At 48.2% G+C, this 120,753-nt stretch overlaps 1 protein-coding gene across 1 annotated transcript; it reads left to right on the top strand.

Moving 5' to 3' along the window:
* The first annotated feature begins 4,740 nt into the window (after positions 1 to 4,740).
* Positions 4,741 to 117,522, top strand: EPRS1 (glutamyl-prolyl-tRNA synthetase 1). The gene is given in 33 exon segments (XM_044292339.1): positions 4,741 to 4,863; positions 17,187 to 17,271; positions 17,986 to 18,085; positions 29,198 to 29,354; positions 31,212 to 31,327; positions 33,670 to 33,764; positions 41,137 to 41,263; positions 42,105 to 42,297; positions 43,643 to 43,814; positions 43,969 to 44,202; positions 45,814 to 45,898; positions 47,608 to 47,667; positions 54,402 to 54,410; positions 54,412 to 54,513; positions 62,329 to 62,465; positions 63,044 to 63,251; positions 70,096 to 70,208; positions 70,344 to 70,461; positions 72,915 to 73,277; positions 79,010 to 79,237; positions 79,638 to 79,909; positions 80,634 to 80,685; positions 81,887 to 82,096; positions 82,621 to 82,693; positions 84,057 to 84,136; positions 84,301 to 84,402; positions 87,145 to 87,300; positions 87,683 to 87,880; positions 107,646 to 107,819; positions 111,584 to 111,744; positions 111,850 to 111,928; positions 116,713 to 116,777; positions 117,199 to 117,522. Coding segments are annotated over 33 exon segments (4,521 nt in total). The 5' UTR covers positions 4,741 to 4,817; the 3' UTR covers positions 117,350 to 117,522.
* The last annotated feature ends 3,231 nt before the right edge of the window (positions 117,523 to 120,753 follow it).

Genomic DNA, 120,753 nt, shown 5'->3' with positions numbered 1-120,753 from the left:
GAGGAGGCTGCAGCATTCACCGGAGTCCAACAGCCTCTTTAGCTGATCAATGGGGGTGCCGGGAGTCGGACCCCTACTGATCAGATATTGAACTCCCGGAAAACCCCTTTAATTAAAAAAATAAAATGGTTGATAACAGAGAGAAACAGTACAGAGGCAGGAGAGGCCAGTGTGGCACTCCAGCTGTTGCAGAATTGTAGTTCCCAGCATGTGGCTCTCAGAACAGGCTAGGAGTTGTAGTTTTACAACAGATAGAATCCTGCCTGTTGCCAAAAGATTCAAATTCCCATTTGCATCACCTAAAGAAAGACTACTGATGACGTCATAGTAAATACCTCCTATAGGATGGAGATGCGATTTTCTTACAGTTCCTCCTGGTGCAGCCGTTCTTGGTTTTCACTTCAGATATAGCCACAAAGAGCCCACTGGTCCCTCTGCCTTATAAGAAGACATAATTATAAATGGCACATGTTATAGGGGGGGAACTTTCTACAGATCGGGCTTCATTCTCGGGGTGGTGGGGATGGCAGCAGTTGGACCCCCTCTGATGATAAAGTGGATAAAGTCATATGGATACTAAACTTAAAGGGGTTCTCTGGGACTATCCTCAGGATAGGTCATCAGGATCAGATCAGTGGGGGTCCGACACGTGGCACCCTACCGATCAGCTGCTGTGCTGGAAACTATAAAGCGTATGGCGTGGAAGCAGAAGACTCAGTTTGCTTTGTGGCTTTCAGCGTACTGCCCCCCGGCTGAGCTGCAGTGCCCCCTACAGGCACTACACTATGAAAGGAACCTTCTGTATAGTGTATAGTTTCCAGCACAGCGACTGCTCTAAACAGCTGATCAGTAGTGATACCGCGTGTTTTACCCCCTACCGATCTGATATGGATGACCTATCCTGTGGATAGGTCATCAATATCTGTAGTCCGGAGAACCCCTTTAACCCCCAGAGTCTAATATTTGACACAATTTGCTAAACTATTAAAGGGGTTATCTGATATTTAAAATACCTGCCCAATACCCGTGCCCCTTGTATGGGTTATACTTACCTGCTCTCCGGCACCCACATCGCTCCGGATCCCTGCACGGCTGCCGCTGCATCTCCCGGTCTCTCGGATGAAAATCCGGTGAAGAGGGGGAGCAGCCGATAGCAGTCAGTGACGGGGGGTCGGAGGTATATACAATACTGAGACAATGTCACATACACGGGTTGCCCAAAAAGTGCACAGTTCCTTTTAAAGGGGTTGTCTGATGTCAGCAAATGGCTTTTATCATGTATAGGAAGTGAATACAAGGCACTTACTAATGTATTGTGATTTTCCATATTGCTTCCTTTGCTGGATGGATTCATTTTTTCCATCAAATTATACACTGCTCATTTCCATGGTTACGACCACCCTACAATCCATCAGTGGTGGACGTGTTTGCACACTATAGGAAAAAGCCTCGGCCTCTCTGATGCCTGGGACTGCCAGAGTGTACATAGTAGTCCAGCACATTTTTCTGTAGTGTGCAAGCACGTCCACCGCTGCTGGATTGCAGGGTGGTCATAACCAAGAAATGCTATTTGCTGAAGTGAGACGCTGCTTTATTGTGCAAATTTTGGAGATTTTGGTGTTTTCAGGAGAATTGCCAGTTTTTTGGTGAGCTCTGGGGGTCTCGCCTTTTTTTCAGGAGCCTCCCACAGACGTACCGGGAGATTCGGCAAGTATGCAGATCTACCGTATACACAGAGTGACGCCATATTCTCTGCCTCTGTTTCCAAAAGTTTCACCAAAACCAGAGAAGAAAGAACTGCCAGTAGGTGGCATACAGTGAGCACTGACATACCTATTCCATAGACGTCTCTCTAGGGGGCGCACCATTACCATTTGAACTTGGCCTCTAGCCGTTCAAAAGGATGATTGAAGAAAAAACGGACAGCATGACGTGGATCGCCCCCCCCCCCCATACTGACTGCAAGAGCCCTGTCCAGATATTTGGTTTCTGCTGGACCGACTCCCCGTCATGGAAATATTGGAATATAATGACATCTTGACGTTACCGTTCTCCGTGCCCATAGGGAAGTGTCAGACTCTGGAGGGACAGGCCCTATTGACAAGGGGATTAGTGATGCTTTATTATCAATTTATTTACACGTTTCCTGGAGGAATAACAGAGGAATAGCAAAATGAAAAGTTTTTAAAAAAGATGCTCCTAAATACACGTATTTACTAAAGCAGACATGTCAGGAGAGGTGATGGGTCCTACCTGAAGAAGGTCTCCAAAATGTGTACATTAAAGCTTTGTGCCCCTCCTGGGTAGACTTCCAGGGCTCACCGAAAAGCTGGCAAATCTCCCGAGAACACCATGCACGTTAAATACATATGGCTCCGGGATGCTGCAACGTTACACGCAACCTGGAGACGGGACGCCGTAAGAAAAGGGACGGGGCTTCTAAAAAGGAGCAGAACAATGCACAAAAAATGCAACCCCCTCCCAACATCTAGAACCTGTAAAAATAGCTCAACACAGAATATGTGTCTGATCGATGGGGTCCCACTGCTGGTACCCCCGCCAATTATAACTGTTGGGGGTCCTGTGTCCGAGCACGGGCACTTCTCCCTATGTGATTGCTGAAGATCGCCCACCATTGTGTTCAGCTATCTTCAGCAGCCTCATGGAGACTGAACACAGCGGCAGGGCGCGTGGTGATAGGTGCCAATCTTGGTACAATCCTGGAATGTTCTTTAGGCTCTCGGATTAAAGGGGTTCTTCGGGCTTTTTCATATTGATGACCTATACTCAGGAAAGGTCATTAATATCAGATCGCCGGGGGTCTGACACCTGGCACTACCGCCGATCAGCTGTATGAGGAGACGCCGCACACACTGTATCCCTTCTCTATTACTGTCTGCTGCTGCTGTCCCAAAGACATACAGCAGCGGGCAGGAAGAGACAGGAGATGACATGCGCGCCGTCTCCCCGTACAGCTGATCCGCGGGGTGCCGCGTGTCCGAACCCCGCCAATCTGATATTGATGACCTATCCTGAGAATAGGTTATCAATATGAAAAAGCCCGGAGAACCCCTTTAGGCCTCTTGCACACGACTGTATGCCCTCCGAGACATACGGTCTATGAGCGGGCCATATGTCCCGGACCGGCATTGATCGTGCGCACGGGAGCGCACAGCATCATAGATTACAATGATCCGGATTGCTCTCCATTCAGAATGCATTAGGATAAAACTGATCAGTTCTTTTCCGGTATTGAGCCCCTAGGATGGAACTCTATGCCGGAAAAGAATAACGCTAGTGTGAAAGTACCCTAACCCAAATATAGAGATGAAAAAGACACATACATGTAAAAGGTGTATTTATTAACCCTCGAATATCATATGTACTGGAAATATTGTTGCCTTTAGACTGTTATACAACAATTTGGAATCATAGATAATTGAAGGAAAAAGGCAACTCTTACCTGCGCAAGGTATTGAAAGGGTTAAAGCACCTGTGAGGGGTGGAGGTCACAGAAGGAAGCTACTGAATAGAGAAGCCTTTTGGATGTTTCAGTTGTCAACTTGTTTTCCTGCCGGGCTAAGCAGAAGGCGTGATTTCATATTGCAATACAATTGATGTTTTTGCTCTGATTTCTGCCATTAGTTTTAATAATTCTTTTTTTTTTTTCTTTGTGATTTCTTTGGTAACGTGTTCCAAATTTTAATCTGTCATTTTGCACCATAGTCTTGTGACTCCATCGCCCCCTGTAATACTACAAGAGATGCTACTGATGTTGGTCATTTATATCATGAGTAAGGACCAGCATGTAAAGGTCTGAAACGCGTAGATTTGACGGCCCTGCGTATGTGGAAGTTATTATACCGCTGTGACTAAAGGATTCCCTGCTACCAAGAGCTGGGTTTTCTCTCTTTTCTTCAATTTGGAATCATTGTACTATTGATCTGAAAGGACTCCAACCAGGCCTAAACAACATATCCCCATTTCTTCAACTGGAGTTTTAGATTTTTTTTTATTTGGACTTATTGCTAGCTTTATATTTTTATTTTTTCATTTTAAGCGCTTTTTTTTTTTTTTTTTGGGGGGGGGGGGGGGATATTTGATATACAGATATATGAATGACTATATTTCAAATATTACATATTAGATAGGCATTACTAGTGTGAGGTCGGACGGACATTTTTTCCTTGTATTTATTGCACCTTTAAATAATACTCTATATCTTTTTCGTATAACAATTGAGACGTGTCCACATATGACCAGATGATAGAGTGCCCCCCATCCTTTATATATATTTGTATTTATCCATATATTATACTTATATATTTCACTACGCTCTTTACGACTCTGGGTAGGTCGTGGGGTGCGCACCAATTTATTCTGAGGTATACTGGTGAAGCCACTAATTTCCATATTTTTAAAATTTAGCTTTTTTTTAAATATCCAAATCTCAGAGGACCCTTTGCCATGCCACTGAGCTGGAAGCTGATTGGTGGTTCAGGGCGCGATCAGCAGGGGCCGCTTCAGTCTTAGGAAGAAGCGCCCTCTAACTGTTTCCTAGCAACGAGCCCCCAGAGCTTTGATGTGACTTTTACCAGGCTTGCACACACAAGCATTTCAATGTGCGACACGTTGTCATTCCGAATCAAACATGGCGGCCTTTTACGCCTTGCCCACACTCAAAATGGCGGGGGCCGGAAGTGTGGCGGTGTTGTGGGCAGTGCTGGAGCACGTGAGCGGCGGAAGCGCCTTCTCTCTTTCTCATTCAGTCGGCGGCTTCGTGGCAGCGCCTGGGCTCGAGATCAGGAGAGAAAAGGATGGCGCTGAGTCTGACCGTGTCCAGCAGCCCGAGTCCTCCACTGGGTGAGGGGAGCTACGTCATTGGCCGTCCCGACTGCTTTCTGATAGAGCGCGTGCTGCGGGGAACTACAAGTCCCAGCGTGCCGTGGCATCCCCCAGTAGGCGTGGCGTGCTGGGACTTGTAGTTCCCGTCCTGCGGGAGGGGCGTGGTCTGCAGATTAGGGGCTGGCCGCAGCTGTCATGGCTTGCATGCTCTGTCATCATCTCTGTGTCATGGATTGCTGGCTGTGCTGGTACTTGTAGTCCCCATAGAGGCATATTTTTGATGTATCGGACGAACTAGAAGCCCCATCGTGCTCTGTTCGGTGCCTTGCAGAATGATGGTGCTTGTAGTTAAAGCATGCTCTGTCGGCTTCTCTATGACATTACCGATTTGACGCGTCCCTTTACGGTCTATCCCTGGGGTAGGCAAGCTTCTGTGACACTACCACTCCCAGCATGTTCTGTCGGCTTCTCTATGACATTACCGATTTGACGCGTCCCTTTACGGTCTATCCCTGGGGTAGGCAAGCTTCTGTGACACTACCACTCCCAGCATGTTCTGTCGGCTTCTCTATGACATTACCGATTTGACGCGTCCCTTTACGGTCTATCCCTGGGGTTGGCAAGCTTCTGTGACACTACCACTCCCAGCATGCTCTGTCGGCTTCTCTATGACATTACTGATTTGACACGTCCCTTTACGGTCGATCCCTGGGGTAGGCAGGCTTATGTGACACTACCACTCCCAGCATGCTCTGTCGGCTTCTCTATGACATTACCGATTTGACGCGTCCCTTTACGGTCTATCCCTGGGGTAGGCAAGCTTCTGTGACACTACCACTCCCAGCATGTTCTGTCGGCTTCTCTATGACATTACCGATTTGACGCGTCCCTTTACGGTCTATCCCTGGGGTTGGCAAGCTTCTGTGACACTACCACTCCCAGCATGCTCTGTCGGCTTCTCTATGACATTACTGATTTGACGCGTCCCTTTACAGTCGATCCCTGGGGTAGGCAGGCTTATGTGACACTACCACTCCCAGCATGCTCTGTCGGCTTCTCTATGACATTACCGATTTGACGCGTCCCTTTACGGTCTCTCGGAGGTTGGCAAGCTTCTGTGACACTACCACTCCCAGCATGCTCTGTCGGCTTCTCTATGACATTACCGATTTGATGCGTCCCTTTACGGTCTATCCCCGGGGTAGGCAAGCTTCTGTGACACTACCACTCCCAGCATGCTCTGTCGGCTTCTCTATGACATTACCGATTTGACGCATCCCTTTACGGTCTATCCCTGGGGTAGGCAAGCTTCTGTGACACTACCACTCCCAGCATGCTCTGTCGGCTTCTCTGTGACATTACCGATTTGACGCATCCCTTTTCTGTCTATCCCTGGGGTAGGCAAGCTTCTGTGACACTACCACTCCCAGCATGCTCTGTCGGCTTCTCTATGACATTACTGATTTGACGCGTCCCTTTACAGTCTATCCCTGGGGTAGGCAGGCTTATGTGACACTACCACTCCCAGCATGCTCTGTCGGCTTCTCTATGACATTACCGATTTGATGCGTCCCTTTACGGTCGATCCCTGGGGTTGGCAAGCTTCTGTGACACTACCACTCCCAGCATGCTCTGTCGGCTTCTCTATGACATTACCGATTTGACGCATCCCTTTACGGTCTATCCCTGGGGTAGGCAAGCTTCTGACACTACCACTCCCAGCATGCTCTGTCGGCTTCTCTATGACATTACTGATTTTGACGCGTCCCTTTACGGTTGATCCCTGGGCTAGGCAGGCTTATGTGACACTACCACTCCCAGCATGCTCTGTCGGCTTCTCTATGACATTACCGATTTGACGCATCCCTTTACGGTCTATCCCTGGGGTAGGCAAGCTTCTGACACTACCACTCCCAGCATGCTCTGTCGGCTTCTCTATGACATTACTGATTTTGACGCGTCCCTTTTCGGTCGATCCCTGGGGTTGGCAAGCTTATGTGACACTACCACTCCCAGCATGCTCTGTCGGCTTCTCTATGACATTACCGATTTGATGCGTCCCTTTACGGTCGATCCCTGGGGTTGGCAAGCTTCTGTGACACTACCACTCCCAGCATGCTCTGTCGGCTTCTCTATGACATTACCGATTTGATGCGTCCCTTTACGGTCGATCCCTGGGGTTGGCAAGCTTCTGTGACACTACCACTCCCAGCATGCTCTGTCGGCTTCTCTATGACATTACCGATTTGACGCGTCCCTTTACGGTCGATCCCTGGGGTTGGCAAGCTTCTGTGACACTACCACTCCCAGCATGCTCTGTCGGCTTCTCTATGACATTACCGATTTGACGCGTCCCTTTATGGTCTATCCCTGGGGTTGGCAAGCTTCTGTGACACTACCACTCCCAGCATGCTCTGTCGGCTTCTCTATGACATTACCGATTTGACGCGTCCCTTTACGGTCTATCCCTGGGGTTGGCAAGCTTCTGTGACACTACCACTCCCAGCATGCTCTGTCGGCTTCTCTATGACATTACTGATTTGACACGTCCCTTTACGGTCTCTCGGAGGTTGGCAAGCTTCTGTGACACTACCACTCCCAGCATGCTCTGTCGGCTTCTCTGTGACATTACCGATTTGACGCGTCCCTTTACGGTCTCTCGGAGGTTGGCAAGCTTCTGTGACACTACCACTCCCAGCATGCTCTGTCGGCTTCTCTATGACATTACCGATTTGATGCGTCCCTTTACGGTCGATCCCTGGGGTTGGCAAGCTTCTGTGACACTACCACTCCCAGCATGCTCTGTCGGCTTCTCTATGACATTACCGATTTGATGCGTCCCTTTACGGTCGATCCCTGGGGTTGGCAAGCTTCTGTGACACTACCACTCCCAGCATGCTCTGTCGGCTTCTCTATGACATTACCGATTTGACGCGTCCCTTTATGGTCGATCCCTGGGGTTGGCAAGCTTCTGTGACACTACCACTCCCAGCATGCTCTGTCGGCTTCTCTATGACATTACCGATTTGACGCGTCCCTTTATGGTCTATCCCTGGGGTTGGCAAGCTTCTGTGACACTACCACTCCCAGCATGCTCTGTCGGCTTCTCTATGACATTACCGATTTGACGCGTCCCTTTACGGTCTATCCCTGGGGTTGGCAAGCTTCTGTGACACTACCACTCCCAGCATGCTCTGTCGGCTTCTCTGTGACATTACCGATTTGACGCGTCCCTTTACGGTCTCTCGGAGGTTGGCAAGCTTCTGTGACACTACCACTCCCAGCATGCTCTGTCGGCTTCTCTATGACATTACCGATTTGATGCGTCCCTTTACGGTCTATCCCCGGGGTAGGCAAGCTTCTGTGACACTACCACTCCCAGCATGCTCTGTCGGCTTCTCTATGACATTACCGATTTGACGCATCCCTTTACGGTCTATCCCTGAGGTAGGCAAGCTTCTGTGACACTACCACTCCCAGCATGCTCTGTCGGCTTCTCTGTGACATTACCGATTTGACGCATCCCTTTACGGTCTATCCCTGGGGTAGGCAAGCTTCTGTGACACTACCACTCCCAGCATGCTCTGTCGGCTTCTCTATGACATTACTGATTTGACGCGTCCCTTTACAGTCGATCCCTGGGGTAGGCAGGCTTATGTGACACTACCACTCCCAGCATGCTCTGTCGGCTTCTCTATGACATTACCGATTTGACGCGTCCCTTTACGGTCTCTCGGAGGTTGGCAAGCTTCTGTGACACTACCACTCCCAGCATGCTCTGTCGGCTTCTCTATGACATTACCGATTTGATGCGTCCCTTTACGGTCTATCCCCGGGGTAGGCAAGCTTCTGTGACACTACCACTCCCAGCATGCTCTGTCGGCTTCTCTATGACATTACCGATTTGACGCATCCCTTTTCTGTCTATCCCTGGGGTAGGCAAGCTTCTGTGACACTACCACTCCCAGCATGCTCTGTCGGCTTCTCTATGACATTACTGATTTGACGCGTCCCTTTACAGTCTATCCCTGGGGTAGGCAGGCTTATGTGACACTACCACTCCCAGCATGCTCTGTCGGCTTCTCTATGACATTACCGATTTGATGCGTCCCTTTACGGTCGATCCCTGGGGTTGGCAAGCTTCTGTGACACTACCACTCCCAGCATGCTCTGTCGGCTTCTCTATGACATTACCGATTTGACGCATCCCTTTACGGTCTATCCCTGGGGTAGGCAAGCTTCTGACACTACCACTCCCAGCATGCTCTGTCGGCTTCTCTATGACATTACTGATTTTGACGCGTCCCTTTACGGTCGATCCCTGGGGTAGGCAGGCTTATGTGACACTACCACTCCCAGCATGCTCTGTCGGCTTCTCTATGACATTACCGATTTGACGCATCCCTTTACGGTCTATCCCTGGGGTAGGCACGCTTCTGACACTACCACTCCCAGCATGCTCTGTCGGCTTCTCTATGACATTACTGATTTTGACGCGTCCCTTTGCGGTCGATCCCTGGGGTTGGCAAGCTTCTGTGACACTACCACTCCCAGCATGCTCTGTCGGCTTCTCTATGACATTACCGATTTGATGCGTCCCTTTACGGTCGATCCCTGGGGTTGGCAAGCTTCTGTGACACTACCACTCCCAGCATGCTCTGTCGGCTTCTCTATGACATTACCGATTTGATGCGTCCCTTTACGGTCGATCCCTGGGGTTGGCAAGCTTCTGTGACACTACCACTCCCAGCATGCTCTGTCGGCTTCTCTATGACATTACCGATTTGACGCGTCCCTTTACGGTCGATCCCTGGGGTTGGCAAGCTTCTGTGACACTACCACTCCCAGCATGCTCTGTCGGCTTCTCTATGACATTACCGATTTGACGCGTCCCTTTATGGTCTATCCCTGGGGTAGGCAGGCTTATGTGACACTACCACTCCCAGCATGCTCTGTCGGCTTCTCTGTGACATTACCGATTTGACGCATCCCTTTACGGTCGATCCCTGGGGTAGGCAAGCTTCTGTGACACTACCACTCCCAGCATGCTCTGTCGGCTTCTCTATGACATTACCGATTTGACGCGTCCCTTTATGGTCTATCCCTGGGGTTGGCAAGCTTCTGTGACACTACCACTCCCAGCATGCTCTGTCGGCTTCTCTATGACATTACCGATTTGATGCGTCCCTTTACGGTCGATCCCTGGGGTTGGCAAGCTTCTGTGACACTACCACTCCCAGCATGCTCTGTCGGCTTCTCTATGACATTACCGATTTGACGCGTCCCTTTATGGTCTATCCCTGGGGTTGGCAAGCTTCTGTGACACTACCACTCCCAGCATGCTCTGTCGGCTTCTCTATGACATTACCGATTTGATGCGTCCCTTTACGGTCGATACCTGGGGTTAGCAAGCTTCTGTGACACTACCACTCCCAGCATGCTCTGTCGGCTTCTCTATGACATTACCGATTTGACGCGTCCCTTTATGGTCTATCCCTGGGGTTGGCAAGCTTCTGTGACACTACCACTCCCAGCATGCTATGTCGGCTTCTCTATGACATTACCGATTTGACGCGTCCCTTTATGGTCTATCCCTGGGGTTGGCAAGCTTCTGTGACACTACCACTCCCAGCATGCTCTGTCGGCTTCTCTATGACATTACCGATTTGACGCGTCCCTTTATGGTCTATCCCTGGGGTTGGCAAGCTTCTGTGACACTACCACTCCCAGCATGCTCTGTCGGCTTCTGTATGACATTACCGATTTGATGCGTCCCTTTACGGTCTCTCGGAGGTTGGCAAGCTTCTGTGACACTACCACTCCCAGCATGCTCTGTCGGCTTCTCTATGACATTACTGATTTGACGCGTCCCCTTACGGTCTATCCCTGAGGTTGGCAAGCTTCTGTGACACTACCACTCCCAGCATGCTCTGTCGGCTTCTCTATGACATTACCGATTTGACGCGTCCCTTTATGGTCTATGCCTGGGGTTGGCAAGCTTCTGTGACACTACCACTCCCAGCATGCTCTGTCGGCTTCTCTATGACATTACCGATTTGATGCGTCCCTTTACGGTCGATCCCTGGGGTTGGCAAGCTTCTGTGACACTACCACTCCCAGCATGCTCTGTCGGCTTCTCTGTGACATTACCGATTTGACGCGTCCCTTTACGGTCTATCCCTGGGGTAGGCAAGCTTCTGTGACACTACCACTCCCAGCATGCTCTGTCGGCTTCTCTATGACATTACCGATTTGACGCGTCCCTTTATGGTCTATCCCTGGGGTTGGCAAGCTTCTGTGACACTACCACTCCCAGCATGCGCACCTGCCTGGCTGTTCTCCCGCAGAAGTGTATGGAGCATGCTGGGAGTTGTAGTCTCACAACCACTAGAGGTTGCTGGTCCCTGTTCTAGCCATCAGGTGGTGGGAACCCTGCGCAAAATGACACTTGGAAGCAAGGCGTGTAATATTACATGGCAGGGGCGATATTACTGGGGGTATGTGTGTGTACCCCAATAATCTTCATGTGATCGAATAGGGAGCGTGCCCTGGGGTTATCCAGTTGTCACATGTATGACGCGGAGGCTTCCTCTGCTCCTGACATCTCCTCCTCGTGTTATGTACCTCCGCGGCGTTACACGCCAGACGTGTGACTGAATGGGGCCCCGTACCCTGATAGGACCCGGGACTTTTTTTTAACGATGGCATAAAATGACTAAATGAGCGCCAATCCACCGCCGTTTCTCGAGGTCACCCATGTGTCCAGATGTCCGTGTGGAGACCAGGGAAGCGTTGGAATGAACACATACCAGACTGGCTCTTCAGAAACTACAACTCCCAGAATGCCTCCTTCCCTACTTCTATGGGAGTTAGAAGAGCAGACGAGCATGTTTGCATGCTGGGAGTTGTAGTTTTACAGTCCAGAAGGTTGCTGGTAATTTCAGGACGTGTAGGCACTGCCCACTCAGAGGCGGATTTACAGAAGCCACTCCCATTTTCAGACCGGTGTTCTGAGATATTTTCCTACCCGGCGAACTGAGCATGCTCAGTACAAGTGAAGTCCCCACCCACATACCGGCACAGCTTGAAGTTGCCAAGACACTGTTTTTTGGGACAGTCCCTGCAAATTTGGGACTGTTGGGAACTATGGGCACAGGAGATGCAGGGGGTCGGTAAGGTGATTTTTTTTAATTTATTTTTTTATACCATTTTGTATGTTTTTTTTTTTAGCTGGCTGAACCACCCCTTTTAAAGGTCAGCTCCTGAGGGGTATATGGACGTCATAGAGGGCAGTATCCCTTTATAGCGCCGCCCTAGGGGAGGTGGGGGTGTCCATACCCATGATGATCCCCTTACTGCCAGGCCGGCCCCTACTACAGAAATGGGTGGTCACGTGGAGACGACCCTTTAAGTGGACCGCACAGATCTCGCGTAGGACCCAAACATCCAGTCATCAGCCATTTTAATCGCTCTCTGGAGGAGACTGGTTGGGAAGGGTCACTAGATTGGCTGCAACGGGTTCGGAGTGGGCAAAAAAAAAGTCACTATGGCAACCAATCATCGTGCAGCTTCCATTTTTGCAAATCAGAAAGGCAAGCTGAGCATTGTCAGACAGGTTAAAACCAGACAGTGACGCACCTTCAATTTAAAAATTTTTATTTTCTGATTGCAGTTTTTTTATTTTTTATTCTACTTCCAGTATCTGGTTATGGAGGGCGGCCATCTTGCCTAAGCTGCTAACAGCATTTAGGACAAACTTATTTTTTTTTCCGTGTCCGTTCAGTTTTTTTTTTTTTTTTCCCCCAGACCATATGCAGAATTATAAATTTCAAACGGTCCGCAAAAAAAAACAAAAAACGAAGTTACTCCGTGTGCATTCCGTTTCCGTATGTCCGCTCTGCAAAAAATAAATAAAAAATAGAACATTTCCTATTATTGTCTGCATTACGGACAAGGATAGGACTGTTCTATTAGGGGGCGGCTGTTCCCGTTCCACAAAATATGAAATGCGTCATCCATATTTTTTGCGGACCGCAAAACACATACGGTCGTGTGCATGAGCCCTTAGAGAGATGATTTGCGGCAGCCACATGGGCCACAGACACAGTAGTTTTTGACTTTTCTAGGCATGTTCTGTGACCTGTGCAGGTGAGGAGGGAGCAGATAAGCTGTGACATCGCCTATTGTGTATGGAGGATCATGTCTTATCTATACACAGAGGTGTTACCTGGCATTGCAATTCTGCCTAGGATGATAAGCAGATAACTTCAGTAAAGATATCTGTACAGAGGAAGAAGTGGAGACTATTATTAAGCTTAGTGGCCAGTGCGAAACCTGCAGGATTTTATAGCTTTTGTTTTAAAATATAGATATGAGCATGGGAAATGAAAAATATCATCCAAAATTCTTAATAAATAAATATATATATATATATATATATATATGAAAACATGATATAGACAATAGGTTGTTTCCTGATGACACTTTCCCAATCGCTTGAGACCCCCTATCAGGGTGATTGGGGTTGGCGATATTATTCCTCTTGTCTCATCACCCCTCGCCCGTGCTGCGGGTACGTCTCCAGCCATGAACACTACGTTATGTGCCTGTTCTGCGGTCGCAGGTTGTGATGCCTTTCATCCTAGATATGACCATCCCATCAGAACGATCTGCATCTCAAGCGCCGGATGGGTTTGCTACGGCCAGGCTACTTGGTGATGTCATGCTGATAGTTTCGTGGCCCCAAAGTAGGTGACAGGGTCCCTTTAAAGCGGAAACGTCTGTGATTTGATGGATTAGTGATTTTCGTGGCGACTTCTCTTTTAAAGGGGTTGTCTGGGAAAGATTATCAGATCTGCGTTGGTGCGATGCCTGGAACTCCCTCGGATCAGCTGTTAGACGAGGCCGGGCGCCCAGTGAGCACTGTGGCCGCCTCCTAGCTCAGTGACATCACCGTACATCGGTCACATGACCTGGTTACAGCTCAGCCCCATTCAAGTGAGTGGGGATTACCGCAATACCAAGCACTGCCATTACACTATGTCCGGTGCTGTGCTCGGTGACCTGCCCGGCGGCCGCAACGCTCGCCAGAGCTCCGGTGAGCATCACGGCCCCCTGAAACAGCTGATCAGCGGGGGTGCTGGGTCTTGGACCTCTGCCGATCCTGAGGATAGGTCATCATTATCAATTCCTGGATAACCCCTTAAAGGGAACCTGTCACCTGGATTTTGGGTATAGAGCTGAGGACATGGGTTGCTAGATGGCCGCTAGCACATCCGCAATATCCAGTCCCCATAGCTCTGTGTGCTTTTATTGTGTAAAAAAAACGATTCGATACATATGCAAATTACCCTGAGATGAGTCCTGTACGTGAGATGAGTCAGGGACATGACTCATCTCAGGTTAATTTGCATATGTATCAAATCAGTTTTTTTACACAATAAAAGCACACAGAGCTATGGGGACTGGGTATTGCGGATGTGCTAGTGGCCATCTAGCAACCCATGTCCTCAGCTCTATACACAAAATCCCGGTGACAGGTTCCCTTTAAAGCCTATAGAAGTAATACGTATCGTAAGACCCCCAAGGCGGGGGGGGGGGGCAGCAGCCACCATACAGAGGGATAGCCCTCTCTCTCACCTCTGGAATATGACATGCTGCCCTTACTCAGTAATGCTGTATGACAAGGAGCCCTTTTTCTGATCCGAGCTGATTAATGGCCGGAAGATGATGCATAATGGATGATAAATTAAGGGCAACTTCACCCGGGAGCGAAGCTAATGGATTACTGAAAATGGCCTGGCTTTATCGTAGGATAGTGATTCAGAGCGCGTCTACGAGGCGGATCCACGGCAGCGCTACTATGCATTTCTCTTTTTAATTTATATTTTTTTTTTTCATATAGTTTACTGGAAATCTTCAGCTTTTTCCACCCCTGGCATATTGAGTTAACACTTTTTGCGATCGTCGTTTTATGTTTGCAGCTCCTCTACAGAACTATATGTTTCCACGGTACCAGACTACAAACTGCGCAGTCAGATCTTGCGGTTATGTTGCCTCTCCGTGATTACCCCACTGACCTGACAAATGTTAGTATGGGCTGGGGGGGGGGGGTGAGATTGAAGAGAGTGTGACTGCAGCATCTGACTACACAGGGTTGGTTTGTAGTCTGTTACCATGGAGACGTAGCTTTGAACGTTATTTAAATATTTAGTGAAGACTAGTTGCTTCATTTTTCATTTTAGGTTAGGGTCCTGCTCTGTTGGCCATCTTTCTTGGAGACATTATGGGTGCTTAAAACTCACCTGTCGCTAGTGGTCCTTTTGTTTTGTTTTTTGGTTGTTTAAGTGTTTTTTTTTCTAGTATTAATTGCCTTTCCTCAGGATAAGTCATCAATGTCTGAACAGTGGGGGTCCAGCTCCTGGTGCCCCCGCCGATCAACACTGTGACCTCTCCTAGGCCAGTACTGAGGATAGATCATCAATATAAGAGTCCTGGAAAACCCCTTTAACTCCTGCAGCCTACCCGGCCGTATAAAACGAGTTCTCAGTCGGTCTTGGAGAAGCCTTTAATAACAGGTTGAACTTTTTATTATCGTAAATCCGAGTTGAATGCCTCGTATTTGGAAAGTCAGGGTGTGTGAAGTTGAGGGATTTTCTAGCAGGCCTTTCCCAGGAGCCAGGACTCCAGTGCTTCCAGTAAATTACCGCCGTCGTCTAACTTTTTGGGTTCTTTGGATGATTGACAGTTCTTATTGTCAGACAAATAAAAATGAAACCCTTCTGGATCAATATCTTGGAGGCCTCTGGGCTTGTACCAGAAAAACCTGTTCTGCAGATGATTGTAATGTTCCTGACACTGTATTGCAGCCCAGTCATGCGCTTTGTAGCTCGTCAACATGTCGGAGAAGTAAATTATGTTTATGTTTAGACCGGAGGTCCCTTTAAGGCCTCATTCACACATACGTGGATTTTCACGGACCACGGTCCATGAAAACCCGTCCTGCACGAGCGCACCGCGTAATTGGTTGCTATGATGCCGTGCGCTTCGTGCTGCCGCTGTACAGTAATACTCTATATGGGGCCGTAAAAAATGCGGACAGCACACAGTGTTCCGCGGCTTCGCAAAAAAACGCAATAGCGGACAAGAATAGGCATTTTCTATTATAGTGCCGGCCATGTGCACATGGCCGGTGTCAGTGTTTTGCGGATCCGCAAAACACTTACTGATGTGTGAATGGACCCTGAAAGGAATGGGGACGTGTGTTGTTCGTGGAACACTAACGTGTCAATGATGTCCTCATGAGACCTTCCTTGTAAAGCTCTGCTCACGTTACATCAAGGGACCTATGTTCGGCATATATATTGGGAAAGCCCGTGGCCTCCATGGGTATCAGTTTACCGAACAGAGGCCACGAGTTTTTGTTCTTTGATTTTATTTTTTATTTTTTTTTCCCCCGTCTCCATTCGGCAGGTGTACATTGGTATACCTTTTTTTTTTTCCTGTGGTATGTGTAGTAGACTGTGCTATTCTTGGGCATAGGCTTTCTCTGGAGATCCTGGATGGTAGAAGAGCCTTACATGGTGGAGAAGATGTAAGATCAGATCACTAAATGGATCAAGACGAGACATCAAGAGCTCGGAGCTTCTTCAGCGTATCGATGATGCTGAAATCCAAAAACTCGTCTGACACCGTAGTCTTTGGACTGGAGGGCAGATTCCCGGACAGAGGCTGGTTACACCGGCACATATATACATAGCATTGTAGTTGAGCCTCGGCGATCCCTGCCCCCGGGGGAACTTCACTTTCATTGCTGTTTTTTCTCTTTTGTTGCTCGCTTTCTTTTTATGACCTGATTTCATTGTCCCATGAGCCACAATGGCCATAAATGTCTCATCTGTGCCGATGCTGTCCCTTTTGTGAGATGTTATAATTTGCTTTTCTTCTCCATGTAAGGCCAGAGCAGTGAAAAACTTGCAAGATTGCAGGATCAGACTACGCTGGGTTGGTTTGTAGTCTGTTACCATAGAGACAGGTCTGCATCGAAGCCGTATACAGAACATAGTAGGATATGTCAAATCCGTCATGCCTGATCCTGCTTCACGGGCTCCCTGTAGATATTAAATGGTCATTATATCTAGTGGATGTAGCGGACTGTGCATGGGCAGCTTTAGACCCCACACAAGATTATTTTTGTAATATCTCTTACACGCGTGTTACATAGCTTACTGCACATGAGTTGGGTAATGACACAGAATTTTCTACCTTGTTCCACCGAATTACTTTTTCCACTAATTCAGTCCTTTTGTGTTTTTTTATTTATTTATTTTTATTTTTTTCAGCCGTATTGTGGACTGTGCAACATCTAAAAGGGAAAGTAGAGGTTAATGTGGAGGACGGAAAAGAGACTGCCCTGCGAGTGTCAGAGTGAGTGCGTAATCTCTTCCTAACGCTCTTAATTTGTGCTATAGTTTGCTATGGTCATTGATAACACGCAATTGATCACACGGCCAAAATACACTTTGGAATAATTTGTCCGAAGGCTGAGGTGCGGGAAATTCACAACGGTGTCCAGTTTGAGTCTGCATTCACCCTATTCAGTGGGATAATCCATATGCGGCTACCCCCCCCCTGCCGCCCACTCAGAGACAGAACCTGTGAGTCCTGCTTCAACCCTGCTTTACATTTCCACCAACTAATACAGGCAAAAGTGTCAGCCACTGTGAGTTGGCGGGGGAAGGGGGGGCTAACAGGACTCGCATGTTGTTTCATAAGAGTCCTGGTGGCATTTTAACAGATTTTTACATGAGAATACTAAATTAAATAATAGAATCCTATAGATATATTTCCAAGCTCAGTATCTCCCCCTCTGCACTAGGCTGCGTTCGGGGAGGAGACCGTGGCATGAGTCTAGCAGAATCTTTAATGATCTTTATATTAGCCCTGACTCATGCCTGTTCTGGAATGTTTATTATAAGTGTATAGTGTGGTGATCAGATGGGTGTCAGATGTGCTGGAGTAGTCGTGGGGTCGGAGGGGTCCTGGGGAAGCAATGAGGGAGCAGGGTACATGGTGATTTTTCTGCCGCCTTCTGAAAATAATAATACGTATTTAAAACTTTTTTTCTCTTTTCTGTCACAGACACGTCTCTTTTACTGATGTGAACTCCATCATCAGGTACCTGGCCCGACTTGCTCCCCAGGCTGGATTACTAGGTTCAAATCTAATGGAGCAGACAGAGGTATGGATGAATAGTTGCTTTATAGGTTTGTCCAGGATTCGGAAAGTCTATCTCTTCCTGAAAAAGCGCCACCCCGTCCCCTTTCCTGACATGTCTGGTTTAGTAACTACTTGCATCACCCATGTAATAACAATTGTGGAGCATCCACTTATATGCATCTTGTCAGTCCTCTATTATTCCTACTCAATTGGTGAATGAACTGCCAGCAGTCTGCAATGGAGGTCTAGCTGAGTGTTATCAGTTTTTTTGCGGGTGTGGGGGGGGGGGGTGTGGGGTGTGTATACCTGCAGAGCCCGAAACCTCCTTGAAACGTTAGTGTTTCATCAGAGATTTCCATCAGTGATTGTGAGCCAAAAGAGAGAAGGTATAATTACGGGATTTTACTAAGTATGACGTAAAGTCATGATTTTATTAAAGACACAGAGGCGAGTATTGCTTTAACCTTTCTTTACTTCTACCATAGCAGCAAAGAGAAAAAAGAAGGTATACAGAATGGAAACCATAGTAACAGGCCCCTCCCCCTTATCCCAGTATATCCCTCCTTGTCTGCCTGGGCTCTTCCTCTTTCTTTGCGTCTCAACTATCGCTGTTCAACCAGAGTAACAGATGCCGAAACAACTGGGTAACGAAAAAACCTTTTGAACTCGTCGGCGTGGACCGCAACAACCGGACATCCGACTGGACCGGAACTGAGTAACTCCAAAACATGAAGCCGTTAGCCTCTCAACCTAGGAAAAAAGGATATAAAGAGAGAAAACCTTCTAAGAGCGTATTCCAGTGAATTAGAAAAAACACATAGGATCCATTTGTTGGAAACACTAACAGCTCTAAAATCCTGATCATAGGGTAAATTAACATTATACTTCAAGCCCAAAGGGTGGGTCCAGGGAGGGCAATACTCGCCTCCGTGTCTTTAATAAAATCATGACTTTACGTCATACTTAGTAAAATCCCGTAATTTTATAACAAGACACGGAGGCTCCTATTGCTTGTTTAAAGCTGAGCCACTAAAGAATCAAAAGCATGCGAAGCCGGTCTAAAGTAAAACTCGCGGAAAGTGGAGGATCTGGACCAATCCGCCAATCTCATAACATCTTCCAAGCGAGCCCCAGAGATTGTCATGGAAGTAGCTGCCGCACTGCGAACCGAATGTGCCGTGAAGATAGACGTATCAATCCCGGAAAGGGAGAGAATCCACTTAACCCAGCGAGATAAAGTAACACTGGTAACCGGGGCAAACTGGGCTGCGAAACGAGATGAACAAGTGGGGAAGAGAACGAGACCGCAACGGACGGGTTCTGTCCTCATATTCACGCAAGCACGCCACAGGACACAGTTGCGGTGACGCCGGAAAACGGGGATAAGAGACCGACCGGATACTGGTTTTCGTGCGACGGGAAATGTTAAAGTGGACCCCCTCCGGGGTAAAGGATCTAGCGTCCCAATCCTAAAGCACGCACATCCGAAACTCTCTTACAGGAGATTAGACAGAATAAAGTGACCAATTTGGCCGATAACTGACGTAATGACAAAAGATCATTCGAGGGACAACTGACCAAAAACGTTAAGACATCAGACACATCCCAGGTTGACGAAAACCGTGGCCGAGGTGGTCGGGCCAAACGTGAGCCCTTGAGCAAACGACAGACCAGGGGATGTTGACCCGCTGGACGTCCCTCGAACCCGTTATGCCTGGAGGAAATTGCTGACCTAAAGACATTGATGGTGCGGTAAGCCTTTCCTGCCTCAAAGAGTGAGGACAAGAAGGCCAAGATGGAATTTACAGGAGCCGCAACGGGATCCAAAGTCCGGTCGACGCACCAGCGAGACCAAGAACCCCAGGCGGCTCGATTAAGCCCGTCTCGTCCCGGGCGCCCAAGCGCAGTCCAATAGGAACCTAGTTGTTCCTGAAAGTCCAGCGCCTCCTCCTGGACTCCCGAGATCTTGCAAGCCAGGAGGCGTAGCGATCCGTTCTGCAGAAGTGGGTGAAACTCTCCTGCAGGCCCTCTGAGCAGAGACAACTGAGCGGGAAGGAGAAGCGGAAGATCCACCAGAAGTTCCAGGATTTGAGGGAACCAGGACTGGGCTCTCCAGAATGGAACGATCAGAACCAGGCTCGCCAACTGCTGACGAACCTGAATGAGCACCCGTGGGATGAGCGCAAAGGGAGGGAATGCGTACATCAAGCGCGCCTCCCCAATGCTGAAGCAGAGCGTCCACTGCCTCCGCCAAGGGATCCGGCCTCCAGCTGAAGAACCTGGGCAGTTGTGTATTCAAACGGGAAGCGAACAGGTCGACTGCAAAGGGACCCCATAGAGAAGAAATAGCGGAAAAAAACCGTCTCGTCTAACTTCCAATCGCTGGAGTCCGATGTGTAGCGTGAACTCCAGTCCGCTAGAGTATTGTGAAGGCCTGGAAGGTATTCGGCCACCACCGAAATGTTCCTGTCGAGACAAAACTCCCAAAAATCCTTCGCTAAATGGGTCAGAACCACAGACCGTGTGCCACCCATACAATTGACATACCTGACCGCTGAGATGTTGTCCATGCGGAGTCTGATGGCTGAACTGACCACACCATTGGCAAAACTGCGAATGGCAAACGACCCTGCTAGAAGTTCCAGGGCGTTGATGTGAAGCCGGGATTCTTCCTGAGACCATGGACCGCCTGTGGAAACTCCACTGCAATGTGCTCCCCATCCGTGCAGGCTCGCATCGGATTCTATGACCAGATCCGGTTGGGGACCCACGATCGCTCTGCCATTCCACACTGACAGGTTGTGGATCCACCATCTCATTTCGTCCTTTGTCTCTGCATCCAATGTGACCAAATCCGCGTAGGAGGCCCCCGACCGAAGGTGAGCAATTTTGAGGCGCTGCAACGCCCGATAATGGAGGGGAGCTGGAAAGATGGCCTGAATCGAGGAGGCCAGAAGTCCGATTATCCTTGCTAAGTGTCGCAACGACATCTGAGGAAGACGTAGGGCGTGCTTCAGTTCCTTGCGGATGGACTTGATCTTTGACAGTGGGAGACTGAGGGATAACTCTTCCGAGTCCACCTGGAACCCCAGGAATTCCATGGATCTGGACGGAATTAAACAGGATTTCTCCTGGTTGATAATGAACCCCAGGTTGGAAACGAGCGACACCGTCAAGTGGAGGTGCCTCAACAGTAGAGTCTGCGAGTGGGCCATGATCAAGATATCGTCCAGGTAGACGATTAGACGGACACCTCTGCTGCGAAGCCACGCCACCACAGGGCGCATGATCTTGGTAAAGCACCAGGGGGCGGAGGACAGGCCAAACGGCAGGCAGGTGAAGCGCCAAGTCCGACCGTTCCACAGGAACCGCAGCAGATCTCTGGAAGAAGGCGACACTGGGACTGTGAGGTAGGCGTCTTTGAGATCTATCTTGGCCAACCAATCGCCTGGAAGGAGTAGATCCCTCAAAAGATGGATGCCCTCCATCTTGAAATGTCGGTATTGTCACAAAAGCATTCAGTGCTTTCAGATTGATCACCGGGCGCATCTGACCCCCTTTCTTTTGCACCAGAAATATACTGCTGATTACTCCTCCTTGAGTCTCTGGTGCGCGTTCGATCGCGCCTTTTTGCAGAAGGTCCGACAGTTCCTTCTGAAATAGGGATCGTGCTGAACTGGACGGTGGTATCACCGGGGGGGCAGGGATGGAACTTGGATCGGCAATCAGATCTATCACGAACCCCTGTACAGCAGAAAGGACCCATTGGTCTGAGGTTATGCCTGACCACACATGAGAAAAGAATCGGAGTCTGCCCCCGACTAAATGGTCTAAAAAAGGGGGAGGACGAAGCATACAACTTACCAAATGGTCGACGGGAGCCTGGATTTCCCCTGAAACCTCGTGACCTGAAGGGAGCGCCTCGGGACGGAAAAAAGGACGGCTGGTGTCTCTGATCCTGGAGGGATGCTCTATAATTGAAGGAGCCTCTGCCGGAACCTCTGGCATGAAAATTGGAACGGCCGGACAGTCGGCCCCTAGAACTGCCGGCCCTGTTGGAAAAACGCCCCTGAAAGACTCGACGCATCGATGTCTGGGCCTTGTCAAGAGCCGTAAAGGCTCCAACATATTTTCCTAATTCTTTAATAAAGGAGTCGCCAAATAGCAACCCCTGGGCGTCTTTGCCCGCTTCAGTCAAAGCCAAGTTAGAGAGCTTTGGCTCGATTTTAATCAGGATCGCTTTTCGCCTTTCAATGGCGAGCGAGGTATTGGTGTTACCAGCCACGCATATGGCCCGCTGGGCCCAACCTCTTAACTCTACAGGGTCTACCTGGCTACCTGTCGCAATAGCGGACTCTGCCAAATCGAAATATTTTGCTAAAGGACCTGTAATGTCCAGTAGCTTGTCTTGGACTGTCTTCAAGGCTGCGTCTAGGCCTTTACGGGGGTTAAAACCCATCTTCGCCAAAAACTGGACCATCTTCGGATCCACTGATGGCGTCTCACACACTTTGTGTGGGACCAAAGGACGAGGGCACTCCGCTCGCAACTTATTCCGCGATTCTTTACTAAGCGAATTGCGCATGCGAGCCTCCATATATTGTGCCACATGAGTGGCGGGCATCCATTCCGCAGAGCGGGGATGGTGCAGCTCCTCGGGGTTAAACAACGGCTCCCCAGATGGATCCAATAAGAGATCCTCTGCTGACCCCTGTTGTAACAACGGGACTTCCGGGCCCACATTAAGAGCCGGATCTACGGAGATATCCGCCAAATCATCCTCCACCTCATCAGTCAAATCATAGACATTCTCATGAGTCTCCTCCTCCGACTCCCTATCAGAGTCTGACCTTGGCTCAGGTAGAGACCTGGCAGTCTTCCATGCCCGCGTTTTGTCTGCCTGGCGGGTACAAGCTCTTTTACGCGAACCGAGCGCGTTATCTTGCGATGGGGATGGCCCATCAATCTGAGGTGCTCTGGAGGTAATAGGAGATGGTCCAGGAGGTGGAACCAAACCCTGGGCGGTAGTAGTAGGACGCGCCATAAGGGCCTGCGATATAGACTGGGTCAATGCGGATGACATTGAGCCCATGGCGGTCATAATGGCATTTAGATATAGACCGTTGTAATGCCACCTCATGGTCGTCCGGGTGCATTACCTCGGACCTCCTATCCTGAGCAGGGGAAGCCCTGATCTACCTGGGGGGACTCGCTAGGGGCCACAGAGGCAACGGAACTCTTTCTCAGGGACATAGTATAGGATAAAGATGGCAGGAGTTAGTCACCCCAGCCGGAGCAGCAGAAATAGCCCTAGGGAAAAGAGAGAGAAAAGGGAATCATGTAATAACCATAGATTAACGTGGATAGAAGAAGAGGGAATAAAACACCCGCTTACAAGGGTCAGAGGAGCAGAGGCAAGCCGAAAGGGACGAGCTGTGCCGAGCGGTGCTGTCCGGTGTGCGCTGAGCGGAGGAACTCACAGAGACAGCGAGATCTCGCCGTCAGCAGCAGCCGGGCAAGAGGAGAGCGCCCGAAATCTCGATCTCGCGAGACTTCGGGCGGGAAGGAGAGGAGGAAGAAGGCAAAAGCGCGCGCAATGGCGGCGCAGACCGAGGTGACCAGGGAACAAGGTAAACAAATCGGAACGTCGGGAGGGGGCGGAAGAGCCGCAAGGACCGCAACAGAGGGCAATATAGCCGAAACGGAACGGCCACACCAATACCTGAGGGAAAAAAGGGGTCATAGACATATACTAAATAAAATACATATATCAATATATGACAGAAAGAAACTCTGATAAGAAACTAAGCCCCAAACTGAAAAGGGCGAATCAATAACCTGAACCAAGGACATATAATATAATATACCAGACCCTGGGCAACGCCACAGAGCTGGAGAGTACTTATCTGCCTGGTAGCAGCAAAGAAAGAGGAAGAGCCCAGGCAGACAAGGAGGGATATACTGGGATAAGGGGGAGGGGCCTGTTACTATGGTTTCCATTCTGTATACCTTTTTTCTCTTTGCTGCTATGGTAGAAGTAAAGAAAGGTTAAAGCAATAGGAGCCTCCGTGTCTTGTTATAAAATTGAAAGATTTTTGACCCCCATACAGCTCCTGGAGTTTATAACATGTCTGAGTTGCAGAGCTGATCTGGGCCTTCTAAGACCCAGCAGCTCCTGCAGTTAGCAGGCAATCAAGTGAGGCGTCTGGAGCAGGCTTGATCTGTATGCATTGCGCTCAATGAATAGAGATTGAAAGGCAGGGGCTGTTGTCTCTGCCTTCTCAATGGGCAGCCCAGTTGCCACTAACAATGGGCTCTCCGCTTCTGCAGCTGCATGACTGGTGTGCAGCTGCTTCCCTCCAAGGATGTTCAGGAGCGTCCTTGCAGTGATAAATGCGGACCTCCCAAACACTTAAAGGGGTTGTCTGACTTCAGCAAGTGGCCTTTATTATGTAGATAAAGTTAATACAAGGCACTTGCTAATGTATTTTTATCCATATTGCCTCCTTTGCTGGCTGGATTCATTTTTCCATCACATTATACACTGCTCATATCCAGGGTTTACGACCACTGCTGCAATCCAGCAGCCGTGGTCGTGCTGGCACACTATAGGAAAAAGTGGCTTTCTACTGGCCAGGGCCACGGGAGCGCACATAGACTGGTGCTTTTTCCTAGAGCATGCAAACACAGCCACTGCTGCTGGATTGCAGGGTGGTCGTAACCATGGAAACGAGCAGTGTATAATGCAATGGAAAAATGAATCCACGTTCATCAGTCACATGGCCTAGGAGCAGCTCAGTCCCATAGAAGAGAAGGGGGCTGAGCGTGATACCAAGCACAGCCACTGTACAGTGTACGACACTGTGCATGGTAAGCTGAGAGAAGGTTGCGGCACTCACAGGAGCCCCACCGATCAGATATTTGTGGCCGGTGGCTGCAGGACACGGTTTGGAAGACCCTCATTGTGGATATAAGTGGGGTCTGCACCTGTCAGACTTACATGTCACATCTAATAGCTCTGCCATAAATGGGTATGATGGGACAAACACTGCGTCCGGACTGCGCACGTCCACAGCAGTGTTAGTCCGTGGAGGACACTAATGGGCTGGACTGGTCACATGACTGTCCATCAGCAGCCATTTTGGAAAAGGTTCACCAGGCTTCAGGTAATTAATCGATACCATACACCCTGATGAGGCATGTTAAACCATCAGACCCTGGCACCAGTGGTTTAACTTGCAGCTTGGGCTACTTTCACATTAGCATTTTCAATTCCGCTATTGAGATCCGTCATAGGATCTCAATAGCAGAAGAAAACGCTCCAGTTTTATGCCCATTCATTGTCAAAGGGGCCAAACTGGAGGAAACAGAATGCACCAAAATGCATTCCGTTCCATTTGGTTGCGCTCCCATCGCGGACAGAATAACGCTGCAAGCGATGTGGTGCGGAGCAAGACAGATCCATTCTGACTCGCAATGTAAGTAAATGGGGACGGATCAGTTTTATCTGACACAATAGAAAACGGATCCGTCCCCCATTGATTTTCAATGTTCGTGATGGATCAGTCATGGCTATAGAAGACACAATACAGCCGGATCCGTTCATGACGGATGGATGCGGTTGTATTTTGGTAACGAAGCGTTTTTGCAGATCCATGACTGATACGCAAAAAATGCTAATGTGAAAGTAGCTTTAGTGTACCGTCCCCAACACATCCGCAGCAGTGCACATACAGAGGCTCGCCCCTTTAAATCGAACATGTTAGGAGAAAGGACAGGCCCTCGAGATGCTTTGCATAGAGAGAAATGGTAAAATGTTCCATGCGGCAGTATTAAAGGGATTGTACAGGTTTAGAAGAATCCTGTTTTCTATCAGAAATAGCGTCACACCTGTTCAGTGGGTTGTATGTGTCTTATTGCAGTTCATCTCTATTTAAAGGTAAGGGTTGTCTTGTTTCAGTGTTTCAGGAGGAGTTGAACAACCCCTGGGCTGTGCCTGAAAAGAGGAACAGATAAGTACTTACCTGAAGGATCCAATTCTTGTTCTCCCGACAACATGTGACTGCTGCAGCCAATCACTGGCCTCAGCGGTGCACCTGACGAGGCCAGTGATTAGCCGCAGCAATCATATTTTGTTGACATGTCACTGCTGCAGTCAGGTAAATCGAGCCCAGCCAGGAGCACTGGTGCAGCATCATTCAGGTGAGCACTTACCTGGTCTTCATATCAGGCGGATACTGGGGTTTGTCTAGGTTCCTCCTGAAAATGGATAACCCCTTTAAGGGGATGGAGCTGAGCTGCAATACTACACACAGTCTCTGGACAGTTGTGGCACTGTTGTTTGTAAGAAAGCAGCCATGTTTTTCTAATCTTGGGCAATCCCTTTATTCCCCTTCTAGAAATTTTAAATAGTCATTAGAAAGCTATTGGTGCTTCATGGTCTGAGATTTGTGTATAGAAGTAATTATATATGTTCATCAGGAGTAATTTCAGTCCCTGGGCCTGGTTTATCTGCCTAGCAGCAAAACGGGCCTTGTTGCCCATGGCAACCAATCAGAGATCAGCTTTCATTTCTCAAACTGCTCTGGCAACTTGTAAGCTGCGTTGTGATTGGTCGCTAGGGGCAACGAGGCCTGTTTTGCTGCTAGGTAGTGTGGAGAAAGAAAGCCCAATGTTGTGAATGCCTTGACTCCATTTTGTTTTACCTGATGACTATAGATCTTGTATTTTTATTTTTTTCTGTTTTGTACACCATTTCTTTTATTATATTCATATGGTGTCAGACCTGAATCTTGTTTTGTGGTGGGAGGTCTGGCTTAGGGCTCATTCAGATGACAAAATTCTCCCCCCCCCCCCCCCATATTTCTGCAGAGTGTTCTGTGGCATAGTGAGCGCAGACAGGGATTATAGCGAAGAGACTCCATATTGGCAGAGCGCACACATGTATCCGGGTCTTTCTGGGTTATCCTTCTAAGTGTGGAGGATATTTTTACTCCAGCAGCTGTTTCTGCCACATCGTCCGGAGTACGTCTCTGGTGAATCCTCTGTAACCTGGCTGTGTGCACAGAGTGCCGCCATGTTATATATAGTCCGGCCTGGACCTCCAGCTGCTCTCCTGCCCCCGGGTCACGCACACTACTACGCCCTCCATAGTTATAGTACGTCACCAGGAATCCGCACACTGCAGATTTATCATGCAGTTACCTAGTAAAGGGAAAAATGGTGCCAATTTTCACCACAGATATTGCCCCTTCAGGGTATAGGGGTTTAGCCGGGGTACTGGCTCTCCTTAAAGGGCTTATCCCACTAAAAATATTCTACAGTTTTCAAACCCAGCACCTGGATCTGAATTATTTTGTAATTGCATGTCATTAAAAATTTTGCATAGCAAGTGAGCAATAAAATGTACCTGTACAGCGCCACCTGCTGTTTTTTTCTCTTTCTTTGTCCTGGTCACTGAGATGGCCGCACATGCTCAGTTTTATCCTTCAACTGCCTCCTGAGCTGTGATGGGGAGAGAGCTGCAGCAGAAAGTACACACCCCCTGAGCTGCTGCAGAAAGGACGCTCCCCTTCCTATAAGTCAAAGTCTGACTTTTTAACAAGCCTTGGGACCTGACTAGGGAATATAACCAAGCCAGATAATCATCCATACAGAGTTTTTTTTGGGGTGCGTGCCCCACACCAGCATGGAGTAGGTTTTGGTTGGTTTAGTGCGATGCCTTGGTAGCAGTTTAGGCAGGGTGCTGGCTTTCCTTAAAGGGGTATTCCCATCTGAGGCAATGGGGGCATATAGCTAGGATATGCCCTCCATTGTCTGATAGGTGCAGATCCCACCGCTCGGACCCGCATCTATATCGAGAATGGAGTGGGGAAAGTGTTGGCTAATCTGGCCACCACCAAGCTCTCTCCCCAATGAATGGGAGCACACCGCCCTTAACGCGGCCACTACTCCTATTCATTTCTATTGGGGCAACGAAAATAGCCGAACCAGTGCTCAGCTATTTTTGGCAAGCCCCATAGAAATGAATGTAGGGCGGCTGCATTTACAAAATAGGAGCGGATCAAAAAGGTGGGACCTGCACCTATCAGCCAATGGGGGCATATGCTAGGGATATGCCACCATTGTCTGAGTTGGGAATACCCCTTTAAAGAGACCAGCCCTGTATGGAGACTAATTGGCCAATGCTGCATGGAAAAACAAAGAGGCGTTTCTCAAGGAAAGAGAACCCAGCCAGAATCCCACTCTGCACTGATGAGGGTCAGCTGTCTAAGGATGGATATTTGGCTTGGCTATTTTCCCTTGTCATGTCTCAAGGCTTGTTAAAAAGCTGTATTTTGACTCGCAGGGAGCCACTTCCATAAGGTGGCGCTGGCGAGCTTGTTACTTTTCCCTGGGAGCTACCTTTTTGCATAGGATATAGGGGTGAAATCCATGGTGACGCCACATCAGTCGGTAGCAAAATCCACGTGTAGCACAAGTGGAATGTGGGGGACCGTGGTGGTGTGGACGCACTTTTAGGGTAAGTCCAGACACAGCGGATATTTTCATGGCAAATTCTCAGGTTCAGAGCATTTTACCGCAATACATAGAAAGGGGCAAATCTGCCAAATTTCCTCTGGAATTTTCCCACTATATTCCAAGTTCACTCTGCATTCCTTTCTGGGGCTAATTTTCCCTTGGTATAGCTTTATATGCTGGAATGAAGATTCTGTCCCTCATGCACTAACTGCCACTTATAGAGAGCAGCAAGTCTGAGCCAGCAGAGATGCAGTGTAAAGTATGGTGGAGGTACAGTACAGCAGCCTGAGGTGGTGATTTTCAGACTACATTAATCATGGCTGAGCTGTCATGGAGCAACACTAATAAGCAGCCAATGCTGAAGCCAAAGGAATTTGTGTAACAGGTTAAAATGTCCCCAAATAAATGAATGTGTCTTAAAGAAGTATTCTAGGGCTTGATGGTGGGGTCTGACTTCTGAAGGTGACCTTAGCAATTCCTTACGCAGCACAAGAGGAGGAGCGGTGTCATGCAATGTAGACACCAAGGGGGGCTCCAGTAGTGGTACTTTAACATTATGGTTAATTTTCACCATTTGTGTTCGGTAATAAACCAGTGTGTTTTCTTCTTGCAGATCAATCACTGGGTAGAGTTCAGTCAGACTCGGCTGCTCGAAAAGTCCACCTTCTCTGCCGCCCTCCAGGAGCTGAACCATTCCCTGTCTCTGCGGACGTACCTGGTGGGAGATGCTTTGACCCTCGCAGACATCAGCGTCTTCTCCACTTTGGCAGGTACTATACAGTCGTGCTACTGGGGGAAATAAGCCCCTCACCCTACTTTACATCCTAAGAGGGCTTTTCCTCTTTGGATCATCACTTCTTGTTAAGGCCTCCTGCACACGGCCAGAAGATCCCGTCTGAGTGCATGCCAACGTTTTTTTTAACTTCTATAAAAATGTCCTATCCTTGTCCACAAACTGGACAAGTATAGGACATGTTTTTTTTTTTTTTTTTTAACTCTGAGCTGCAGAACATATGTGCTGTCCGCATTTTCTGCGGCCCCATTGAGATGAATGGGCGCGCAAAAAATGTGGATCGGATGACAGACTACAGCCGCGTGCATGAGCCCTAAAAGGGAGGGTTCCTTGACAATAAGCTGATCACCAAGCGTTCCGCTGCTGGGACCGCAACCTGGCAGTAAGGCCCTATTCACATGTCAGTGGTTGATGGACATCACACGTACCCATTCATTTTATTGTGTGTATTCCGTGTTTTAGCATGGTCTGCGATTTTAGCACAGAAACATATTTTTGCCCATATTTGTGGATCCAGCATGCCCATTATAGTCTAAGGGTCCGTGAAAGACTTGGGTCCATGTTTCACAGACCATTTATAGGATGCTCTGAAAATTAATTTTTAGCTGTGCGTTGTCTGTGCAACACGGATGACACACAGAGCCCAAAAACATACATACGGACCAAACACGGATTCTTCAAATAAATCTTCACAGATGAATCGCTGACCATCTTATCACGAAATCCAACACGGACATGTAAGGCCTAAGAGTCCATTTCTCATGAGTTTTCCACTCCAAAAACACATCTAAAAAGTCTATTTGTTTCAGAGGGAGGTAGAACTTTTTCCATGTCGAAATAAAAGCGGCGGCGTAGAATCCGCTCTGATTCTGCCATTGAGATTAAAAAAAAACAAAAAAAACGCTCCAAAACTGCAAAAAAAAAAATCTGCGTGGATTCTGCTTTGATTTTTTTTTCCAGCGTGTTTTCTAAGGCTACTTTCACACTTGCAGCAGGACGGATCCGACAGGCTGTTCACCATGTCGGATCCGTCCTGCGGCTATTTCGCCCTGCCGCCGGACCGCCGCTCCGTCCCCAATGACTATAATGGGGACGGGGACTGAGCTCCGGCGCAGCACGGCGGTGCATGGCGAAAGCCGCCGGACTAAAAAGCCTGACATGCAGTAATTTTAGTCCGGCGGCCTTTCGCCGTTCTGCGCCGGAGCTCCACCCCCGTCCCCGTGAATATACCCTTAGTGTTCAATTTCCCTACAGCGCCACCATAGGGGAAATGAAGCATTACACGGTGACCAGTTCAATTAATGGGCTGTCTGTGTAATGCAGGACTGGACAAGTCCTCCAGGGCGACAAACTTCCTCTACCCTCTTTGAAATCGCACACCATTGCGGAGGATCTTGTACAGCGGACCCTCCTCCATTAACTCTGCCTTTTCTAATATGGGGCTCAGAAATTGGTTTTGTAAACTTGACAACCACTTTTAGGCCAGTGCCATTAGTTGCCATCCTATCTGGGCCCAAAATCATGTTCTCTGTACATGACAAGCATTACTAGACTATCAGATGTCACTGCCTGTGAATATAATCCTATCCATGATTATATGGAATATAGAGTACACCCCCACCCCACCTAAAGAGTACAATCTGATATGACTGCCAGTAGAACTCACTCAAAGGTCCAGAATGGCAAATTGCATCCTAGTGTAAATGCAGTAGAATGTGCATGTTCCTCCTGTCTTTTACTTCATCTTGCCGTACATCTGTCTTCCTCTCCTCCTTGCTCTCTGTATTGGAGTGAGAGGCTCGGATGTGACGTGACGCTTTGTTTCTTCGTACAGTTAGCGCTTCATGGCAGGAGCAGATGAAGCAGAACAAAGCTGCGGTCAATGTCAGACGCTGGTACACCTTCCTGGAGCCTGCAGTCCCGTTCCAGGGAAAGCTAAATGCAACACTGGTGAGTGAATCAGTAGACCCGCCAGAATGTGGGCACCTAGCTGTCAAAGTTTAAAAGGCTTTTCCAGTATTCTGATATTGTTGGCCTACCCTCAGGGGTGTTGGACCCTTGCTCATTTGATAGTGCTGGCCTATCCTCAGGGGTGTTGAACCCTTGCTGATCTGATATTGCTGTCCTATCCTCAGGGGTGTTGGACCCTTGCCAATCTTATAGTGTTGGCCTACCCTCCAAGGGTGTTGGACCCTTGCTGATCTGATATTGTTGGCCTATCCTCAGGGGTGTTGGACCCTTGCCGATCTGATAGTACTGGCCTATCCTCAGGGGTGTTGGACCCTTGCCGATCTGATAGTGCTGACCTATCCTCAGGGGTGTTGGACCCTTGCCGATCTGATAGTACTGGCCTATCCTCAGGGATGTTGGACCCTTGCTCATCTGATGGTGCTGGCCTATCCTCAGGGGTGTTGGACCCTTGCTGATCTGATAGTGCTGGCCTATCCTCAGGGGTGTTGGACCCTTGCTGATCTGATAGTGCTGGCCTATCCTCAGGGGTGTTGGACCCTTGCTGATCTGATAGTGCTGGCCTACCCTCAGGGGTGTTGGACCCTTGCCGATCTGATAGTAATGGCCTATCCTCAGGGGTGTTGGACCCTTGCCAATCTGATATTGCTGGCCTATCCTCAGGGGTGTTGGACCCTTGCCGATCTGATAGTGCTGGCCTATCCTCAGGGGTGTTGGACCCTTGCCGATCTGATATTGCTGGCCTATCCTCAGGGGTGTTGGACCCTTGCCGATCTGATAGTGCTGGCCTATCCTCAGGGGTGTTGGACCCTTGCCGATCTGATATTGCTGGCCTCAGTATCACAGTACCAGAAAATACCTCTGAGTCTTCAATAACTATACTTTTTACGGCGGCGATTTCATCCAAAGTGTTTTTTCTTCCTGATATCAACCATTTGTGGCTGTAGAGAATCTGACTAGTTCTGTTCACTGAAATAAAGTCCAGTACTATCCCTGTCCTCCATGGTCACTACATTGCCACTGATCTCTAGTGCTGAGATGGTTTTGGACCCCACCGATTATTAGAATAGGGTTCCTAGCTCCCCCCTCCATTGCTTCTCATTGGACGACTGAAGCAAGGAGAAGTTTGAATGGAGCGGTGGTTGAGCAGGCGCGCTGGGGCTTCATTCAATGTCTGGGGGAGATAGCTGAGTACATTGCCTGGCTCCTTCCATCTTCCCCATAGACATTGAGTGGAGTTTTACAGAGATCCAATCACAACCTGTGGAGTTTTTCTGCAGTTCAATATTGATGGGCTGTCCACAGTATAGATCAGGGATCAGCAACCTTCGGCACTCCAGCTGTTGTGAAACTACAATTCCCAGCATGCTCCATTCATTTCTATGTGAGTTCTAAGAAGAGCAGAGTAAGTATGCATGCTGGGAGTTGTAGTTTCATAACAGCTGGAGTGTCGGAGGTTGCCTACCCCTGGTATAGATCATCAATATGTGATTGGTGGGAGTCTGATTCCTGCACCCCCAATGAATAGCTGTCTGAAGAAGACATGGCTCTCTGGTGATCACTGCAGCCTCCTCACAGGATACCAGGCACAGCGCCATTCATTGTACAGTGGCTGTGCTTAGTATTGCAGCCTAGGCCCCGTCATATAAATGGGACTGAGCTGCACATAGGCCATGTGACCGATAAACGTGACATCATTGGTCTAGGAAGAGTCCGTGACTCTCATCAGAGCAGCCTTTTCAAACAGCCGATATCTGGGGATACAGGGATTTCGACTGCCATTGATTTGATAATAATGACCTACCCTTAGGATGGGTCATCTGTATTTAAAGGGGTTTTCTGAGATTTTTATATTGATAACCTATCCGTCTGCCGATCAGCTGTTTGAGAAGGCACCAGCGCTTGCAGTAGTGCCGCGGCATTCACTCAGCTTTGCCTAGGCCATGTGATGTCATGTTCATCGGTCACATGGCCTAGGAGCAGCTCAGGACCCCCCTCGGCATTGACCCAAGGTGCCTGGTTGTGAGTAACAGCCGGGGTCTCAGTCAGCACTGTCACCATGTCTGCAGACATGGTGACTGTTTAATGCCATGATGTGTATACTCGTCATGGAGCGCTAAGTAGCAGTGCTCCATGACGAGTATACGAGTCATAGGTCGGGAAGGGGTTAATGCAATAAAGTACAGTACAGAGAACTCCAATTACACGTCATGGATGTTATGCTGCTTGTTTTTTTTTGTTTTGTTTTTCTTGTTCCCTTTATTTTTAACTGATAAAAATTTACAATACAAAGATTACATTTAATTTAATTTAATTTTTTTTAGCCTCCTGAGAAGAAACAGGATATAGGAAAGTTTGTGGAGCTCCCAGGGGCAGAGGTGGGAAAAGTGGTTGTAAGGTTCCCTCCAGAGGCCAGCGGGTAAGTTTTTAGTGTCTGGAACCTATCTGCATGACAGTGGTGAAGCACTTTGTGTAGTGTAATCATGAAGACAACCTTCACATGGCGTTAGGGCTCATGTAATGTCACATCTGTGCGTTGGATGGATCTCCATTATGATTGCATTTTTACTAATTTTGGGCAAAAAAAATGTTTTAATTGGTCTTTATAAAAAAAATAATAATGTTCAGCCATTTCTGAGATCCAGGGGTTAAAAATCCAGTCCATTTGCAAGATGTCACTTTCTGTCTTCTTTGAATCCCATCATCTGAGGGCTCATGTAGCTCTTATCTCTGATCTCCCGACCTCATAAACACTTATTTCAGCTATTATCAGTTTGGTAAGGATTGAGCTATGAGTGTTTATAAGGACAGGAGATAAGAGCTCTACATGAGCAGTCAGCTGACAAGATTCAAAGAAAACATTGACAGCTTGCAAATAGACAGATTTTTATTTTTAAACCCCTTTATCTCAGAAACAGCTGAACATTTTTAGTAAAGACCAATTGAAAAAAAGATTTTTAGGCCAAAATGAGTAAAATACAATTATAAAGATAAAAATGGCCCTGAAGGTGTTGTTAAAGATGTGTGAATTTTATTCTATGTTCTTGTATATCTAGGACTGTAATGAGTTAAACTTTTTCTTCTCCAAGTGCCTCCCTCCCACCTCTTTGTCTCAAGCAGGAGAGGAAAGGGGGGGGGCAAAGTGCTGCGGGCAGTGTCTGATTTCTCACCTTTCAGCAGGTGTCCCATGGAGTGTGGTGGAATGTGTAAACCAATCATATGACTTGATGATATATGTTGTTCACTGCCTATAGAGAAGCACCTCTTTGAAGTGTCACATATGACGTATGCAGTAGTAGTGTTAGACTGTCCACCATTACAAAATGGAGAACCTTAGATGTTTACAATTAGCTTAACATTCCAAGGTGGTACACACTGCGCAGATGTTGAGTGTTATCTCTGTTTCTCTTATCTTTTCTCGCCCAGTTTCCTTGGGGGACACAGAAGACCTTGGGTATAGCTCATCTCCATAGGAGGCGTGACACTAAGTGAAAACTGTTAAGCCCCTCCTCCACAGCTATACCCTCAGCCTGGAGAGAGAGGCTGCCAGTTTTTGCTTAGTGTCCAAGGAGGCAAGACACTCCCTGCTACTGCAGGGCTGTTTTCTCCTTGTTTTTAATTTTGATTTTTACTTTTTCTTTTCTTTTTGTTCCAGACATTACGGGACAACAGAGTCGCACTAGACCTCTCTGTTTCTCCCGGGGTTGAGCTGCGCCAGTGCCGGTCATCCGCACTGCTGCCTCCCCCACAGAAGGCAAGGTGGACCAGGGCAGCCCAGCTCCCCTGCATCCCGCCAGCGCAAGGGTCGCCCGCACGCCAAGCCCCTCTTCCAGCGTCCTGCCACTACGGTGCCAGTAGCTGAAGGGGCGACCCTGCTGGAACGGACCGAGGGTGAAGACGGCTGTGGTGAGAGAGTGGCTTCTCCAGCCCTACGACCCCCTCCCCCCACCCAGGTCTCCTGCGTGACTGACCCCCATATTGGTCCCTGCTGGTCCTAGGCTGGCCCCATCCTAGCTTGTTTTATTAGCTCCCTCTCCTCCCCTCCACAATAGGTGCCCACTGAGGGGTTATGCTGGCGTCCCTATCATGCCGCCCAGGGAGCTGCCTCTATACGGGCACCCGGTCACAGGGTTCCCCCCCCCCCCCCCCCTATCGCCTTACCGGTGCGCTGCTCAGGGCCAGAGGCCCTCTCCTGACGGCTGCAGCGTAGGGCCCTTGTTTCCGGTCCGCGGGGTGGGCACCCGCGGCCGGCATGACTGGTGCGGTGTCCCAGCAGACCCTGGCGACCACTGCTGCTCTCAGAGGCTGTCTTTCCGGTCGGCCGGGCGCCGCAGAAAGATTCTTTCCAGCTCCTTCCCGGGCCCCCTGACTGTTCCGGCCCGCGGGGTGGGCTCCCGCGGCCGGTATTATGCACGCGCCGCTCCGCTCCCTCCAGGTCCTTGCCGGTACCTCCGGGCACCGCGAAAATTTAGGCCCCGGCTTCGCGGCCGCGAAAATTTAGGCCCCGGCTTCGCGGCCTAGTAGGCCGCAAATTTCCGGCCTCGATTGGAGGGGGCGGGCACTCTCCAGGCGCGAATTCTTCCCGCCGGAGGTCCCCCCGCCCCCAGGGCATCGCTGCACCGCTCTCAGGTCGGATCCCTGTTAACCTCTTGGATGCCGACGGCTCCCATCTGGAGGAGACCCTAGGATGGCTAGCCTCTCAAAGAGGCTGTGCCCTTATATGGTGGCCCCTTCCTGCCTCAAAGAGGCTGTGTTTTAGAATAATAAATAAATAAAAAAAAAAAAAAAAAAAAAAAGAATTAACAGTATGTGTGTATATATATATATATGAGGTATCTGTATTTTTTTGTTGGCTGCGCAGGATGCTGCAGCCTGACCTTAGAGCGCTGGCCGTATGCCTGCCTCTATTCCATAGGCGGCATGTTGCGCTCCGTGGCACTGGCCAGGTATACATGTTCCCCTTCTAGGCGGACCCTTGCCCTCTCCTGGGATACGGCGCTGGCCAGGTGCAGGCCGCCCTTTTCTATAGGCAGAATTAGTCGCCTTCTCCAGTCACGGTACTGGCCATGTGCATGACCCCCCATTATAGGCGGCATACTGCACTCTCTCTGGCTGCGGGCTGGCCTTGTGCATGACCCCCTTCTGTAGGCGGAATACTGCCCTTTTACCGCATACGATGCTGACCATGTGCACGACCCCCTTCCATAGGCGGAACGCTGCACTCTCGCTGGGTTTGCTACGGCCATATGCGTGACCCCCTTCCATAGACGGGACGCTGCACTCTCGCTGGATTCGCTACGGCCATATGCATGACCTCCTTCCATAGGCGGAACGCTGCACTCTCGCTGGGTTCGCTACGGCCATATGCATGACCTCCTTCCATAGGCGGAATGCTGTACTCTCGCTGGGTTCGCTACGGCCTTATGCATGACCTCCTTCCATAGGTGGAATGTTGCACTCTCTCTGGCTTCGCTGCTGGTCATACGCATGACCTCCGTCCAAAGGAGGGCTGCTGCGCTCCCTCTCTCTGGATTCGCTGCCGGCCATATGCATGACCTCCGTCCATGGGCAGAACGCTGCACTCTCGCTGGATTCGCTGCCGGCCATATGCATGAGCCGGCCATGTGCATTGCCTCCTTCCATAGGCGGAATGCTGCACTTTCTGGATTCGCTGCCGGCCATACGCATGACCTCCGTCCATAGGCGGAATGCTGCACTCTCTCTGGATCTGCTGCCGGCCATGTGCATGAACTCCTTCCATAGGTGGTTTGCTGCACTATCACTGGATTCGCTGCCGGCCATGTGCACGACACCTTCCTTGGGTGGTGTGCTGCACTCACTGGAATCGCTGCCAGCAATGAGCATGTATCCTTTCCTCAGGCGGCATATGCACAACGCCACTGACTGTGGTTGTTTTCTCGCCAGTGCGTTGCTGGCCATGTGCATGTCCCGCATCCTTGGCGGGGTGCTTGCATTTTTGCTGGATGCGATGACGGCCGTGTGCATTACCCGCCCCTTTCTGGGTGGAATACTGCTCTTTCGCCGGATATGTTGCGGGCCATACACGGCCCACCTCATCCATGGGCAAGAATTTGCACCCTCACGTGACCCATGGCTGTCCTTGAAATGCTGTGCGGGATTCTTGCTTGTTCTCCTTCGTTGTGGAGTAGTTGCACTCTCACAGTATTCGGTGTTAGGTGGGTTATTGCGCACTCGCTTTATGGTAAGATAACCCCGTGCATGTCCCCCTTTCTCTGGGCGGACCTCCTGCGTTCCCGCTGGGTACTGTGCGGCCATGTGATTAGTCACCTTCTGGGCGAACTATGGTATGTTCTACTTCTCTGAAGTTGTTACTGGCCTTGGGCAACCCCCCTTTGGGACGGGCCTTTGCATTCTTACCAGCTGCAGTGTTGCCAGGTGCATTTCCCCCTTTTCTGGGGGGCCTGCCTGCGTTCCCATCGCATGCCATACTGATGTCTTGTGCATCACTCCCTTTCAGGTTGCACTTTGCACTTCCGTTGATACTGTTGGGCTCTGTGGCTGATCCCCTTCACTGGGTGACTATTTTTTTGCAGTGAGCGGAATTTTCTGGTGCGCTCTGTCCGTTGTTTGGGCCGTGTATGCCTTCTCCTCCCATAGGTGGGTTGGCCTTCTCACTGCTTGCGGGGCTGTTCGTACGTATGCCTCACTTCCTCCTGCGACATACCCTTTTTTCTCTTGGGATGTGGTGCTGTCACGGGCCTTGCACTCTTCTCTAAAGAGATCATTCTGTCCACCTGTATAACCCTTGGGTGCTGTCATACAAGCATTACAAGTATGCCGCTGTATTCAAAGGTGTATTCTTTAGATATGAGTAGATGGGCTCTACTTGCTCTCTACTTCGCCGAGCTGGGTGGTGCTCGTTTTTCTGGTTTGGCCTGTATATTGTGGTCCCGTTGTTTCGGCATCCACCATGTCCGTTGGCCTTTCCACCTGGGGAGTGTTCGTGGTTCTTTGATACGTACCCTTTCGTTCTCCCGTGCACTCGCTTCCCGGCGCAAGTGGTCACTGGGTCGAGAGTGCCGTTTGCAGTGCCACTCGATTTCTGCGTTAGCTCTGGCGGGACTGCTGTTCCCTCGCCTGCTACTGTTTTTTCCTCCTCTTCGGGTGTCGTGCAGTATGAGTTTTTTCTTTTGGCGCCCCCTCTGCGCTTTAGGCTGGTCCGCTACCGGGTTCGGGCCGCTTTTCTCGGGATGGTCACCCAGCTGCTCTTGGGTGCTCACTTACCCAGGTCCGTAGGACCTCCACCTTGGGTTCTTCAGGGTACTCGCCTTCTGCGTGGCAGTGAACCGGGCGTCTCGGTGAGCGGGGTTCTGCCTTTGAGCTGTCCTATGGCTTCCCTGTTGCCCACTCCTCCTTTCAGTTGTAGGGTGTTATGCCGGCCTCTGTCTCGACTGCCTTTTTTCGCCGGCTCTGCTTGGCTCCCACTCGGTTTGGCTCGGCTCCCTCCGATGTGGCTTTTGCCCCGGCCGCGCTTCAGTGGCTGTTCCTTCGCTGCCCTCCCCTCTGGGGAGAGCTTGGTTGTTCATGTGGATGGTTCTGATGTTCCTCTTGGCCTCGTGCTGTCTCCCTTGTTCACTCTGGCTGTAACTTGGGAGGACCCCCATTCGGTCGAGATTGTCATTAGATCTCCCACACCGGGACTGTAGGACGTCTTCCTGTGGTGGCTACATCAGCATGGACTTTAGCCTGTCTTGTCCTGGCGGTTGCTGGGCGGACCCTTCGGTTCCTTCCGTCTGTCCTTCTGCTCCCCCACTCCGGGTGGTTACAGGACTACGTTGCTCGGGGGCCGACGGGACCAGTTTTGCCGACCGTTCTGCCGGTGTTACTGGTCTGCGCCTGTTCACATTGGGTTTCACCCGCTTGCCCAGGCGACTCTAGCGGGCTCGCTAGTGTTCGCTCCTGGCCGTGTTTTGTCCAGGATCTGTTGTAGGACTTAGGGGTTTTACCGGGGGTTCTGTGGGAAGCTGGGCGTTCCCCCACTCTGCCTTTCTCTCTCCATGGTTCTGTCTTTCTCCAGTCCGACCTGGATCTGGGACTGGGACTCTGTTGCTTGAAGTGTCAAGTGTCAGCGCTGTCCTTCCCCTTTCGGCGTTCCCCGGCCCTCTGGGCCTGTCAGGGCCCTTTTCCGTGGAGCGGCTTTGGGGTTCCCTCGTACTGCCCCTGGGTACCGCCCTGGGCATTGCATACTGGGCTCTTGGCGCTCCAATCTTTCCCTTGGAGCCGTTACAGGAGTTCTCTCTACTCCTTCTGTCCTGTACGGTTATGTTTCCGTAGCCGTCGTGTCTCTGGCGGGTGCCTGGGTGGCGGCCCTTCTTGTTCCGAGCCTTCTCTTTCCTCGGGACAGGGCTGTTCTCCATCCCGTCTCTTCCTTCCTTCTGAAGGTGGTGTTTGTCTTTCATTTTAACGGGGCTTTCGTCCTCCCCTTCCCACCCCCGGGAACGGACACTTCACCGATTTGGGAGTTGTTTGGGCCTTGCGGTTTTTACTTGGAGATCTCCGACTCTTGTCGACGTTCGGTCTCTTGGTTTTCCAGGAGGTCCGCGCAACGGGTTGGTGGCCTCCGGGGTGGCTTTCCTCCGCTTTCTCACAGTGGTTGTTGCTGTGGTTACCGCACCAAGGGCAGGGTTCTGCTTTTGGTGTCACCGTTCGTTTCACCGGAGCGGTCGGTGCCTCCTGGGCCGGTGGCATTTGGTTTCGGCCATGCGTCTGTGCGCGGCGGTCACTGGTCTGCCTTACAGCGTTCTACAGGGTGCATACTCTGGCTTCGGCAGATGCTGCCTTGGGCCGCCTGGTCTGCGGGCGGCGGTTTCTTGATGCCTTCGGGTGATTCGCCTTGGTGCTGTGGTCCCTCCCCCTTTTGGACTGCTTTTGAACGTCCCAAGGTCTTCTGTGTCCCCCAAGGAAACTGGGCGAGAAAACGAGATTTTTGTATAACTTACCAGTAAAATCTCTTTCTCGCTCTTTCCTTGGGGGACACAGCACCCACCCATTCTTTGTTTTTTCTCTACACGGTTTCCGAGTTGTTTTACCCGTTGGGTAGTTGGCTTGTTGGTTCCACTTTTGGACTTTGCCTTTTTTTTCACTACTTGGACACGCAACTGGCAGCCTCTCTCTCCAGGCTGAGGGTATAGCTGTGGAGGAGGGGCTTAACAGTTTTCACTTAGTGTCACGCCTCCTATGGAGATGAGCTATACCCAAGGTCTTCTGTGTCCCCCAAGGAAAGAGCGAGAAAGAGATTTTACTGGTAAGTTATACAAAAATCTCGTTTTTTCCCTTTGACCAATGAAACAATGGTTTGTGTCTCAGTGAGGACTGCCCTCTTCTGAAGATAGATAGAGATATATATATATATATATATATATATCTATATCTATCTACCTCATGTAATAAAAGAGAGAGTAAGATTGCTTTGACCAACTTCTGTGTCAGTGTTCAGTCTTTCTACCACGCATGGATTTTAACCCCCTGAGGGTACATTGATTCGGAACACCAGAGTGTATCTTAAATGCCCTAATTAAGTGTGGCTTTAACAGTGTACATAATCTTTAGTGCTACATTTCTTCTGCGGTGGTGATTTATAAATTTATAGCTAGGCACGGCTTTCCGGGGCGATAACCGCATTAGAGAAGCCGAGTCTGTGGTCCCTCCACCTTGCCACCGTTTATTGGTGTCTTTATGAGATGGTCCCTGTAGTCCTCTGGTAAAATGCAGTCCTGCGGTGTGACAGTAAAGTGTGATTATGTCCTCAGATACCTACACATCGGACATGCCAAGGCCGCTCTTCTCAATCAGCATTACCAGGTGACCTTCAAAGGGAAGCTCATCATGAGGTTCGATGACACCAACCCAGAGAAAGAAAAGGAAGATTTTGAAAAGGTAAATGGACGTTCTGTATGCTGTCCCTGTTCAGTATTACCTGATGGGTCTACCGCAGCTATACTGTATTAACCTCTGGACACTCCGTTCTGTCCCTTAATATTATGATGCTGTGAACGCACAGACACTGCAGCCGTAAAACCTCTGATCTCTTGATTAACCCCTTGTAAGCTGATGGTGGCGTACAATGAGACAGTAAAGAAGGTGTATCACAGGGAATAACCATGATGTGATCTGTACCCATCTTTCAGGGAAAAAAAAAGCTAAATATTGCTTTAATAACATTTGCACCTATGACGCTTTCTGGCCTGTTACATGTGCACTTGAGAGCTGAAGACATCTGTGTTGGTCCCATGTTCATATGTGCCTGCATTGCTGAGAAAAATTAAGTGTATGCAAATGAGCTTCTAGGAGCAACGGGGGCGTTGCCATTACACCTAGAGGCTCTGCTCTCTCTGCAGCTGCCGCACCCACTGCGCTTTAATTTACAGGGACAGGCAGTGAAAATATCATCATTTCTGGCCCTGTCAAAGTGGAGAGGGCACAGCAGTTGGAGAGAGCAGAGTCTCTAGGTGTAACAGCGACGCCCCCGTAGCTCCTAGATGCTTATTTGCATATATTAAAATATCACTCACTCACACACACACACACACACACACACACACACACACACAGCCGCTCTTTAAGATGCAAACCTTGTGCAGTATTAAATGCTTTGTCTGTACATTTTGTACTTGCACCCACATAACTTTATAACCTGTACCGTCGGTGGTGGTCACTGGTCCTAAAGAAAGACCTCTAAGCTCTAACATGTCTATTCCCTTGCTGGTCTTGTTCTCAGGTTATTCTGGAAGACGTCTCATTGCTTCAGATCAAGCCCGACCAGTTCACGTACACATCTGATCACTTTAATAAGATTATCGAATATGCTGAGAAACTCATTCGAGAGGGAAAGGCTTATGTGGACGATACCCCCGCCGAGCAGATGAAGGCAGAGCGCGAGCAGAGGACCGTGTCAAAGCACAGGAACAACAGTAAGAACCATCCAGGAGAACAGAGCTGCACATTACATGGCTAGGGACTGGGCAAACAAACATTGCTAATCTCCAGATATCTTTAGCGCCATCTAATACAAATCTACAAAACAAAGGTCGTCCGTCATTTAAGGACATTCCTTTTTCTCTCTTGGCAAGGTTGTTTTAGTTCTGGAACATTAGTATTCTGCATAGTGCCGTTCCTCTATCACTCCTCCTGGGAATATGTGATCAAGTTGAAGACTGAGCATTGCCATCCCCTTATCACTTATGTGCTTAAAGGGGTTGTCCGGGTTCAGAGCTGAACCCGGACATTCCTCCATTTTCACCCCGACAGCCCCCCTGACTTGAGCATCAGAGCAGTTCATGCTCTGATGCTCCTCTTTGCCCTGCGCTAAATCGCGCAGGACAAAGGCATTTTTGGAGATCCAGTGACGTACCGGGGCTCTCCATGGGGCTGCCAGGAAGCTCAGTGATGTCACCAGCACTGAAGGGTGGGATTTAGCGCTGCCCTAGCCCACCCATCAGAGCCGGTGACGTCATCGAACACGCTGCCGGGCGGAAGCAAAAGAGCCCGTGCCCTGCGCGATATAGCGCAGGGCAAGGCAGCGCATAAGATGCTCCGATGCTAGCCTCATGGGGGCTGCCTGGGTAAAAATAACGGGTTCAGCTCTGAACCCGGACAACACCTTTAAAGGGGTTTTCCCAGAGTAATAGCATACCACCTATCCACAAGTGTCTGATCATGAGGATCTGGGCACTGGGACCCCACCGATCATGAGAATAAAGTTTCATATCCCCCATTTTAATAGGGTAGACAGTCAAGCGTGCACATTACCGCTCCTATCAAAGCCCTTGAGAGTCCCGGAGACAGAAGAGCGCTGTATTCTCCTGTCATGCTTGACACGGGGCCCTGATCTTATTGGTAGCTCAGACCCCCCTCAATCAGACAGTTATCCCGTTGTCATTTTGGGATGACCACTTTACATCCGTCCCTGCATTGATGTATGGTATGGAGAAGGGCCCAAATGACAGCATGGTTTATCTCGACAGACAATACAGTGCATTATGTGGGAATACTGGTTCTTGTTTGCAGAAAACATGGTTTGCAAACCTTGCTCAGCTTGTATATCATCATACATATGCGCCCCACTTAAACACCTCTCACCCAGATGAACCTCCCAACCTGGATCTTCTCCAGTCAAAATACCTTTTTTTTTTTTTTTTTTAAATATAATTTAGTTTTCCAATTAGATTATATTAATGTGAACTGCGCCCTGGCCGCAATACATATTCTGGTTAATAAATCCTGCACTGTGAGTATGAGACATGTTTCTCCTCGTAGCGGTGGAGAAGAACCAGCAAATGTGGGAGGAAATGAAGAAGGGCTCAGCGTTGGGTCAGACCTGCTGCCTTCGAGCTAAAATTGACATGAACTCCAACAACGGATGCATGCGAGACCCCACGTTATTCCGCTGCAAGACTCAGCCACATCCCCGGACTGGGGCCAAGTACAAGTGAGTAAATCCAGGTTCTGACAGAGGGTCCGGCCGGCAGTGCTCATTCAGCTCTCATTAGTCAGACATTTTTACTAATATCAAAAATTGCATTGTTGTATCCGGATAGTTCCTTAATTATTTATTTTTGTCTGTCCTGTGCTTTCCTCTGCAGCATCTACCCCACCTATGACTTTGCCTGCCCAATAGTGGACAGTTTAGAAGGAGTCACGCATGCGCTGAGAACGACCGAGTATCACGACCGGGACGAGCAGTTCTATTGGATCATCGATGCCTTGGGAATTAGGAAACCTTACATTTGGGAGTACAGCCGCCTGAACCTCAACAACACTGTCCTGTCCAAGAGAAAACTCACCTGGTTTGTTAACGAAGGCCTTGTGGATGGTTGGTAAGTGCAAAGCTACCAATATACACACTGGATATGGAGAACCAACCGAGAAACCTGTGCTTGTTATGTAGAGTTGAGCACTGGTCAGGCTCATTGATGAGTTCAGTTCATCTCACAACTGTGGGTTTTCAGGTTGCTTTCTGAAGATTTGTAGGGTTGGGCAGTGAGCTGCAGATTATGGGGCTGCAAGAGAGGAATCTTAATTTTGCAAGGGGCAGATAAAAGGCGGGCAAAGAGGGAGGGCCGGGGAAGATCAGAGATTGTGTGGAGGTATCGAGGGATTGGGTCAGAGGTGTATGGAGGCGACTGGTTGTGGACGGGCTTGTATGTCGCTGAACTAAATTTGTTGTGCAATGGGGAACCAGTGAGGTGGAGCTGTTTAACCGGGCAGCAGAGTTAATGGGGTTGTCCACCTTTTATTAAAGGGGTATTCCCATCTTAGACAATGGGGGCATATCACTAGGATATGCCCCCATTGTCTGATAGGTGCGGGTCCCACCGCTCAGACCCGCACCTATATTGAGAACGGAGCTGAGAACGCTGTGGCTGGAGGTTCCCAGATTTCCCGGGGTCCGATCACCACCAAGCGCAAATCCCAGCCTCTCCCATAGAAGTAAATGGGAGCGTGCCGCGCATGCGTGGCCCATGCTCCCATTAATTTCTAGCTTCGGTGCTGAAAGCAGACAGCTCCTTCAACCTTTAGGCTCCATTCACACGTCCGCAATGTGTTTTGCGGATACACGGAGACACGGATCCGCAAAACACGGAAAGCGGCAATGTGCGTTCCGCATTTTGCGGACCGCACATTGCGGACCGCACATTGCCGACATAATAGAATATGCCTGTTCTTGTCCGCAATTGCGGACAAGAATAGGACATGTTCTATTTTTTTGCGGAAACGGAAGCACGGATGCGGAAGTGCGGATCCGCAAATGTGGATGCGGACAGCACATTCCGTCCCCATAGAGAATGAATGGGTCCGCACCCTTTCCGCAAAATTGCGGAAAGGATGCGGACCCATTTTGCGGACGTGTGAATGGAGCCTTATAGACTGAGCTTTATTACTGCAGTGCTGTTTCTATTGATCCCACCGATGGCTTATCCCCAGCATAGGCCATCACTTAAAGAGGCTCTGTCACCAGGATCAACCCTATTAAACAGACATACTGGCTGGTAGGGCTCATCATGCTGAATAAAATGGTTCCTCTCTTTTGTCTGTGTGTTAAACGACTGCAGAGAATCTTAGGTTATCCCGAGACAGTGGACTTATGAGACTGGTGAACGTGCAGCTGTGATTAGTTGGTCTCCCGCCAGTCTCTTCCTCCTGGTTGTTCTTGACACAGGAAATATGGCTGCTCACATTCTGGTGTCGAGAGGAACCAGGCAGTAGAGACCACTTGGGGGACCAGGTAAGTGTTGGGGGTATGACTCCATAATGATTGCTGAGCCACAATATTTCAGCCTGTTCAGTACAACAGGACCTTTAACCTTAAGTTGTTGGACTGAATAGCATGGTAAGCACAGCTAGATTCTTTGTCTACCATATCCACCATGCTTTACACAGAAAATAATGCATTATTTTTCCTTTTCCTCTGCCTCTTTCTATTGTAGGGATGACCCCAGGTTCCCAACTGTGCGAGGAGTTCTTAGAAGAGGAATGACTGTGGAGGGGCTGAAACAGTTCATAGCTGCACAGGTCAGTGCAGGAAGAAATTATCGTCCCTGCCTGAAGGAGTATTCTCATCTCAGACGCCTGTGATGGCTAACCTCCTGCACTCAAGCTGTGGTAAAACTACAACTCCCAAGATGTACACTTGGCTGTTCTCAGAACGCCTTAGAAAGGAATGGAGCATGCTGGGAGTTGTAGTTTCACCACAGCTGGAGTGCCGGAGGTTAGCCATCACTGGTATACACTAGAACTGTCTGATAGATGTAGTTCACACATCTCTAGAACAGCGGTCCCTGCTTGAATAAATGTGAATGCATGCATGGGGGACCCCTGTTCTGGAAATTAGTGCGGGTCCGCATCTATCAGACGTTTCCTTGTCTAAGGGGACGATGCCCCCTTTTTATTCCGCAACAGAATGTAAGTTGGGATATTATCTCCCTTAAAGAATATACGAAAATACATCCATAAGAAGTACATACATGCTTAAAGTTACAGGCAAAAGCCAGAGGCTGGGCTACTTACCTTGTCCCTTGGTGATGCTGATGCTAATTCCTGATGGAATCTGCCATTATTCCACAGCTAATAAAATGTATAAAGACCGGTGTTCCTACACCCCAGCCTCCATCCCCTGTGCGCAGAGGTGGACTGGGAACTTAAAGTGGCCTAGGAAAATAAAAAGCAAAGTGGCCCCATGTTTTAGGTGGGTCCAAATTGACAGAAGGCGCAGTCAACAATACCGTAGCGCAAAATACCGTCCCCCAGAACCATATACCATATTGTAGTCCAATATATTGCCCCAAAACCTCTCCCTCTATGGTAGCCATCAATAGATGCCATTTTCTGTCATCCTCCAGTTGTCTCTGACTAGGATATAGAACAGGGGGCTTAGTAGGTGAGATGCGGGCTACAACAGTTGAATTCAGGAGGGCATGTGTGGTCGCTGGCCAGAGTACCTGATTCTAAACAGCTTTAATTACCCCTGAGAGAGCATTATGTACTTGGCCAGCGGCAGAGAGAAGGGTTTGGGTGCTCCACTGGGTATTGGCCCACCAGGAAATTTCCCTGTAAGGTCTATGACCAATCCGCCCCTGCCTGTGCGCTGCAGTAAGATGCACCAAGGCAGATGCTTTATAAATAAGGTGCATTCGTCTGGGCCCCGCCGCTGTTCAAAAAGTCTGAAATTATAGCCTTCGCCAGTGGCGTAAAAGCTTTAATTAATGCCCCCCATTGAGTATCACAACCTCCTGGTATCCTGCAGGTGATGTGAGCATGCTGATGGAAAAGCGTAGGATTCCCTATAGTTGGTTTACGATCTTTGGTGAATTGTCGCCCCCTAATGGTATCCTTTTTCATTTTTAGTAAAAAATAAATATGCAAACCTTAACAGATCAAAAATTTGGAATCCATCCCAAGTAGCCGAAGGACGTTTGTGAAAATCCATTGCTGTAGAGATGACCCCATTCAGATGCTCAAAATGTATTTGTTCAGTGAATTAGCCGACACGTAATAGCGATACATAAGAACAGCGGGTCAGAGGAAGTTAGTTGGGTCCTGTTCACACATGATAGAAATATAGGCATTTGCAGTGATTGATGGCCTTGTGTTCCTGGAGCTGCCTTAATAGAAGACATTGTGATATCATAATTTTAGTGCTGTATTTGTTCCTTAGTGATGTCAATGGGGTAAAAAAAAAAGTTCTTAAAAAAACCTTTACGTTTCTGTGGTTCTGTTTGCAGGGCTCCTCCCGATCTGTTGTGAACATGGAATGGGACAAAATCTGGGCATTTAACAAGAAGGTAAACGGCGACTCCCTGCAGTGTGGTTTGGAAAGCTGCTCTGTCCATTAGAGCGCCCCCTACTGACCTCTCGACTACTGCCCTAGTGGTCTGCAGTACATGGGTAACACCATGTCCTGCAGGCTCCTTAGACCTAAGGCGTTACTGTAACACCCATACCTTATTCCTATCCTATCTGTGAATGTCTTCATGACTCCATTGACTCGCCCCCAACCAAACGTTGACTTGTGGGAACGGATCTTGGCGTGAATTTTCTCAGTAAACTCTGCATTTCATTTTTCTGCTTTCAAGCTGCGAGCTATCTGTAAGAAGGTATTACTGGACACTTATTTTTCTTTTCTTTTTTTTGTTCTTTTCTTTTTATTTGGCCTTTGGCATATAGCTTCCAGTTGTGTAAGCGTACATTGCCAACTCCATCATTTTATAGCTTAACGAAAAAAAGAAATAATGAACACAATCACGTGACTGTCGCGCTGAAGAGTCTCGCAGCTGTAGCTTAAAATAAGTGTCGTGTACAAAGGTGCATTCACTGCCACAGAGAGAAGATTGCAGCAAGCGTACCATCACCTGGCAGTGGGAGCTCTATTAGGATGACTCTTCGTGGGGATATTTCATATGTTAGTTCACATTGAAGTATATTAGGATGTAGGTTGCGCAGGTTTGCTGTCCTGCCTGATCTGACGTCAGGCATGGAGAGAGACTTCTGCAGTCTGGGCTGTTGTGTTCTGGAACCCTCTGACACCTAGTGAGGAGCATGCACAGGTCCCATTAATTGCTATAGGACCCGTATATGATGCTTGCTGTGTCAGACTTTTGCCTTGTCAACTCCATGGCCGACATCAGATCAGGCAGTGTAGAATATGTATGGGTGCCCCTTTTAAACACAACTTTTACCATCTTCCCTTTGCTTCTTCTTAAGGAGACTGTCTCATCTGAGACATTGGTGACATATCGCTAGGATGTGCCAACAATGTCAGGCCATCTCTGGGACCTGCACCTATATCCAGAATGGGACCCCTGAATCGAGCAGAAAGCAGCTGCGTCTGTGCGGCCGTCCTCCATTTCTATGGGGCTGCCGAGAATACCTGAGCGCTGGCTCGGTTAACTCTGGCAGTACCATAGAAGTAAATGGAGCAGTGGCTGCGCTTGCATGCTGCGCTCTACATTCACATCTACGGGACTCTCAAATAGCCAAGCAGGATATTTTCAGAATTCCATTTTGGAGATAGTTTTGGGGCCCACCTCTGAGACCAGAAACTATCTGTCTGGTGGCATATCCTAGCAATATGCTATCAAAGTCCCAGATGAAACAACCCCTTTAAGTAGAAAAGAAACAAATAACCTGATGCTTCCCTGTTTTTTGTGTAATATAGATTTTGCCTTTTTTTTTTTTTTTTTTTATTACTGAAAGAACAAATCCTGTATGGCTACTTTAAAAAGAAAAATCAGCAGACTGCTGTTTGCAGATCTATGTCTCTATATCACTTTGAATGCGTACCAGTGTCAAGCTTGTTAGAGTTAAGGTACACACAACATACACCTTAGACAGCTGTATATTCAGCCAAAAGCTGTTCCTCCTGATGCTTCCATGCATACTTTGCTTTGTTGAGCATGCATGTGTTCTCAAATAGAAGTCCTGTGAGAACAAAGGACTTGGTGTGTTTGAAATCCAACTACCCAGTCCTTCTTTTTCCTGTGTCAGGGTGGAGTCTGGACACCGCCAAACACATAAGACAGTTGGCCACTTCGGCCGACCTTTCTTTTATATGTATGTGCGCCCGGAACATTTGTTACACAGAATCTTTCATACATCTGAATGGTTTTTATTTTCTGCAGCAAGCACGTGGATTGCTTACAGGCACATTCAGTTGAGCGAAACAGTCACACACTTTTGCAACTAATTTTCCCAGTGTGAATATCCCTGTAATATTCCTGGCAGTCTGATTAGATTAGAAAAAGGGTCTCCCCCCCCCCCCAATTTTTTGGGGGCAATTCTAACATTGCAATTGTTGCCCAGAAACCATCCATGGGCAAGAATGGCTGTTTCTGGGTGAACAAAAATAATGAAGACCCTTTTTCTAACGGGAACCAGTCATCAACGTTATGCTACCCATACTAACGGTAGAATAAAGTAGAGGCAGGTGAGTGGATTTCAGCGGTCTGTCATTTATAAGTTAAAAGTAAGTGGTTGCCGAGAACCAACATCACAATCATTGCAGACTGGGCCTAGAAAAGAGTCCCGGCCATCTGAGAAGAGTCCTGGTTATTCATGAATTCCCTGCTCTCCTGCCCACCTGCTGATGACTGACAGGCTTCTATCCTAGTTTTCTCCCTTTCTCTCTAGGAGAGAACTGCCAATCATCAGCAGATGAGCTACAGGAGCAGGAGATTAGGAGTAACCATGACTCTTCTCAGGTAGATTTGACTCTTTTCAAGGCCTGTGCTGTAATCATTATGATCCTGGTTCTCAGCAACCACTTACTTTTAGCTCATGAGTGACACACCGCTGACATCAGCATTTCTGTCACTACTTTATGCTGCCCTCAGTGAGGTCTGCATAAAGTTGATGACAGGTTCCCTTTAAAAAAATAAGCCAGGCTGTCAGGGATATTAAAGGGGTTATCATCAGTGTAGAGAGAGTTAATACAAGGCACTTACTAATGTATTGGGACTGTCCATATTGCTTCCTTTGCTGGCTGGGTTCCATCACATTACACGGCTCGTTTCTGGGGGTTACGACCACCCTGCAGAGTAGATACGAGGTAGGCTGGAATAGGAGCTGCTGCACATTCATGCTTATTGCACGGTCCCGGTCACCAGAGGGGCTGGCACTTTTTCATGTAGTGTGCAAACACGACCACCGCTGCTGGATTGCAGGGTGGTCGTAACCCCTGGATAACAGCAGTGTATAATTTGCTGAAAAAATTGATCCAGCCAGCAAAGGAAGCAATATGGACAATCACAATACAATAGTAAGTGGCTTGCATTAACTTTCTGTACATGATAAATGTCATTTGCTGATGTGAGACGGACGGTTTTAAGTGTATATTCACACAGTCCAGATATGTTGCAGAAATTTGTGTGACTGTTTCATTCTTCTGAATGGGTCTTGCAGAAATCCCCCGTCCCAGACAGGCCCACCATGATTTGTCGCATAAGCCTGTGATTGCTAACCCCCGGCACTCCAGCTGTGGTAAAACTATGACCCCCAAGGTGTACACTTGCTTGGCTGTTCTCAGAACTCCATAGAAATGAATGGAGCATGCTGGGAGTCGTAGTTTCACCACAGCTGGAATGCCGGAGGTTAGCCATCACTGGCATAAGATCCATCATCAGCAGCTTGTTGGTCATTTTCCAAATATAAAGCCTGTGATGTGCAGAGAGCTGCTCTGAATGTTCACCAGTTATCACCCGGACACCACCTAATCCAATTCTAAAGGGCTTTTTAAAGGGGACCACAGGAGGCCAGCTTTCTTGCGCCTTTTACGCAGTGAATGCACCTTGTCTACAGTGAATTCTGCTGCCCTTCTACGCCTCTCCCACAATATCCAAGCTACTAGAATTTGGTTGGTCCCTGTGCAGAGTAATGACCCCTCATCTTCCAGCAGTGACCTGTATAAGCCCTCCGAGATTGTGAATGTTGCTTAGTCCAGAGGTTTGTGATTGTGTTTTGTTCAGGGGCTGGCTGGATCATTTTCACCATAGATCAGGCTACGTTCACACTTTGCCTCTACCATGGCCTGAGTTGTCACCCTGCATCTCATCAGTGGGTCAGTATCATGGTTTCTGCAGTAGTTAAGTCTTCATGAATTCATCCATCCTTACAGACCGTGTCCAGCCAGGCCCTGCACTGCTTCGGCCTAGTCATCATCTGTTTTTTCTGCCTGACTTCATACGGAAATGATCTGCTTGCCTCTGCTTGTTCAGCATGTGCCCTTCTACCTTGTGGTTGTCCTCAGCCATAATGTTGATGAGTGACGTAAATTGGTCTTGAGTCTAGGCAGGAGGGTTAGCAGCAGGTATGGGACGATAATTCAAATGATTAGAAACGAGAATTGTGCTGCGTAAAGGTTACTAGAAAATCCTGTGCTGATTAGTCTAACGTTTTAGAGGTTGGAGTTCTGTTTTACTGATACAGAGCTCCAAATCCCCTGCATAGACAGATTTTAAAAATAAACTTTTAACTACCTGCAGCCCCCACTAGAGGGAGCTTACGACTTGATGGGATACTAGTAACAGTACACAGTAAGCTCATAAGCTCCCCCTAGGGGTGTCTGTAGGCAGCCAGTATTTTATCTTTGAAATAGGTTTTGTGCTGATTTAATATGTTATTAGTGGGAAATGTTTCTGATACAGAGCTCCAAATCCTAGAAAACACATTTTAAAAATATACAGGGCGACTTCTCGCTGGTCTTTGTTTCCAGCACTGCACCGTCCATGACTACTCCATATGTCGCTACAATCACTGGCCTCAGCATTCACATGCTTTTCATAATTTTTGTGGGCTTGGAAATCCACTTTGAATCGGATATTTATGGAGTGGACCTGAAACTGTGTAAAAAAAACGGATCAGATCGCTATACAGATGTATTAATCCACGCAGAACCTATTTAGATAAAACTAATCGGGTGTTCGGGGCGGACCTGCAGCGTTGCTGTCCAGTATAGATGACTTTATCCAAGACTTGCATATTGATGACCTGTTGTCAAGATAGATCGTCAATATATTGATTAGTGAGGGTTTGATGCTCAGCACCCCCCGCTGGATCAGCTGTCGGAGGGGGCCCCCGTTATTGGTACAAGCATAGTGAGGCCCACTTGAATGGGATTGAGCTGCAGAAAGGCTATGCGACTGATGAATGTGACGTCATTGGCCTAGGTAGCAGCTGCAACTCTCATACAATCACCGCAGCCCCTTCAAGCAACTGATTGGTGGGGGTTCCTAGAGTCAGACCCCCACTGATCAAATATTGGTGATCTGTCATGAGGGTAAGTCATCGATTTATTTAAATCCCAGAAAACACCTTTTAAAGGCTATGTACTAAATACATAAAGGGAATCAACAAGGTAAAAGAGGAGAGAATATTTAAAAGAAGAAAAACTGCTACAAGAGGACATAATTTTAAATTATTGGGGAAAAGGTTTAAAAGTAATATCAGGAAGTATTACTTTACTGAGAGAGTAGTGGATGCATGGAATAGCCTTCCTGCAGAAGTGGCAGCTGCAAATACAGTGGAGGAGTTTAAGCATGCATGGGATAGGCATAAGGCCATCCTTCATATAAGATGGGGCCAGGGGCTATTCATAGTATTCAGTATATTGGGCAGACTAGATGGGCCAAATGGTTCTTATCTGCAGACACATTCTATGTTTCTATGTACACCTTCGGGGACAATTTTTTTATGTATTTAGGATAGCATTTTACTCATTTTGAGCTAAAAATATTTTTTTCAATTGGTCTTTATTAAAAAATATTGAGCCTTTCTGTCACAAAGGGTTAACTGTTTTTCTAGCTGTATGAATGATACTTTCACTTTGTGAGGGTCATCTAATAACCCTTATCTCTAAATTACTAAACAGTCATAAACACTTATTTAAGCCTCATTCTGTAAGATAAGAACTGAGCTAAGGTCAAAGATGAGGAGCCCTCCGTGCATTAGGGAGCAGAGAGAAAATTCAGATAAACTGAAAGCTGTGCAGGGAAAACGGCTCATCATTTTTAATAAAGACCAATTGAAAAAGTGAGTACAATGGAATAATAAAAATAAAAAAACATTTGCACCAAAGGTGTACATAGCCTTTAAGCTGGGCATTGTAGTTCATCTGACTGGATTCTCTGTAGCCTGACCCTTTAAAGTGAATCTGTCACCATCATTCTCCCTATCAAACTGTTTGCATAGACACATAGCTCTGGTTCACTTGATTGAAACAGTTTTTCTTCTTTTGATCCCAGGCTCCATTTCTGAGTTAGAATTATTTTTCTTAATATGCTAATTGGACTTTTGGTGACATAAGGGTGTCGCCATTGCTCTCGGGCTCCGCTCCTTTCTGTTGTCAGCCTTTCCCTCGCTGCTTTGATTGACAGGGCCAAGCAGTGGCAAAACAGAGAAGGAGTCTGCCCACGGAAAGGAGGTGCAACAAGAGCAATGGTCATGCCTTCATTGCACCAAAGGCCTAATTTGCATATTAAGAAAAAGTATCGTAACTCAGGAACGAAGCCAACAACAGAAAACCAGCGTTCTAATCTGGTGAACCACAGCTGTCTGTCTATGCAAACAGCTGGATAGGGAGGTCGCTGTTAGGACTCCCTTTCAATGCTTTATCTCCCGTAAGGCTATGTTCTTACTATCTGGCACTGTTGTTGTACAGCTCTGCTTGTCCCTGTGATCAGAGTCACTACTTAATGATATTTATTACTACTAGATAGGTGAGAAATGTTAGATCAGTGAGTTTCTTAACCCTTGCTATGTCTCCCCATAGAGTTGTATGGAGTGGCAGCGAGCATTCTCGACCACTGGTCCATACAGACTCCTCCTTACTGTGGTCGAGCTTGGATGGTGATATTACGTCCCCATGTTCTAGCCAATGATTGCGATAATTCTCAGTGTTATAATTTGCAGTCATCCGCTAACACTTCTGTTCTGGATGCTCAAGACCAGTATATGTCCAGCTTCATACATGACCAGGAATGTACATGTCATCATCTTCACCCGCTCCTGTGTTTGCTTCTTCCAGGTTATCGATCCCTGTTGCCCCACGGTACAATGCTTTGCTGAAGAGCCAAGTCGTTCCAGTGAACGTCCCAGGCGCTCAAGAAGGAATGACTGAAGTCGCCAAGCACCCAAAGGTCTCCATGATCTATCATTCTTAGGTGTCCCACTATTAAATCTCAGTCATTGTACAGGTCATACAAAATGCACATGATCCAGGGAAGGGTTATGACATTTTCCTTAGGTAGTATGGCACCACCTGGTGTTCAAAGTGTATAGCAGTGTGCGCGTCCACCTCATGATCTGGGTGCTGGTGGACACACATGCTCAGCCACTCTTCTCACTGCCAGGTCTCTACATATTAACCCCCTGTTCACTGCAGGGTGGGCGATAGAAATGGCTTTCTGCCTGCTGTCTTGTGGATAGAAAAATATTAACCCAACATAAACCTATATATTTTATTCCATCAGTATTCATTTACACTTTGACATACAGGATGAAATTTGGTTGAATAAAGTTTCGGGTCCTTTTTAATATACTTTGGAGGCGCCGGTCTTAACCCCGTGTGCTGGCGGTGGATCCGCCAAAGTTATGAAGAGGCGTCGGCCTCTACATAACTTCAGCACATCCAGCGCCAGTCTAAATGTAAGACCGCTTCCGAGCTGTCTTACATTTAGACCATTTTCTACGTCTAAAACGGTAGTAGAAAACAATGAATGAGGCGCGGCCTGTCTGCCTGTCCCCGCCCACGCCGTGCCCATTTTTTAGACCTGTCATAAGCGGGGGAAAAGTTGCAGAATGCGGCGCAGCTAACCGTTTCGCCACAATCTGCGCCTGAAATATGCTAAATATAGGCGTATTTCAGGATAGTAACTGACCCCCTTTGAGTTTCAGCTTCTAACCATTTTAAAGATCTCTGCTTGCTGTTAGTGTATGGAAAAAATCATTTCTCGCTGGTATCATTGGGGGACACAGGACCGTGGGGTATAGCTTGCTGCTGCCACTAGGAGGCGACACTAGGCTGAAAAGTGATAACTCCTCCCCTGCAGGCTATACCCCCTCCAGCCTGGAGAGAGCATATCAGTTTTTAGCTTAGTGTCGTAGGAGGCAGACCTCCCTGCTTAGCAGGGTGGCTCTTTTACAATTTTGTTTTTATTTTATTTTATTTTATTAGGTTAAGGGGCACAGATTCGCATGCGTCTCTGTCTCCCTGGGAGGCTGGCCGGTGTTGCCTGCTCCACCGCCCTGCCTCCCCCCAAGAAGACAAAGCGGACCAGGGCAGCCTCGCTCCCCTGCTTCCCGCCAGCAAGAGGGCCACCTACTCTCCAGCCCTTCTCTACCTGGACCCCTGATGCCTGGTGCCAGCGGTCGTGGGGTGGCCCTGCTGGTACAAGATTAAGGGTGAAGACCACAGATGAAGACAGGTGAGTTTTACTGTCCCTCCCTGTCCCCCTCACATGGCCACCTTCTGGAGGGGGTAACGAATCCTCCACCCGTCGCCCAGCTCTCCTCAGTAGAAAGGGTTAATCCCATTCCGCGGCGACGGCATCTTATTTTCACCCCTTCCCGATCTAAAACAGGCGCCTTCTGCGCCCTATTCCGGTCACCCCGCTCTCCGACCGACTGGGTGGCTTCCCGGCCGGCCAAGCGACGCATCTTCTCGGCGGCTCCTTTTCAGGAGCCCGCTAAGCCGTCCCAGGAGAGCAGGCAGAACGGTTCCCCTACTCGGCCGGACGCCGCAAAATCTAGGCCCCGGCTTTATTCGGGCCTACCTTTTCTATTTCTTTCTTTTCCCTCCGGCCACGCTATTTACTCCTCCGATGGGCTTCCGCGGTCAGTGGACACAGGCGACCGCATTCCGGACATCGCTCCAGGTACGCTCTGTGCTGACTAGCGGTGAGTTCGGTCGGCCGGCGTGATAATTTAGTCCCCGGCTTTGCGGCCTTCTAGGCCGGACCTTCCTCCCTCATTTCAGGCCCCTGTTTACTCTAGTTTTCTGTCTGCAGGCACAATGTGCCTTAATATTGCAGTATACAGCCCTCCCTGACCTCCTCTCCATATCAGGCTAGGTCCTCACCAAAAAAAATAAAAAAAAAATAAAAATAAATAAAAAAAAATAATAATAAAAAAAAAAAAAAAAAAAAAATTATTATGCGCATACAGATCCTGCCTTCCTCAGCACACAAAATCCAATGGAGTGCATCTGAGGGATCCCAATCCGCCCTCCGAGGCCGTTTGGTTGATTATGCTCCAACTGCGCAAAATCCAGTGGAGTGCATCTGAGGGATCCCAATCCGCCCTCCGAGGCCGTTTGGTTGATTATGCTCCAACTGCGCAAAATCCAGTGGAGTACATCCGAAGGGTCCCCAATCCGTCCTCCGGGCCGTTTGGTTGATAATGCTCCAACTGCATAAATCCAGTGGAGTACATCTGGAGGATCCCAATCCGCCCTCTGAGGCAGTTTGGTTGATTACGCTCCAACTGCGCAAATCCAGTGGAGTACATCTGAAGGGATTCCCATTCCGCCCTCCGGGCCGTTTGGTTGATAATGCTCCAACTGCATACATCCAGTGGGGTACATCTGGAGGATCCCAATCCGCCCTCTGAGGTCGTTTGGTTGATTATGCTCCAACTGCGCAAATCCAGTGGAGTACATCTGAGGGATTCCCATTCCGCCCTCTGGGCCGTTTGGTTGATAATGCTCCAACTACGTAAATCCAGTGGAGTACATCCGAAGGGTCCCCAATCCGCCCTCCGGGCCGTTTGGTTGATCATGCTCCAACTGCATAAATCCAGTGGGGTACATCTGGAGGATCCCAATCCGCCCTCTGAGGCCGGTGGGTTAATGGTGCTACAACTGCGCAAAAATCCAGTTGAGGACAACTGAAACTTCCCATCCACCCTCCGGGGGCGTCTGTTTGAGTTTCTCCTCCTGCGCAACTCAGCGGAGGACCTCTGGAAGTTCCCAATCCACCCTCCTGGGTCGTTTGGTTAATAGAGCACCGTCTGCGCAATCGGTGAGCAGACCTTTAGTTCCATTCCACCTCCGGGGTAGTTTGGTTCTTATATCAACACCGCCACAGCCTGCAACAGCCATGGGCTAGAGGCTGAGAGGTGGAACTGCGCACGTGTGGGCCGAAGCAGGACAGTTATTCGGACTCCGACATGAATCCGGATTATTTTTCCTAGATTACGTCCGTGCTAACCGGTTCTGGTGTAGCGTTAACCCCTTCCTTAGGCACCATTTACTCTTCTACTAGATACAGTGCTTAATTTGGGTATTACCTCCTTCCTGAGGTGGACTGACCTCACTAGCATTAGCCTCAATGCCAGCCATAGGTGCCCCTCGTTCTGTGAGTGGCGGAATTGAAGTTCCACTGAGCTCAGTATAGTCAGCATACATTAACCTTTTGTATAGGTGGCATTATGGCATTCTCACTGCTGTCGCAGTGTTTACGTACGCATTACCCCCTTACTGGGGTAGGATGATGGCACTTCCCACAGAGTACAGAACTCGTCATTTGCAAGTTCCTGCTAGGTGCGTTACCCCCTTCGATGGGTGTTGTATTTGCACTACCTCGGGTTACTGTACTTACTGGATATGTTACTCCCGATCATAGGTAAAGCGTTGGCACTGCCACTGGGCGCAGTGTTTGACGTAGATTTTTCCCCCTCCATTGAGTGGGTAATTACACTTCCGTAGATCGCGGTTCTGACTATCTCGCTACCCCCTTCCCTAACCGGGGGTTTGCGCTTCCGTTGGTCTCCCATTTGCCATCACATACTTCCTAGGGCATTACGCTCTACAAACGATCCAGTTACGGGGGAATCACTATGCCTCTTTGCATGCTGTATTTCAGCTACGCCACGACTCTAGATGCCTTGGTTTCTTTCACAGGTGGTCTGTGGCAACAGTCGGTACCGCTGGTGCCTGATATTCTCCATCTAGTGGCATATGGATTCTGCCACTGGATACTATGGATACTCTCATATTGTATCCCTTTTTCTTCATGCACTTATTGGACACAAGATTGTGGCCTTTGTGTTCTAAGGGGGTCACCAGCCTTGTGTGTCCTAGAGACTCCCTATCCCTATGAGCCTCCACCGTTTCATGTCAATCACACTGCACAGAGTACTGTGGTCAAGATCCAGCAAGCCGAATATTCCACCGACTCCGGGTGCTTCGTCCACCACTCATCCTTGTCTGGGTGAGGGCGTTATGCTGGCAATCTGCAGTGGCTACTACAACGGCTTCTCCTTCGCAGGGTAGTCTTCATGCTAGGGCTAGATGCTCCTAATCGCTGTAGCGAGACGGCCCCCCTCAGGTAGGGGTTCTGCCCTGGTACTAATTCGGCAGTTGCTCCTATTCAGCGCCCTTGTCAGGTGGAGGGTTTAAGGTTAGCTCTACTGGCTGGGCCAGCTTGATACCAGCACTTCTACTGAATGTCCTCAGGCCTTCCCCTCATGTCCACTCTGGCGGAGCATGCGGTAGCCCCTTCCGCACAAGGGGTGTTTGAGTCACCACTACATGCTGAGGTTCCTTCTGCACAGTTCTTTCGTCAGGCAACGGATTCCTCTAACAAGAGTTTCAGTGACCTCTACGGTGTGGCCTACTCCTCGGCTGGAGTATGGCGTGAGCATTACTCTTGGGGCTTCCCTTGTAGGGCCTCCCTTCAGGCGGAGGATCGCATCACCACTGGACGCTGTGGAGCTCCAGTCTCACATGGGAATGGGCTTTAGTTCTGGCCTCTTTCTGGTTTACTACCAATGGGGGTCCGTGGCTCTGACAACTGTTGTCCTTCTGCCACATCCAATCCATATCCATATGTTTGAGAGAGGCTCTTGATGTGAGCCGAAACGCGTCAGTGTTGTATGTGACCAATAGAGACATCATCTTTTGTTGAAGACTACAATGAGTGCCGGTCCTCTTCATTATTATTGTTGACTATTGTCCTTCTGTCGTCGGCTCGGAGATGGCGATGGTGTAGTTACCATGGCTGATCAGCACCTACCTTTTGAGTGCGTTCTACTGAGTAGATCAGTCCCTACGGCACTCGTCAACACTAGATTGCCGTTCTAAGCGGGACCTGGATTCTAGTAGTCATACCGTAACGCCATTGGTGCTACCTCTCTTCAGATGTCAGTGATATCGCCTCAAGCCAATGGTGGTTGTTCATTCACTGCTCATTCCGGGTGTTGACTGAGAGCCTTCCCAAGACGGGTAGAGCGGGTGTCTGTTACGACGTTCCCCGCTAGTAGGGGTTTCGTCCCCGGTACGGATCACACGTTTCCTTTCTGGTCTCCCCTCGTGGTGGATGACTGATCTCCTTATCCTCCTGTCTAGCTGACCAGTAGTCGTGGGTTGTACGGCTCTGGAAGCCCATCTCTATTTTTTCACGGACCCAGGGTTCCTCGGGTATGGTGGAGGCGTTGGACGTCGTAGTCGAACTTCACCCGACAAGAGTATTTCTCTCATCTTTGTTCCACTCATCTGCCCTTCCAGGCAGCGTTGCCGCTTTGTTGAAATATGGTCACTGACGGGGCTTCCCATCACTGGCGGTGCTCTCGTTGGCTTTACTTTGCCTTTCCCGTGGGGCATTGATACTTTGGCCTGCAGTGGGGCACGCCTGGCTCAGGCGTTTGTTTCTTAGTGATTCTCAGGCAGTTTCTCTCACTAGAAATCTCACCACCAGCCTCTATGGCTATAAGGGCGTTGGTCTACCAATATTCCGCTCCCTAGGGGGTGTTCTCTGGGCCAGAGGTGAATCCTACGGACTTGGCCTTTTTAGTTCTGCTTCCACAGCTGCGGCCAGGAGCCAGCTGTTTGGTGGCGTTATTTTTTATTTTTATTTCTTTCTCTGAATTGATTTGCCTTCTTGTACGTACTTTTTTCTTTGAGTATGGCATAGGGCAGTGTTCCGTCCAGGATCCTCTTTTTTCGCAGAAGGTGGTCGCCTTTCCACGCCTTGCAGACATGGGTTTCTCTTCTTTCTCCCTCGTAGTACATGGACCGGGCTCTCCATCAGCCATGTGATTTGGCCTCTGAACTTGCTTGTCCTTGTCTAGCGCTTACAGCCCTACGGACTTCTACCAATTCTTATCTTGGGGTCCTTGTCAAGGCTGACGGCCTCCAAGGGATGTTTTCCAGATAGATCCGTTCAACAGTTGCTCGGGCATGCGCCCTCGGGTAGGCAACGCCCGGCTGAGTCTTGGCCCACCCGACCAGCGGTCGGCGTTTCTCGGGTCCATCTCCTCCATGCAGTAGCTTCCAGTGTGGAAGGCGGTATCTTGGTCTTCCGGGCACACGTTCATCAAGTCTTACCGGGTGCCTTCCTAGGCGCCGGCGGGTACTGTTCCAAGCAGCAAATTCTTGTAGGCGGCAGTGAGTTACGCATCCTCGAGGGCGTTTCTTTCTCCATGGGCATGTGATTTGTTCCCTCCCCGTGGACTGCTTTAGGACGTCCCACGGTCCTGTGTCCCCCAATGATACCAGCGAGAAAACGAGATTTTTGTGAAACTCACCTGTAAAATCTCTTTCTCGCGTGGTTCATTGGGGGACACAGCTCCCACCCAGTAATTTCTGTTTGCTGTGATTGTTGGCGGTTGTGGAGCCAGTATGGCCCCAGTTCTGGTTTGCTCCGGCTGGCGTTGGTCATTTGTTGGTTGTTTACCGTATGGTTATTTTTTTCCTACTCCTATTGCTTGGGCACAAACTGATATGCTCTCTCCAGGCTGGAGGGGGTATAGCCTGCAGGGGAGGAGTTATCACTTTTCAGCCTAGTGTCGCCTCCTAGTGGCAGCAGCAAGCTATACCCCACGGTCCTGTGTCCCCCAATGAACCACGCGAGAAAGAGATTTTACAGGTGAGTTTCACAAAAATCTCGTTTTTAACTACTGGGGCTGAAAATCCATGTGGATGAACCTGCCCTGATGTGCTACGTGTCAGCGCAGGGAAAATGTTTCAGTCTGGATTTCAGGCCTGTTGATACAGTTGTGACATACTGTCAGTTCATAATTTTGTTTTGGGGCACCAACCTCCAGGAACCCCCATCATGAAAATGCAGGGGGGTCCCAGGGGTCAGTTATCTACCGGCCGTAGGGATGGCATATCCTAGAGTTATGCCATCACGTTTTGAAGTATGAAATCCCCTTTAAATCGGTTTTCCAGTAATAATGATTTTTTAGCAAGTACCTGCAGCCTGCCCCCTGAAATAGAAGATTCATACTTAACTGCTCCTCACCACTCCGGTCCTCCGCACTGCCTACACTGCATCCATCTTCTGGCCCCCACGCTGTTTACATTGGGCGGAGTGTGGGCACACGCACCGCTACAGTGAATGACTGGCTTCAGTGGTGGCGTGCTCAGGAGCAGACTGGGAACTTTAAAGTGGCCCTGGAAAAAATACTAAAAGTGGCCCTGTTTTGTAGTTGGATCCAAATTGATGGAAGACAGGGCCAGAAATGCCATATTGTGGCACATTATACCAAACCAACAGAGCCAAATACCACAGTCCATCAAAAGAATACATCCCCTAAAACTTCCACTGGCCGGCCGTGAGGAGCACCCAGGCAGCCCCCTGGGCATCGGCCCACCGGGAAAGTTCCCTGTAAGGTCTATGGCCAATCCGCCCCTGGACGTGCTGTTCATAGCCACATTGCTACTAAAGCCGGTCATTGGATGGAGGGGTGCATGTGATGTAAACCGGAAGATGGAGACACTGGAGGAGGTACTGCGGAGGACTGGAGTGGCGAGGAGCAGATAAGTATGAATCTTCTGTTTCAGGGGTCTGTGGGCAGTTGCTAAAACCCCTATAAAAGTATGTGATTGTAGTTAAGGACATAGAGCTGGGGTTTATCCACTGTTATCTTCCTATGTACTAAATCCATCTTTGCTGGGTGGTGGAGTCTTGAGGCAGACAAAATTTGTTAATTGTGCCTTTACTGTTCTGCAGAATGCCGAGGTTGGCATGAAACCTGTATGGTACGGGCCTCGCGTTCTTATAGAGGGAGCAGATGCTGAGACTTTGTCCGAGGGAGAGATTGTCACCTTTATCAACTGGGGTAATCTCAACATCACCAAAATTCACCGGTAAGAAACGTTAAAGGGAAGGTCCAACTTTACAGCCAGTGCATTTTCATAGTTTCGATGCATGTAAATGTCACCATGGTAACAGACTACATTCAGTATAAGCCCTTGGTAGTCTGACTCTGCAGTCATATGGACGTCCTCCTGCAGCCCTTGCTAAATCAGTAAATGAATGTTAAAGGCGTTCTCCGGGAATTAAGAAAAAGAAAAAACTAAAATTTTACTTTATTATAAATATGTTCCCAAATACCTTTTTTATTAGTTACAATGGCTTGTTTTGTCTGGGGAGCAATCATTAGGAAAAATAAAACGGTCGCCATCCTATTAGTGCAAACAAAACCTGTCCTAATCATACAGCAGGACAAGTTGCTTCACAACACTGAGCTAAAGAGCTGCCTCATCCTCCTCTCCTACTCTTAGGGATCTTTAGGGATCCTACAGGTTGGACTCTCAGATCATAAAGTGATGGCATATCCTATAGCGATGACATGACTTTTTATAAGATTGGAATGCCCTTTGAATGTAATTTTGGGTTTGGTTACTGTAATCTAGACACTGACCTCATGTGTTTTCATCTGCAGAGACTCCAGCGGGAAGATAACTTCTCTCGATGCCAAGCTGAACTTGGAGAACAAGGACTTCAAGAAAACCACCAAAATAACGTGGCTGGCAGATACCCCTAAAGCGTCATTAACCCCAACATTGTGTGTCAACTATGACCATCTGATCACAAAGCCAGTCCTTGGGAAAGAAGAAGATTTCAAACAGTACATTAACAGGAGTAGCAAGGTGACCGCAACATCCCTGTCTTTTAGTACTGACCAACCAGTCACTGAGCTGCTGATGTAAATGGTAATGTGGGTTCTCCATTCTGGAGATGTGTGAGAAGTTATGTTCCTGGAGACAGAAGTTTTTCTTGACTTTGTCAGTGATCTGTTGAGGAACACTACATGGAGTGGCAAAACCTGAAATGGCTGATAACCGGGAACGGTAGATTGTCCATTATGTAACCTCCTAACTAAGGTCCGCCATGTTTTCGTAGCACTGTGAAGTCCTGCATGGGTGTCCTGTGCTTCCGTGGAGCCAGGTGCTGCTGATCGCGGTTCTATCAAAGAGGACCCCCCCTTCAATTGCTCACTGGAGTACCCCTGTTCAGTCAACTCTGGGGACTTAGAAGGGCATATTTTTCACAAGTGGTGCAGAGAAAAACTGGCTTTAGTTGCCCAAAGCAGTTAATCAGATTCCACCTTTTATTTTTCAGAGTTTCTTTGGCAAACGGAAAGTGGAATCTGGTTGCTATGGGCAGCTAAAGCCAGTTTCTTGTTAACGGCATTGGGGGACACAGCACCATGGGTATATGCCTAGCTACCACTAGGAGGCGACACTAGAAATGAAAAAATGTTGGCTCTGCCCAGGTGGGCTATACGCTGTCCACCACTTAATAAGATAAATATTCCCCAAAGCCTTTAAAAACTGGAGAAATAGAAAATCTGATGACTCCCTTCCAACACACAAAATTATACAATGTAGAAAAATTAAAAGGCACCCTAAATATTTAAATATCTATATCCCCTCAAATCCCTTTTAAGAATCAATTTAGTATGATGATTCAGTGTAAATTGGCAATGGTATTAAAAAAACACAAAAAAAATACCAAAAATAAATATTTCTCGCCCAGTTTCCTTGGGGGACACAGAAGACCTTGGGTATAGCTCATCTCCATAGGAGGCGTGACACTAAGTGAAAACTGTTAAGCCCCTCCTCCACAGCTATACCCTCAGCCTGGAGAGAGAGACTGCCAGTTTTTAGCTTAGTGTCCAAGGAGGCAAGACACTCCCTGCTCTGCAGGGCTGTTTTCTCCTTGTTTTAATTTTTGATTTTTACTTTTTTCTTTTCTTTTTGTTCCAGAACATCAGGGACAACAGAGACGCACTAGACCTCTCTGTTTCTCCCGGGGTCGAGCTGCGCCAGTGCCGGTCTTCCGCACTGCTGCCTCCCCCACAGAAGGCAAGGTGGATCAGGGCAGCCCAGCTCCCCTACATCCCGCCAGCACAAGGGTCGCCCGCACGCCAAGTCCCTCTTCCAGCGTCCTGCCACTACCCTGCTGGAACGGACCGAGGGTGAAGACGGCTATGGTGAGAGATTGGCTTCTCCAGCCCTACGTCCGGCCCCCCCCCCCCCCCCCCCCCCGGTCTCCTGCGTGCCTGACCCCCATACTGACAGGGCCTCTGGACCCTTTTGTCCCTGCTAGCCCTAGGCTGGCCCCTGGGCTTCCCACCCTCACAGACTCCAGGGTCCCCCTCCCTCTTACCGGCCACTGCTTTCAGGGCCAGAGGGCCCGCGCCTTGCTGCCCCTGACCCATCACGGGCACCGGTCCGGTCAGCACTAATATTCCGGTGCGGCCGGGCGCCGCAAAAGATTTTAGGCTCCGCGGCTCCCGCGGCGGGCCGCCATTCCAGGCCCCCTTACTCTTCCGGCCGGCGGGGTGGGCTCCCGCGGCCAGCGAGCCGCCATTCCGGCCCTCCTGTCTCTTCTGGCGGCGGGGTGGGCTCCCGCGGCCGGCAAAACCGCATTCCGACCCCTGTCTCTTCCGGCCGGCCGGGTGGGCTCCCGCGGCCGGCATTGGGCTTGACTATGCCCCAGCAGGTGCCAGTCGGCGGGGCTCCGCTAATTTGGTCCCAGGCTTCGCGGCCTGCTGGGCCGCAATCCCGACCGGCCCGCGGGGTGGGCTCCCGCGGCCGGTTTGAAGCGCCGTTCCGCCTCAGGTCCCGGCGGTATGACGGGCCGGGCGCCGCAATTTAGCCACCGGCTTCGCGGCCTACTAGGCCGCAATATTCCGGTCTCTGGTGGAGGGGGCGGGAACTTCTCCAGGCGCGAATTTTTCCCGCCTGGAGGTTCCTCCGCCCCCAGGGGATCGCACGCCGCCCTCCAGGCCGGATCCCTGTTAACCCTTTGGGTGCAGGCCGGCTCCCAAAAATGGGTCTGTATAGTTGGCCCCCTTTTTTCTCCTGTCTCTCAGGGCCCCTATATGGTGGCTCCCCTTTAGCCTCAGAGGCTGAGTTTAAATAATAAAATAAATAATAATAGATCATGATTTCTATTGGGCTGCGCAGGACGCTGCAGCCTCATCAGTAATGCTGCATGTCTGCATGACCTCTTTCCACAGGCGGCATGGTGTTGCGCTCCCAGCCTGCGTCGCTGCTAGGGCATTTCCCCTTTTAGGCGGTTTTCTTGCCTCTTCCAGGATACGGCGCTGGCCAAGTGCATTCGGCCCTTCTGTAGGCAGCATTCATCATCTCTCCAGTTATGGTGCCTGCCATGTGCATCCCCCCCCCCCCCCCTCCTAGGCGGGCTACTGCACTCTCCCTGGCTGGCCATGTGCATGACCCCCTTCTTAGGCGGAATACTGCACCTTCACCGGATACGGTGCTGGCCTTGTGCACGACCCCCTTCCATAAGCGGAACGCTGCACTCTCTGGATTTGCTGCCGGCCATGTGCGTGACCCCCTTCCGTGGGCGGAACGCAGCACTCACTGGATTCGCTGCCGGCCATGTGCGTAACCCCCTTCCTGGGCGGAACGCAGCACTCTCACTGGATCTGTTGCCGATCATGTGCATGACCCCCTTTTTTAGGCGGAATACTGCACTCTCACCGGATACGGTACTGGCTATGTGCACGACCCCCTTCCATAGGCGGAATGCTGCACTCTCGCTGATGTGCTATGATGTACTTATGTACTATGTTATTATGCTGCACTCTCACTGGTTTCGCTGCCGGCCATTTCTTAGGCGGTATGCTGCACTCTCATTGGATTCCCTGCCGGCCTTGGGTATGCCTCCTTCCCTCAGGCAGCATACATACATCCCTCTGTCTTTGGTTGTTTCCTCGCAGGTACGTTGCTGGCCACGTGCATGTACCCCATACATGGCAGGGTGCTTGCACTCTCGCTGGATCCGCTGTCGGCCATATGCATGACCCCTCTTCCGTAGGCGGTGTACGCACTCTTGCTGGATTCGCTGCCAGCCAGGGGCATGCCTTCCTTCCTCAGGCGACATGCACGCATTCTTAGTGACTGTGTTTGTCTCTCGCCAGTACGTTGCTGGCCATGTGTATGTGCTCGCACTCTCCCTGGATGAGATGCTGGCCATGTACTTTACCCCCTTTTTTTCTGGGCGGTGTGCTACACTCTCACCGGATACATTGCTGGCCATGAGAATGGCCCTCTAACATGGGTGGAACGCTTGCACTTCCATTGGATACGGTGCTGGCCTTGTGCGTGACCACCTCTCACTTCAAGGGCAGAATTTGGCACGCTCATGGGATTCACGGCTGTCCTTATATGGCTGTGCTGGACTTGTACATGTCCCCCTTCATTGGCAGAGTAGTTGCACTCTCGCTGAGTTCAGTGTTGGGTGTATTATTGCACACTCATTTAATGCTAGGATACCCCTGTGCATGTTCCCCTTTCACTAGGTGGACCTCCTGCGTTCCTGCTGGTTTATAGGGTATGTCCTGCTTCTCTGAAGTAGGTACGGCCTTAGGCATCACTCCCTTTTGGGACGAGTCTTTGCACTCTTGCCGACTGCAGTTGGCCAGGTACAATTTCCCCCCTTTCGGGGTGGACTGATTGCGTTCCATCGCATGCTATACTAGGTTTGTGCATAACTCCCTTTCAGGTTGCACTTTGCAATTCCGTACATGCTGTGGCGCTCTGGGACGAGCCCCCCCCTTTTTTCTAGGTGGGTTGGCCTTCTCGCTGCTTACGGGGCTGCTCGTACGTATGCCTCACCTGCTTCCTGCGGCATACCTTTGTTTCTTGGGAGACGATGCTTGCCGCCAGCCTTGCACTCGTCCCTAGGGAGTTTTCATTCTGTCCTCCTGACCGGACAGGCTCTATTTCTCTCTGCTGCACCGAGCTGGGTGGTGCTCATTCATTTAGTTGGCCTTTCATTCCAGGGAGTGTTCGTGGGTCCTAGATGCATGCCCTCTGCGTCCTTCTGCGGCATTGCTTCCCTGCGCTAGTGGTCACATGGTCGGGAGTGCTGTTGTCTGCAGCGCCTCTCGAATTCTTCATTGGCTCTGGCAGGACTGCGGTTCCCTTGCCTGCTGCAATTTCCTCCTCTTCGGATGCAGTGTGGTATGAGTCCTTCCTCTTGGCGCCTCTACGCTTCTGTCTGATCTGCTACCGGGTTCGGGCTGCTCTTCTCGGGACGGTCACCCAACTTCTCTTGGGTTCTGGATTACCCAGGTCCGGAGGACTTCCGCCTTGGGTTCTTCAAGGTATTCACCTTCTGCGAGGCGGTGGACCGGGCGTCTCACAGTGTAGCGGGTTCTGCTTTTGAGCTGTCCTATGGCTTCCCTGTTGCCCACTCCTCCTCCTTTCGGTTGGAGGGTGTTATGTCGGCCTCTGTCTCGACTGCCTTATCTCGCCGGCTTTGTTTGGCTCCCGCTCTATACAGTTCACTCCGATGTGGCTTCCCACCAGACTTCGGAGGCTGTATTTTCACTGTCCTCCCCCATGGGGTGAGCATGGTTGTTCATGTGGATGGTTCCGGTGTTCCTTTTGGCCTCGTACTGTCTCCCTTGTTCACGCTGGCTGTATTAGCTGTGTGCCTATTTACCGGGTCTACCGCGTTCTGTCCTCCCGCTGAGTGCAGATTGCGTGGCCCATTCTGAGACGATGGTCCTGATGTAGACTTACCTTCTCGATAACTTGGGGGGGACTACCTTTTCGGTCCAGATTGTCCTTTGATCTCCCACACCGGGGCTGTACAACGTGGTTACATCAGCATGGACTTTAGCCTGCCTTCTCCTGGCGTCTGGCGGATCCTTTGGGTTCTTTCCATCTGTCCTTCTGCTCCCCCACTCGGGTGGATACGGGACAACGTTGTTCGAGGGCCGACGGGGCTAGTTTTGTCGACCCTTCTGCCCGTGTTACTGGTCTGCGCCTGTTCACATTGGGTTTTCGCCTGCTTGCCAGGCGACTCCAGCGGGTTCGCTACTGTCCACTCCTGGCTGTGTCTCGTCCAGGATCTGTCGTAAGACTTAGGGTTTTTTTGTCTGGGGTTCTGTGGGAAGCTGTGCATTCCCCACTCTGAAGTTCTTTCCCCATGGTTCTGTCTTTTACTTGAGGTGTCAAGTGTCGGCGCTGTTCTTCCTCTTCCAGCGTTCCCGGCCCTCTGGGCCTGCCAAGGCCTTCTTCCTCGGAGTGGCTCCTTGGTTCCTCTGTACTGTCCTTCGGTACCGCCCTGGGGACTATATACTGAGCTCTCGGCGCTCCAATCTTGTCCTTGGAGCCGTTACAGGAGTTCTCTCTACCCCTTCTGTCCTGTACGGTTGTGTTCTGTATCAGTCGTGTCTCTGACGGGTGCCGGAATGGCCCCTTTTTTTGTTACGAGCTTTCTGTCTTTTCCAGGACAGGGCTGTTCTGCATCCTGTTTCTTCCTTCCTTCCTTCTGAAGGTTACCTATTTGGACGTTGTTTGGGCCTTGCCGTTTTTTACTTGGAGATCTCCGACTCTTGCAGACGTTCGGCCTCTTGGGTTTCCGGGAGGTCTGTGCATAGGGTTGATAGACTCCAGGGTGGTTTTCCTCCGCTTGATCAGATTGGCTATTGCTGAGGTTACCGCACCAAGGGCGGGATTCTTTCTTTGGTGTCACCGTTCCTTTCACCAGAGCGGTCGGTGCCTCCTGGGCCGGAGGCATTGGGCTTCGGCCGTGCATTTGGGCACGGCGGCCACAGGTCTGCCTTGCACGCCTTGCTGAGTTCTACAGGGTGCATACTCTGACTTTGGCAGCTGCTGCCTTGCCCCGCCTGGGTTTGCAGGCGGCGGTTCATTGATGCCTTTCGGGTGCTTCACCTTGGTGCTGTGGTCCCTCCCCCCTTTGGACTGCTTTTGAACGTCCCAAGGTCTTCTGTGTCCCCCAAGGAAACTGGGCGAGAAAACGAGATTTTTGTATAACTTACCAGTAAAATCTCTTTCTCGCTCTTTCCTTGGGGGACACAGCACCCTCCCATTCATTGTTTTTTCTCTGTACGTTTTCCGAGTTTTTGTTACCCGTTGGGTCGTTGGCTTGTTGGTTCCTTGTTGGACTTTGCCTTTTCTCACTGCTTGGACACGCAACTGGCAGTCTCTCTCTCCAGGCTGAGGGTATAGCTGTGGAGGAGGGGCTTAACAGTTTTCACTTAGTGTCACGCCTCCTATGGAGATGAGCTATACCCAAGGTCTTCTGTGTCCCCCAAGGAAAGAGCGAGAAAGAGATTTTACTGGTAAGTTATTCAAAAATCTCGTTTTTTTTAATAATCTTCCCAAATAGCTCTGAAAAAAAAAAAAAACACCTCCATGAAAATATTTTTTAAAATGGAAAAAAAAAAAAAGCTTGTCAGGGGTTAAGTTACCTCCATGCTGTTGTGTGTGTACATGTCGCTGCTCATAGCCACACACATTGCTTATGGCCGTGTGTGTTCAGAGGACTGCGGCATAATAGAACTTGAAGGGCACAGCTGTCAGTTACATTGCCTTCCCGCCTACAGCGAGCTGCTTAGCAGTGTAAATCATAGGGACAGCACGGTTATAATAAATCAATTTTAAAACTGCAAATTTTGCATACTACATTTTTCTTTCACTTCAGCAAGAAGAGGTCATGCTAGGAGACCCCTGTCTGAAGACCCTGAAAAAGGGGGACATCATCCAGCTGCAGCGAAGGGGCTTTTATATTTGTGATGAGCCGTATGAGCCAATCAGGTAAGAGATCATAGGTTTACACAAACTTGTCTTTATATATCTATATTATTCGGATGTTTCATTTTCCACTTTTATATAAGTGGATCTAGGAATTTTCTTGCTTAGTCTCTTTGACACGTCTTTTGCGTTTCTCAGCCCACACAGCTGTAAGGAGGCTCCTTGTGTCTTAATATACATCCCAGATGGTCACACCAAGGAGATGCCAACTTCGGGCTCTAAAGAGAAAACCAAAACTGCCGGCGTCAAAACGGAGGTAGGTTCAAGAATAGGATGAACAGACTTGGAAAATTTAGGGAAGTCTGAGATGATGGAGGACGTTGAGCGTCTCCTGGTCTAAGGCATTCACACCACCGTATTTTCTGATGTGCATTTTTGGCGGATTGCCCATGGACCCATTTTTTTTCTATAAGTCTGCAAAAAATGCAGCCAGCACGTGGATGGTATCCATGTGCTGTCCGCAGCCATGCTGCAAATTTATAGAACATGTCCTATTGTCCGTTTTGTGGATAAGAGTAGGCATTTTTATAGTGGGGCCCGCAAAAAGTGCAGGAAGCACCTGGACCACATGCATATTTTGCGGATCTGCAATTTGCAGACTGAAAAACAGATATGGTTCTGTGAACATAGCCTAAAGTTGAGAGCAGCTACCGAGAACCAATAGAAACAGAGGAGCTCAAGGCGTATCATCCTCAGAGACATATTGTGAGTGGTGAAAGGTAACCCCTGAGACGTTGTTCAACTAGGAATGCGAGGTCGTAATACCAGACCCCAAATAATGACAGGAGGGGACAAAGAAGCTGAAACAAGGCTGTTCAGATAAATTGAATGGGTTTTCAGGCGGGCCCCCCCCCCCCCCCCCAGTATTAAAATCGTTGGTGGGCAGTGCATCCACCCCCCCCCCCTAATTAAAATCATAGCTGGGCAGTGCGCCCCTTCTCCCCGGTATTCAAATCATAGGTGGGCAGTGCATCCTCCAACCCCCGCCCCCCCTCCTCCTCCCCGGTATTAAAATCATTGGTCGGCAGTGTGCTCTTCTCTCCTCCCCCCCAGTATTAAAATCATAGGTGGGCAGCGCGCCCCCCCTCCTCCTCCCCGGTATTAACATTGGTGGGCAGTGCACCTTCCCCTGTATTAAATTCATTGATGGGCAGTGTGCCCTCTTCCCCCCCAGTATTAAAATCATTGGTGGGCAGTGCGCCCTTCCCCTCCCCTCCCATCATTGGTGGCAGCGGCAGTTCCGATCGGAGTCCTAGCAGTGTAATGCTGGGGCTCCGATCGGTTACCATGGCAGCCAGGACGCTACTGAAGTCCTGGCTGCCATGTCCAGTTACTCTGCAGCAATATACTTACATGCGCTCTGGCCGTCCGACGCTCCTTCTTCTTGTAACTCACAGGTCTGTGTGGCGCATTGCTTGTGCTTATAGCAATGCGCCGCACAAACTTGTGACGAGTTACAAGAAGTAGCCCCGGGCGACCACAGCGCATGTAAGTATATTGCTGCAGAGTAACTGGCCATGGCAGGCAGGACTTCAGTAGCGTCCTGGCTGCCATGGTAACCGATCGGAGCCCCATCATAACACTGCTGGGACTCCGATCGGAACTGCCGCTGCCACCAATGATGGGGGGGGTGGGGGGTGGGTGGGAAAGCACTGCCCACCAATGATGGGGGAGACCCCCCCCCCCCCCCCTATCATACCGCCACTCGCCACAGTTCTGAGAAGGAGACGCGCCGCAGCGATGAGGAGCCTGAGCCAGTAGCGGTCCTCTTCACTGTAGTGAGGGGCGGGCCGAGTAGACGCGGACTCCTGCATGACGCCGCGTCTACTCTAAACTTAAAGTGCTACTGCGCCCGGCTGCTGGTGTGCTGGGCCTATTTTCAAGCAGGGGCAAATACCCAGGCTCCAGGCGCCTGGGATTTGTTGAGCCCTGCCCTAAGGGTTCATTCACGTGCCAGAGATCTCTGTATGATCCTCTATAGTATGTACATACTGAGATTATCCTCTGAAAGTAATCCGTGTCACATCAGAGATGTAGGCTGGATTCACACTGTTTCCTAGTGTCCATTTGCCATATGTGCCAGGGATGCTCTTGGTGCACCCAGGAGGTTCAAAGAATGTCCACTGTCAGGCGGGCATAGAGGCTTTCCCTCTTGGGATAGCGTTATCTGCTGCCCCAATTCCATACAGAGACAATCCAGTGACAAATGAAAACGTAAATTACTGTAGCATTCATCAGCGGTGTACATTGGGAAATACTTCCAATATATACCCTCTGGTGGATGCTGCAGAATGCCCTATTGTATGTACAAGGAGAGCTGTGAAATGGCCATGAGCCCTGACAAAATTTTATTGCACATATGAAGAGTCAATAATAGATTAGGGAAGGAAAGTCCCCAGTGAGGACAGTGTGCCTCCATGTCACAGGCGGCACAGGGACAGCTAAAGCTCCTCAGCAAGGGGTCAGCAACCTTCAGCACTCCAGCTGTTATGAAGCTACAGTTCCCAGCGTAATGATAGTTCTGAGTAGAGCAGAGCAATTATGCATATTGGGAGTTGTAGTTTCACAACAGCTGGAGTGCCGGAGGTTGCTGACCTCTGCTCTACAGTGCGAGGACTTCACCCAACGCGTCTCAGCTTTCTGGACCCATGTTTGACACGAGCAGCGGGGCACAGGTTACATCACTAAATTGTCGTTTATTTGCCACAGGCAAAGGCGAAACCCACAGAAGCCCCGGTGAAAAACGCCCCTGCCCCATCCCCCGTGTCAGCAGCAGATCCCTCCGTTCTATACAACAAAGTCACAGCTCAGGGAGACCTCGTCCGGGACCTCAAGACCAAGAAAGCCGAAAAAGCTGAAATCGACACGGCTGTTAAAGTTCTTCTGTCGCTGAAAGCAGAATATAAACAGGCAACCGGTCAGGACTACAAACCCGGAAATGCTCCAGCACCGAGCGCCCCGGTCTGCCCTGTGGTGGTGGCCAGTAGCGGTGGTGACGCCAAAGCTGCCTATGACAGGGTGACCGAGCAAGGTGAAGTGGTGCGAAAACTAAAGGCGGAGAAAGCCCCAAAGGTAAGGCCAATGATGTTATGTATGCCACAATGCAGAGGCAGAGTAGCTAGTCCTTAAAGGGTCACGTAATACCAAGGTATGGGACTATATAATTTCCTGTGGACTTATAGCATTGTAGAGAGTCTCACTTAAAGGGTATGAGCACCTTTGTGAGCAATCTTTTTTATGATTGCATTTTATCCCTTTTGAGTTAAAAATATTTGTTTCAATTAGGCTACTTTCACACTCGCGTTTTGGTTTCAGTTTGTGAGATACGTTCAGGGCTCTCAGAAGCGGTCCAAAACGGATCAGTTCTGCCCTAATGCATTCTGAATGGAAAAGGATCCGCTCAGAATGCATCAGTTCAGTGTCCATTCTGCTTTGGAGGCGGACAGAAAAACGCTGCCTGCAGCATTTTGGTGTCAGTCTGATGAAACTGAGCCAAACGAATCCGTCCTGGCACACAATGCAAGTCTTCACTGACACAATCTGTCTTGGCTATGTTAAAGATAATACAAACGGATCCGTTCTGAACGGATGCAGACGGTTGTATTATCTGAACGGATCCGTCCATGACGGGTCCGCACAAAACGCGAGTGTGAAAGTAGCCTTAGTCTTTATTAAAAAAATTCAGCAAGTTTTGTACATGTGGGGTTAAGTTTTAGCCTAGCTGTGAGCATCTTGCTTTCACTTTCAGTTTGAGATGCCATCTGAGGGCTATCCCTTATCTTTGAACTGCTGAACTAGCTCAAAATAAGTACAACTCAATGAGTAAAAGAATTGGTCCTAAAGGTGTCTATAGCCTTTAAAGGACTATGGGCACCTTTTGGGGAGCATTTTTTTATCATGACATGTACTCATTTTGGGCTAAAAATCTTTATTATTTTTTTCCCTACAGCCTTTACTTTCCATGTATCTCCAATTTGTTTATTTCTGCTTTTCTGTCAGAGAGCTGCTCTAATGGCTCCATCTGTAGCTTGTATCTCTTAACTCCTGACAGCTCATAAACTCACCTTTTTAAATTTTTAAACTGGTAAAAATTTAGCTATATTGAGTTGTATGAGCCGTCAGGAATTTAGAGATAAGTGCCACAGATCGAGCAGTCAGAGCAGCCCTCTGATGGGTCCACTATAAAGCAGAAACAAATGGTCTGGAGATGCACGGAAAGTGTATCACGAGAACAATAGAGCTGTCCTACACTTCTACACCTACTATTATGAGGATTACCTTGCAGATAACATCTTTCCTGTGCTACCGAAGGACAAGATTTTATATATACATACACTCACCTAAAGAATTATTAGGAACACCTGTTCTATTTCTCATTAATGCGATTATCTAGACAACCAATCACATGGCAGGTGCTTCAATGCATGTAGGGTTGTGGTCCTGGTCAAGACAATCTCCTGAACTCCAAACTGAATGTCAGAATGGGAAAGAAAGGTGATTTAAGCAATTTTGAGCGCGGCATGGTTGTTGGTGCCAGACGGGCCGGTCTGAGTATTTCACAATCTGCTCAGTTACTGGGATTTTCACGCACAACCATTTCTAGGGTTTACAAAGAATGGTGTGAAAAGGGAAAAACCTCCAGTATGCGGCAGTCCTGTGGGCGAAAATGCCTTGTTGATGCTAGAGGTCAGAGGAGAATGGGCCGACTGATTCAAGCTGATAGAAGAGCAACGTTGACTGAAATAACCACTCGTTACAACCGAGGTATGCAGCAAAGCATTTGTGAAGCCACAACATGCACAACCTTAAGGCGGATGGGCTACAACAGCAGAAGACCCCACCGGGTACCACTCATCTCCACTACAAATAGGAAAAAGAGGCTACAATTTGCACGAGCTCACCAAAATTGGACTGTTGAAGACTGGAAAAATGGTTTCTTGAACATGACAATGAGTTCACTTTACTAAAATGGCCCCCACAGTCACCAGATCTCAACCCAATAGAGCATCTTTGGGATGTGGTGGAACGGGAGCTTCGTGCCCTGGATGTGCATCCCTCAAATCTCCATCACCTGCAAGATGCTATCCTATCAATATGGGCCAACATTTCTAAAGAATGCTATCAGCACCTTGTTGAATCAATGCCACGTAGAATTAAGGCAGTTCTGAAGGCAAAAGGGGGTCCAACACCGTATTAGTATGGTGTTCCTAATAATTCTTTAGGTGAGTGTGTGTGTATGTGTATGTATGTATATGTGTGTGTATATATATATATATATATATATGTGTATATATATATATATATATATATATATACACACACACCATTTTCGTGGCATAGTATTTCCAAAATTAAAAATATATTTTTCAAAATGTCTTCTTTGAGTATCCCTTTCTGATGGAATTATGGCCTGTGACTTACCTGCTATACCCGCTTATTGCAGTGCTTTTTTTTTTTTTTTTTCTTGTTTTCTTTTAAACTTTCTAAACTTCCTCTTTCCTCTGTATCTGTGCTGCTTCTTCTGGTCTCTGCACAAAGCCTCAGGTAGAAGCGGCCGTGAAAACTCTCTTAGAGCTGAAAACGCAATATAAACAAGTAACGGGACAAGAGTACAAGGCGGGCAGCCCTCCTGTAGCTCAGGCCGGCGGCCCCGCGACCGCTCCTTCCAGTGCTCCGTCCTCAGATAGCTCCGTAGTATACAACAGGATAGCGGAGCAAGGAGAGGTGGTCCGACAACTGAAAAGCAAGAAGGCCTCCAAGGTAGGAAGCTGCTGCTGCACGCCACGCTCGGTTGTATGTGCTGCTTGTGGGTTTTTCATTGTATTGTTGAACGGTACTTTTCCTTGGTGTTGGGGGATTAGGCATCTGGATGTCTAAGGCCCACTAGGAATATTGAAATCAGTAATTTTATAAATGACTGACCAGTCCTGCAGGATGGACACCGTCTGATGGTCTGTGCTGGGGAAGTGGCTGCCTTTCTACAGCCAACTCTAGTAATAGTAATAAGCTATTATTACACGCATGACCACTAGGTGGCAGACAAATGTGGTGCATTGACACTTTAGCTCTTCAGTCCATGTATCCATATATACAGTAGTACATGTGTTGGGTGTGCATGCATAGATATTCAAAGGGTTTGTCCCATCATTAAATATCATGTTCATTGTATAGATTTAAATTTAGTGAAAGATTGATGACATTTCCTTACATACTATGGTGCCACCTGCTGATCACAATGTATAGGACTGTGCACATCCATCTACTGAGCTGAGTGCTGGTGGACACACATGCTCAGTCACTCTCCTCACAATAAGGTATCTGCATAGTGATCCTACAGAGGAGCCAGGAGAGATGGCTTTATGACATGCTTGTCAGTAGAAGAGCAGAGCCCTTGCTGTAAAATTGAATTATAGGTGAGGAGACTGCTTATGAGGATTGACTGGTGAGCAAGCCTGTACTATTTCTTTGAAGATTCCAGAATCCATAGTACAAAGATTTACTATCTGCAGTAGAGCTTATTGGAGACTGTGTATTTATGGCTGCCAGAGGGGTAAGTCTACTTTCACACTTGCGTTCTGAGACTTGCGTCTGAGACGGATCCGCTCATATAATGCAGATGGTGGATCCGTTCAGAACGGATCCGTCTGCATTATATTGTAAAAAAAAATTCTAAGTGTCAAAGTAGCCTCAGACGGATCCGTCCAGACTTTACATTGAAAGTCAATGGGGGACGGATCCGTTTGAAAATTGAGCCATAGTGTGTCATATTCAAACGGATCCGTCCCCATTGACTTACATTGTAAGTCTGGACGGATCCGTTTGCCTCCGCACGGCCAGGCGGACACCCGAACGCTGCAAGCAGCGTTCAGGTGTCCGCCTGCTGAGCGGAGGCTGAACGCTGCCAGACTGATGCATTCTAAGCGGATCCGCATCCACTCAGAATGCATTAGGGCCGTACGGATCCGTTCGGGGCCGCTTGTGAGAGCCTTTGAACGGAACTCACAAGCGGAGCCCCGAACGGTAGTGTGAAAGTAGCCTTAGAAGACTGACCGTGTAACTTACCGGGAACTATATTTACAGCTGCCAGATGGGGAAAGAGACTGATTTGGCAGCAGTAAATATAGTGCGCAGTAAATTCCCCAGTCAATCTCTTTACCCCTCTGGCAGCTGTAAATATAGTCCCCGGTAGAGGAAGAGGACTGGATGGGGAACTTACTAGGGACTCCCGTTTACAGTTGCCAGAGGGGGAAGGAGACTTAATTGGGGACAGTACTTAGATGACAGAGTAGAAAACTGAGAACTATATTTACATCAGCGAGTGGGGAAAGAAGACCAAGTTGGAACTTATTGTGGACCATATTTACAGTGGTTAGAGGAGTCGTCGGAAAGATTGGTGGTGAAGTGGAGCAGACGAATAAGGACATATAAATGGAAATTTATCAAACCCTGCTCTCCAGAATTCTGTCTTCAAAAAGTCGCAAAATAGGGATTTTTCTTTTTTTTTTTAGGTCGCTTTCGCAACAGTTGCAGTTTTTTTTAAAAGTAGATGCGAGAGTTTCACTTCAGATTTATCACTGGGGCGTTTTTTAAAAAAGATTTCAGAAATATCCCAAAGCCAGTCCAGTAAAGGTGGTAGTGCAGAAGACTGGGGTAGCATTTCTGGACAAAAGTGTTAGGTTCAAAGATGAGCCTAATTCAACAAGCAACATGCGGCATTTGATAAATTTGGTGCAAAGTATGCCAACACAGACTCGAGGGAAACGGATTTTAAATATTGCCGTCGTGGTAGATTCCCCCCTATACAGCGCTGGGGAAGGGTTTTAAGAGTTGTAGGCAGACTGCAAACGAGGTGTCATGTCACACTGCGCAGCAGCCTGCTTGCAATAGTGCAGATTAGTACTGGTGCTGGAGGGGGAATACAGGGAAGGAGAAAAAAGTTGAAAAATAAATATTTTTGGGGAGCAAAGCAGTTAAAATGGCATTTAATAGCCTTTTTTCGAAAATGTTATTTATTTATTTTTTAAACCTGTCTTCACTCTTACTGTAAAGATGTTTGAAGTGTCCGCATTGAAGTGTCTTGCTTTCTTCGGCTGATCTTTGCCTGAGCTTTGCTTCTTCTGTCCTTCTCTTTCCTCTGCATTTAGGAGGCGATAGATGCCGCAGTGAAAACCCTCTTAAACCTTAAAGCAGAATACAAGCAGCTCACAGGGCAGGAGTACAAGCCTGGGGGTCCTCCTGCTCCTCAGTCTCCTCCTAGTACATCAGTCCCTCCAATAACCTCTAGTCAAACAGGCCCCACACCCAGCGACAGTACCAGTCTGTACAACAAGGTGGCGCAGCAAGGGGAGCTTATCCGCAAGCTCAAATCTGAAAAGGCTCAAAAGGTAACGGTTTTTAGGCCCGTGTTGGACGTCTTTTACTTTTTGTTGTCCTCAGTTAATTTCAGTCGCAGTTACACTAAAATATGTTCAGTCTTTTTGTATGATGCGGGTTTTACCATATTCCACACATGTTCTCATTATATGGTATAGAAGAAGATGCCATAACCATCAGCTGATCACCGCCAGTTTGGCATCTCACACCCCTGGCATGTACCTGACTTGCACATCGGGCATGCTAGTTAGCAGTTTTCCTAAGGCCCTGCTCCATGATAACCTTATCACCTAGTGCGTTATATGGACACTGGTTGTCTCTGTGAAACAACCCTTTAAGATATTCTGGTAAATACGGTGACAGATGCATTCTAGGACCGTGTCACTGAATTGTGGTCCGATAGATGACACGTGGTCTTTTCATTGTTGTAGGACAAGGTAGACGAGGCGGTAAAAGCCCTGCTGTCTCTGAAGGCAGAATACAAAGAAAAGACCGGGCAGGAGTACAAGCCTGGGCAACCACCTGCGAGCACAGCGCCGGAGCCACTTGTAAAAGCTCAAGATAACAGGTCCACGTCTTCTGAGGCTGAAGATCTGCTCGACAGGCTCACCAAGCAGGGAGATGAGATCCGAAAACTGAAGAGTGAGAACGCTTCCAAGGTGAGCAAGACTTGTGGCATGATGCCTGAATCACTGTATCCATTGATTCCTTTATTTATTGGGATATATCTGTGACATATACTGTCCTGTGGTCTGTAGTGTATACTCTGTTACAATGCACTGACAGACCCAGCACCAGCTTCTACATTGGCTGGGCCTGCAGTTCTGGACACCAGTAGAGGGAGCTTTGGAGCTTCCCGCATACATTTATGCATTAAACTAAGCAGAGAGCTCCCCCTAGTGGCAGCTTCAGGCAATCAGATTTTTTATTTTATTTTTTTCAGTTCAATGGTTGTGCAGGGGATAGAGACCTTTGTTTCTGGATAAAACCAATGCTTTTTACAGTTCCTTTAATGGCACTTGTTGTTCTTGGGGGTTTACAATGACTGTTTATCCCTAGGATAAAGTTGATGCTGCAGTGAAGGATCTTCTTGACTCAGTACTTGCACTGAATCAGTACAAGGCTCAAGCCGGAACGGAGAGTAAACCAGTGACCATAACGGGATCTCAGGATAAAAACCCTAAAGAAGACAAACAGCATAAGGAGAAAGAAAATAAGTCTGAAAAACAGAACAAGCAGCCAAAACAGGGAGACGGTCAGAAGAAGAAGGATGGTGGCAAGGAGGCTGGCGGGGCTGCTGGTGAGGGGCAAGGCCCTAAGAAACAGACCAGGTACGGCTACAGTCCTCTACATGAGACAGACATATTTCTTCCTTACACGTTCATATTCTGTAATTGCTATTTCCATCTTGGCTTATTGCTAGGACAGGGCATCACTTTATGACTCGTGGAAGTCTGACTTCTGAGAATGGCAGGGCTGCAGTACTACCTCAGTAGGGATTGATTGTATCATCTCAGACAATGGGGGGGTATATCCTAGCAATATGCCCCCATTGTCTGAGATGATACAACCCCTTTAGGTTTTCCCTTACACAGCTGTGCATTCATGGCGCTGCGCAGTAGTTTCCTGCAAAGCGTGGGGCTGTGCAGGATAAAACCAGTGCAGCGTCCCCTTCATTCTCAGGATCAGCGGGAGTCTTACAAGTCTGCTGACCCATTAGTTTCAAGAGAATGAATAAGATGTTGGCCACGTATGACGCATGACCTCTGTTCTCCACAAAGATGTCAGTCCCAGGGGTGAGCCCAGAATCTGTCAGACATTTATGGCATACACAGTGGATATGCTATGTATCCAAGTTGGGAGTACTCCTTTAAGTAAATTAGGGATCATGGGGGATAGATCTCCTCGGACCTTTCCATAGTCCATAGTGGCTGCTAGTAGTAGACCTCAGAGGATAACTCGACTACAAAGCGATATAACACGTTGGTGTACGGTATGATGACCAATTGTGATCTTTCTTTGTTCTAATCATTTTTGGTATATTTTTTTGTTTAGGCTGGGGCTGGAGGCAAAGAAGGAGGAAAACCTTTCTGACTGGTTCTCTCAGGTAATATTGATTTTGTGGTGTACATGTTCTGTGTAACTGGATGTGTATCAGCCTCTGTTCACAATGCCACTGATTGTGTGTGTCACGTGCATGCAACTGGACGCCTATACATGTCTGCCATAAAAGGGAATCTGCCATCACATAACAATTTAGCAATCTGACATACTTTTTAGATGAGCGCTTGGCAGCTGATTTCAATTTTTAGTTTTTTCTCCGTCTCGATCCATGGCCCCATTGGGGAGATATTAACGTTTTTTTTTTTTATGCAAATTAGCTTTTTGGGTGCAACAAAGGTGTCACATTTCCACTTAAAGCTTCACTCATTTTCCATGATGGCTGCGCCCTCCCCATCGAGTGACAGGGCCAGGCAGTGCCAACATAACTATGCCTGGCCCTGAAGTCTTGTACCTGCGCATTTGCCTCTGTGATAGGTGCATGCGCGGTACAGGCCAGATGCTTCCTGGGCTGAAGGAAACTGGTGAAGATGCAAGCATCGGCACAGTACAGGTTCCTTCAACCTGAAAAGCACCTGGCCTATCAAAGAGGCGAACGCTCAGGCATGAGACTTCAGGGTCAGGCGTGGCTACATGCTGCAGTATTATCTCCGGATCAGTGGCCGGAATGCCGGATCCAGCATTCATTTACATTGAAATGTATTAGTGCCGGATCCGTCCTTCCTGTCTGCACATGCGCAGACCGGTAAAAATGTGAAAAAAATATATAACGGATTTGTTTCTCCGGATGACATCCAGAGAGAGAGATTCGTTCTTGCAATGCATTTGTAAGACGGATCCATCTACAAATGCTGTCCGTTTGCATGCAGATTGCCAGATCCGGCAGGCAAGTGTGAAAGTAGCCTAAAAGGTCAACCTATTGACTTATAGGATAGCTGCCCTTACATCTGGTGGCATTAGAGGTGGCGCTTGTTTGCATGCCCTTTTTCCAGAATTCCAGATTCACATATTGCTAGAATCACGTAATGTATTTTGGTAGCTCAAAAATCTGCTGAGGATATTTACACCATCTATCCCCCCGGGACGAGGTTATTGGTCACACATGCACGGTGTCAATGCACCAAATACATCACAAAATCTGCACCAGCAAAACCACACCCGAAAACGCAAGCTGAATTTAAATAAGAATCCCGCATACTACTGCTATGTGGATTTACGCTATATACATATTCTTCCGTGCCTCACAGGTGATCACAAAGTCAGAGATGATTGAGTATTACGACGTCAGCGGGTGTTACGTGCTGCGACCATGGGCCTTCGCCATTTGGGAATCCATTCAAGAGTTCTTTGATCGCCAGATAAAGACGCTGGGTGTGGAAAACTGTTACTTCCCTATGTTCGTGTCTCAGGCAGCACTTGAGAAAGAGAAGACCCACATTGCTGACTTTGCCCCAGAGGTATGGTAAAAATAAAGGAGCAGGCCAAAAGTAAGGCTTGGGCTACATGGAGGGTTAGGCTGCACAGCTAAAGATTGCAAAGTGAATCGGGGTTTTGTTGTAACCCACAAATGACTTGTACCTGCGAAGTCCAAGCTTGAGACCCATCCACTAGCGCTGCACTGCAGTCTTTGGCGGTCGGACTTGACCCCCTGTGCCTTTTATGGGCAGACGTCCCAGGATCCATTGAAGGACCCAAGGGTGGTCTGACCATATGCCATGTGGTTAGGGATTACTTGGGTATGCTCTAAACCAGGGATGCAGCTCTGTTCAGGTCCAAGGGCTGCATTGTCACAATATATCCCCACATGCTCCCTGTCTTGTCTAACTTAATGTAATTGGACGTTATTTATTTTTATTTCATTCCCAGTGTAGCTCTTGATACTACTTCACCTGCTACCCCCAAAGCTTTAATCCCAATCAGTCCCAGTTTTGCTAATGCTTTTATTAAAAGTAACAGTCTAAGGCTTTGTGTTCTTTTCTAGGTAGCCTGGGTGACCAGATCTGGGAAGACTGAGCTGGCAGAACCAATCGCTGTGCGGCCAACGAGTGAAACGGGTAAGGAACTATAGAAGAAGGAAAACATTGTGCTGCTGTCATAATGTGTGCACATTCAGAGTACAGAAAGTCCTGGGTGTCCGTTGTGACAAGGATTGTTCTGCATCTGAATAGGCGAACCAGCTGTTACGTCATAAAAACCTCGCTTTGGGAATGGCTTTCCTGATCCCATTGAATGGGATCTGAATCCGTTCCCTGGTTTTAAGAATATGGCTTCTGCCCAATGCCATAATGCAACCATTTGCTCTGTTGGACCCGTGTTTGAATGTGTACTGCCTTAGAAGCGCTGGTTTACATTGGCACATATGCAGGAGCACGGACTGGCCCTGGAAAAAAAAATAGTAAAAGTGGCCATGTTTTCTAGTAGAGTCCAAATTGATGGAAGGCAGAGCCAGCAATACCATATTGCGGCACATTATACCGCCCCAACAGAACCAAATACCACAGTCCATCACAAAATACATCCCAAAAAACTTCAGTGGCCGGCTGTGAGGAGGGCCCAGGCAGCTCCCTGGGAAATTTCCCTGTAAGGTCTATGGCCAATCCGCCCCAGCACATATGCAGGCTGTTTATCCCCCATGTACTCTACCAAGTTGATGGGAGCTAAAGGCTTACTTCACCTATTTTAGTGATGCTGCACTGGTACGGTGCAAGAAAAAAAAAAAAAAACACAAGCGTATAAGTAAAATAAGCTTAAAGGGATTCTGTCACCTCTTTTTACCCTATAGAGATGCGGACATGCACGGCTAGATCGCCTCTAGCATGTTCACAATATACCTGTCCCATATCTCTGAGTGGTTTTATTGAGTGTAAAAAATGTTTTTATATATATGTATATCCGCATCTCTATAGGGTAAAAAGAGGTGACAGAATCCCTTTAAAGAAGTTGTCCGATTTTATGGGGGTTTTTGTTGTTGTTGTTTTTTTTTTTTCCTCTTTCTCTTTTTCTCTCTATCTTTCTTTTCCTCTCTCTCTCTCTCTCTCTCTCTCTCTCTCTCTCTCTCTCTCTCTCTCTCTCTCTCTCTCTCTCTCTCTCTCTCTCTCTCTCTCTCTCTCTCTCTCTCTCTCTCTTTCTCTCTTTTTCTTTCTCTTTTTTCTCTCTCTCTCTCTCTCTCTCTCTCTCTCTCTCTCTTTTTCTTTCTCTCTCTCGCTCTCTCTTTTTCTCTCGCGCTCTCGCTCTCTCTTTTTCTCTCGCTCTCTTTTTCTTTTTCTCTCGCTCTCTCCTTCGGTCCACCGCTGCATTCGCTATCTTTATGTATATAGCTCCAACATATTCCACAGTGTTTTACAATCACATTTAACCCTTTGGGTTTTGATGGTTGCTAATAAAAAAATTTCTTCCATAATCGTATTTTTCTTCCAGTTATGTATCCTGCATATGCTAAGTGGGTGCAGTCTCATCGTGACCTCCCTATAAAGCTGAACCAGTGGTGCAATGTTGTGGTACGTGCAGCCAGTCTGCAGTTTCCAAATTGTCTGTAAAAAAAATAAAAAAATGCTGTCTGTCTTTATTTTGGAATAAGTGTCCAGAAAAAAAAATTCTGTTTGGCAACCCTGACATAGACTTTGTCGTCTCTGGCCCTCATGAATCTTGTCTGTTTTTTCAGAGGTGGGAGTTCAAGCATCCTCAGCCATTCCTCCGCACCCGAGAGTTCCTTTGGCAGGAGGGACACACCGCTTTTGCTACGTACGAGGAGGCAGCAGAGGAGGTATGCCAGTCCTATACATGTCAATTTTCATTTACGGTACTTATGTTTTAACATAGTGCCACCATACACTACTTATGCTCCCATAGTGCACCCAGCATAGTATTATGCCCCAGAAGTGCCCCAATGTAGGATATTTATGCCCCCATAGTGCCCCTACAAAGAGAGTTTACGCCTCCATAGTGCCCCCACGTAAAATTATGCCCCCAAAGTGACCCTGTACTGTTAATAAAATAAAAAAATAAGGAATACCCCCCGCCTTGTTCCCCTGGTTATTGGAGCAAATCTTGCTCTCTATCAGCAGGCACAATGCTGCGGCGTCAAGGGACCGGCTGAGCAAAAGAGCTCCTGCTGATTCACCGGTCTACAGAGCCCGGCAGGCACCTTGTGTCACCGCATCGTGCCCGTCTGCCAAGGCGAGGTGCGGCTGGGGAAGGGTGGAACGGGGAGCTTGACAGCTCCTTTTGTCACCATTGCATTCAACTATATTTGTGTCCTCCGTACTCAGATACAGTTGAAATTGGGACATTCCTCAGCCCTCCTGGGGCCACAGGACTGGACGGTTGGGAGGTAGGAATATAAATATTATTTTTTTTACACTATTTGGGATCATGTCCAAGTTTTTTTTATTATCTTGGATAGCCAATTTAATTTATATGTATCAAACCACCTACATAAAGTACAGGTTGTCCCACAAACAAACCCAAAACCTCGTACCTCGTGCCAAAGACTGAAGAGAAAAAAAATCATGACCGCCGGAATGGGTGGATAAATTAGGCATCAGGTCTGGGTAGACTTCTGCTGAATGATGACTAGTGCTCCCTTTACATTTGGGACAAGTGGTGGTAATGTCCTCAGCTGTCCACTAGATGGCAGCACCTCCCCATTCTTCTGGCCCTTACCTGCAGTCTTCATCCTTGCTCCGTTTGCCAAGTGTCCTTATTTCACCCGGCTCAGCTCGTTTCTATAGGGTCATGTAAATGGCGTTTTGCCCAAGTTCTCAAGTACAAGGGGTCTCATTATTATTTGCTCACGTTACGTTCCTTTTTTTTTTTTTTTTTTCCAGTCCCATCACTTTGTCGGGCTATAAATAATTACAGCTTCTCCTTTGTAAGAAGTTTTTGTAAAGTCAAATTGGAAATTGATGTTAAAGGGAGTCTGTCACCACTTTTTTGCATGTTAGACCATTAAAATAGGGTTATTTGATCCAGCCAGAACATAAAAACGGTACCTTTGTGGTAGAAAACGGACTTTTCAATGTGCAGAAAACGAACTTATAAGATTATTTTCGGAGCCCTCTCAAGTGCCCAGGGCGGTCTCTCAATCCTCAGAGCCCAGGCAGGCACCTCCTAAACGGCTGATAACTCCGCCCTCCGTGCGCCTCTGCCCGCCCGTTTACTCCCCTCCCCTGTCCCTTTCCACTGCGGCTGTGCGGTACAAATCGTAGCGGGCGCATGCGCAATGCGATGCCCGCTCCTGGCAGGGCATCGCAATACCTATTGCGCATGCGCCGGCTAAACGGCGATTAGCCGGCGCATGCGCAATAGGTATTGCGATGCCCTGCCAGGAGCGGGCATCGCATTGCGCATGCGCCCGCTACGATTTGTACCGCACAGCCGCAGTGGAAAGGGACAGGGGAGGGGAGTAAACGGGCGGGCAGAGGCGCACGGAGGGCGGAGTTATCAGCCGTTTAGGAGGTGCCTGCCTGGGCTCTGAGGATTGAGAGACCGCCCTGGGCACTTGAGAGGGCTCCGAAAATAATCTTATAAGTTCGTTTTCTGCACATTGAAAAGTCCGTTTTCTACCACAAAGGTACCGTTTTTATGTTCTGGCTGGATCAAATAACCCTATTTTAATGGTCTAACATGCAAAAAAGTGGTGACAGACTCCCTTTAATGAAAAGTTCCCAGGTGTCCTATTACATAGACTGCACTAAAAGCTAACCTTTAATTGTAAAACTAAAAAAAGAGAAGCTGTGAATAAGCGATAAAAATATCAGAAACCAATAGAGGATACTGCCCCCCCCAAGTGAGTCCCTGGACAACCCTGCCTAAGGATGATCCCACTAACTGGAACCTAGCCCTAGAAATCCCTGACCCCTCACTAGCTGGGATAGGAAGGAAGCCGGTAGATGGAAACAGTAAGCAAGTCAGGGGCCAACAGGTTGTATTGTATTATTGTAGAAAAGTTCAGTAAATGCTCCTATTGTATTCCCAGGGGTCCCTGCCTAAAGCATAAGGGCTGCCCTTATGAAGGAGATCCCCCTTAGCAGGAGCCTTGCCCTAAAAGCCTCTGGGGCGTCCATTTCCGGGGAAAGCGAAGATGACCAGTTACAGGAAAGAGGGGGTTGCCAGTGTACAGGTTCTCATAATTTGGGTGTCAAATGGTAGACCTGACTACCACGGCTTTGTAAGCCCATTGCGTCTCCCTCCACCACCATAATGGGCTTCATCAGGATCTAATTGTGGTGAGCATAACGCACTGTAAAAGTAGGCGAATCTTGCTCTCAGTGCACAAGGGCCCTAGCTAATTAAATGGTGTCATAAAAAAAAAAATACAACTTTTCCTGCCAAAAATGAGCCCTCCTACGGCTACATACGGAAGAAGGTATTTCTGTTTTTCTGGAAAAACTAAAAAGCAAAAATGAAAACTATCCCTTTCCTTAAGGGGTTAAATGCGTAGCTTTGCTGTATATGTCTCTGCTGGTTCCGTCCATTAACCAGATATCCCTGATGCTTCTTGCAGGTCCTGCAGATCCTGGATTTCTATGCCCGGGTTTATGAGGAGCTCTTGGCAATTCCTGTAGTAAAAGGAAGGAAGACTGAGAAAGAAAAGTTTGCCGGAGGCGATTACACGACCACCGTGGAAGCGTTCATTTCTGCCAGCGGACGAGCTATACAGGTTTGTATCAGTTATATATTATGATCGGTGTGACTTGGAGTGAAATGCGACACCTGCTGTGTCCCATTGATGGCAGATTACCAGATATTCTGGATTATTGGGTTGCTGCAGAGACTTTTTCACGTGTCGGGGAGAATAATATTTAGGAAGGTCACCCCCGAATAATTGTTAATCTAAAATCTGCTGCTTATATTCAATTAGAGGAATTTCTGGTTGGATGTAAATGCCAGATTATCAGACTCTTTACGGATTGCTGGAAGGTCATTTCATAGCATTTCTATAATGTGTGCTCATCTCTCAGACTGCTGCATTAATCACAGCAGCTTTGATAATTTTAGCAAGGTGACCTGTAGAAAAACGTCCCTTTCTCTTGTTTGCACAGGGTGCCACATCACATCACCTCGGCCAAAATTTCTCAAAAATGTTTGAGATAGTCTTTGAAGATCCTAAGAAGCCGGGTGAAAAGCAGTATGCCTTCCAGAACTCTTGGGGTCTCTCCACCAGGACGATCGGTGCGATGACCATGGTTCACGGAGACAATATGGGGATGGTGCTGCCGCCGCGAGTTGCCTGTGTCCAGGTAAGTCGTGAATGGCTGCTTGGGCAGGAACATAAATTGGAGTTCATTGATTAGATGACAGAGACATGGACCCGAATCATGCCAAAGGGCTCCTAGCAGGGACAGAACCCGATTACCTGGTTTGTAAGTTTAATGGATGTATTCCTCTTTAACCTATTAACTACCTATGATGGAAATGTACTTCATGGGCAGCTGTCGGTTCCCGCCATGCTGACACTGAACTGAATGCTGCTGAGTCTGAGTTGAGTTCCCACCATAGGATACCTATTAAATTGGTGGGGGTTCTACCTCTAGGTTCACCGCTAGTCATAAAACTGCAGACCCCGTACCCCTCAGAGCAGCTGGTATGGGTATGCATGCTGCTGTTCCATTCCTCTTTTTGGGAGTTCCGGAAGTAGCCAAGTTCTATAGGACACACGCCCATCTAATAGTTATTTCCTGGGGATAACTTGTCACGGCTAGAAGTGTGTAAAAATGGGAATTGTCTTGCAGGGATTTAAAGGGCTTGTCCAGGATTTTGATATTGATGGCTTATCCTCAGAACAAAACATCACTATCAGATCGATTGGGGGGGGGGGGGGGGGGGGGGGGTGTGGTATGAGGTCAAACACTGTGCATCCCCACCGATCAGCCGTTACCTTGTAGCTACGGCACAGGAACTGCACAGCTCCATCCATTGTGTAATGATCAGGGCTGTATACTGCATTCACTTGGATGGCAGCAGCACTGCAGTAAAGAGCTCCGTCCACTACACAATGGACGATGCTGTGCAGATCCAGTGTTCTGTCATTTTGGTGGATTTCCGGGTGTGTGAAAGCAGCTAGAGGAGAATCGCATCTTGATAAGGTCCACCAGAATGACTGAACACCGGCACCAACCTCCAACACAGAAGCTTCAAGGTAACAGATGAAGGGCAGGATATCAGCTCCCGCCTATAGGATATTGATGGCCTATCCTGAGGATAGACCAGTGATGGGCAAACTGCGTCTCTCCAGCTGTTGCAAAACTACAACTCCCACCATGCCCTTCTGTAGGCTGAAAGCTGTAGGCAGTCTTTGCATGCTGGGAGTTGTAGTTCTGCAACAGCTGGAGAGCCGCAGTTTGCCTATCACTGGGATAGACTATCAATATCAGAATCCTGGACAACCCCTTTAAATAAGAAAATAGCCAGGCAAACCCCTTTAAATACTTGTCCACTCTAATATACACTACTCACAAAAAGTCAGGGATATTTGGCTTTCGGTGAAATTTATGGAAAAAGTTAAAAGTTGACACTCCAGTGATATTATACCATGAAAGTCGGGCATGTTGAAGCAGCAATGGTGATTTTCCTCATCTCGAACAATTTACTGAAACAAAAGCCAACACCAGTGCTGGGTATACCAATGTCAGTGTCTCAATTACTTGTCATATGCCCTTGAGCATCAATTACAGCTTGACAACGACGTCTCCTGCTGTTCACAAGCTGACTTATTGTCTGCAGAGGCATGGCATCCCACTCTTCTTGAAGGGTGGCCCTCAGGTCATTGAGGTTCTGGGGTAAAGAGTTACAAGCCTCTACACGGTGACTCAGCTGACCACATAGGTTTTCAATGGGATTCAGGTCTGGAGAAAGTGCAGGCCACTTCATTTGAGGTCCCCCAGTCTCCAGCAGCCGTTCCCTAATGATGTGACCTCGATGAGCTGGTGCACGGTCATCCATGAAGATGAAATTAGGCCTGTGTTGTTCATGCAGAGGCACAATGACTGGATTAATGATGTTATTCAGGTAGTATGGGCTTGTCACTGGACCATTCACAAAGTGTAGGGCAGTTCTGTACTGACTAGACACACCTGCCCACACTGTAACACCACCACCACCAAAGGCTCGTCTGGTGACAACAGTGGCTGATGCATAGCGCTCTTCTTGATGTCTCCAACATCGTTGGCGGCCATCATTTCTGCTCAGCGTGTATTGACTTTTATCAGTGAACAGCACTGAGGCCCACTGGTCCCTCGTCCAGTGTAGATGCTCCCTGGCCCATGTAAGATGATGACCCCTGTGGTCAGGTACCATTGCAGGTCGTCTAGCACGCAGACCACACTGATGTAAACAGATTTGAATGGTCTGACGTGACACTTGGGTGCCACTCACCTCCCTTATCTATACCTGGGGTTGTGTGACATTCATCATCCGTTTCCTCAGAGCATTGTTCTCAATGAAGCGGTCATCAGTGCGGGATATGGCCAAAGGACTTCCACTTCTCTGTAGGGTTGCATCGGGTATCGAACTTTCGATACTCACTCAATACTTTTTCATCCGGATCGATACAATACGGTATTTGCTTTTTCTCGATACTAGGCTGCGCTAGTGCCATGTTCTCATCAGCCCCTCCCTCCCCACTATGATGCGGCCGCCACTGCCACCAATAAAAACATTGTGGATGGTGCTCTGAAGGTGCCACTGTGCTACCAATGAAAATAATGAACCCCTAAATGCAAATGTATGGAGCGGACTGCTGCAATGAGCTATCGAGTATCGCAATACTTTACGTTATCGAAATCTAATAAAAATTTTGGTAACGGGGGGCGTGGCTAACTGCCGACATGAGCGCACGCACTTGAGCTCTGCTCCGTACCGCGATCTAAATCCTTCAGCATCCTGACACTCTGGCTACACAGAAGGACGAGTGGCAAGTGCAGAGGAGGAAGAGAAGACCTGGGAGGGCTGACATTGGTCCCAGCAAGGCACAATCGGCGGCTGAAAAGCTAAAAGAATATGTCCGGCAAGAGGCCCAAAATGGCGCCGCTGGTCCTGCTACGCCACGGGCGGCGGTGACGAGAGGTCAGGCGGCGCTGCAGACGGAAGCGGAGGGAGCGGAGGAGCCGGAGGTGACACTTAAGACTGTTTCTCATCAGCTTCTCACCGCGATTTCCACCTGCCAGACGTCCCTTACCTGTAAGATTGAGGAGGTGAAGGTGGACCTGGGCCTACTCAGACAGGACGTGCAGCAGCTCAGAGAACGAGTGCGCCACACGGAGGACAGGGTCTCCGCTCTGGAGGACTTTACCAGGCCGCTGGCAGGCAGACTGCAGGCTGTGGAGAGGTCTGTTGGCCTGTGGCAGCAAAAATGCGATGACCTCGAAAAACAGGGCCAGGCGCAATAACGTCAGGATCCTGGGGTTGCCTGAGAGAGCGGAAGGCTCAGACCCGGCCACTTTTTTGGAACTCTGGTTCAAGGCACAGTTCCCTGACGCGCCATTTTCTGGCGCCTACGCAGTTGAGCAAGCTCACCGGGTCCCCGCCAGACCCCCCCCCCCCCCCCCCCCCTGGGGCTCCCCCTAGGCCTCTGCTGGCGCGGCTGCTTAATTGGAAGGACAGAGATCTGATTTTAGGACAAGCAAGAAACAAGCGGGATATCAAACACGAAGGCGCGAATATTTCGCTGTTCCCTGATTTCTCGGCGGAGCTGCAAAAGAAGAGGGCCACCTTCATCTCTATTAAGCGGCGCCTCCGTGATATGAATCTGCAGTACTCCATGGCCTACCCGGCACGCCTCCGGGTGGTGGATGGTGAGAAAACTGTCTTTTTTGTGGACCCTAAAGAGGCGGAAGAATGGATCTCCAAAAGGCCAAGCCGTCCGGATCCGCGCTGAGGACTTTCGTATTTTAGGACAACTACAGATCTTCTGAGCGGTAACGTTGTGTTTCTATGGGCATCTAAGACTCTGGTGTCATACCTCGGTTTATGGAACTGCCCCATGTTGTGTGCAGCTGCGGAACGTTGTCTGCAGGACTTTCCTATGCATACGCCACTGTGACTGTGGTTGTCCTCCCCATTTCCTATGTCATGCTCCTGTTGTCTGATCCCCCCCTCCCCCCCCCCTCTCTGTGCCCCCTTCCTCCTTCCAGTCTTGATTTTGCTATTTGTTATAACCAGAGATGTCTCATTGATATGGGGTTGAGCGGATACCTGCATAGGTTTTCCACCTTAATGCACTATGCAGGTCCCCGATACATCAGCCATGAAACGGGATGACAGAGATGTCACCGACTATAGAGTCATTCACTCATTCGTTATCTTGTTGTTAAGTTGTATATGGTTTATACTGTTAAAGGCATGGTATGTGAGGCATGATGTGGCATCACGAGGGGTGTGCATGAGACGGTCTGAGGTGAGCAGCCAAGGTTTATGTGCAGGAAGATGGATGTATTGCAAGGAGACTAGATCACTATACCATTATGGCTGAATTTAAGGTTATGACGTGGAATGTGAGGGGTTTGGGTAATCCGAGGAAAAGGATTTCTGTATTCTCCCATATCAGGCGGCACAGCCCTCATATTCTGGGCCTGCAAGAAACCCACTTAACTCCGGAGACAGGGAACAGGGTTAAAAAAACCTTGAGTTCAATGGTCAATGAATGCGTATGGGTCTACACACTCTAGAGGGGTGGCTCTGCTTGTTCACAAGAACATCAGGTGGGAGGTCCAGCATTCGGTTGCGGATCCTGAAGGTCAATACATCCTGGTGTACGCTTTCATTAACTGAGCCCCTTACATTGTAATCAACATTTATAACCCCCCCCCCCCCCCCCCCCCCCCCCATGGACCTGGACAGGTTCCGCTCTGGGGAAAGAGCTGGTAATTATACATTATACTCAGGGAGACACCACTATAGCTAGAATTGCGTCCGAACTTGGGTGGCTAGACATGTGGAGGTTGCGCAATCCCCTTCAGAGGGAGTACTCTTGCTTTACCCCCGCCAGGGGCGCACTGTCCAGAATAGACTATATTTTTGGTAATGCTGCAGTATATACGGATCTTAGTAGTATCGAATATGGCGCACAGGGACCCTCGGATCATGCTCCGGTTCTAGCTCAATTTACTCTATATAATGGCATCAAGCAGAGTGTCCAGATGCGTGTACACCCCTTTTGGTTGTCTTTGCTGTCTTCCAGCGATAGAGTCCCTGATCAACTCCAGGTGTTCCTTGCAATGCAGGGCGAGATGGCGGATGGACTGCTGCTTTGGGAGATGTTGAAGGCCTACCTGAGGGGGTGCCTTAAGTCATCCATTTCTTATATTAAAAAGGATTCTGCGCGCAAGGAATTAGAGCTGCATTCTAGTTGTAAGGCAGCTGAGAACTCCTTCAGGTCCGATCCCACTGATGCGAACAGGCAGGACTGGATGTTGAAAGGCAGGATGTATATGACGCACCTCAGGGAAAAGAGTGAGCGCAAGCTGTTCTTCTTGAAGCAACAGAACTTTGAATTGGGCAGTCAAGCAGGCAAACTGCTAGCTCATGTTGTACGCAATAACAGCATGTCTCCCCCGATTATTAGGATAAAGGACGCAGCTGGGGAGGTGGTGGAATCAGTGGGGGACATTCTAAATAGATTCAAGGGCTTCTACCAGGATCTCTATAGATCAGCGGCTCAGTACTCCGCTCGAGAGTTGAGGGCCTATCTAGACCAGGTCGCGCATCCGCAACTTAGTGAGGAGGATAGGACTTCATTGGAGGCTGACATATCGCTGGAGGAAATTCAGATAGCCATGTCGGAGCTCCCTACTGGTAAGGCACCTGGCCCCGATGGGATCCCAGTGGAGGTTTATAGAAAGTATACTGAGGTACTAGGACCTGAGCTCCTTAAACTTTATCAGGCGGCACAGCAGAGGCGTAGACTCCCGGATTCGATGTATGATGCCACCATAGTGGTGATTTTGAAGCCAGACAAGGATCCCTTGGAGTGTGGGTCATACAGGCCGATATCGCTCCTAAATTTAGATTATAAAATTCTCACGAGACTGATCGCCTCCAGACTGAATAAGGTGATAGCTAAAGTTATACACAGTGACCAGTCTGGGTTCATACCGGGGCGTTCAACGTCTGATAATATCAGAAGGGCGCAGGTTATAGCGCAGGTGGGAGTAGCGAGGGATAAGCGCTGGGTCATGGCATCTCTAGACACTGCTAAGGCCTTTGACTCTGTGGAGTGGGTGTTCCTTTTAGAAGTGTTACGCTGCTTTGGTTTTGGCCCTAGATTTATTGAATGGGTAGAAATTCTGTATCACCTCCCCAGAGCTAATATACTTGTAAATGGGTCGATGTCTGAATCCTTTAGCCTTCACAGGGGAACCAGGCAGGGCTGCCCCCTGTCGCCACTTTTGTTCGCCATAGCCATTGAGCATCTTGCTTTGAGAACTCTGCAAGATCAGGTATTCAAAGGGATTTCTATGGGCGATAGAACGGACAGGGTTGGACTTTACGCGGATGATCTCCTCCTTTTTATGGCTGAACCCGAGACGACACTCCCTAGAGCGATTGATATAATTGGCGAGTTTGGACGGTTCTCGGGTTTGCACATAAATTGGACGAAATCGGCACTCATGCCCCTGTGGTCGCACACGTGGCCTCCTCAGTATTGCAATCTGCCAGTTGTGGATTCCTTCAAATATTTAGGGGTTATTATCACCAGGGATCCCCAGTTGGCGTACTCCCTGAATATTGCTCCTCTGGAGACACTGTTCATGGATAAATTTAGGACATGGCGGACCTTACCACTCTCCATTATGGGAAGATTGAATCTGGTTAAGATGACACTTTTGCCCAAAGGGTTGTATCTGCTGGCGCATGCGTGCACCCCGGTACCGCAGGGCTTTTTTGCCCGCATCCACTCGTTAGTGACTAAATTTGTGTGGGGGGAGTCCAGACGGAAGTTGTCCCTTCAGGTTCTTCAGAGGCCCAAGCTAGAAGGTGGCGCTGCTTTACCTGATTTCTTCCTTTATTACCTAGCCGGGCAGCTGAAATTCCTAACTACCTGGGTTCAGTCGTCGGTCTTGCCCAATGCAGAATACTATCTCAAAGAGCACCTGGGCTTATCCTCTCTGTGGCCGGTTTTGGAAGGACCGCGTTTTATATCCATGCGCTCGCTCCCCATCCATAGAATGGCCCATCAGGTGTGGACGGCTGCGAAGATGAGGTCGTTCAAAGACATCCCGGATGACATCCCTTTGTGGGATAACCTCATGTTTGCTCATTTGAAAGATTTGGAGGGAGCTAGATGGTGGAAGGCACAGGGTGTCAACAAACTGAGTGATTTATATACTGGCGGCAGTCTGTGCTCCTCCTCTCAGTTACAAGAAAAGTTTGAATTGCCTCGCTCTTTCCTTTTTAGATATCTACAATTAAGACATGCGCTAACGGCACAGTTTGGGACAGGAGGTCGCAAAATTTCTAATTATCCCCTGTCCGATTGCATAAAATGGGTAGACTGTCACATAGTAGGTGTCACAGGTGTCATCAGGACGGGGCAGACTTTTGGCATCTCATGTGGGATTGCTCATACTTAAGGTGCTTCTGGGAAGCTGTGGTAGGGGTACTTTCCACAATAGTCCCAAATGCAGTACCGCTGTGCCCAAAAAGCTGCCTACTCGGTATCCTAGATGAGGAGGTTTGGGGTCACCATCACAGGATTCTTCTGAGTGAAACCCTATTCCTTGCCAGGAAAGCCATTGCCCTGAGATGGATGGATGATAGAATACCTACACTGGGTCAATGGAAAGCGCTGGTCAATCAGGCTGTAAGCATGGAAAAGGTTGTCTATACTCACAGGAAGTGTCCACAAAAGTTTGACAAAGTGTGGGGTGAATGGTGCGCATCTCCTTTGACTGTGCATAATGCTTGTATGTATTCAGCTGCTGATGTGTAGTATTATGTCTATGTGTATTGAGGCAATTGTCTCATCCACTTTGCGGTCTCTACACGATATATGACTTAGTACATCTTCTAACTGCACCGGATCTAATGCAATACTGTCCTGTACTGCTGTACTTGCACTATGTCCCCTGCGTGGGATTTATCCTGGAATTGCTACTTCTCTACTTGTGCTGATGTAACATGCCTTTCTTGTTAAACTTCAATAAATCGAGTTTAAAAAAAATGTTGGTAACATGTCAGCTCTACTTCTCTGCCTTTCTGTGACTCTTCCAATCTCTGTATCTCTGTTGCACCTTGCTGATGACACTCAGTGGCCACTTCCGCCTGAGAACATCCTGTTTAAAGCCTTGCAATGGCTAGGTACTGTTCATCAATTATTAGATGTCATCTTGGTCTCATGATGTCAAAATGTGAACAGCATGATGAGGAGGACTGTTTAGATCTTATGAATTAGGGTCCATTTTTTTCAGGACCCATTGAAAATGAATGGGTACGCAACAGGTCCAGATCTGTTCCGCAAAAAACGGAACAGATCAGGAAAGAAACAACGGACGTGTGAATGGACCCTAATAGTGTGCAGGTTTCCAACCTCTCTCCCAGCTGCAGTCCCAAAGTCAGGAGTAGGTCCGTTCTCCTGTATAAATCAATATAAAGACACACAAATATGGGTCCGCGCTAACAGCTCAGTCTTGGGGAATATTCCCATGTCCCTTCGTTACTGGCTTCCTTGGTCCCAGTGCCGACCGTCAACAGAAACCTTTACTCCTTTAAAATGAAAATGGACATAGTACAGACCCGCATACAGATCTGTTCACCACCGCGCTTTATTGTACTTACATGGGTAAGTAGTGATGCCTTAGTAGGAACCATACGGTATACCCTGAACAAGAACTCTTCTATTAGGAATAACGCGGTATTACCCTATAGAAGCAGGTAGTTTATTTGAACGAATAGCATTGATGTCTTATTAGGAGCAATACGGTACATTCTGAAGGAATGCTCCTTTACTAGGAATAACGTGGTATGCCTCTCTAGAAGCTGGTAATTCAAAAGAATGGTATATAATGGACCCGTATAAATGTTTAATTGGAGAATATTCAAGTTTATGATACAGTATTTTTATTAAGGAAAAATGTATATTTTTTTTCATTGGATTGATGCCCCTGGGTTGGCGTCCAGGGAACTTCAGAGATACCGTCTGGGATTAGTGTGAGGGCTTTATCGATCATTGTACGTATTTGGCTCGGTGATTGGCGATTTCTCACTGAAGACATGGAATGCTTTTACGATATGTAATGTGGGGAGGTTATGGCCGATGACAGATGTATATTCCAACTTCGATTATAAGATCACAAACTGTCTTTCAATACTTTGTGGGATTGTTGTAGGGATGGGGCTTGTGCCTGTGTAATTTGCATGCGATTGCACTGATGTAACCGGATGTTGTAGCTATGGAAGATGGAGGGCATCACATTGATGGTTTGTGGGGGGAGGGTATGTGGGGGTTGGGGCCTTATGTTTGTAATATTAAAAACTGCTAATAAAAAATTACTTAACTAAAAAAAAAAAAGTATATTTTATTGCAATACGTAGTGTTTTGTATTGTAATGTATGGACGCCCAAAACCCTCATGTCATTTGAGGGTGGGGAAACAGAAAGGAGTATGGCGATCAGTGGGTGTTTTAAAAATATAAAAAAATACCGCCCAAAAGAAAGTGAAGTAAGGACGCCCCAGACGAAGCTGGGAAGCGAAACCCGGGTCGTGCAAAAGTACCAATTTTATGTGCGATGTGACAAGTTTTACCCGTGTAAGTACAATAAAGCGCGGTGGTGAACCGATCTGTTTGCGGGTTTGTACTATGTCCATTTTCCTTTTGAAGGAGTAAAGGTTTCTGCTGTCGGCCGACACTGGGACCAAGGAAGCCAGTAACGAAGAAATGGAAAAAACTGCCTGTGCAAAGGGACTACATGTGAATATTCCCCAAGACTGAGAGCTGTTAGCGCAGACCCATATTTGTGTGTCTTTATATTAGGACTGTTTAATTACCTATTCTAATTGTACCAGGACATTTTTTGTGCGATTCATGGATCAAACACCTGTTGTGAATTTTACTGTTAAAGGGAACCTGTCACCGGGATTTTGTGTATAGAGCTGAGGACATAGGCTGCTAGATGGCCGCTAGCACATCCGCAATACCCAGTCCCCATAGCTCTGTGTGCTTTTATTGTGTCCAAAAAAAACGATTTGATACATATGCAAATTAACCTGAGATGAGTCCTGTCCCTGACTCGTCTCACGTACAGGACTCATCTTAGGTTAATTTGCATATGTATCAAATCGGTTTTTTGACACGATAAAAGCACACAGAGCTATGGGGACTGGGTATTGCGGATGTGCTAGCGGCCATCTAGCAACCCATGTCCTCAGCTCTATACACAAAATCCCGGTGACAGGTTCCCTTTAAGCTCCTTGTTAGAGAACAGCAAGTTGTGCAAAAAGTACTGAACCACTGAAGAGTTGGACATGTGCATTCAAAAGTTTAGAGACGGTCACATTAAGTTCACCTGTAAAGGTTACAGTGCGGGGGGCATGGCCTGGTTGGGCATGTGAGCCGGCGCAGCTCTGAGAGGCTCCTGTACTGCTTCCCTATTATCCTACAGCATCCTAAGTCTGCAGCGTCACTATTCATCTGTACGGACCCCGGGGCGGCTTCCCCATACTGTACGGCTCCCTCCAGTGCCGAAATGACACGCACAGGCAAGAAGGAGCAAAGAGAGGTCGGGCCTCCAGCAACTCCAAAGCAAGATGGAGATGTGGGCTGCGGAGGTTGCAGACTGCCTGGGTAGATATGCACGTTCTTCATCTGTGCCCCCTCCGACCACACCGGTCCACAATCTTATACAGCCCTTAGGGGAGCCCCTCCCAGCCCCTACTGGAAGTGCTGTAAAGGCCAATATGGCCTCTAAAATGGCGGCGCCGCAAGTAGCAGGGGGGCGCCCCACCATCTGAGGCACTAGCTACACCCATGGAGTTGGAGAACTGTTGCTCCTGGAGATTAGCACACTATCAAGGATATCTTTAATGCTGTGAAACATTGCAGCAGCTCACTACATAATCAATATGGGCAGCTTACAGGAAAATGTCTCCCTCATCAGGCAAGACCTCAGGCAGGTGAATGAGAGGATCAAAAAGGTGGAAGACAGTGAGCACTATTGAGGATCAGCTATCCCCAGCGAAGAGAGACCTCAGCAGAATTATTCATAATGTGTCTTTATTGATGTCCAAAACTGACGACCTAGAGAATAGGTCGTGCAGAAATAATCTCGGGGTCATTGGGGTCCCTGAAAAGGCTGAGGGACCTGACCCAGTGGTGTTTTTTTGAAGATTGGCTGACGCTTACATTTGGCAAGGACTCACTATCAGGTGTGTTTGCCATTGAAAGAGCACATAGGGTGCCATTCCGTGCTCCGCCACCGGGGCCCCCCCTCGTCCAATAATGATGAAGTTATTGCACTTCAGGGACAGAGAAAATATTCTCAAGGAAGCCAGAGATCACCCTGATCTCCTAATCAATAGAAATAAAGTATCTATTTTTCCGCTGAGGTTCAGCATAGAAGAGTAAAGTTCCAGGATGTGAAACGTCGTCTTCGAGATTTACAGATTCCCCATTCTATGTTGTATCCGGGCAAGCTGCGGGTAGTGGCGTATGGAGAAGTCTGCATATTCGAAACACCCATAGATGCGGCGCGGTGGGTGGAAACCAACGAACGCTCTCTTAAAGCTTCAGCGAACTCGGGATGAATATGTATCCTACAAGTTCTCAGGCCTGATAAGTGCAATATATTTATTTCGTTTTTTCCTTTTCTCTTGAATGCACTTTTCCTTTTTTTCTCTTGTCTTAGACCACAGTGATATCTTTGCAATACTGTATTTGTATAGAATTGTACCAATGCCTATTACTGGTTCGCAAGAGATAGGACAATTTTGCTAGACTATATGTTACTGGCAAAGGTCCTAGCGAATGGGTTACAAGCAGTTATCTCGACCATTTATACATAGTGATAAAGCTGGTTTTATGCCTGATTATATCTACCTCGATTAACCACTTCCCGTCTGCCCGTTGACTATAAACGTCCGGGTAGTGGGTCTCTATCTCTGAATGGACGTTCTGAAACCTCCATTCAGAGATGGCAGCTGCACGCTAATCGTCAGTGACAGCAGGGCACCTCAGAGAGAAGGCAGGGGCAGTTCCCAGGTGTCCCTGCCTTGTAGATCCACAGACCTCGATCAGCCCTGCACCGAGTCTGTACAGCGCTGTATACTGCTGTACAGCCTCTCTGGGGAGTGTATTTCCCCTGTAACTGGGCTACTATGTCAGCCTCAGTTACAGGTGAAAAAAAATAAAACGTGAAGTTAAATGTCCCCCAGAGGTCTTGTATGATCTTATAGGGGATGCAAACTGTAAAATAAAAGTGTTTTATAAAAAAAAAAAAATTAAGTTTCACATGTGATTAATAAAAAAAAAATATGTTAATAATAGAATAAATTAAAATATTGCTGTGTCCGTGACGGCCGGCTTCATAAATATATCACATGATCCACCCCGTCCGATAAACACCATAAAAAAAGGCCATTTTTGTCACCTTGCATCACAAAAAGTGCAACACCAAGTGATCAAAAAGGCGTATGTCCCACAAAATGATACCAATAAAACCGTCACCTCATCCCACAAAAAATGAGCCCCTAAATATTATCCCTAGATGCTGCCAAAGCCCTTGATGGTGTCGAATGGAAATATCTATGGGAGGCGCTGTGAGTCATTAGAGTTGGGAACACCTTTATATCTTGGGTCCAACTATTTTATATTGCGGCCCCAAAGCTAGGATCTGAGCTAATGTTGGTACACCAGAAGTCTTTGAGCTGGGAAGAGGTACAGGTCAGGGATGCCTCCTGTACCCCCTTCTATTTGCCATTGCAACTGAGCCACTTGTGTTCTTACTCCGATCTTTGGATAGAATTGTGGGATACCCCATGGGAGCCAGAGAGGAACGCGGCGTGTCCCTGTATGCTGTCAAAATACTCATATATGTGGGAGATGTGGAAGGGTCGTTGGGTCCCATGATGTCCCTTATACAGGATTTCGGAGACAGGTCTGGTCTTCGTATAAATTGGGACAAGTCCGTCCTGTTTCCGTTAGGCCCGGTCCCTGCTGGCCTCTACTTCTCGTCCATCCAGCTGCAGGTTGCTTGCAACTTCCAAGTATTTTGGAATTGTGGTTTCATCAAACATTGGGCATTACGTGAAAAATAATATAGATCCGCTCCTGAACAAAATCAATTCGTGGTGTAAACTACCAATGTCTGAAATAGGTAGGAGTGATCTGCTTAAAACGGCTCTTGCGCCAAAGCTTATGTATGTTCTACATAACTCCCCTGTGTGGATTCCACAACTGATCTTTTTTAGAATACAAAGGCTGTTTAGAAGCCTGAAATGGCGCAAAAAACGGGCCAGCATCCGTTTGGAAAGGGGTCTCTCTATTCCTAATCCATGGCTATATTTTATTTCCTCACAGATGCAGCAGCTGAGAGGTTGGGGGAGGACTTCTGCGGATAACGCATCTGCGCGGTTGATAGCACACATCATAGAAAATGCCTCCCCTGTAGTCCTATTGGAACATAGCGGTCTCTCTCGACAAGTTGGTGGGACATCCTATTCCTACACTTAATTTGTTACATAAGGTTCGGTATAGGTGTCGTGACTTGCTGTCGATACGGGGCTTCACTCAGGTCACTCCTCTATGGAGAAATCCTCAGTAATCTGAAATATTTCGACCCTGAAGGTTTCTCTCCTCGGGATCGGAAGGATGTGAGCTTTTTGTATCAGCTGCAAAGAGATGGTGGGTTTAAATCATTTGAGCAATTCAGGAATGAGTTTGCCCTCCCCCGTACGGCCTTTTATAAATTTTTGAAGTTACGACACTCTTTCCAGGCTCAGGCGAAATCTGTGTCGCTTACATGCACAACAGTTCCACTGTTACAACAGATTCTCACCCGTGACTCCTCGAGTGGAGTAATATCATCCAGATATAGGAAATTATTAGTGAAATCTGTGAAACTTGATTCCAACAAAAATGGGAGGTGGAGGTTGGTTCTATCTCAGAGGAACAATGGAAAGCAGTGCTGGCGCTGACGCCTCAGTTATCGCTGTGCGAGGACCAGCGTATGTCCCAATTATTTCTTGTTCGGCGGGTATATCGGACTCTGTTCAAGATGGGGGTTAGGAAAGATGCCTCCTGCCCTGGATTTGGGGAGAGTCCTGCATCCCTGATACACATTCTCTGGGAGGGTACGGCGCTTAGGACTCTTGGAAAGACGTGCTAACTGGTATTAAAGACTCGTATCAAATTGCGGTCCCGCCTGGTCCGAGGGTGTGTGTGTTGGGAGTATTGGACATAATAAAAACCGAAATTCACGCCTGGTGGGGCAGCGTCTGCTCTTCCAGGCCAGGAAATGAATTGCTAAATACTGGCTTAGACCCCAGCCCCCATCTAGGGCTGAATTTTTTTTTTAACCGCCTAACGCAGGATCGCGGTCCGGAAGCGGCTGTCCCAGGCAGAGTGACGCATATATGCGTCATCTCGCGAGACTTCCTGTGAACGCGCGTTCACAGGATCGGAAGGGAAGCGAGTGGATCTAAATTAGGGCATTTAAGATACTCTGGTGCTCCAAATCAATGTACCCCCCCCCCCCCAGGGGTTAATATCCACGCGTGGCTGAGAGACTAGACACTGGTCAATGCAATATCTAACTTTTATTACATGTGGTAAGCGTATATACATCTTCAGAAGAGGGCAGTCATCACTGAGGCTTAATAAACATCGTTTCATTGGTCAAAAAGGAAGAAGAGATAAGAGAGAGGAGATAGCACCCTGGCTTCTGCGCACTGGGCCCTACTTTGGAATGTGAACTAATGTAAACATCTGGTTACCATTGCTATTTTGTAATGGAGTTTATTCTAACAAGAATACTGCCTACTTCATATGTGACACTTCAAAGAGGTGCTTCTCTATAGGCAGTGAATAATATATACATATCATCGAGCCAAATAATTGGCCTATGCACTCCTTCACTCTCTATATAGCTCCCTTGTTGGGACGCCTGTACAAGGATGAGAAAACAGACACCTCTCACAGCACAGCCCTTTGCCCCCCCCCCCCCCTCTCCACCAGTCTTGAAACAAAGAGGGGGTGGGTGGGCACTTGGAAGTAGAAAAAGTTAGCTCATTACAATCCTAGATATACAAAATATAGAATAAAATTCACACATCTTTAACAATAACAGCGTCTAATATACCTGCTACCTGGTCCTCTGGTGGTCCCTTTTGCTTGGATCGACCACCAGAGGACACAGGTAGCTCAGTAAAGTAGCACTACACTACACCCCCCCCCCCTGTCACTTATTAACCCCTGATCACTCCATATAGACTCCCTGATCACCCCCCCCCCCTGTCATTGATCACCCCCCTGTCAGGCTCCATTCAGATGTCCCGTATGTGTTTTACGGATCCACGCATCCATGGATCGGATCCGCAAAACACATACGGACGTCTGAATGGAGCCTTACAGGGGGGTGATCAATGACAGGGGGGGTGATCACCCCATATACACTCCATGATCACCCCCTGTCAGGCTCCATTTAGAAATTTTTTTGGCACAAGTCTCATATTCCACTAACTTGTGACAAAAAATGTAAATCTCACATGAACTCACCATACCCCTCACGGAATCCAAATGCGTAAATTTTTTAGACATTTATATTCCAAACTTCTTCTCACACTTTAGGGCCCCTAAAATGCCAGGGCAGTATAAATACCCCACATGTGACCCCATTTCGGAAAGAAGACACCCAAGGTATTCGCTAAGGGGCATATTGAGTCCATGAAAGATTTAACTTTTTGTCCCAAGTTAGCGGAAAGGGAGACTTTGTGAGAGAGAAAAAAATATATATAATCAATTTCTGCTAACTTGTGCCCAAAAAAAAAATCTTTTATGAACTCGCCATGCCCCTCATTGAATACCTTGGGGTGTCTTCTTTCCAAAATGGGGTCACATGTGGGGTAGTTATACTGCCCTGGCATTTTAGAGGGGCCCTAAAGCGTGAGAAGAAGTCTGGAATCCAAATGTCTAAATGTAAAAAAATGCCCTCCTAAAAGGAATTTGGGCCCCTTTGCGCATGTAGGCTGCAAAAAAGTGGCACACATGTGGTATCGCCGCACTCAAGAGAAGTTGGGCAATGTGTTTTGGGGTGTCATTTTACATATACCCATGCTGGGTGAGATAAATATCTTGGTGAAATGCCAACTTTGTATAAAAAAAAAATGGGAAAAGTTGTCTTTTGCCGAGATATTTCTCTCACCCAGCATGGGTATATGTAAAATGACACCCCAAAACACATTGCCCAACTTCTCCGGAGTACGGCGATACCACATGTGTGACACTTTTTTGCAGCCTAGGTGGGCAAAGGGGCCCACATTCCAAAGAGCACCTATAGGATTTCACAGGGCATTTTTTTTTACACATTTTGATTTCAAACTACTTCTCACACATTAGGGCCCCTAAAATGCCAGGGCAGTAGAACTACCCCACAAGTGACCCCATTTTGGAAAGAAGACACCCCAAGGTATTTCGTGATGGGCATAGTGAGTTCATGGAAGTTTTTATTTTTGTCACAAGTTAGTGGAATATGAGACTTTGTAAGAAAAAAAACAAAAAAAGTCATCATTTTCCGCTAACTTGTGACAAAAAAATAAAAAGTTCTATGAACTCACTATGCCCATCAGCGAATACCTTAGGGTGTCTACCTTCCGAAATGGGGTCATTTGTGGGGTGTTTCTACTGTCTGGGCATTGTACAACCTCAGGAAACATGACAGGTGCTCAGAAAGTCAGAGCTGCTTCAAAATGTGGAAATTCACATTTTTGTACCATAGTTTGTAAACGCTATAACTTTTGCGCAAACCAATAAATATACACTTATTGCATTTTTTTTATCAAAGACATGTAGAACTATAAATTTAGAGAAAAAAATTATATATAGATGTCGTTTTTGGTGAAAAATGTCATATTTTTTTGCAAAAATTTCTTTAAATTCCGATTTAATAACAAAAAAAAGTAAAAATGTCAGCAGCAATGAAATACCACCAAATGAAAGCTCTATTAGTGAGGAGAAAAGGAGGTAAAATTAATTTGGGTGGTAAGTTGTATGACCGAGCAATAAACGGTGAAAATAGTGTAGTGCAGAATTTTAAAAAGTGGTCTGGTCATTAAGGGGGTTTAAGCTAGGGGGAGCTGAGGTGGTTAACAGAATGGCCAAGATTCTTCACCTGGAAAAAAGTGTATATACTAAAAGACAAGTTTTCAAAAATTTGGGACAAATGGCTAGCGTAGAGGACCATGGCAATATACCTTGGCTTATGAATCTTTTGCCTGTGTTGGGAGGAGAGGCCTCAGATATGTGTGATTTTGGTACGGGCATACACGAGACCGGAACTGGGATGGTTAGTGCAGGGTTTGGCAAATTTCCTTGGAATCTAAGAGCCAGCTAAAAATTAGGAGCCGTGTTTTTTTTTTTGTTTTGTTTTTTTTTTTACCTTTTTCATAAAGCCTTATTTTCAGCGACAAAAATAACACCTCTTAAATTAACATATAAAGAAGTCTAGAACCAAACAACATGGGCATTAACAACATATACAGTGGCAGTGTACAGAACCACACACACACACACACATACAGTGGCAGTGTACAGAACCGCGCACACACATACAGTGGCAGTGTACAGAACCGCGCACACACATACAGTGGCAGTGTACAGAACCACACACACACACAGTGGCAGTGTACAGAACCGCACGCACACACACACACACACACACACACACACACACACACACACACACACAGTGGCAGTGTACAGAACTGCACGCGCACACAGTGGCAGTGTACAGAACCGCACACACATCCGCACGGTCAGTCGCCCTGGGGCACATGATGCGGACCCACTGCGTCCTACCTACCCCCTCTGCTCCCCCAATGCCACCCTGTCCACCCTGCTCTCATCCGCGGGTCACACCCTTCCCTGCCAGACTGTCCGAGAAGTCCACGTAGAGGCAGCGGGGTGCCGGTGTTGCGTTAGATTTCCCTACCCTCGTCACTTCCGGACGAACCGGACATGACGTGAGGAGGTGTGCCGCGCAGGCGCACAACGACGGGGTAGGGAAATTTCACAGCAGAGTTAGCTGGACACCGGCTGACACTGCGCATGCGCCGGGAGCCTCACCAGCGGTAATTTTTCCCTACCCTAACTGCTGGTGAGGCTCCGGGCGCATGCGCAGTGTCGGCCGGTTTCACTCTGCTGTGAAATTTCCCTACCCCGTCGTGGTGCACCTGCGCAGCCCGACACACCACGTCACGTTTGGTGCGGCCGGAAGTGACGAGGGTAGGGAAATCTCACGAGGTAGGGAAACCTAACGGAACACCAGGAGCGCCATGTGAGGGCAAATACCCAGGCGCCAGGACAAAATTCATGATCGCCATGGCGACCTGGCACCTGGGATTTGTCGAGCCCTGGCTTAGTGAATAGTTTATCTTGGAAAGGATGGGTGTGGAGCTTATAGGTAGAGAGTTGGCAATATCTTTCTCGGTGCTCTGACACATTATACCTATATTAGTGGTGCGGTGCCCGTCTCATCGGTGGATGGGTGGGATTGGGGTGGTTTATGTAATATTAATATGTACTACAGTTGAAGGGGTATTTCTCTGTATTATGTAGTTTGCGTATCGAAAGTTGGAAGTGATATATGGAGATGTCCTGATCACTTTCTAAATGTCCAATGGGAATGTATGTACCCATTCTTGTATCCTCTGATGGGCTGTTTTTTCTTTTTTCTTCTCTATGTACATTGGGGAAAAAATGTGTTTTAATAAAAATTATCTGATTTAAAAAAAAAAAAAAAATTAGAGGCATTTTAGGTTAATCCTGAAACTTCCCCCACAAGCCAAATCTCCCTAACCTTTTGTGAGTAGTGTATATACCTGTTCTAAGGCCTCATGCATAAGACTATGTGATTTGCAGTCAGCCCACTACCCACCCCTGGCCCATTCCACCACCTACCCTGGCTCCTCCCCTGCCACCCCCCTATTATGACCCCCAAAACGCCTGGGCACCACATACAGGTAATACTTACCCCGCTCCCTGGCACCGTGTCGCTCCTGATGCCCCCACGGCTTCCGCTGCATCCCCCGTCATGCGGATCCAGCGATGGGGGGAGGTTGGGGTGTTGTGCAGTCAATAGAAAGCCGTGACGGCAATAAGCCTCCCTAGCGTCGCCTGCGATGCTGGGGCTGTATTCAATGACTGTTCGGTGGGTGGCTGATAAGGCAGGCGGGCAGCGCGTGAGCGCGGTATACAACTGCTGTGCCCGCACAGTTCTGCCTGCTGCGCTGCTCCTGCTGCAAGTGATACACTGGCCATTCAGCAGCAGGAGCTTTGCACTGCTAAATGCAGATTGGCCAGTGCAGTGCCCAGCAGACGGTAGAGAGAGCGCTATGCTGCCTGGAGGTTACTGGTCAGACATTGGTGCGTGCTGTGCAATGGGGGAGGGGGGCCCTGAGCATAGGGGAAGCAGGGGCCGGGATGGAAGACAAGGGGGCGGGCCCCCTTAATGCTAGTAGTAGTCTAGTAGCGATCAGATAACATAACTATAAACTGACTGGAGACATAGGGACCCCATAGCAGCTGCCCAGTATGCCTATATTGGCGGTACGCAGCTGCCAGTACAAATTTCCTATCCTTGTACGCAAAATGGACAAGAATAGTACTTTCCTATCTTTTTGCGGGGCCACAGAATTGTGTGCTGTCTGCATCTTTAATGGCCCCATTAAAATGAATGGGTCCGCATCGCAAATACGACCGTCTGCATGAGGCATAAGATTTGCTTACATTTGTATGTTGCAAACAAATAATCGTTTTCTAAAGTATATATTTATTTATATATTTATTTATTTTTTTGTAGGTCATCATAATTCCATGTGGCATCACAAACTCGCTCTCAGAAGAAGACCGAGAAGCTCTCCTCCAGAAGTGCAATCAGTATCTGCAACGCCTTCTCAATGTGAGCGTCCGTGCACGAACCGATCTGCGTGATAACTACTCCCCTGGATGGAAATTCAACCACTGGGAGCTGAAGGTTCGTTACCCGACGTTGACCTGCGGCATCCGTGCCACTTTCACTGGTCGTCTGATGTGCTGAAAATTCGAAAAATATTTTCTGAGTGTTTTTGCGGGTTGATTAGACAGAGGGTTGTTCTTAGACTTTATGGCTGTTTCCTCATCCGGTGGTAATCAGTTGTAAAATTGGTCAATTATGCACCGTCAGTTCATTGAAAACAGCAACTGCACGCACTTTATGTGTGACCGATTACATGGTAAACGCTCGCTGGTTAAACATTGAGCCCCAGTAATGTTAACCTCCCTGTCTATACCTGTCTGCTTCTCACTAATTTACTTCTTATACCTGTAAGGACCAGGAGCTTTATGTACACATGGTGGTTTAACGGCCCTAACTTACCGTAAAATCATTATCTCGTTGGATGCGTTGTTGGACATGACACAATGGGTACTTGCCTCCACTAGGACACCAGCTGCCCACTAGGAGGCTGACACCAGCTGCCCACTAGGAGGCTGACACCAGCTGCCCACTAGGAGGCTGACACCAGCTGCCCACTAGGAGGCTGACACCAGCTGCCCACTAGGAGGCTGACACCAGCTGCCCACTAGGAGGCTGACACCAGCTGCCCACTAGGAGGCTGACACCAGCTGCCCACTAGGAGGCTGACACCAGCTGCCCACTAGGAGGCTGACACCAGCTGCCCACTAGGAGGCTGACACCAGCTGCCCACTAGGAGGCTGACACCAGCTGCCCACTAGGAGGCTGACACCAGCTGCCCACTAGGAGGCTGACACCAGCTGCCCACTAGGAGGCTGACACCAGCTGCCCACTAGGAGGCTGACACCAGCTGCCCACTAGGAGGCTGACACCAGCTGCCCACTAGGAGGCTGACACCAGCTGCCCACTAGGAGGCTGACACCAGCTGCCCACTAGGAGGCTGACACCAGCTGCCCACTAGGAGGCTGACACCAGCTGCCCACTAGGAGGCTGACACCAGCTGCCCACTAGGAGGCTGACACCAGCTGCCCACTAGGAGGCTGACACCAGCTGCCCACTAGGAGGCTGACACCAGCTGCCCACTAGGAGGCTGACACCAGCTGCCCACTAGGAGGCTGACACCAGCTGCCCACTAGGAGGCTGACACCAGCTGCCCACTAGGAGGCTGACACCAGCTGCCCACTAGGAGGCTGACACCAGCTGCCCACTAGGAGGCTGACACCAGCTGCCCACTAGGAGGCTGACACCAGCTGCCCACTAGGAGGCTGACACCTAGTTCCCCATAGGAGTGAGCCTGCTGCGCCTGGAGACACCGGATGGTGAATTTTCTCCCTCTACTCTACAGGTTTGGTCTCCTTTGCCTTATTGTTTTTTTACTCTGGAGCACCTTGTGGGCCATTCTCTCCTTCCCTTTTCCGTAGACTCCTGCTCTACTTTAAGGCCATGGCTTCTTCTAGGACTAGACCAGCGTAAAAGGGCTGATTTCTTCTCTGGCCATAGCTACATCTCCCCTTCCATCCTGGTTCAGGTCGACTTTATTTTTTTTAATTTATTTATTCTTTTCATTTTTTTTTTTTTCTTTCTTTCAGGAGTTCCTTCTTACTCCCAATGCTATTTGACGTCAGACTGCTGAGGGTTCCTCTTCATCTGCTCAAACCCCTGGCTTCCGACACTAAGCCGTGCTTGGTTCTGCCCCTTTTCTGCTTCACCAGGCTTTTTTTCTTGGGGCCTTGCCGTCCTTCATTGGTCTTGAGGAAGAGTCGTCTTTGTGGCCTAATCCTTTCCTAGCACAGGCTTTGCTGTGGGAGATGCATTCCACACCTTTCTCTTCTGGGTCCTTCCCTAAGCCTCCATTCCTACACTTTTTTGTCCTCTGCAGAAGCCAGCTTCTTCAGCTTCTCTCACTCTTGTCTCCTAACGGACTCCTCCCATCTTCTAAGAATTTGGATGTTCTCTTGCCCTTTCCCTGAAACTGCATTTTTAAATAATCTGTTCCTCATCCATTAGATTCTCAGGTAGCTCATCTAGTTGAGGCTACTACTCTCCCTTTTGCCAATGCTGCTTCACTCTCTGACCCTTTGGACAAGTAGATATATTCCCTGTGCAAATATGCCTTTGTATCAGGTGGCTCAACTATGCACCCGGTCTTTGCTGCCTCCTTGCTGGCTAAGGCCTAAGTCGGTGGGCCACACAACTTCTTCAGGACTTGTACAGTGACGCATCTCTGAAAGAACTCGCTCTCCTTGCTTCGCAGTTACTTCAGTTTTTCAGGTATCTCTGTGATGTACCCTTGAGTCTCCTCACCAATCCAACAGGGCTGCAGCTAACTCTGTTGCCATGTGTCGCTTTGTATGGCTTTGCGCCTGGGTGGCTAATGCGTCATCTGATAACGTAGTCATTGTTTTTCCTTTCTCAGGTGACAAAGCTTTTTGGTAAATGCCTTCTAATAGCAACTGCCAAACAATCTTGTTCCCTCATGCCTCAGAACTGTCCCCACAGCCATTTCTCTTCTACCGCACATTTCCAAAGGTTTCGCTTCTTTCAGGACTCCTCGTTCCATCCGGACAAGAAGTCCTCCTGCTCCTCTTTCGAGCCTAAGCCTTCCTGGCATGTCCATCCTAAACCTTTTAAGCTCCACCCCACTAAATCATCTTCTGCTTGATGGTCTTCCCAACTCGTGTTGCTCCCTCGGGTGGGGAGACAGCTGCTCTCTTTTCAGGGTCTTGGATTGCAAGAGTGGACAATGCTTTGGGTTCAAGAGGTTGTGTTGACGGGATCCAAGATCGACTTCTCCCTTCCTGCCAGAAGGTTCCTTCCTAGACCACTCCTCCATGTAGGACAACCTTTTCAGCATCACCTTTTGAGCTTCTTTCCTTATTCAGGTGGATTGTGAATTACAAAAAGTCTTCTAGTTCCCAGTCAGTGGATGGGATTACTGAGTTTATTTTTTAATTTTTTTATTTCCAGCCTGGGTCTCCCACCTTTTCAGGTGGTCCCAGATCCTATTAATTTTGTGTATGAGAGTTCTGGTCAGGATGGTGTCCACCTTCAAAGCCATCCCGTATATCCAATTTCACCCTGTCTTCCTGCAGTTGGTGATGCTTGCCTGATGGAACAAGTCTACATCTGTTCTGGATCAACTGATCCTCTTCCCCCCTCTCAGGTTTTCCAAGATCTTTTCTGGTCTCTGTTCCCCTGGACTATCTCCTATCTTTCTCTACATTGGCAGGTGATCTCCACTGATTCCATTCTCTCCTGTTGTGGAGCAGTGTTCAGGACTCTCACAGTTCAGGGTCTGTGGAATGTGGAGGAGAGCACCCTGCAGATCAATCGAGCTCCAAGTTCATCTGGTCAGAACTTGGACTGAAAATTCCACTGCCATGGTTTATCTCAACCACCAAGGGGACACCAGAAGCACAGAGGCCCTTCAGAAAGGTGTTGGGAGCAGTGGTTATGTGAGGGCGCACACACAGGGAACCGGTTCCAGACAGCCCAGATAGACCACCAGTAGAGAGGATTGTTTGATCCGCTGACAAGCATAAGCAGCTCCCCCAGGTTAATCCAGACACGGGTAGCACCTTCATTACACACTCTCGTCTCTGCCTGGGTAATTTCCAGGCACTTAGCAGAAGGAAATTTCAGCTACCTTCACCTTTGTTTGCTGTGGTGTCGTGAAGGAGAAACCTGGACTGATATGGACTGGAACCGTATTGTCTTTAGTAATGACTGTACTGTAGTCTTGTGTTACACCCACTCTTATAATTGCGTTTTGCTCTTCTGTACAGGGGGTCCCCATCAGGCTAGAAGTGGGACCCAGAGACATGAAGAGTCAGCAGTTTGTAGCCGTCCGACGTGACACTGGAGAGAAACTAACCATTCCCGAGGGCCAGGCCGAAACTAAACTGAAGGATCTTCTGGAGGAAATTCATAAGAACCTCTACAACCGGTAACCTGTCACCCTGAGCTATTCTGTGTGTTATAATGGCGCTATACTCTGTTGTGATCACGCTATTCTCATAGTGGTTTTTATTTTTTTTATCCCCTTCATCAGGGCCCTCAACGATTTGACAAGTCACATGGGTGTTGCTGAGAAAATGGAGGACTTTCAGAAGCAGCTCGAGACAGGGAAAGTGAGTGGTTTACTATATATATAATAAACATTTTATTTTTATTTTTACTGATTTGTGGATGGTTTTCTCCAGTCACATCTAAATCTGCTGTAAAAATACTGCTGGTTGACTTTCAGTCGTTCAGGTGTACGCTGCTTAGTGCTGCGTCTCCCCCAACGCACTGCAGTAAGAAACCTGCTGCTGAGTGCAGATTTATATGTGACTGTTGTTGCTACATTAACGGGGTTATCCCATCTTAGACAATGGGCGCATATCGCTAGGATATGCCCCCATTGTCTGATAGGTGCGGGTCCCACCTCTGGGACCCGCACCTACAAGGAGAACGGAGCCGGGGAGAGTTGTGGCTGGAGGACCCGGGGTCCGTCCACCACCAGGCGCAGCTCCCCGCCTCTCCCATTGAAGTGAATGGGAGCGCACCGCGCATGCGCGGCCACCGCTCCCATTCATTTCTATGGGGCCGACAGAACTAGCCGAGCCAGTGCTCGGCTATTTTCGGCGGCTCCATAGAATTAAATGGAGTGCGCCCTCCTCATCTTTCTCCACTCCGTTCTCCTTGTAGGTGCGGGTCCCAGAGGTGGGACCCGCACCTATCAGACAATAGGGGCATATCCTAGCGATATGCCCCCATTGTCTAAGATGGGAATACCCCTTTAGCATTTTTCTAATTAAATGCAAAATTTTAAAAATTCAAATCTTAAAAGGGTTTTCTGAGAGTTTCCAACTGAGGACCTGCGTGGCAGAAGGTGGGGAGGGGAGAGTATACGATTTATTTATTTTTCTTTTAAACGATTGCAGGCTGTGTCTAAGATTTTTAACCACTTTAATATCCCATAATCCAGTAGGTTATCAAATCCAGTGTCAGCGAGTTCATCCCAGGTATGGGTTATTACACCACTTTCAAGTGACACTTCGCTTACTGTAAATCGTTATCTTTTTTGGATACTCTCCATTCATAGGGAATTAGAATAATGCAATAGCAAGGTGACATTTCACTGGTAAAAACGCGCCCTGTCTGTCTGTTCCGTCAGTCTTTCTATCTTTAGAGAAGTAATTAAAAATAATACAGAAATATCAGGCTATAGATGAGAAAATAAAACATTTTAAAGGGATTGTTTAGTATTAGTCACTAAAGCTTGAAGGGGTTTTCCACTAACATCACAGGATAGGCAAATAAGTATCTGATCGCTGTTGATAATTCTAGCGATCACAAAAAATGAGGTCTCCTATGACACTGGAAAGGTGATGCGCAGGAGTTCTATTCACTTATATTGGAGTACAGAGCTAGGCGCCATTTGCAGCATTCGTATAGAAATAAAAGGCATGGTGGTCACACACGCGCACAACCTATCTACTCTCATAGGGGACCTCTCGGTTTTCATGATTGCTGTGGTTTCCAAGCGATCAGACACCCAGCCCCTAACCTGTGGCTAGGGGATACATTGTGCTAGATGGAAACTCATTTAAAGGGGATTTATAGGACTTAAAGGGGCTGTCCAGGCTACAGATATTGATGACCTGTCCCAGGATAGTATGTGCCGTAGATCAGTTGGCACTGCGGATATGGCGTGGCGGTGCACGTGTCCTAGGATTGGCGTCCCATATAATAGTAGTAGTAAAGGACCGGCACTCACTCTTGAAATCTTGCAAATATTTCTTTATTGCCACATATCTGTATCTGTGACACTACTGTTTGATAAAGGCACAGTTTGTGCCGAAACACGTCACAAATACAGATATATGGCAATAAAGGAATATTTCCAAGATTTCAAGAGTGAGTGCCGGTCCTTTACAACTACTGTCCCCAGGATAGGTCAGTAGTATCAGATCGGTGGGGTCGGACACCTGGCACCCCACCATCGTTTGCCAGAAACGATACTGTACGCTGAACTGAGAGCAGACAGCTCTGAGGAGACGTCATCAGTATCTGTAGCCTGGACAACCCCTTTAACACCCCCATAATCACCAGATCAATGCAGAATAAGGCATAGCGCCACTGTCGTCTATGGTTGTGTGTGGTACTGGAGGTCAGATCCTTAGCGATCACACATTACTAGGCCATCTTAAAAACGTCCCATGACTGTAAGATTACTGCACACCCCTCTCTCTTTAAGTGCACTGGATAACATTCAGAAAACTGATGCCCCGTCCTAATCTAGTCCTGCTCCTACAGCTGAAAATTGTTGCAGTGTCAGCGTAGAAAGATCTGGAGTCCTGGACATGAGGATTGCCCACACTAATACACTGTAACAAACCACAGCTGCTGAAGAACAGCATAGGCTTAAATTATGCAAAGGAGGATCGGACCCTGAGGGCACCATGACCAAGTAAAGCTTCTGTGCTGAGCCACTCGTGGCCTGTATACAACCCACTTAAAGGGATTGTACATGTTTCCTGCTCTTCCTTGGATATGTGCTTGTGTGCGGCACATAGAAACCCGTCTCTAGTACTGATACATTATGATGGCATGCAGCCAAGGGGCACTGGGTTGTTTACTTTGATGGCTTTAGATTAAGCCTACTCATATTATACGCCCTTCCTAAAATGGCTGAAACATTGAGATTTGCCCCGAGATAAACCTACAATAAAATGTTCCTGCGAGATCATTACTGATAATGTAAAAAAGACCAAACGCTGTCAAGGTTGATCTAAGAGGAGATAAAATTGCCCCAGGAACGTCAACAGGAAGCCATGGCGTTTACTGCGCTATGTGACAGCGCTTAATCTTTATGGCATATAATCAGCACTGCGTCTGTATATGGTCCTCGTATACATCTCCTGGGAGGTGATAGCTGAGGTCATTGAGCTATCCTCGTGGGTATCAGACTATTGCCATAGGCAGTATGGAGCTGGTATCGGTGGTGCCAGCGCTGTTAGTACGTCCGGTAATATACTCAACTGGCTAGCTGTAGATTTGGTACGAGCTATGTAATAAGGTAAATGTGAACAAGGCTCCGGGTCCAGGTGGATTACACCCAAGAGTCCTCAAAGAGCTCAGTTCAGTAATTGCTGTGCCCCTGTTCAAAATGTTTAGAGGTTCTCTAGGGATTGGTATAGTGCCAAGTGATTGGCGCAAAACAAATGTGGTGCCCATATTCAAAAAGGGCTGATATGTTTTTATGAGGAGGTGAGTAGAACCCCGGACAGAGGGGCGGCTGTGGATGTAGTGAGGTGAATAGAAGCCTGGACAGAGGGGCGGATGTAGTGAGGTGAATAGAAGCCTGGACAGAGGGGCGGCTGTGGATGTAGTGAGGCAAGTAGAAGCCTGGACAGAGGGGCGGCTGTGGATGTAGTGATGTGAATAGAAACCTGGACAGAGGGGTGGCTGTGGATGTAGTGAGGTAAGTAGAGGCCTGGACAGAGGGGCGGCTGTGGATGTAGTGTTTTTGGATTTTGCAAAGGCTTTTGATACTGTCCGTCATAGACGTTTAATAGGTAAAGTAAGGTCTATAGGCTTGGAAAGTATAGTGTGTAATTGGATTGAAAACTGACTGAAGGACCGTGTCCAGAGTTGTGGTCAATGATTCCTATTCAGAATGGTCCCGTGTGAGAAGTGGTGTACCCCAAGGTTCAGTTCTGTGCCCTTTATTTAATTTATTTATAAATGATATCGAGGATAATATTAATGGCACTGTTTATATTTTTGCAGATGACACTAGGCTACGTAGTACTGTACAGTCTATGGAAGATGTTCAAAAATTACAAGTGGAATTAGACACTCTGATTGGGCAAATGAGGTTCAATGTGGATAAATGTAAAGTTCTGCATCTGTTCAGTAATAATCTCCATGCATCATATGTCCTAGGTGATGTAACACTGGGGGAGTCACTTGTAGAGAAGGATTTGGGTGTCCTTGTAGATGGTAGAGTAAATAACAGCATACAATGTCAATCAGCTGCTTCTAAGGCCACCAGGATATTGTCATGCGTTAAACGAGGCATGGACTCGCGGGGCAGGGATGTAATATGACCACTTTACAAAGCATTGGTGCGGCCTCATCTGGAATATTCAGTTCAGTTCTGGGCACCAGTCCATAGAAAGGATGCACTAGAGCTGGAAAAAGTACAAAGAAGAGCAACTAAACTGATAAGGGGCACGAAGGGACTTTAAGAGAATTACATTTATTTAGTCTTGAGAAGAGACGTCTAAGGCAGGGTCATGATTAACCGATACAAATATATTAATGGGCCGCCCAAAAAAATATGGCGAAAATCTGTCCCATGTAAAATCCCCTCAAAAGAGAAGGGGGCACTGCCTCCGACTGGAGAAGAAAAAGTTCAGTCTCCAGAGGAGTCAAGGCATCTTCACTGTGAATGTGTGGGAGTCACCTCAGGACGTGGTCACAGCAGGAACATTAGACAGTTTTAGAAATCTGGGTCTTACTCCCCTTTTTCTAAAATTCGCATTCCCTCCTATTCCTTGGTTAAACTTGATGGACTTATGTCTTTTTTTCAATCGTATCAACTATGCTAGTATAATACCTACATGCATGGATCTTCCATTCCTTCATCTTCTGCTGCCTAGAGGTATGATACTGAACCAAGCTTGTGTAGCATTGGGAGGCAGTATTGCATATAGATCTTCCTCGGTATGTGTAGGTACATGGTGGTCACCCAAGTAGTAAGCTAGACAACCTGAGCTGAAACTCCCTGCAGAATACAGTACGAGGGGGAACATGATTCTGCGCAGGTATACGTATATGCAGTGAGTGCCACAGAGTTCACCTTTTTCCATGGTTGTTTGCTTTTTGAAGGAGCAGCTTTCATCATTATTCTCTTTCTCTCCAGATTGTACAGATCCCGTTCTGCGGGGAGATGGACTGTGAAGACTGGATTAAGAAGACAACAGCCAAGTGAGTGCACTTCTTGAGATGGAATTAATATAGTATCCATACACTGGTTCGGTCAGCTTCCATGTCTAATAAATATAGCCTGAACGCCAAAAGATGGAAGGGGGGGAAATCCAGCGCTGTGGGCACATATGAACATGGGACCCCCACGCAGATGCCAAGCGCACATGTAACAGGTCAGCCAGTGTCATAGGTACAAATCTGCTGACAGATGCACTTTAAAGGCAATGCTTTTTGAGGGTTGACCATTGACTTAAAGGTTAGCTCCCTATAGGTGGCACTAGAGAGCGGGGTGGGCTGTTTTGAATACATTTGAGAGCAGACGGAAAGGCCTTTTTAAATTAAGTATATGTATATTAAGTGTATGTATGCTCAGGATGCTCTAGGTTGTCACTCACTCAGAAGTCCATTTCTATGTTTATAGGGACCAGGATCTGGAGCCTGGAGCACCATCAATGGGAGCCAAGAGTCTGTGTATACCCTTCAAACCACTTAAGGAGCTGCAGCCCGGAGCCAAGTGCGTTTGTGACAAGAAGCCCGCCAAGTATTACACCCTGTTTGGCCGCAGCTACTAGACCGAGACGGACCCCTGGACCCCTTTATTAAGCTCTTTATTTTTATTAACTAATGTACACCTCAGAAGATATTTTAGGACCCATCCCGTGTGGGGGGGGGAGGGGCAGTGCTCTGTAGCTCTACACACGTATTTTCTGAGTACATCCCTAATAATAAAAGCTACAACAAACTCTGTGGGTTGTCTTCATTCTCTGCCCAAATGTCTTCAATCGCGAACAAGAATAGGCATTTTCAATATGCCGGCCATGTGTGGAACGCACACAGCCCGGCATCTGTGTTTTGCAGTCTGCAAAACACTTCCGGTCATGTGAATGTAGCCTCACTGCTCTGCTGCAGTCAAGTTAAGACAACTGAGACAATGGGCTATAATATACCAAAAGTTTTTTTTTTTGTGTACAGGTAAACTTTTAGCATCATAAGGATGGACGCCTGTGATGCTGACGGGACCAAAGGAAAACGGATATACATTCTAAAGTGGTGAAATAACAAGAAACGAGGGATCTCATGTACAAACCCAGAATCAGTCTTCACTGAGGATCTCATAACCAGTAGTGGTTGATGAAATGACTTGCAAATCCACTCTATAGACCAGGGGTCAGCAAATTCCGGCACTCCAGCTGTTGTAAAACTACAACTCCCAGCATGCACACTTGCTCAGCTTTTCTCAGAACTTCCACAGAAGTGAATGGAGCATGCTGGGAATTGTAGTGTCACAACAGCTGTAGTGCCGAAAGTTGCTGATCCCTGCTATAGACAAATGACCGCTCCTTAATCTGTCAATCATCTGATAACTGATATCTCCCGGTCTGATATCTCCATAAAGAATCAGAGACGTGTTATATTTTGTGAGATGTGTCGTCTCTGCAGCTCTGTTCCTATTCTTGTTTTTCTCCCATCCTGGTTGCGTGTAGATCTTGCACGCTTCTCTCTTCTTTATAATCCCAGAGGAAATAACCATTTATTTTCCATAAACTTATATAACTATTATAATGTTATCACACCGCCTGCAGTACTATACAGGGTCATTACCAGCGCAGTCTAATCTTAATCACATCTCAATTACATAACTGCTGAAAAGCGTGTCAGAGAACCGCTGATACCTGCAGATATAGGTAATTACAGTTTTATATATGGCGTCTGATCGGCTCAACCCCAGTCTTCTAATGGGAGAGCTGTGTGACTCAGAAGATGCTCGGACATCAGTACACAGGACGGTAGGAGAAATCCACCACTGCAGCCACCTATTGTGGACAGAGGACCATGGGTATAGCTCCTGCCTGAGGTGGCCCTGAGCTCATCTGACCTTCCTGCTTTTATATATTAGATTATGGTTTCTTCTAGGTGTTGGCCCCCATCACTGTTCCTCCCCACCCCCTAGAATGCAAAGTAGCTCAGCTCCTCCGTTATCTCACAGCCAAATTATCACCAGCGGCTCCCCCCGCCAGCATACTGCCACTACAGCGTGCCGCTCGCAGAGGGGGTGACCCTGCTGGTGCCAAGGGGTCGCTGAAGCAAAGAGGGTGATGGCAGGATAAGTATTCATCATGCTGCCTCCTGATTTTTAGGAAACGTCACTCCTACTTATTTGTCTAGAGCAGTGATGGTAAATCTTTTAGAGACCGAGTGCCCAAACTGCAACCCAAAACCCACTTTTTTTATGGCAAAGTTCCAACAGGGAAATTTAACCTGAATACTGAAGAATACCAGACAAGTTAAGCTGTGGGGGCGTGGCTTAACACAGGCCCCAGTAAAATGGATGCCCCCATTGGCGCCACCTAGTATAAAAAAATGTCCCATTAGTGGCCCACAGTATTAATAAGCCCCCCCAATAAAGTTAATGCTCCCATTAGTGCCCACCTAGTATTACTTTTCCTCTATTAGTGGCCCCCAGTATTAATAAAGCCCCAGTAGTGGCCCATAGTATTAATAAGGCCCCCATCTGTGTCCCCCAGTAAAATAAATGCCCTCATTATTAGTGCCCCCTAGTATTATTTTCCCTCCATTAGAGGCCACATTATTATTAATGCCCCCCTTCTCCCTTTCTTGTGCAAAAACTAAATAAAACTCATCTCATCCATTTGATCGCTTCTCACTGGATGCACAGGACAGTCAATGGTGCGAAACGCCATCACGCTGGAGCGCAGGTCCTCTTCTGCACATCCAGTGAGCAGCGAGTGTTAGCACTGGTGCCTTGCAGCACTGGGGTCCTGGGTTCAAATCCAACCAAACACAACATCTGCATGAAGTATGTATGTTCTCCCTGTGTTTGCGTGGGTTTCCTCCCACACACCAAAGAAATCCTGATAGGGACCGTAGATTGTGAGTCATATTGGGGACAACGAGTGATGCTAATGAGTGCTCCACAATGGAAGCGTTCATTAGTAATAGTGCATAGGTGGCAACCGTAGACACTCATGCCATGGGCTTGCCACCATAGAGGGTCCTCTGTAGTAGTGCCATGTCCCCCTTGCCCTGTTGCATTGTAATTCTGCACCCATATACAGTACAGACCAAAAGTTTGGACACACCTTCTCATTCAAAGAGTTTTCTTTATTTTCATGACTATGAAAATTGTAGATTCACACTGAAGGCATCAAAACTATGAATTAACATATGTGGAATTATATACATTACAAAAAAGTGTGAAACATTCCAGGTTCTTCAAAGTAGCCACCTTTTGCTTTGATTACTGCTTTGCACACTCTTGGCATTCTCTTGTTGAGCTTCAAGAGGTAGTCACCTTAAATGGTCTTCCAACAGTCTTGAAAGAGTTCCCAGAGATGCTTAGCACTTGTTGGCCCTTTTGCCTTCACTCTGCGGTCCAGCTCACCCCAAACCATCTCGATTGGGTTCAGGTCCGGTGACTGTGGAGGCCAGGTCATCTGGCGCAGCACCCCATCACTCTCCTTCATGGTCAAATAGCCCTTACACAGCCTGGAGGTGTGTTTGGGGTCATTGTCCTGTTGAAAAATAAATGATGGTCCAACTAAACGCAAACCGGATGGAATAGCATGCCGCTGCAAGATGCTGTGGTAGCCATGTTGGTTCAGTATGCCTTCAATTTTGAATAAATCCCCAACAGTGTCACCAGCAAAGCACCCCCACACCATCACACCTCCTCCCCCATGCTTCACGGTGGGAACCAGGCATGTAGAGTCCATCCGTTCACCCTTTCTGCATCGCACAAAGACACGGTGGTTGGAACCAAAGATCTCAAATTTGGACTCATCAGACCAAAGCACAGATTTCCACTGGTCTAATGTCCATTCCTTGTGTTCTTTAGCCCAAACAAGTCTCTTCTGCTTGTTGCCTGTCCTTAGCAGTGGTTTCCTAGCAGATATTCTACCATGAAGGCCTGATTCACACAGTCTCCTCTTAACAGTTGTTCTAGAGATGTGTCTGC

Source organism: Bufo gargarizans, chromosome 4 (genome assembly GCF_014858855.1).
Source record: "Bufo gargarizans isolate SCDJY-AF-19 chromosome 4, ASM1485885v1, whole genome shotgun sequence".
NCBI lineage: Eukaryota > Metazoa > Chordata > Amphibia > Anura > Bufonidae > Bufo > Bufo gargarizans.
This window is presented reverse-complemented; position numbering and strand designations above follow the sequence as displayed.